The sequence below is a fragment of the Marmota monax genome, unplaced genomic scaffold (assembly GCF_021218885.2).
Source record: "Marmota monax isolate L192 unplaced genomic scaffold, Marmota_monax_Labrador192_F-V1.1 WCK01_AAM20220418_F8-fsc00147, whole genome shotgun sequence".
Taxonomy (NCBI): Eukaryota; Metazoa; Chordata; class Mammalia; order Rodentia; family Sciuridae; genus Marmota; species Marmota monax.
The window spans coordinates 3,639,150-3,783,328 of NW_026693552.1; positions in this window are offsets into that span (position 1 = coordinate 3,639,150).

The window sequence follows — 144,179 nt, forward strand, 5'->3', positions numbered from 1 at the left end:
GGGCGTGGTAGGAGGGGCAGGGAAGAGCCGCCGCCTGCACCTGCAAGGTAGGCATACCTGCGACAGACCAGCGGATCAGGCCCAGCGGCCTGCCGGTGTGGTGCACACGTCACCCCAATTGGAGTAGGGGCAGAGCAGAGCCTTCACTGCGCCCAGATCAGGCCCACCGGCCCGCCGGCGTGGGAGTCACGTAACCCCAATTGGAGTAGGGGCAGAGTAGAGCCGCCACCCGTGCCCGCAAGGTCGGCAGACCTGCGACAGACCAGCGGATAAGGCCCGGCGGCCTGCCAGCGTGGTACACATGTCACCCCAATTGGAGTAGGGGCAGAGCAGAGCCGCCACCCGCGCCCGAAAGGTAGGCAGACCTGCGACCAACCAGCAGAACAGGCCCAGTGGCCTGCCAGCGCGACAGATACATCACCCCATTTGGAGTAGGGGCAGAGCAGAGCTGCCGCCCGTGCCCGCAAGGTAGGCAGACCTGCGACTAACCAGTGGAACAGGCCCAGGGGCCGGCCGGGGTGGTAGGCACGTCACCCCAATTGGAGTAGGAGCAGAGCAGAGCCTTCGCCCGCGCCCGGAACAGGCCCAGCTGCCCCCGGGTGTTGTAGACAAGTCACACCAATTGGAGGAGGGGCAGAGCAGAGCCACCACCCACGCCTGCAAGGTAGGCAGACCTGCAACAGACGGGCGGATCAGGCCCGGTGGCCTGCCGGCATGGTACACACATCACCCCAATTGGAGTAGGGGTAGAGCAGAGCTGCCACCCGCGCCTGCAAGGTAGGCAGACCTGTGACCGAACTGCAGGACAGGCCCAGGGGTCCGCGGGCGTGTTAGACACATCACACCAATTGGAGGAGGGGCAGAGCAGAGCCGCCGCCCGCGCCTGCAAGGTAGGCAGACCGCCGCCCGACCCTGCAAGAGAGACTTTTCAACTATACAAGAGCAATATAAATATATAGGGGGAAAAATTTTTCAGAAACACAACAGTTTCACCAAGCAGAAAGAAATGCAAGCAGTATGAAAAGACAAGGAAAGAAAGGACCACAAGCAATGCAGGTCAACTCAACTTTAGAAGAGGTAATAGCTGCAGCAATGGAATGTCAGATAAAGAATTCAGGATATACATGCTTCAGATGATCTGGAGTATCAAGGAAGACATTAGACAGCAAAATCAGACAATGAAAGATCACTTCGACAATGAATTACACAAACAAATCCAGGAAGCAAAAGATCAACTATACAGGGAGATAGAGGTTATAAAAAACAAACAAACAGAAATCCTAGAAATGCAGGAAGCAATAAACCAACTTAAAAACTCAATGGAGAATACTACCAGCAGAGTAGAACACTTAGAAGATAGAACATCAGACAATGAAGACAAAGTATTTCAACTTGAAAAGAACATAGACAGCTCAGCAAGACTGTTAAGAAACCATGAGCAGAACATCCAAGAAATATGGGATAACATTAAGAGACCAAACTTAAGAGTCATTGGGATACAGGAAGGTACAGAGCTCCAAACCAAAGGAATGAGCAATCTATTCAATGAAATAATACAAGAAAACTTCCCAGACTTGAAGAATGAGACAGAATCCCAAATCCTAGAAGCCTACAGGACGCCGAATGTGCAAAATCATAAGAGATCCATACCTAGACACATTATAATGAAGATGCCCAACATACAAAATAAGGAGAGAATTTTAAAAGTTACAAGAGAAAGGAAGCAGATCACATTTAGGGGTAAGCCAAACAGGATAACAGCTGATCTTTCAACACAGACTCTGAAAGCTAGAAGATCCTGGAATAACATATTTCAAACACTGAAAGAAAATGGGTTCCAACCAAGAATTGTGTATCCAGCGAAATTAAGCTTCAGGATGGAAGACAAAATTAAAACCTTCCACGATAACAAAAATTAAAAGAATTTGCAGCTAGAAAACCATCTCTTCAAAACATCCTCAGCAAAACATTACAAGAAGAGGAAATGGAAAATAACAATGAAAACCAACAGTGGGAGGCAGGACAGTAAAGGGGGGAAAATAATCAAAGAGGAAAACAAACCATGTTTAGTAAAATAAATAAACAAATATGGCTGGAAGACCAACCATATCTCAATAATAACCCTAAATGTTAATGGCTTAAACTCACCAATTAAGAGACACAGGCTAGTAGAATGGATCACAAAACAAGACCCAAAAATATGCTGCCTACAGGAGACGCATTGATAGGAAAAGACATACATAGGCTGAAGGTGAAAGGTTGGGAAAAATCATATCACTCATATGGACTTCGGAAACAAGCAGGAGTGTCCATACTCATATCAAATACAATAGATTTCAAGCCAAAGTTAATCAAAAGGGATAAAGAGGGACACTACATACTGCTTAAGGGAACCATACACCAACAAGACATAACAATCATAAATATATATGCCCCAAACAATGGTGCAGCTATGTTCATCAAGCAAACTCTTCTCAAGTTCAAGAGTCTAATAGACCACCATACAATAATCATGGGAGACTTCAACACACCTCTCTTGCCACTGGACAGATCTTCCAAACAAAAGTTGAATAAGGAAACTATAGAACTCAATAACACAATTAATAACCTAGACTTAATTGACATATATAGAATATACCACCCAACATCAAGCAGTTACACTTTTTTCTCAGCAGCACATGGATCCTTCTCAAAAATAGATCATATATTATGTCACAGGGCAACTCTTAGACAATATAAAGGAGTAGAGATAATACCATGCATCTTATCTGATCATAATGGAATGAAACTGAAAATCAACCAAAAAAGAAGGAAGGAAAAATCATGCATCACTTGGAGAATGAACAATAGGTTACTGAATGATCAGTGGGTTATAGAAGACATCAAGGAGGAAATTAAAAAATTCTTAGAGATAAATGAAAACACAGACACAACATATCAGAATCTATGGGACACATTGAAAGCAGTTCTAAGAGGAAAATTCATTGCTTGGATTCATTCCTTAAAAAAAGAAAAAAACAGCAAATAAATGATATCATACTTCATCTCAAAATCCTAGAAAAAGAAGAGCAAAACAACAGCAAAAGAAGTAGAAGGCAAGAAATAATTAAAATCAGAGCTGAAATTAATGAAATCGAAACAAAAGAAACAATTGAAAAAATTGACAAAACTAAAAGTTGGTTCTTTGAAAAAATAAATAAAATCGACAGACCCTTAGCCATGCTAATGAAGAGAAGAAGAGAGAGAACTCAAATTACTAGCATACAGGATGAAAAAGGCAATATCACAACAGACAATTCAGAAATACACAAGATAATCAGAAATTATTTTGAATCCTTATACTCCAATAAATTAGAAGATAGTGAAGGCATCGATAAATTTCTTAAGTCATATGATCTGCCCAGATTGAGTCAGGAGGATATAGACAACCTAAACAGACCAATATCAATTGAGGAAATAGAAGAAACCATCAAAAGACTACCAACTAAGAAAAGCCCAGGACCGGATGGGTACACAGCAGAGTTTTACAAAACCTTTAAAGAAGAACTAATACCAATACTTTTCAAGCTACTTCAGGAAATAGAAAAAGAGGGAGAACTTCCAAATTCATTCTACGAGGCCAACATCACCCCGATTCCTAAACCAGACAAAGACACTTCAAAGAAAGAAAACTACAGACCAATATCTCTAATGAACCTAGATGCAAAAATCCTCAATAAAATTCTGGCGAATCGGATACAAAAACATATCAAAAAATTGTGCACCATGATCAAGTAGGATTCATCCCTGGGATGCAAGGCTGGTTCAATATACGGAAATCAATAATTGTTATTCACCACATCAATAGACTTAAAAATAAGAACCATATGATCATCTCGATAGATGCGGAAAAAGCATTCGACAAAGTACAGCATCCCTTTATGTTCAAAACTCTAGAAAAACTAGGGATAACAGGAACATACCTCAATATTGTAAAAGCAATCTATGCTAAGCCTCAGGCTAGAATCATTCGGAATGGAGAAAAATTGAAGGCATTCCCTCTAAAATCTGGAACAAAACAGGGATGCCCTCTCTCACCACTTCTGTTCAACATAGTTCTCGAAACACTGGCCAGAGCAATTAGACAGACGAAAGAAATTAAAGGCATCAAAATAGGAAAAGAAGAACTTAAATTATCACTATTTGCAGATGACAGGATTCTATACCTAGCAGACCCAAAAGGGTCTACAAAGAAACTATTAGAGCTAATAAATGAATTCAGCAAAGTGGCAGGATATAAAATCAACATGCATAAATCAAAGGCATTCCTGTATATCAGCGACAAATTCTCTGAAATGGAAATGGGGACAACCACTCCATTCACAATATCCTCAAAAAAATAAAATACTTGGGAATCAACCTAACAAAAGAGGTTAAAGACTTATACAATGAAAACTACAGAACCCTAAAGAGAGAAATAGAAGAAGATCTTAGAAGATGGAAAAAAATACCCTGTTCATGGATAGGCAGAACTAACATCATCAAAATGGTGATATTACCAAAAGTTCTCTATAGGTTTAATGCAATGCCAATCAAAATCCCAATGGCATTTCTTGTAGAAATAGGGAAAGCAATCATGAAATTCATATGGAAAAATAAAAGACCCAGAATAGCAAAAACAATGCTAAGCAGGAAGTGTGAATCAGGCGGTATAGCGATACCAGACTTCAAACTATACTACAGAGTAATAGTAACAAAAACAGCATGGTACTGGTACCAAAACAGGCGGGTGGACCAATGGTACAGAATAGAGGACACAGAAACCAATCCACAAAACTACAACTATCTTATATTTGATAAAGGGGTTAAAAGCATGCAATGGAGGAAGGATAGCATCTTCAACAAATGGTGCTGGGAAAACTGGAAATCCATATGCAACAAAATGAAACTGAATCCCTTTCTCTCGCCATGCACAAAAGTTAACTCAAAATGGATCAAGGAGCTTGATATCAAATCAGAGACACGGCGTCTGATAGAAGAAAAAGTTGGCTACGATCTACATACTATGGGGTCGGGCTCCAAATTCCTCAATAGGACACCCATAGCACAAGAGTTAATAACTAGAATCAACAAATGGGACTTACTCAAACTAAAAAGTTTTTTCTCAGCAAGAGAAACAATAAGAGAGGTAAATAGGGAGCCTACATCCTGGGAACAAATCTTTACTCCTCACATTTCAGAGAGAGCCCTAATATCCAGAGTATACAAAGAACTCAAAAAATTAAACAGTAAGAAAACAAATAACCCAATCAACAAATGGGCCAAGGACCTGAACAGACACTTCTCAGAGGAGGACATACAATCAATCAGCAAGTACATGAAAAAATGCTCACCATCTCTAGCAGTCAGAGAAATGCAAATCAAAACCACCCTTAGATACCATCTCACTCCAGTAAGATTGGCAGCCATTATGAAGTCAAACAACAAGTGCTATCGAGGATGTGGGGAAAAGGGTACCCTTGTACATTCCTGGTGGGACTGCAAATTGGTGCGGCCAATTTGGAAAGCAGTATGGAGATTTCTTGGAAAGCTGGGAATGGAGCCACCATTTGACCCAGCTATTCCCCTTCTCGGTCTATTCCCTAAAGACCTAAAAAGAGCATGCTACAGGGACACTGCTACATCGATGTTCATAGCAGCACAATTCACAATAGCAAGACTGTGGAACCAACCTAGATGCCCTTCAATAGACGAATGGATAAAAAAAAAATGTGGCATTTATACACAATGGAGTATTACTCTGCATTAAAAAATGACAAAATCATAGAATTTACAGGGAAATGGATGGCATTAGAGCAGATTATGCTAAGTGAAGCTAGCCAATCCCTAAAAAACAAATGCCAAATGTCTTCTTTGATATAAGGAGAGTAACTAAGAACAGAGTAGGGACAAAGAGCATGAGAAGAAGATTAACATTAAACTGGGATGAGAGGTGGGAGGGAAAGGGAGAGAGAAGGGAAATTGCATGGAAATGGAAGGAGACCCTCAGGGTTATACAAAAGTACATACAAGAGGAAGTGAGGGGAAAGGGAAAAATAATACAAGGGGGAGAAATGAATGACAGTAGAGGGGGTAGAGAGAGAAGAGGGGAGGGGAGGGGAGGGAGGATAGTAGAGTATAGGAAAGGCAGCAGAATACAACAGACACTAGTATGGCAATATGTAAAACAGTGGATGTGTAACTGATGTGATTCTGCAATCTGTATATGGGGTAAAAATGGGAGTTCATAACCCACTTGAATCAAAGTGTGAAATATGATATATCAAGAACTATGTAATGTTTTGAACAACCAACAATAAAAAAATTTTTAATAAAATAAAATAAAATAAAGATATTGTGTCCAACTAAAAAATAAATATTTAAAAAACATCTTCCAATGTGTATTTATAGTCAGAATATTACTCAAGATTTACAAATCTTTGTGTGCATATATGATGAATTTTCTAATAAATAAGTATCTGGTTTTGATTTTTTTCAATTTTAGGTCTTTTGAACAGCCCATTGTAGTACTTCTTTAAAAACTAATATATTTTATAGAAAATTACTGTTTCCATCTTTATTTCATTCTTGTTATTGCTATCATCCTCTAGTGGCAATGGTTTTCATTATTTATGATTGAACTTGGCTCTCTAGTTATTAACCCATTCTGCTTTTCACTTTGCAAAATAAGAATAAAGGATATAGATGATACAGATACATGAAATTTCTCAAATTGGTATACTATATAGAGTCCTATAACTTTTTCTTCTATTAACCATAAATTTCTTAGCCTAAGCAATGTTTCTTCTTCCTCCTCCCATCCCTCTTCATCTTTCTCTTCCTTCCCTTCTCCTTCCTCCCCCCCTCCTTTTCCTCCTCCTCTTTCAGCTGGAAAACCACCATCTGGATATATTACATAGGCTACTTAATCAGTCTCTTATGACAGTCATCTAGATTGTTTCCAGTAATTTGGAATAACAAATTTGTTATAAAAAATGTCAAATAAAAGTTTGTACATATAAAATTTTTTTAAATTAACTTATTTTAATTAGGTATATTTGACAGCAGAATTCATTTTGATTAACTGTACACAATTGCAGCACAACTTTTCATTTTTCTGATTGTACACAATGTAGCGTCGCACCATATTTGCAGTCATACATGTACCTAGGGTAATGATGTCCATCTCATTCCACCATTTTTCCTGTACCCATATTCCTTCCTACATCTCTCTTCCCTTGCCCCATCAAAGCTCCTCCATTTTTCTTATGTCCCCCACATTATGGATCAGCATCCACTTATAAGGGGGAATAATCGGCCTTTGGTTTTTTGGGATTGGCTTTCTTCACTTAGCATGATATTCTTCAACTCCATCCAATTACTGTATGGAGATTCCTTAGAAAACTTGAAATGGTACCACCATTTGACCCAACTATCCCATTCCTTGGTCTATACCCAAAGGACTTAAAATCAGCATACATAAATCAGTAAGGCAGGCACATAAATGTTTATAGCAGATCAATTCACAATAGGTAAACTGTGGAAGCAAACTAGATGCCCTTAAATAGATGAATGGATAAAGAAACTGGTATATATACACAATGGAATATTACTCAGCATTAAGAGAGAATAAAATTATGACATATAGAATTTTGATTTCCTGGAGTAATACCTTTAGGGAAGATTCCTAGAGATAGATTTCTGAATCAAACAAATGTGTAGGTCCTTTTACTACATATTTCCAAATACTCTGTTATGGTGTAATGTTTGGAACTTACACCAGCAATTAATAAGAATGATGGTTTCCCCACAGCCTCTCCAACAGATTGGCAAAAATTCAAAAGCTTGAAAATACAATCTCATATATAAGAAAAAATGTGTCTTTTACTTTCAATTTTTTTCTCAAAATTAAGTACCCAGACATGCCTCCATACTCTTACCTTATTTTTGTGCTTGTATTTACCATATGAAAATTTACCAGATGAATCACAACACAAAGAGCAACACATTTGGAGAAACTTCTTTACATGGTATCATAAGAACATTATTAACTGTGTCACCTGCTCCATTTATCTATTCAGATATCACTTGGTACTGGTGAAAAAATATATAATATGATAGTAATTGGGGTCTTTATTAATTACAGTTCAATGATTGGCCTGGAAAAATATGTTGTTTCAAAAATTGAGGGGAAACACATTATAGGTAATTACACAAGGTATTTGGTTGAAAATCACTAAGGCTTCATACTAGGGAAAATATATGTTAAAAGGCGAGTTTACTTCTTTTTATACCATCTGATAATTTCACTAATGTTTTACTATTGCACTTTATTAAATTTAACTTTTAAAAAATTAAACCAAAAGTAGTTTTTAGTAAAGAAGATATTTTCAATGCACAAGTACTTTTAAACTAAATCAGTGGCTTTGATCCAAACTTCTTAGGTCATTTCAAACTCTGTAGCTCCACTCTGTTCATATACACGTCAAGAGTAAATGCCATGATGAAAATCCAGACTTGAAAATTAATCCTCTTTTATGATTCTTTCCATTAACTGCCCAAGCCCGTGTGGCAGCCAGCTGGAACAGCAGCTTACTCCAACTTATAGAATGCAGTTAAGGAATTGGAAAGAGGGCCAAGTTTCATACCACCAGGGAAAAATCACATAGATTTGTAGACCTAGGTAGAAATTTAAGGATAATAAAGTCCAATTCTATGGTTTTCCACATTAGTAAACTGAGGCATGAAAAGGTAAATGAGTGCTCCAGGTTAAATGTCAAAGATATCTCAGAGGAGTACCTGGAACCCTCTATTGCATACTTCTAATCCCATGTGCTTCTGTGGAGAGGTGTCTTCCTTCAATCATTTTACTTTTTCATCAAGAGTGTGTGTGTGTTTGTGTGTGTGTGTGTGTGTGTGTATCCTGAGTCTAGTATACATCTCACAGCTACATTTTAATAATGGAATATTATGATGTTTGGGAATTTATTTTGCTTTCTTTATAATAGTAAAAAAAACTATTTTAATTTTGTGAAGTGTGAAACATGAATCATTACTCAAACCATACAGACTCTTTTCAAGTCTCTTAAAAGAGCAAAGTTTCAAAGTTCCATTTTTTTCCACTAAGGTAAAAAGATCTCATTTCTCCCACCATCTCTATCAGTTACCAAGGTAGTATCCTCTTTTGCTCCCATGATATGCTATTTGGATATATTTTGCATCTAAATCTGTACTGTGTAGTCACCAATAACCTGTAGCTCATTATTATGAATGCAGGAAAGGAATGGGAACAAACAAATACCTCCAAATATATGTTAGCTCTTATTTGTAATGTATTATATAGTTTTTTAAAAGCTGAGAACTTACTTGGTAGAAGAACATAGAAGTCTCATTTGGGTTATATTAACATATAATTGATATATAAGATAATTATAATTTATTTCATTTGTCCTTTGAGATTCAAAGAATGTCTATTTCTAGTATTAAAATATTAACTATTAGTAAAGAGTCAGTCCAAGGCAGATCTAGTGCTTGATATTCTTGAGTTTAAATCTAATTTGTGTACCCGGTGTGCTTATGCAACTATGTGACCATATATAAATTCCATGTTTTTCATCCACAAAGTAGGAATAATCACTTCTCCTTTACAGGTTTGTTTTTGGAGCACAATAAGAAAATGTAAGGCAAAGTTATTCAGTATTATTTATCTTCTCGTTTCATGCTCTAATATTTTATAAACATTGCATTTATCTGTCTTACCTAATATATAATAATCTCAGCTCTTCAATAATATAACCTCTAATATCCCCTGAAATCTTAATAAATTTATTGTAACAGAGCATCATAAATGCTACCTTTAACAGAAAGTGGTTTTTTTCTAATTATAATCCTATGAACATTTTCAAGTAACTCCAAAATTTTCTGTTCTTCATTTGCTGTCTCTTTCTTTCACAACCAACACATTACTGACAATAAAAATATATTCATTCTAATTTCAAAGGAAGAAAATACCTAGTTCAGAAATTGAGAGCTGGGTGATAGAGTTTTCCAAGAAGGTACAATTATTCAGCAAGCACACTGTGCAGAATCCTTTCTCTGTGGAGTTCTTGTCCTGAATTAACTGGTTGGATGACCTACTGTTTAATTGCACAATCTTCATTTCCCTAGGTGATGTACTGTGATGTTGACTCTAAGTGGGCCCAGACAGCCTTTATGATTGAAATTTAAAGAGCTTGTATTACAAATGAGATATTTATTTTCAAGTTATTTTTAAGAGGTATCTACCTAGCTGGGAGTAAGTAAAGATTTGACATTTTCTCCTGAGTTGAGCAATCGTACAATCATTCATCTTGATTTTCTCAGCTCCCACCCTTATTCAAACCTTTACACGCCACATCAGAACAATTGCAAGGAATTCCTATTTGATTGTGTTTTTCTCTACTTTTATATCTTCCTGCACTAGTGACTTAAAATCAGTGTAAACAACATACTCTCTAGTTATATATGGACTGCATTCCAGATCTCTTACTTTGTTAATTCAATGTGTTTTAACATCATGGGCTTCCGGGTCTGTCTCTTTATTATACAAGTTCTGCTGTGCAGGCAAATGGATCATCCTGTAAGGCTCAGAACAAACTGTTTACTTTTTGCCTCAAAATTTCTTTCATTACAATTTTATCTTTTTAAAATATAAAATCCTAATTAACATTTATGTTCTAAGAAATATCCATTTCTCACCTCTTTTCCACCAATATTTTTAAGTTTTCTCATATCTGTCATCATCAGTTCTGACAGAATCTAGTAATTATTTTTTTAAAGTACTTCAACATCACTCAGAATGATGTTGTCTGGGGTACAGTCTTGGTACGAAGATTTTTAAACTTTCTCCAGTTGGTTCGGGTGTGTAGTTAACAGACACTGTCATAACACATCCCAGTTATATACTGCCGCAGTCTGGCTGGGCACAAAATCACGAGCCACCACACAGCTTGTAGATTCAAACAGCAACTCTTTATTCCTGAACTCACACCAGCCGTCTACAATCACGTTCTGGGGAAATTCACGTTCTCTGCCCAAATTCACCCCCACTGGGCTTCTGTCTCCCAAAAAATACTGTCTGAATCCCGTGAGAACTCAAGGGGAACTCAGGCAGCAGGATATGCCCTATTCCCAGGGGGAATAACCTTAAACCTGGAACCACCCTAAACCCGGATTATCCTAAACCGGGAACGCCCTAAACCCGATCCGCCCTGGTCCTTGAGCAAGGTCACCTTAGATGCAATGTCACTGCAAAATGTCCTATTTCCACGAGTCCTTCCACTAAGCAACATGGGGTACGCTGGCAAGGAAATTGTCATACCTACTTGGCTAATGGCTCCCAGCATCTCCCCCCTTCTGATTAATTAAACAACAAGCAATGTGGCTTAAGGACCGTGCCTGGTAGGTTGTCCAATTCAACATATGGTTCTTACCCGTCATCGGAAAACTGACCTTTAGGCGTCAGCCTCCTGTCTTAGGTTGATACCACTGCAATTGGATCATACCTGTCACTGACTACCAGTCCAGCATATAGCCATTGGCCCCCAAATTTTAGACCATCACTAGCAGAAGGGAGGAGGATACAGAAATGCCACGACACCAAGCCAATTGACGGCTCCTTGGGAAAAACTGCATCACTGGTGACACCATCAGCAAAGATATGCCAGCACTACCACAATTAACATGGGGTGCGCTGGCAAGGAAATAAAAATTGCATCACTGGTGACACCATCAGCAAAGATATACCAGCATTACCACAATTCGCTGCACCAAACGATAGTTACATAGTCCAGGCAAGTTCTGCAAGCAGTTCAAAGCGGAGGAATCTATCAATATGTCCATTTCCTCCCAAAATCCGTTTCCTCCCAAAGTAAGGTGACTCCTTGATTGAGCATTACTTGTTGAGTTATATTCATTGATGCATCAGTTTATACAGTTTACTGTGATAGCTATCATAGAAGGTGTAGTTTGGTTTTATCTTTGTCTTCACCAGAACTGGGATGAAGATAGGAATTCTGGCAATGATGCTAAAGAGACATTATCCTGAAAAGAATTATTAAATATAATGAAAAGGAAAGGTGAAAGTAAACAAACAGATCTGTTAACCTACTTTAAAAACAATCCTTAACAACTGTTTACCTAATTTAAATTAAACCATTTAAATCATGTGAATAAAAAAAATAATAATAATTCAGATCCATTTTTTCATGAGCGCTCCTCATATAAGAAATATGGACATACGCACATACAGACATACAACACAAAACACAAGAGTGCACACAAACGTACAACACATAAGAAAATAGTAAAGGCCTTGTAGCTTTACCTAGGTGAAATCTCCATTGCAATGTTTAAAAACTCCACAGTCAAAAAATAAAACTGATCAGAAAAACATTAACCTAGGTTTGTATGAGCTCAAAAAATAAAAATAGAACCTTATGATGTGGAAAAATGCAATAATAAAATAGCTATTGCAAAAAGCATCCTGGTTAATCACTGTCGCAGATGTAAGAATGGCCAAGCTGGAGTTCTGGATATCAGCTGTTATGGATTTGAGTCAGATCATCTTCTTTTCGATCTGTAGAAATTGTTTTAGTTAATCTCTCTGGAATCCAAATCGGCTGCTGTTCTCCCTGTGGAAACACACAAACAAAACCCCGACTCCAGACAATCACTGGGTCAGGACCTTTCCATTGTCCTGTTAGAATATCTTTCCAAAGTACCTTAGGCTTATGTACATTTTTTGGATACATATGTCTTTCCACAGCACTAAGTCCTTATGAATCCAAATTTTAAAAGTTTAGAGTAAAAAGCGTTATTTTAAGTTTATCTTTGGGGGATATATACCCCTTTCCAATTCCCTCTTTTTGCTTTAATAAGTACATTTTAATTCTACCAGCAATATACTATGTGCACAGTTCATTAAGCAAGTTAATGGAATACACACCATCTTTGTGAAAGTCATATAGTTTAAATGTTTTGGGGGGTATCATTCAGTTCTGTATAAATGTTCATGTTTTTCTGGTCTTATGGTGCCATATGTAAAATTACTATTTTATAATCTTAGAACACTGTGGAAATATAAAATACATTTTAAAAATTAAACAATTTAAGTAAAAATAAATATAGCTCTCTTAAATGTGTTCTTATATAAATAGAATGGTAATCACTCGACTTGTTTCCAGTGCCAACCTTCACCAAAATTAATCATTCTCAATGCATAGTATTCCAGATAGTTTTGTAAAGAACAGAAAAAACCACATGTTCTAATACTCTGGTTATGTTTAGAGAGTTCAGAGAACAGCTAGAAGACCAGTGTAATTACAGAAGAGCAAGTAAGAGGCAGTGATAGGAAGGAATGGAAGCCCATACAATCACATCAATATGACTCATGCACAGTAGTATAGGACATTGTTAGGGCTTTGGTTTTCACTCTGTGAGAGGGATAGCTATTGGAGCATGCAGAGTTTAAACACGAATTGCATGAAATAAATTAGATTTTAAATATATTACTTGTCTACTTAGGGCTAAAATTACTGAAAATTATTTGAATAATCCAAAAAAGAGAGAAAAATGTTTAGGGATATAGAGGTAGGAGTAAAGATGACCGAAAGTCTTTGGATTCTAGATACGTCTTGGAAGTAGCAACAATGGATCTGCTATTGGAATAGACATGAGTATGAGAAGAGGAGAGGGACTAATTTTGATCCCAGGGTTTTGAAGTGAAGATATAAAAGGAATTTCATTTACAACTAAGTCATATGCATTCCAATTATAAACTACTTTTAGTTTACTAAACAATAAAACACACACAATTGCTACAACCTACAGGGATGAATCCTAGAAACTGGTGAGGGGTGATGGGGGGATTAAGAAAGCATACAAATACTTATGGAAATCAATCTGTGACCAGGTGGGACACCCCGACCACTGATGGAGGAACAGTGACCCAGAGGTAGTTCAGCACATTTATTATATAGGGTCTCACAATGAGGAAGTTAAAGCTATAGGGCAATGTTCTTTGTGCACTGAAAAGTTACAGAACTAGAAACATTTTTGTAGCTATTCTACTATTGAAGTGATAGGAGAAAGCTGTCATTATCCTACTACATCAGGAAACCCATTGTCTAGAGTTTCTGCAAAGCAGGCAGGCTTGAAATGGAAGTGCTTGCAAAATATTGTGATTATCTTGTTATGCTCAAGGTCAAGACTGTTATTGTTTCTGACCTTTGCACAGAACTTCCTCAGGCAGGGCTTTACCACAACTCCTGAGCAATCTTATCCTGCACCTTTGCACAGAAAGTTCCCTGAGCAAAGTATAGCCATAGTTCCAAGGTAATCAAAGACCATGATCCAAGTCCACTCTCTACACACATTTTTATATGATACTAGTCATATGATTATTTCCTTTCCCCATTGTAAGATGGAAATAATTTTATATCAGAGCATTCTTGTATCAAATCAGGTAATATATGCAAAATGCCTAGGACTTAGTTGGATTCATCAGTATTTGATTAACAATAAACAACATGTAAGGACTCAGTACAGATAGAGTATGTCATTGAGATGTGAAAGATGAAATCACCAGCTTAACCACCTACTAGCTATAATATTCAAGACACTACAATGTGACACTCTAATTATATAACCAGTGTAAATATTTTGGTCAAAATACCCAAATACCCAAAAAAGAAAGATGTGACTAGTGGGACTATTACACAGTCTTAAAATAGAATTAATTTTTATAGAGAAATGCAAGCTCTCTTTATTGGGTTATTGGGTGTTTAGCCAGCATTATTGGGTTCCTCGAGTTTTGAATAGAAGTAGTACAGACAACAATAAAATCACCTAACATATTTCTCAGAACATATTCCCATGATTCAGCGACACAAGATTGTAACTGCAAAGTTAAAGTCATTGTAAGGTCAGCAAGACTGACACAGCAAGTAGTTTTCATAGTAATTATCTGGTGAGTAAGTGAACAAAGAGGAACTTTGAGAGGCCCTGCCATGATTCAACATTTAATACCAAAGAAAAGAAGTTCAAATACAAGGTCTATATTTATTATTGCACATTTGTTTGAATCTCGATTTTCTTAATTTGTTAAAAAGGGATATTAATTATTGCCACAAGAGTTTAAATAAGGATTTTATGTATAAAAAGTTCTGGAAAGTAAGTTCTCGCACACAGTAAGTTTTCAATCAATGTCAGCAGCTAGAAGGTACAGAAGAAAATGATACCTGAGACTAAGGATGGTATGTGTTTACAAATCTCTGGTGAGAAGAGAGAAGAATATCAACAAGATCACACAGATGGCCTACATATTGCTAATAGCTCCAGGTGTCTAAGTTGCTTGTTAAATAAACCTGCATGCAATTTATCAATAATATTGTTCAGGTCCCCTCATCTAATTCCTTTTGTTAATGCCATTAGTCTAAATTATCATGCAACTTCAGATGGTATAAATCAGGCATACTTGAAGCAGGTAGACATAACTGTCCATCTGGCTATGATTTGGAGCCAAGGAGAAATTACACAAGCTAGATAACCAGTTAGAAAGGCACATGTGTACACACACACACACACACAAAAGCTTTACTTTTTTTTATTTTAAGCTTATTGACTTCATAAAATAGCATCCAAAAATATAAACTCTCTATTTTGGTTAGCAAGGAAGTTTTACAAAATGATACAAATGAAATACTGTACTTTATTGATTATTCTAGTAATTTTTGCCCTAATTATGAGTGTATTCAATAGCTTTCTTACAATTTTATTTTACCTATGTTATATATATATATATATATATATATATATATATATATATATATATATATTTATATATATATATATTTATATACATATATAAATATATATATATTTATATATAAATATATATATAAATTTTTAGTTATATTTATATATATATATATATTTTAGTCACATTTTTATATATATAAATGTGACTAAAAATTAGAAAACTGGATGTGTTTTGTTCATGAAAGATACTCCTTAGTCTTATCATCATTAAACATTTTACTGGAAAATTATTTGCTTAACTAATTGATGGTGAAAACAACCTAACTTAACATTTCCATCGGGGTTCCATAAAATACTAACCATGTGTTGATCATTAGCCATTTTCTTTTAGATTCATCACCTGCCATTCTTAGAATCTACTCTAACACAAGGGACTATTATAAATACCTGCGCCAAGACACTCTGGATGTGATCAACCAATGTGAGAACTGATAAGAATTGTGGGGACACAAGGAAGGAAAAGGTCATGGTATTTTTATCTCCCTGTGCCTAGCATAGAATTTCCACTACTAAGTTTCTTATAGTTGCAGGCTTTCATGGGATAAAACTCTTTCCATAATCCAGGCTTTCATACTGGTCCACCATTCTTCTAAATGTGGTCTGGTGGCCCCAATTCTGGCTCCCATATTGCTACCATTACTAGAGGTGGTCGTAGTTTATGGATTTGCTAACTGCTTCACCTGCTTTGCAGTCCCATGTTAGACATTACCTTTTCTATCACCTATGCAAAAATAATTTTATAAAATCTTTGTAATGTAATACCTCCATTTGAAATACATAGAAAGATTTCTAATTTGTGATTGGATCTTGATTCAGAGGAGTTAAAATACAGTTTTAAAATGTGATTTAAAAATTGTGGTAAACAAATTTGGCAAAGTAGCAGGTTAAACATCAACATAAAAATCAATAGCTTTCCTATATAACAACAATAAATCTGCTGAGAAAGAAATCAGGAAAAAAACAATTCCATTCACAATACCCCCCGCCAACAAAAAAGTCTAGGAATAAATCTAACAAGGAGGTGAAAGACTCTACAATGAAAACTATAAAATACTGGAGAAAGAAATTGAAGAATACCTCAGAATATGGAAAGATTTCCAATATTCATGGATAGGCAGAATGAATATTGTTAAAATGGCTACCAAAAGCAATATATAGATTCATTGAAATTCCCATCAAAATAACAATGACATTCTTCACAGAACTAGGGAAAAAAAGAGTTATAAAATCCATTTGGAAGAATACAAGACTCAGAATATCCAAAGCAATTCTAAACAACAAATGCAATGATGAGGTATCATAATATCTGGCTTCAAATTATGCTACAGAGCTATTGTAACAAAAACTGCATGGACTGACATCTGATCCTTCACAAAGGTACCAACAACATAAATTGGAGAAAAGACAACCTTTTTTAACAAATGGTGCTAGCAAAATGGATTATCCATATATAGGATAATGGAATTAGACACCTATTGCACAAAGGTCATGATTTCGTGAATCCACAAAAGTAGATTTGAGACCAAGGAATTAGACCAGACACTGTTCAACTCCTAGAAAAAAAATATAGAGTCCACACTCCAGGATATAGGCACAGGAAATGAATTTCTTCTCAATAGGACCCTTAAAGTTCAGGAAATAATGCCAAGAGTTAACAAATGGATGACATCAAATTTAAAAAGCTTCTGCACAACAAAGGAAACAATTAGGAATGTGATGAAGGAACCTAAAGAATGGGAGAAAATCTTTGCTACATACTCTCTGACAAAGGATTGCTATCCAGTGTGTGTGTGTGTGTGTGTGTGTGTGTGTGTGTGTGTGTATAAACTCAAAAAGCATAATATCCCAAACCCAAATAACCCAATTAATAAATGGGCAAATGAATTAAACAGGCACTTCTCAAAAGAAGAAATGCACATAGCCAACAAATATAGGAAAAAAAACACTTCTATTATTAACAACCAGGAAAATGCAAATCAAAACTACACTGAGATTTCATCTCAGACAAGTCAGAATAGTAGTCATCAAGAATACAAACAATGAAAAATACTGCAGAGGATGTGGAGAAAAAGGAATACTTTTACATTTTTGGTCAGATTAAAAATTGGTACAACCACTATGGAAATCAGTATGAAGGCTCCTCAAAAGAATTGGCCTGGAATCTCCATATGACCCAGCTCTACCATTCTTGGATATTTATCCTAAAGAATTAAAATCATCATACTACAGTAACACACGCATACCATATTTATAGCAGCATGATTCCCAAACTATGGGACCAGCCTATATGTTCATCAACAGATGAATGGGTAAAGAAAATGTGGTATATACACAATGGAGTTTAAAAATTCAACCACAAAAAATGAAATTATCTCATTTGAAGGAAAATGAATGGAACTAGATACCATTACATTAAATGAAATAGGTCAAACCCAGGAAAAGGATTGTATGTTTTCTCTCATATGTGGATGTTACAATGGAAACAGGAAAAGAAATGTGGGGGCAGATCTCATGGAATCAAAGGGAGATCAATATGGGAAAGGGATCCAGAGATGAGAGGTGGGAGGCAGGGGTGGAAGTTCTGAGAAGTGATATTGTCCAAATTATATTGTTATATTGAGTACATATATAAATATGTATCAACAAACCCCTTAATTATGTATAATGCATCAATAAAAAATATTTTAAACATGGTGGTCAACAAATATTTCAGAAAGAGATGTCTCAGCAACAGTTTCAGTTGGATGCAGGAATTATTAAAACCTTAGTATGCTGAAGTACAGGGTGGATTTCCAACATGGAAATTTTGTGTGGAGCATCTTATAAACTTGTTCCTAACTTGGGTTTTTGCTTGGTTGGATTTTTTGGACTATCTACAAATACCTCTTCAAATTAGTATTACAAGAAACATAATTTGAAAATTCTGATCAAAGTACACTTGAGCCTGAAATTTCTGTACATACAACACATGATGAACCAACTTTTATGCTCTCCATCCATGCTCATTTGACACATTCCTAGCTGTGAAATCCTAAAACGAATATCTTGAAAATGAAAGGAAAGATGAATAGGCATAGGAATGCAAAAATTATCTCCCCTCATTTTAAATCCATTTGCAATATTGTGGTGGGCACCAGCACGTTATTTCATGCTGAAACACCTTTTACAAATTTGGTAATTGGATCCAGTTTGTGGAGTTTGCACCCTGGAAATGCCACTGCATTTCATTTATAATCAAACCGGCTAGGTTGGAAATGATATTAAATGTGCCAGATTGAGGGGGAAAAAAAAAGTCCAAATGGATTCATACAGAAATGTTATTAACTTGGAAATGGTTCAGTGGGCATTTGGCATTTTCACATTGGTAGGTTTAATTTGTGCAGTGAGAACAATGAACAAGAAAGATATAGAGCTTTGTATTTTTGCCACTTTAACATTTGTGTTTGTAGTTTATGAACCTGAGCTGAGAATTAATTAATTTTCTGCCTGGTAGCTTGTAGGTTTTGTACCATATAGAAACTTTGCTGCATTCACCTATTTCCTTTGCAGATTGTCAGTTTAAATATAGACTTTTCCATATAAGTAGTTAGCTGAAACAAGAATAAGAAAAACAAGAGCAGCAAAGATGTGGAGTTGTACGAATACACACAATATTATTCCACTCTTAGGTGTTCTGAATGAAGTGTAAGGGGTTTAAACCTTATGGTATTTCTTACAAAGACAAGAAAATTATGTGTTGGGTAAAGGAGAAACGGCCATTTTAATGAATGAAGTGAAACAAATAGAAGATCAGGAAAAAGTGATGTATACAGGATGACTCAGATAAACTGAAAATCGAAAAGAACCTTGATGAGAAAGGTCTACAGGGCTGGGATTGTGGCTCAGTGGCAGAGTGCTTGCCTAGCATGTGTGAAGCCCTGGGTTTGAGTCTCAGCACTTCATATAAATAAATAAATAAATAAAATAAAGGCCTGTTGACAACTAAAAAAAAAAAAAACAGAAAGGTCTACAAATATGGCACAGAAATAACCTAATATCTGAATTCTTCATAATGACTGGAAAATGCATTGTGGGTAGCAGTGTTTTCTAAGTATGAGTGAATTCTCTGTATATTACATATTATAGGCATCAAAACACTGAGTAGGAATCAAGAAGTTTGACTAATGGTGTCCAGCTCAGACCATAACCACATATGTGGTTTTGGGATAATCACTCAATTGCATTCCTTCATTTGTTTCACAAATATTTAACATTCCCCTACAATATGATAGTCTCCCAGCTAGGTTATGGGGATTTAAAAGAGGTATATATTAGAAGGGGGAGGGGGGAGGAGATCATATGACAGTAAGAAAACCAGTGAACAAACACATATATAAGAGAAATCTCAATTAAAACAGGTTGAAGAAATAGCAAATGTTTACTTGGATCTATAGTTGAGGAGCCACTGACAGTTCCTGTGAGTTCAGAATCTCAGGAAGAGAGGGTCAAGAGGTCAGAATTGCTTAGCAGGTTCCAACATTCAGTGTAGTTAGATCATAATGGGAAAGGGGAGAGAAGCAGGCCGGAGTCACATCATGTCAGCCTTCCTAATCTCTCTGCAACTCTCTTTACTCATTCACAAAGTCAGGTGTTCAGGAGAAATAGATTTCAAGAACTCTTACAGTTCCAAAAGTCTCTTATCTCTATGATAGAGAAAGATAAAATTAAATCTCATGAATACACAAGAACAAGAGGATAAACCAGGGGAGGGGATACAAGTTGATTAATGGGGTGTCTAGGAAGGAAAGCAAATAATAAAAATACAGTAGTGACTATAATTTTGAATAACTATCATCAAAAGATAGGCTTAAATGTAAGGCAAAAAATATAATAGAAAAAATGCAGTGTATTATATATTATTAGCCACTTAAACAAATCAGTTTTGCTATATTTTTTTCTTGAAATTGTTACACATGATGTTATATTTTATTCACAAAAGATTGAGTTGTTTTTTTTTCAATATTGTATATTCCAAAGTGCAAGTCATTTGGTTCAATTACTTCTTCATCTCTATTACCTGAGCTGCTGGGTAAATATGGAATAGCTAACAATAAATACAGCAGAAATACCCATCCCATCATTTCCTTAAGTGGACTCCATGGAATTTAGGTGTCTAGAATGTAATATTACAGTGAAAATATAGCCTGTCTTTGGTCAATGTAGTGACAGTACACTCCAAGGAATAGTAGCTATAAGGAAGTGAGGAAAACAATATGCAGAAGAAATTCTACTCTGCTCTATTTGCAACAAAACATTCAGCCAATTATACTTGGTCCACTAAATTAAAAGGTCCATTCAGAGTTGTTCCAAATTGAAACAAGCAATCAGGCCTTTTTCATTTAACTTCTTGATCAGTCCCATAGGTGTAGGCTGTCCTAACCAGGAGTCATAAGAGAATGACAAGATTCCTTCTACTGAAGTCAACTTATTGAGAGGGACAGCTGTCAGCTATTAGCAGCCTACACTCATCTTCAGCTTGGGGAACAGGGATCTGGATCCTGAAAGGGACACTTGAATGGCAGACTATATTATTCACTATACCTGTCCTCTAGGCATGCTAGAGTATATTACAGCAAAAGGAACACATTGAGATCATTAGAACCATAACTCTTGATGAGAAATTTTAAGTTGACTTTCAATTTACCTGATCTAACTTATGGTATATAAGTGTGGGGGGATAAAAAACAGCATATTAAAAGATCTTTTCTACTCATTTTCTGCTTATGCCTTCCCAAAGATACTTCAAAATGGAAAATAAGACATAGCAGTTATTAATTAAATTATTTGACTCTCACTGTAACTGCACTGTAAGATTCCATGTCTCTTACTGAAAGAGGGGTATGATACCCATGTATCACACTAGGTATAACCCTGTAATGGTAACTAGTCCAGAGATAGCTCAGTCATCCTTTCCCCTAGTCTCTTTCATCTTCTCTATACAATTGTACTTGGGGCTACTGGTTGCACCTATATGGTCTAGAAATACAGGTTGATTGTGGAATAAACCCTGATGCAAATCCTATGTTTCTTGCTTCTGGCACAATAGGTTAAGTTTTGGGGTCTTTGTTGATGATTATTAAAACATAGATTAGGACTTTGGGAAAGAAAGAGAAAAACTGGAGCATTTGAGACCATTCAGGAAAATCTTGCTCAGGAAGTCATGCCATTTGACTTAGCCTAGCCTATGAGTTTTCCAAAAATCCACATGAAGCAATTTAGAAAGGTAAATTTATATTGCCTATAAAACAGATTTCATTTCTACTTTAGAGTCTTCTCATACAAGTCACTGAATCTTCTGTTAAATTTTGAAACTGGTTCTGCAGTTGTAACCCAATTGCTTGATTTTATTGTTCTAAAGACATTTATCAAACATTTACATTGTATCAGTCCCTGGATTGAGAAGACACAATGTTGACTCGGATATAGTTCTTGTCCTCAAAAAGTCTTCAGGTTTAATCGTAAAGACAGACAACTGAGCAGTTAATTACAATAATATTTGATAAGCGTATGCAGAGAAAGTCATCAGTTGCTATGGGAGTTCCTCTAAAAGGCACATAATCCATCAGGGAGATCCGAAAATCCTTCCTAAAGAGATAATGTTTTAGATTTATTCTTTTTAGATGAGAGGGAGGTATTGAGATAAAAAGAGTCAGGGAGAAGAGATGAATGGGGTAAGGGAACTCCAGATGAAAGGACTACAGAAAGGCTTGAGACAGAGAAAGGGAAAAGTTTGACCTACTTAGAGACTCCCAGGTGGTCACTGTGACTGTAACTAAGAATGCAAGTGTGAAATTATGAGAAAGGAGGTGTCAAAGTAAGAAGTTCCCAGTAGCCTGAGAGCCTTATTGAGTCATTAGTAGTTTTCAATAATCTAACATGAAGAGATTTGTCTTTATAAGTACTTTAGTTTTTAAAGTACTTAATCCTTTAATAACATTAATAACCAACACATCTAATAATCTACATTTACTATAACATAAACATTATGTATTTATTATCATAATTACTCTTCATACCAATCTTATGAGGCAAGGATTCAGCACTTTCACTTCACATATAGGAAATTTGACATCCAGATAGAATAAATAACTTGTCCAAAGTCTGTCTGATTTCAAGAATGAAATTAGGGATCCTATCTGGCAGAACATTTAGAGGACTACTTTAATAAGTAGGTAGGAAATGAGGAGATAGAACATAGAACATAAATGAATATAGTGGCACTGAAGATAGGCAAAGGTGTCAGAATGGGAGGAAATCCAGGAGGTAGAAACCATGTGATGTTAGTTTCCTTGGAGATGGGAGATGGAACTGTCCAGGATGTCTAGCAACTTTCTTGCTGTAAGACTGGGTACATGTACATAGGATTGCACTGCCACTTGCTAAGGTAGTGAATACCAGGAAAACACTCAGGAGAGCCAGATGCAGAGACACACATTTAGATGTACACAGGTTGCATTTGAGGATTCTGTGGAACATTTTAATGGTAATGCTTAGTAGATATTTAGATATTTATCTGAGGAGCACTACCTTGAGATAGAGAGGGGAATGGGAGTCATCAGATAATGGCAAGTATTTGGAGATAGGGGAAGGTGCAGGCAAGCTAACAGAGGAGGCCTGAGATTATTAAATCTTTAGAAAGGCCTTGTAAGGTTGGTTCTTTGCCAGCTTCTTGGAACTTAGTTTCTGAAACATTCCCTAATAAGGTTGCTTCACTCAAGCTACACTGCTTGTACAATGGAACTTTGTAGGCAGGGAATGCCTACATGAAAAGCTTCTAATAAACCTCTGAAGTCCTAGTCTTAAAACAGCTTCCCTTGGTATGCACACTATGCATGAATGCATGACTGCACTATCATTGCTGGAGGAAGACAACACTCTGAGTGACCTCTCAGGGGAAGGGAAGAACCGAGAAATCCAAGTGTGGATTCTCTAGACTCCACCATGTCTTGTTCATTTACTATAATAGGAAATTAGTGTTATAGTTAACATGAACCATGAGTATTTGAGTTATGGGAAGGTGCATATTAACCAGTGAGTCCTTCCAGTGAATTACAGATTATATGGGTAGTCTTCGAGAGCTCTGAAACAAGAATACACAAAATTACTCCAAGAGGTCACAGGTAACATTATTTAGAAGGGGAAAGGTAGAAGCCATTTCAGCAGGTTTAAGAATGCATGGGGGTGAAGGAGGGTAGACTAAGTACAGGTTTATTTTCCAAGAACTTCAATTTTAAGAAAAGGAAATATTCTCAGGTACAGTGGCACACACTTGCAATCCCAACAGCTGGGGAGGCTGAGACAGGAGGATCAGGAGTTCAAAGCCAGGCTCAGCAAAAGCAAGGTGCTAAGTAACTCAGTGAGACCCTGTCTCTAAATAAAATACAAAATAGGGCTGAGGATATGACTCAGTGGTTGAGTGCCCCTGAGTTCAAACCCCAATACCGTCCCCCCCCCCAAAAGAAAAAGAAAGAAAAGGAAATATTTATGGATATGCAAGAGAAAAAAATGTCTTAGAAGAATTTTAGATTTGGGAAATAATTAAAAATTTCTATATGCTGGAGGAAAGAGCCAATAAACAATGAGAAGATGAAGATGGAGACTATAGAAAAGACTGAGTAGAGAAGGCAAGATAGGTAAGAGCTGGAACTAAATTAGCATATTTTGCCTTCACTCTAAGTAGGGATACAGCTTACCCAGAGATAACAAAGAATTGGAAATGAATATATCAGAACATAGATGTGGATAAAATGACAAGCAAAAGGACAAAGGAGAGTGGCATATTTTTCTGGTGGCTTTGTTGTTGTTGTTTGTTTTTCTATAAATTAGAGATTTACCTAGTGACAATATTTACTACAATTAAAAATATGAATAAAGATTCCTCAGAATTGAGTAGCTGAGTTGATTGGTCATTTGGCTCATAAGAATCCAAGATTCTTTTTTCTGTACTCCTAGGATCTCTGAGTTGAAGAAGCCCTACAACTATCCTCACTATCTAGCCTTACAGTTCACCTTCCAGCCATTGAATGAACTGGATCTAAGTTGCCCTTGAAGTATGTTGCTACACTTCTTAAAATACTTATAGGGAAAAGCTCAGTTAGTAAGATGGCTACTTCCTTTATTTTGAACAGATCAACACGTTCTTTACAAATACCATTTTCTGCTCTATAATCTCTATTATTATTAACATTAAGCTTTTTTCATGCAGCTAATTTTCCATTTTCCAAATTGAAGCACTTAAAATATTCAAAGACATTTACATTGAGTTTTCTCTTCCTTAGGATATATAGAGCAGGTCCCTTTTTTCATAAGACATCTTTTATAAACCCCTCACAATTCCATACCCTTTCCCTTTTCTGAAAAATAAAGGTACTGATGACAGTGACATTAGAAAAATACATTTATACTTTTAGTGTGAAGTACAGCTTAGTGGTCAAAAATGTGTGCAGAGCTGTAAACATTTGATTGTGTAACTCTGGGAAAGTTGAAGACTTATTTCTTTGTACATAAAATCTGAATAAGTAAATCATATTTATGGGGTAGTTATGAGAAATGAGTTATATTCTTTAGATAAAGCACTTAACATAATGCTTGAGGTACATTGTAGCCAGCAAATACATATTAGTTTGCCCCCCCCAAGGAAATCATTTGACCAAATATATGAATTTACAAGCATAACTAGTTAAGTTTACATTGACTTTGCAGTGTAACAATGTTATTTATGCTAGAAACAACTCAGTTGAGTTATAGTACTAACAACTAGTCAAATTAGTTTAACTTTCTTTATTGCCAAAAAAGTCATATAAACAAACACATACTGACTGCTTACTCTGGGTTAAGCACTATTTTAGGCATTTTAGATACAGCGATGAAAATACTCTTGACCTCAATATGTTCATTTTTTTAGTAGAGAAGGCAGAAAATATACATGACAAATAAGCAAACTGTGCAGAATATCCAAATAATAAGTTCTAAAGGCAAAAGTCAAACTAATAATTGGGAATAGGAGATATCAGGGCACTGGGGGGAGAGAATGGATTTGAGCTTGTGTACAGTGTGTCCAGGGAAGGTGTCCCTGAGGATATATTGAGTAAAGACTTGAAGGAGGGGAGGAAAATGGACTTGTGGATCTGTGGAAGAAGTTGTTCTTAAAAGCAGGACAAAAGCACTGATGTAGTCATGGTATGGGGTGGTGTTAGTGTAGGATGTGAATGGGGAATAAGATAGTGAGATTGGAGAGGCAATGATAGAGATCATGAAGACTCTGTAGGTCACAGTAAGAAACCTCCTACTCTCCGGTCATCAGAAGCCAGAAGCATCACTTGAAATGATCACCCCTCACCTGAGAACTTGTTTAAACTGCAAATTTCCAAACCCATTCCAGATCAACAAAATCAGAATAAAGGAAGGTTCTTATAACATGTATTCAAACCAGTGCTCCAGAGGAGTCTGGTACTCAATAGAGTTTGGCACTCTGGAGACCCATGTGATGAAGGAAGCTATAGGAAGGTTTTAGCCAAAATGCATCCCATGATCTATCTGACACTACAAAAACGATTCATGCTCTGTTGAATATGCATGCATAAAGCAGATGCAATGAAACCAATTGATTAACCAGTTAATTAAACTTATTAACTTGGATTTTAAAATGATGTTTGGACTTGCAATTGGCAAAGAAAGTCATTGAGAAGAAGTAGAATTTCCAATATATTTTTAAGGTAGTCTCAACAGAATGAGAAACAAATAAAGGAAACGAAGACTATAAGGGTATTAGATACAGAATCAGGAAGAGTTGAGCCTCTTTTAATACTAAATCTTCTCCCTTGTAAAAATAATCTTGAACATAGCCATTTAGAAAAACAAAGTAAGCCGGGTTCACACCTGTAATCCCAGCAGCTCAGGAGGCTGAGGCAGGAGGATTGCAAGTTCAAAGCCAGCCTCAGCAACTATGAGGTACTAAGCAACTCAGACTCAGTGAGACACTGTCTCTAAATAAAATACAAAATAGGGCTGGGGCTGGACTCAGTGGTTGAGTGCCCCTGAGTTGAGTTCAATCCCCAGTATCAAGAAACAAGAAAAACAAGGTAAGCAACTTATTTTTCTTTTCTCTTTATACTATTTCCTGTCATGCATACCTATGACAATACAGACACTTGGGGTAAATAATCTGAATAAGACATTCTAAAGCTGAGAATAAACAATTATTTTTAGGTTATCATAATTGAGATAAACATTTCTATTAGAATTTTAAACTTATTTCTGAGAACTAGATAAGGCAAGATTCAGCTTTGATTCATCTTTACTAAAGACAGTATCATTAGCAGCAGCAGCAGCAGCAGTAGTAGTAGTAGCAGTAGTCGTAATAGTTTTGTCATCTGACAATTTGGAATCTTGATGTTTAAAAATTATAATTTACCTGGAAAATGTACCTTGTTGGATTTTAATAATTATGATAATGGCAGAGAAGAAGATAATTATTATAAAAAGTTTTTAGCATTTCCTTCTCATCCAGATGGGAAATTGAATTACACGATGAAATCTGACACACTTCATATGATGGCCAAGCAATGATGCTTTTTACAAGCACTGTGCTCAGAATTAGCTTTACTGATAAACTAAGTGCATTCCTTCATAAAATAAAGGGCTTCAATTTTTATAATTAATATTTTTCAGCATTAATATTACTGAAATCATCTGGAGCACAGATGATTTGTTTTCTAGATAGACAATTTTTGATTTCCAAATACCGTTAAATTTTGATTATTCAAACCAATGGAGTAGAACTTTGAGGTTTGAGATTATCCCAAACATGAATCACCCCAGGACATTTTATCTTTGTTTTCAGAATTCATTTCCATATATTTTAGCAGTCAAAATGCACATTATTAAAACCAAATAACATAGTATTCATATGTGATAGTTCTTAAGACAAAATTATCTCAGATAAAAGACAAATGAGATGAAAGGAGGTCTAAGTATGTTTTTGAGCAAGTGGATGGAGCAAATGCCTTATGCACAATGACTCATTTTGGTGTGTGTATGTGTGTGTGTGTTTTGATTTCTCTGACTATAAATTCAGATTCATTCCATAATATTTACATTGCATTCAGTGATTTTGCAACTATTACCATAATGATCAGCTGATACCCTGGATTTTCAAAGAAATACTGTTTTTGGATTGGCAAGAATTTTAAAAGCCCTCTTATCAATCTTCCAACAAGTATATTATTTTTCTTTTACTATTCCATCTAGAAGATTTTGTGTAATCTTCCCAGAGATGATAGGGACATAGATATCTGACCCTTTGCTGACCACTCTTGTTGAGACTTATGCTCCTGAGCCTGTGGTCTGATTCTAACATCATTACTCTTCCCTTTTTACCACCACCAATCACAGCAGTATAATCACTAAAGATTATCTGATTTAATTCACAGTCTGTTCCTTCAATTTGAATAATGACATAATCTCAAGAAATTTCAAAGACTATGTATATGTTTAACAAAAGACTAGATATTCCTTCTTAAACTCAATGATCTTAGCACCCATCTTCCTTAACTCTACCTTCTGTGAAGGTACTCCAAAGATAATTTTGGTGTCAACTTAGAATTTTTCTCCCCCCTACATAATTAATAAATGGATAATTAATAAAATGGATAAAATTGTCAATTTTCCCATCCTCACTTTCTTCAAATCCATCACTTCATCAATACCCCAGAGCTATCTCAGAAGTTCAGAACTCATTTGGTCTCAACTGGTCTCACTGAAATAACCTCTGAACTGGCATTACACTAAAATTCTCCTCTCCAATTCTTTCTAGAGACTAAATGCAAATACACACAAAATCTCTGAAAGATTGCTTATCATCTGAAGAACAACTCCAAACTTATTTTGAAAGGGGTGTGGCCTTTTATTCATGATTGCCTTCTTTTTAACCAGCTTCTTCTCATCATTTTCTAAGTATTATATTTTAGTATTTGATACACTTGGAGTACTCTACTGTTTCATACTTTGTATTTTATAGGCACATCTTTTGACTGTATTTGCAATGTCTTCCCCTTTATCCTACCAGAAATAAATTACACGTCTTGAAAATTTCTACTTGTCTTAGAAGGCTCAAATTAATCATGATCCTCACCACCAAAGATGGTAAAGCAATCACTTCCTCTTTGTGGGGGGGGGGGGTTGACTGTGTCATAATCACACCTTTATAAATATCATATTTTAATAAAATTATATCATAATCTTCAATCTATTCCCTAGACTCTGAGTACTTTTGGGTAAGGTGTGTGTGTGTGTGTGTGTGTGTGTGTGTGTGTGTGTGTCTTATTTGCATTCCCAGTGCATCACTATCATTGGTACCCAGACAACATTTGCAAAATCAGAAGATAAATGAAGAGGTCATTAATTTTAGAATGAATTTTACTGTAGAGATACAGGTAAAATACTCCAAAGAGAATTTTGGTGTCAACTCCGAATTTTTCTCCCCCCTACATAATTAATTAATAAATGGATAATTAATAAAATGGATAAAATTTTAAATATTTTAAAATTAAATTTGAAATTTAATTTTAAATAACTGTTACATTTTAAATAACTATTTTAAAATTTTCAATAACTCTCCTGACAAAGGTACAACACAATAAACATAATTTTTAATTTTATAGAAAAGGAGTTAATAAGTAAACTATGATTACAATACACTTACATTCTTAGTAATGAGCTAGAGTTTTTTGAAAATCACAGGATACAAATATCCTGTGGACTTTTACATAAAAGAAAGAAAAAAATCAATCAAAATATAGTCCTTCAAAACAGGGGAAAAGAAATGACAGTCGATGAACTGAAATATTCTTGGGGACTACAGACCAGTCAGGATGAAATGACAGGATATTTTTAAATAGATGAAAGCTTATGACCCACTCTCTCAGGTCACTGTGTCAGTCTTACAGTCTCCCAAGCGCTCTATCCTTTTCAGTTCAAAGGAAATTATGATTGGTATCTGACTTGATATTAAATGAACAAAGAAAGTTTTAGTTTAAGGGCAGACCCCAAACAATATTTAAATAAAGGCTTGCATATCAGTTTTAAAATAAGTTTTTATGAAACTGAAAAATAATTTTTTCTTCAAATAGGAAGATGCCAAAGAGGAAATTGAAGCTACATCTGTGAACTTTTGTTCATATTGTTAAATCTATATATAAAAGTTAATAATGGAACTAATGGCAAATTTATAATTCACTTAAAAATATATGACTAAAGTTTAAAATATTACCTCAAATCAGGAAAACCTCAAATCACATTTCAAAGGATTAAAATGTTACAAAGAAAGGGAATAGAGTATGGTCTACTCTGCTTCAAGAAGTATCTGTGCACCCATATTCACTTCAAAACTGTACCTCTTCTATGAATGCATTCAACAATAATATTTAATTACCATTTTTCATCAATTCAAAGAATAATTTTTCATATTTTAACACTTGAACTAGAAATTCATAGAAATTGACAATATGTCATAATTTAATTGACAGAACTTATTAAATTTCATTGTGAAAGAAAATAATGGTGCATGCACCTCACAATGTATGGTGGTCTGAGCTATTTTAAGACATAAGGTTAAGAGCCCGGTATTTGACTATTTTTTTTTAACTGTCAAGACAAGTTGTGATAACTGAACTAAAAAGAAAATTCCAATTTCCTGTACTCCAGTATCACAGATTATATTTCATCTCCCCTAGACAGACCAATATAAATGTTCAAAAGAGGAAAGCCAAGATTTTCTAAACAAAAGAAAATCAACCAAATTTCTTACATCTGAATTTCCAATCACTATTTGAATAAATGATTACACTGCTATACATTTTGATACTTCAACATGACATGAAAATCATTAAACCCAGGAAGAAGCCATCTGGATAATAAAATTGCGGTGTCTACCTCAAATATGCTCATCCCTATTGTTCAGAACCTACAAAGGCCTTCATGAAACAAGTGTAGGATGAAAACTAGATACCACCTGACTGTCCTGACCCTCATCCCTAGAAAAAGGTTGTCAAGTTCAGCCTCATATGCTTGCTGCCAATGTTTTCCACACACTGTAGAGTGTGACTCTCTGTTAGCTCTAAGAGTTACTAAGCTAAGTTACTAAGCTGAATGGAGCGCTTTATGCCTTGGCATTTCTAATTGTTCCAGTGCCTTCATGAATGAATTCTGCAACTCTCTCCATTGTTTCTTCTTACCTAAAATTCCTTCATATTATTTGTTTCTTTCCCTTATCCTGGCCTCCAGTTTTCTGGAACTTCCACATTCCCTCAGGTCACTCATGTTGTACATGATGATATCCCTACATATTATTAATCCTGTGATTAATAATTCCTTCATTAATAATTTCTTATTAGGACACCTCTCCCACAATGTTCAATAATTGTCCTCCCCAGCATGTATCTTGTGCTTGTTTTGCATTTAATTTTACATTTTCTGAACTTATCTCTCCTATACCAGACTTAACCATCATAAGAATGAATTACTTACAAAGGAGATTATCTTCAATGGCTTCTTAATATCCTTCTGATCCTTAATTAAGAATTTCAGGTTCTTTGGATATTTGAGAAGTTCAAATTTTCATCATTAAATTATTCTGAATATAATTTTCTTTATTTTATAATTTTTGAAAGAAATTTTCAAGAATGAGAGATAAAAATTTATGTCCTTAAAGCTTTGAATACATATTTTCAGATTGCTTTCTAAAAATAAAATAGCAAGTGAGCTCCCCACCATTAAACGGTATAGGCTCTATTTTTCCTAATCATCAACCTCATTCAATATTGAAACTTTAAATAAGCTTTCTAATTTAACATATTTAAAAATACAATTTTACTTTTAATTTGTGTGATTGGTTTAAAATTATATGCTTGTCATAAACACATATGTATTTACAAGTATATAATCATCTATAATTCTGTCAATAGCCTGATATTGTACATTATCCCTTTGTCTACCTAAATTTCAATATTTATGCCATAATTTGTATATACCTATATTCAAATTCAATATGCCAATGTTTTATTTATTTATTCTAATTTGTTATACATTACAGAAGAATGCATTTCAATTCATAGTACACATATAGAGCACAATTTTACATGTCTCTGGTTACACACAATGTAGAGTCATGCCATTTGTGTCTTCATACATGTACTTAGGGTAATGATGTCCTTCTCATGCCACAATCTTTTCTACCCCGATGTCCCCTTCCTTCCCCTCCCACTCCTTTACCCTATCTAGAGTTTGTCTATTCCTCCCATGCTTCCCCTCCCTACACCACTATGAATCAGCCTCCTGATATCAGAGAAAATATTTGGCATTTGGCTTTTTGAGATTGGCTAACTTTACTTAGCATTATATTCTCCAACTGCATCCTTTTACCTGCAAATGCCATGATTTTATTCTCTTTTATTGCTGAGTAATATTCCATTGTGTATATAGACCACATTTTTTTATCCATTTATCTAATGAAGGGAATCTAGGTTGGTTTCACAATTTAGCTATTGTGAATTGTGCTGCTATAAACATTGATGTGGCTGTGTCCCTGTAATATGCTATTTTTAAGTCCTTTTGGTATAAACTGAAGAGTGGGATAGCTTGGGTCAAATGGTGGTTCCATTCCCAGTTTTCCAAGGAATCTCCATACTGCTTTCCGTATTGGCTGCACCAATTTTCAGTCCCATCAGCAATGTATAAGTGTGCCTTTTTCCCCACACCCTCGCCAACACTTATTGTTGTTTGCCTTCTTAATAGCTGCCATTCTGACTGGAGTGAGATAAAATCTTAGAATAGTTTTGATTTGCATTTCTCTAATTACTACAGTTGAACATTTGTTCATATATTTGTTGACTGACTGTACATCAGTTTTGAGAAGTGTCTGTTCAGTTCCTTGGCACATGTATTGATTGGGTTATTTTGTTTTGCTTTGTTTTTATTTTATTTTTTTTTGGTGTTAAAATTTTAGAGTTCTTTATATATCCTAGAGATTAGTGGTCTATCTTATGTGCTTATGGTAAAAATTTTCTCCCATTCTGTAGGCTCTCTATTCACCTCACTAATTTTCTTTTTCTTTTTTGGCTGAGAAGCAGCTTTTCAGTTGGAATCCATTCCATTTATTGATTCTCGATTTTATTTCTTGTGCTATGAATTCGGGGCCTAATCTGACATGATGAAGATTTGGGCTTACTTTTTCTTTTATAGGCACAGGGTTTCTGGTTTAATTCCTAGGTCCTTAATCTACTTTGAATTGAGTCTTGTGCATGAGAGATAGGAGTTTAGTTTCATTTTGCTGCATATGGATTTCCACTTTTCCCAGTTCCATTTGTTGAAGAAGCTATCTTTTCTCCAATATATGTTTTTGGTGCCTTTATCTAATATGAGATAACTCTGTTTATTTTGTACCATTGGTCTACAAGTCTATTTTGGTGTAAATACCATGCCATTTTTGTTATTATTGCTCTGTAGTATAGTTTAAGGTTTAGTACAGTGATACCACCTGCTTCATTCTTCTTGCAAAGGATTGCTTTGGCTTTTCTGGGTCTCTTATTTTTCCAGATAAATTTCATGATTGCTTTTTCTATTTCTATGAGGAATGTCATTGGGATTTAAAATCTCAATATGTCAATGTTTAAACTTTGTTCCATTTTTCCTTTGGTGTATCTCCACATAAATATAAATATTCATATGAAATACTTTTATGTAATATAGTTTATCATTTTTAGGCACTGAAAGTAAATCCATATCTATAGATAATCAAACTTTCCTATTTTACTCAATGTGAGTTGCTTATTAATTTTAAACTTGATTGCAATAGCATGAGATGACAATCATTTCCATAAAATTCTAACTAATTGAAAAATTTTAGGTTGAATACAGATTCTCATGTCTCCTCAGGCACATTACCAAAACAACAACAGTGGGTATAAAACCATAAGGGAAAAAATTAGAGACAACAAAATATTAACATCTAGAAAGCAGATAAAATTAGGTAAATAAATTTTATTTGAGAAAGTTGCAACTAAGATAAACAGTTTGAGAGGGGAGAGGGAGAGAAAGAGAGGGAGGGAGAGGAGGGGAAGGTAGGGGGAGTGAGAAAAACAAATTGGTTCATAGTAATTGAGGCTAAAAACTCTGAAAATATTCAGTGTTAGCAAGCAGGAGACCCAAAGTTGCTAATGGTATAGTTCCATTCTATGTCTGTAGGCAGAAAGAGATTGATGTATATGTAAATCAATGGATGTGTAACTGATGTGATTCTGCAATCTGTATATGGGGTAAAAATGGGAGTTCATAACCCACTTGAATCAAAGTGTGAAATATGATATATCAAGAAATATGTAATGTTTTGAACAGCCAACAATAAAAAATTAAAAAAAAAAACCTATAGGGCAAGGATAAACTCTTTCTTATTGAAACTTTTGCTCTGTTCAAGTCTTTAATTCATTAAATGAGGCATATCCCAAGATATGTTCAACTAAATATTAAAGCACTTTGTATTCCAGTCAAGTTTAAATATAAATTTAACCACAGCGAGGTTAATGGATTTTCTATGTACAGAATGTTGAGAGTCTAGGCTACTTCCCTTATATAGTTCCCATAATTTTGTTGCATCATCCTGAACTTTGCAGAAAGGAACAGGAAATATTTTCTGTGGTCAATCTAACTAATTTAAGGGATAAAATCTAAAAGGTAGTATCTGTTCAACTAAAGTATCATGCCAGATGCTCCTTCAGACAACTTCGCTGCTGAAAAGCCCCATCTATACCACAGCTCTTTAGTGATTCACTATGAAATATGCAACTATATTAACACATCAAAAGGCATTAAATGGGCAGTATATTGATTTAGAAAGGAGACAATAAAATAGAATGTTAAAGAAACATAGATGATGCATGAAAAATATTACTTGAAAAAATAATATTCACATCTATCCAAGATCAGACAGTATTTTTCCCAGAGAAAATGAGAGAGTGAAAGAATGTGAACATTGAAAACATGATAGTAGAAAGGTCAGAGAAAACTAAACAGAAAAGAGAAAACATAACCTTCAGAAAATCTCCTAATTATATCAAAAGATAAACTGGTAGAACTGTGACAAAGAGAAGACTATTAGAGAATTAGTCAGGAATTACATCATTTAATTAAACAGTTTGAAAAATAGCAAATAAAAGTAGAGGGTAAAATGTCAAAAATATAATGTTATAGGCTAAATTGTGCTTTTACAAAATAGTACTGTATATGGGGAAAGGATTTTTTATTCTTTCTTAGTTTTACATGATAGTGGAACATATTTTCACGTATCATACATACACTTTTGTGGTTGTACATGATGAGGAGTTACACTGGTCATGTATTCATATATGAACATAGGAAAGTTATGTCCAATTCATTCTACTGTATTTCCAATTTCCTGTCCCCCTCACTGCTCCCCATTTCCCCCTGTCCAATATAGTGAACCTCCACTTCTCCCTCGCCACCTCTGGCCTATTGTGAGTCAGCATTTACATATCAGAAAGAACATTTGGTCTTTGGTTTTGTGGGATTGGCTTATTTCACTTAGCATAATAGTCTCTAGTTCCATCCATTTAACAGCAAATGCCATAATTTCATCTTTATTCATGGCTCAGTAATATTCCATTTGTGTATATGTACCACCTTTTCTTTATCTATTCATCTATTGAAGAGAACCTAGATTGATTCCATAGCTTAGCTATTATGAATTGAGCTTCTATGAACATTGATGTGTCCATGTAACCATACTATGCTGATTTTAAGTCCTTTGGGCCTATGCCAAGGAGTGGGATAACTGGGTCAAATAGGGGTTCTATTCCTCGTTTTCTGAGTAACCTCCATACTGATTTCCAGAGTGGATGCACAAATTTGCAGTCCTACCAGCAATGTATGAGTAGACATTTTCCCCATATCCCCACCAACATTTATTATGTTTAAAGGAGTATTTAAGGTACAAAGAGATCTTATGGTGGGGTTCTCATCTAATGATGGTGTCCTTATAGGAGATTAGGACACAGACACACACAGAGGAAGGATGATATGAAGACACAGGAAGATACCTATTGGAAAGTCAAGGATAGAGGCTTTACAAGAAACCAACCCTGTTGACACCTTGATCTTGAACTTATAGCTTCTGTTACTGTGAGTACATCAATTTCTGTTGTTTAATGCACTTGGTCTCTGAAATTTTGTTACAGAAGCTCTAACAAACTAACACAAATCACACACACAAAAAAAAAATCTTCACACATCTGAAAGATACTAATAGCCAAACTGAAGAGTTCATGTGTCAACATGTGAATAAACAAAAATAGCAACAACAAAGGCCATCATTAGACATTTTGTGACATTTCCTAACACTAGAAATAAAAGCAAAGATCCAGAAAAGTAACAAAGAGGGCTGAGCACATTGAAAGGATGGATTCTGTAATGCCATACTGAGAGCAAGACGACAAGCAAAAATCCCTTTAAAATATTAGAGGTGGGGCAGTATCTAAATTTTAATTCTGTACCAATGCCAATCATTGGTCACAAATCAGGAGAAAATAAATACATTTGTTGGTGCATATAACCCCTAAAATTTCATGCACTGCTTCTCACAAAGTATAAGAGACACTTTATCAGAAAGAAAAGTAACTAAGAACAACAGGAAGCAGCAGGACTCAAGAAGTAGAGGATGAAACGTGGCAGAAAAATGAAAGGCATCACAGAGATGATAGTGACAGAGAGGCTAGAAGGAGAGGGGCATGGCAGGCCGAGAGCAAAACCCATTGAGTCAGGGACCATTAATAGAGCATTCTAGAGGTTTGTGTGTAGAAAGAATCTTCTATAAAGGCAGAAAGTTTGGGAATGAATTAGGATTATCCCATGCAATAAATAAACAAATTAAAATAACGTCAGTTCTTCACTTCAGTTAAATTAATCGGTTGAGAAAAAGAAGGAAACTGTGGTCAGGATTCTTTTCTGCATGATATTGACATAACCATGATCTTGTCAGAACTCATCTAAGTAACAATTATACTACAGTGATTCAGCAAGAGGAGGCAGGAGTGGGAAACTGAAGAAAAATAACGTTTCTCTCAGCCTCTAAGAGAAAGCTGATAAATGAAAGAGCTAAATGATTTGACAATATCTATCATTTTGGATGGAAAATAGTAGGAGGAGCAGTGAGCACAAGATAATTTTTCAATGGACGAAGCCACATGGAACTATTCAATTTCTAAATGCATAAAAACACAACATTGGCTAATAATTTAAATAATAACCCAATTTTTCCAATACCATTTATTGACTAATTTTTTTCAATTTCTTTAATCTAAGTAACATAGTAAAATACTACTTAGAATGTACTTTGTGGGTTATTTATACGGTTTTATCATTATTTGAATGATAAAAGGTTATTCGAATATGAAACTATTCTTGAGATCATGATATAAGTATAAATTTTATGATCATGATATAAGTATAAATTTTAATACTGGGCAAAACTAGACTTTCATCAGATTTTTTTTCTAAATTTCTCCAGAAATTTTTTTCATGATTTACCTTACATGACCATTTTGTTAAAATTAAAAAATAATAATAATAAACTTATTGATCAGACACTTATTCCCTCTGGGCTTTGTTAATACCTTATCCACATTGCTCTTTTTTGATTCTCCAAGAACAGAACATACAATTTCTCCATTTTTGCATACAAATTTCCTTGTTTCACAAATACAAGTTACAACAATCGTATCAAATGTTTGCATCCAATTATACAATAGTCAACTTTATGGTTCCTACTTCAATAATTTTTTAAAGAATTAAAATAAACTCCCTGCATTAATTATTCCTATAATTTGGAAAAATTCTCTCAGTTGTCCCAAACCAGTGTCTGTCCCTTAATATGAATGATTTATATCATTTGAATCCTAACTATATTGTTGGTACTATAGAAATAAAGTACTTTGATTCTTCTTAAAAATTAACCCTTTGGCTTTTCTTTTTCCTTCTGAATTCACCATAAGTAAAGTTAAAACATTTAAATATTAATGTATTTCTATTCTTACATAATTTACTTCATAAAGTGTGCAAGATAACCCAAATCTATAAAGACAGTCATAGATGCAAAGTTTAGAACTTAAATTTGTCAACAGATACCATGTCATTCAAACAATGGCAATTTGCCAAGTGACTGAGAACATCTTTGTCTTCACTTCACTGCCAATTTGCCTACAATAACATGAAATCACCAGTTAGATGTTGTATGAAACACTGAATATTGCAGATGAGAGATGATTCAGAGCTATGGTGAAGCATGTAAGATATTGATGAAAACGAGTATTGAATATACAATTTGGGAAATCATTACTGCGTAAAACTGGGATGGAACTTTGGATGATTTAATAACAATGAAAGTAGTAATGGTTACTACAGAAAAGTATGCCCTATATTTTCCTTTAATCTTTAATCTTTTTGATACTATCAACCTGATCATGTAAATATTTTCAAATATTCTTGACACTGAATTGACAATATCACCAAATGTCTTCATTTCACATTATACTAGAATGCTACCTGATAACACCTGGAACTGAGGTGAATTTATGGCAAACTTAATGTGAACCCCAAAATGTTTGGACATAAAATAGAGGAAAAAATCATTTTGTATAACTATTTAGATATGGATGTGGAAAATACATCCATACATCCTGAAATGTATGGATTGATGAAATGCTTCTTTCCATTCAGAGGCAAAGAAATGATTCTCAAGATTATCTTTGAGATTTTATCCATATCAAAGTATTAATTTTACCTCATAAATAAACAAAGACTTTACTTCCCTTGCAAATATTTCTGTTACATTTTAGGAAAAGGAGACAACAAAAGAATAGAGCAATATTACTTTTATAGATTGTAAAGCCTATTACCTGATTTTCTTTGGGTCCCTTATCAGATCTCTACTACCTAAAAACCATTTTACTTGAGGGATTAAAACATAAGCCTAAGGTATTTTTGTAGTTGGTTTATAAGGTCCTTTGCACTAAGAACTAAAATTTCTTGCCTGTATCTACTCCATTTTTAGTGAGGACAGCTCAGTTTAGTCAGTAGCTCAATAATTCCCACTGAAGTAAAGGAGCTAAGTTTGTTTTTTATTTCTATTTTTGCCCCCCCTCCAAATAGTCTTTTCTTTACCCTTTAAATTCTGCATCATCTCTCAAGGCCAAACTTCAGGCCTATCTTGGACATTGTAGCTGAGACAAAAATTATTCGCAAAAATCTCCTTTCATATAGGATTATTTTCTATAATAAGCACTAGAGTTTAAAGACATCCATAGCAGATGAATAGTGTTTAAGTTTCATCATCTTATGTCCTTTGCATGTGGTGGAAATGGGGAGTTGTTAAAGGGTACAAACCTTCAGTTACATCACATGAATAAGTTCTAGGAATCTAATGTACCAATATAATGACTATAGTTACTCATACTGGATTGTTCATTTGAAATATCATAAGATAACAGATATTAAGTGTCTTCACCACATCCATACCAAAAATAACAAATAAGCACATGTAACTTTGGGGGATGATAGACGCATTGATTTAATTGTAATAATTGGCACAAAATGCTTAAGTGTATAAAACCATAATATTGTATACCTTGACTATATACAATTTTTATTTTTCAATTAAGTATTTTCATAAACTAAAAAATAAAAGGCTCAGCTCAAAAATCTTGTCCTGATAAAGGGAATATTATCATGTATGAATAACATGGTATTTAAACTAGCAAATTGAGCCTAAAAATGGAATAAATATTATAGAGATACACTGAAATATGACTTTTGCAATGCAGAATTGACATGCTGTGCTGGGAATTAGCAATGTTAAAGAACATAAACATTTTTTAACAAAGCCTTATGCATGCTTCCCATTTATCAATTATTTACACACTTTCTACTTCCAAAATGATGTTGAAACAGTTTATAGTAAAGATTCATATTCAATAAAATATTAAAATAATGAGAAAAGCATACTAGTGCAATAAGAAATGTCTGGAGCTGGGGAGATTTATGAGTAAAAACTTCAGAAAGAGAAATTATTGCGCTAGCAACTCCACGCCAAGTGTATGGAAGTGCACAGTTAACTCAGCCTTCTGTCAGTACAAGAAGGAAAACAGATGCTTCTTCTGCTTTTCACTGTCCATTTGCAGTAAATATGCTTACTCCTTAAACAAACTCACATTTTGCTAGTACCCACATTTAAGAGGAATTTATTTCATAATATGAACGCAAGGAATACTGAACATAAATGACAGACTTTGAATATTGGTCCAATAAAACATAGGCCTGATTTTTACATGGTTATTGTATGCAATTCCAAACCCAAAATAAATTAGCAATACCTATGTAAACTAAAAAAAAAAAAGCCATGTTTCAAGAGTTCTTTATGTAACTATAAATGTTTTTAGTTTTAGTACATATACATTAAATTTCTAGTTTTAGATAAACACAATACTTTGGTTTGTTTATTTATTTATGTTTATATGGTACTGAAAGGATTGAACTCAACGTCTCATATTTTTTAATCAGCAAAGCTACCTTTAAAAGTCTGAACGATGTTAAAATGTGATATAAAAGTATATTAGTAAAACTTAAAATCTGTAACAGCTGATATTTTCATAACCCTCTTCAGTATTCAGAATATGAAACAGATCATACAAATAGTACATGTATAGTTGTATAGAAGTATACACATGTGTGCATGTGTGTGTTTATCTGTTACATATGTAAGTTCCCCAATCTGTTTAGTATTCCAAACACTATACTTACAAAGCACTAAACTGAAACCCTGAAAATCAGTGGTCATAAAGAAGTAAAAATCTACTCAGTGGAGATCTACTGTTTAAATAAAAAAACATCTTTCAATCTAGATGGGAATTACAATGCAATACAAAAGATCATGAATACACATAAATTCATTTTGATTAGCACCATCACACCAAATATCAAATGACACAGACTAAAAGGTCCATATAGGATCTTTTAAGTGTTGCCAGATGTTTTTGATCAGAGTTTATCTTTTTCTGTATACTTTAATGCAAAAGCATATGTCAATATGCAGCTGGAGTATTCTAACTTTAATGCTCAACAAGCCTAAGAAATGTTTCCAGCTGACAGGGCATTTACTAGAGCTCAAATTACTAATCACTATAGAATAAAGTAAGGTATAAAGCAATGCTCAAAAGAAATTTTACCAGGTAGTTTTATTTCTACAATTGAGATTGTTGTTGCTACTGTTTACATTCTTTCTTAATTTGTTTTTAATAATTTATTCTCTTGCTTGGTATTCAAGCTTCATGACCCTGAATAATTAAATTTTATCACAAATATAAGGGATATGAGTGAAAAGGAAATTTTCTGATTTTAAATAGTAGGAAAATCAATTTATTTTGGGGACAGAAAACTTCAGTAAAAGACAAGAATAGTGGAAGGTTGATGCACTTAGAGAGCCCTTGGCAATTTTTTAAAATTTCTGAATTATTTTTTTATTACAAAATTCTTCAAATGGAATTCTCATCAAACTACTGGGCTCTAAATTCTGTGGAGTACCATAGACTACATACATCCTCAAAGTATCTGGGCTTTCTTTAAAACATCACAACAAACTCCTCTGGCACCAATCATTTTCTATTATGTATAGCAGATAACATCTTCATTCTTTTTTTCCACTTTAAATTCAAATGCTCTGGTATTTATTACTCTTGCTTGAAATTAGTTTCACTACTCACTACCATCCAAACAGAGCTCCATCTGCAGAAATCTCAAAAGAAGTTTTAGATGGGCTCAGTAGTGTCACATGCCCACCACTTAGACAACTGTCTTGAACAGAAGATGAAAGCCCATCTTGAGAGGTTTAAGGCATGGTATGGTGCTGGCCTTGGCTTAGTTCAGGTGAATAGGCTGATACCCTTTTGCTGGCATAGTCCCAAGGTGGTACATATCATCAAATGACAAGAGATGGAAAGTATGTATGTCTCCCATATCTATGTCTGTATGTCAGTCTGTGTCCTCCTCATAATCCTTTGCATTTAAGAATGAGATAAAATGGAGGAAATAAAAATAAGTAGAAAGGAAACATGAAGGAAGGACAAGAACATAAAATTTTTAATTCAGAACTTTTGCTTAATTTTTAGACCCGTAATTCCCTAGCCAATCTCTCTCTGATCTTCATTCTTAGATTCTTGAGAAATTTGTAAATCTCAAAGGTAACCATAAATCCATTCATTTATGATAATTACGTTGAGTATTGTTAATTAGCTCCCCAATAAATAGGTATTTTTTAAACCCTATAATTTAGGGGTGTATGACTCAGGAAATCCACAAAAGTGTCTTTTACTCTAGAGATGACCCACATTCTCCCTTGAATGTATATTTGCTTTCCTAAATAAATCTGTTTATGCATCTGACTAGTGCATGCTGAAATTCTTTTTTGTCATGTAAGTCAAGGATCACACTGGTACTGAGTTATTTTCCCTTCTCTCTGGAACCTTCTTGGACCCTTCTCTGGAGACACTACTTCTCCAGAGACACCCCTTCTCCTGTGACAAGAGTAATTAAAGTACTACACAGAATGAACTACTTTCACTTGTTTCTCCATAATAATGAAAAGTGAAATTCAAGTCTTTCAGACAACATTATTATGTATGGTAAGTTCAAATTCAAGAGGAAAAATAAATTTCCCCTGATTCTTTTCCCTAGTATTATAATCCACATAATGTTCTATTTGTCCAAACTTATTCTTTTCAAAAAAAAAAAAAAAAAAAAAAGATTTTTTTTTTTAAACTGAAGAACGGAAAAAAAAACCCCAATTTTTCTTAAATTAGTACACTGTCTAGGATGTTCATTCACATATTAGCTTAATTAATTCAGAAAATTATTCTTACAGGTTAGTTAAATTATCCTCATTTTATAGATAATAAAACAGAAATTCAGATAAGTATTTGTCAAATTCAAAAAGATAAAAAGTTATTGAACTAATATCTAAGCCTTTCAGACTTAGAACTGTATGACACTGTCATGTGAACAGAGTAAAATACAAAAAATAAGTTTCTCTGTTTTCTTAATTCTTCTCAGAAAGTATATTGTACTTTCTCGTAAAGAACATACTCTTGAAAAAAGACAGTTTGGTATAATTTGTAGATCAGCTAATAAAACATACATATACTATTTGAGTGCCTTTTAAAAAGCTTCAATATCACTACAACATTGTCTTATTAACTGCATTGATTCTCAGATTAAGTAGATAATTGAACAATTCAATGTTTTCAGAAAGTTAATAGTTCTTCACCAGTTCTTTTGACTTCAGCTTATTGATGGATAGGAAAAAAATCATCCATCTTTGTGAAAAATTTCAATTTTACAGAACTTATTTATTGAATAGCAATCCCAGGTTAGAAAATGTCACCAAAGAAAAAATCCAGGTACAGTTTTAACAATTACCCAGGAAGATAGATACTTGTCCCCTCACACTGTCCCTTGCAGTTACCAGTTCTGTGAACCCTTTGGTCTGGAGAAAATGCTCAAAATTTCAAGAAGTCAAAAACTAAGGCTCATTGGCACTCACCCTTGTTTTGTTTAGTTGTTTGGAGGGTTTTAGTTTTGTTTTTGTTTTCTTTTCACAGCACAGTTTTAATTAGATCGGACAAATTGACTTCAACCCCATTTTCTAGCTGAAAACTGAGATAAATGGATGAGTAGAACAAGCCAATAACCTGAAAACCTCTTTGCTATTGATTTGATATTGAGTAAAAAGACTAAGGTCCTGCTAAAGCTGCATCTTCTCTTTCATGCAGCATTATTAAAGATGTGCAGTAGATTGCAGCCATTGTTTCTTATAAGGCATGAAAATCTATGGACTTTTCTCCCTGGACAGAAACACATTCTTCTCAAGGAATCAATTATTATTTCTTTCCAGTCAGACCATATAAGTTAGTAATGGGAAAAGTCATTTCAAAATATTTAATTGTCCAGAATCTTAGAACATTAAGAAAAAAAAAAAAACAGAATTTTCTGGATTTGCAAATTATGAAAAGCCAAAATTAGAGTAAAGCTGGCTAAACAGAGGACCTGGGGAGAAATATATATATGAAATAACATTCAATGTACTTAAAATTGTTCATATTCCTAGGTCCTAAATATTAAAAGTAGAAGAATTATTCCCCTTTGCTCTATGTCTAGCCTAATGTTTACATATAATAGTTTCTCAATAAATAACTATTCTTTGAATAAATCAATTAAGCACAAATAAATATCAAATGTAGATTTTTGCTCATGAATTATACTTTCAATGTTTACAATAAATGAAATGTAATCTAAGATACTAACTTATAAAAATATTATCTTCAGTTCAGACAGCATCTGATAAAGAAGCAGCATCAAAATTATCTCCCAGTCTGTACTAGAACACATATCAGACAATGTGCCATACTGCTCAATACAGACTTGAACCAGAATATTATATTCTATGTAAATAAATTTTAGACGTGTAAAGGCAAAGTCATCCAGTATAAATGTGTAGATAGGCCTATGAACTAATGAACTATAGATTTTTTTCATAAGCTCTGATATATGCAAAAATTAGTGACATATAGAAATTATAAGTAGAGATTTTTATGCTTTATAGAATGTTTTCATTCCCAATATGTGTAGTCAGCATTTTTTCCCCTATAAAGCAGGAGTCCTTGGTTCCATTAAATGCACCTCTCATTGACCTATATGAATGTTGCTTTTGGAAACAAAATTGTCCTCTATTATAGAATGTATATAGAATTATATAGCACATGATTTGAGCTGGGCTCATCTATAAAATGTTAGATACCAAGTACCTATTCTCAAGACCTCAAAACACCTTAGAATCTTGAAATAAGTTTAGATATGGTACAGTGTTCTGCTACCCACTCATTTATTAATAAGATTCATTTATTTAAACATTCTCCCCTGTGTGGTCAGGTTATCATTCATCATCACACAGCACAGCAACACTTCCAAAAGACAGGACTGATTTTGAAGTCTATACATACTCTATGCAAAACTGCTGTTACAAGCAGTTCCCTGTTTGACATCAGGTGCTCCAATATTTGATAAGTAAAACACTTTCATAAATGAGTAACACACCATGTACAGAGATAATGTTGTTGAAGTATAACCTATAGTAAGTATAAGCTATAACAATATCAGAAATATAAACGCAATTTTTAATTGTTGGTGAAATAATGACACTAATTATAGAAAAAAACAACAAGTTCAATTAATTACTGTACTGTTGCAAAGAGGACATATAAATCCAAGGGACTTAAAAAAGTGGACAATGTCATTTGTACTAAGAAGTGCAACTTAGTGATTATCAAAACCTGAATTTTTTCACAATGATATTTGCCGCAGTCTGGCTGGGCACAAATCACGAGCCACTCAAGCAGGAACAAACTTTATTTCCTGGAAGGCACACCACACACCAACACAACTCCATCCACAGGAACCTCACCAACCAACACGAACTCCCCAGAAATCCCAGGGAGAACTCCAAAGTATCGGACAGCAGGGGTCTATATACAATTGAATACATAGCCTGTTTAAATCCAGGATCATCCAGTCACAGCAATTACACACAGCTTAACTTAATTATCATCTTAATGGCTCGGCTCTCAACCATTACTTCTGGCAAAAATGCCAGGGGCCATGCCGACTCGGCTGTGGCTCTCAACAGATATTTATGTCACATAGTTATATATGCACACAATATGACAATATAATTAGTCCCTTTCTTTTTATTTATTTATGTATTTTTTGAAAGTTTTCTTTTTTTTATAATTTTCATTGTTGGTTGTTCAAAATATTACATAGTTCTTGATATATCATATTTCACATTTTGATTCAAGTGGGTTAATTAGTCCCTTTCATCTTCTGATCTTCCTGTTATTTCCATGAGATCTACCTCCACACTTTTCCTTTTTCCTTTGTAGTTTCTGCATATGAGAAATATCATAAGATACCAAATCTTCTGACTTAATTCACTTAACATAGTGGTCTGTAGTTCATCCATTTTCCTGCCATTGTCATGATTTCATTTTTAATTATGGCTGAATGAAATTCAATTGTGAATATATACCACATTTTCTTTATCCATCCATCCATCAATGGACACCTAGGCTGGTTTTATAGTTTGGCTATTGTGAATTGTGCTGCTGTAAACATACTTGTATTTATCTCTGAAGTATGCTTACTTTAATTCTTTAGGATAAATATCAATAAGTGGTACAGCTGAGTCATTATGGTGTTTCCATGTCTAGACTTTTAGGATCCTCCATACTGATTTCCCTAGAGTTGGCACTGAAGTAACAGTTTACAGTCTTAAAGTATTCCTTTTTTTTTCCACATCCTCTCCAGCATTTATTATTGTGTGTATTCTTGATGACTGCCATTCTGACTGGTGTGATTTGAAATCTCAGCGTAGATGATTTGCATTTCCCTAATTGCTAATGATGTTGAACATTTTTTTCATACATATATTGTCAGTTTATTTTTTTGAGAAATGTCTGTTTAATTTCCCATTTATTAATTGGGTTATTTGGGGTTTATTAAGTTTTTTGAGTATTTAACATATTGTAGATATAAATTCTGTCAGAAGAATAACTAGTAAGATTTCTCTCATTCTACAGGTTTTCTCTTCACATTCCTAATTGTTTCCTTCACTGTGCAGAAGGTTTTTAAATCTAATACTATCCCATTTATTAACCCATGGCATTATATCCTGAGCTTTAGGAATCCAATTGAGAAAATCAGTGGCTTAGACCTATATATTGGAGTATTGACCCTATGTTTTCTTCTAGGAGTTGCAGAGTTTCTGGTCAAATTCTGAGGCCTCTGATCCACTTTGAGTTAATTTTGTGTGGGGTAAAAAGTAAGGATTTAGTTTTATTCTTTTACATATGGATAACCACTTTTCCCAGCACCATTTGTTAAAAAAGGTTGCCTTTTCTATAATACATACATCTTTGGAACCTTTGCCAAGGATCAGATGACTGATGTATGGGTTTGTCTCTGTCTTCAATTATTTACCATTGGTCAATGAGTCTGTTTTATGGCAGTACCATGCAGTTTCTGTTACTTTAGTTCTGTAGTATAATTTAAAGTCAGGTATCCTGATGTCTCCGGCATTACTTTTTTTTTTGGCTTAGAATTGCTTTGCCTATTCTGGGTCTTTTATTCTTCCAAATAAACTTTATTACTCTTTTTTTTTTCCCTGAAGAATGTCATTGGTGTTTTGATGGAAAATATCATCGGTTGGTTCTGTATTCTGCTTTTGGTAGTATGGCCATTTTAACAATATTATTATTGAATTATATTTTATAGTTCAAAGATCACTCAATTATATAAGCATGGGCAAATCTACTAAACCAATGTGAAGGAAAATAAACAGCTTAATCTAAGTACAAATCACCAGATTTGGGGGGTGATTGGGGTGGGGCAGAATAGATTTTCTTATGAGACCTGGCAGTGACTGCAGTTCCCAGAATGAAAGTTACTCTTCTATAAGATCACCTATTGAGAATACTGTAATTTGCTCCAGAATATTACATTAACCAAAATGTTTTAACAAAAAATGTGAAGTATTTCTTATATATCAAGTGTGTAGAAAGACTCATCCACTAAGAAATGATATCTGTTTGAATGTGGGAGTGGTCTGGCAGCTTTTGAGTGCAAATCAAGTCAGCCTGGGCCCCAAATGAGGTATCTCCTGGGAAGCCAGCAGAGAGTTACAAGCAAAGGAATAAGCCATGGAGAGAGAACTTCTGAAGGGTTTTACATCCATGTAAATTAGAGCCCAAGAGAGACTAGAGCACAGTAGATGATCAACCCCAGGCCAATCAAGAGGGTTGTCCACTAAAAGGACACAGTCTCAGAGTCTTCTTTAGCCATAATCTTGGGACTTCTCACATTTGCCTTTTGAAACTGTTTCTCCAAATAGTAATTACCTGTCTGCAATTTGTATTTTTCATAGACTCAGTACCATGACCACCATATTCTCTGGCATGTATTGAGGTTAAATAATCATCTGTTATCTGAAAAAAATAGTAGGAACTTGGGTATATAAGAAAATTGCTAAACTTGATGCCAGTGATGAAAATGGCATATCCATTACACAGGCAGCAATGATCTGTGGCATAATTTCCAGAAGTTTTCTGGGAGCCTGTTCAGTTGTGTATGAGAGAAGAGTACTTAAAAAGAATGCTTTCAGTAGATGGCATTCCAGTAAATGCCATCCGGGAACAAAGAAGTATGGGAAAAATAGCTAGGAAATTTTTCATTCATGATTTATTTATTTATTCAATCATTTATTTTCATTGTTTTGCACCCATAATAATACACCATAAACTAAGAATACAGTGTACTCAAAAGAAATGCAAGGTATGCTTTCTTGTTATTTAATCAGGGAAACCAGATATTTATATATGAGAAACTATTTTAACAAAAACATTTACCTCCTAGAAATTGATACAGTTTAGCTGAAATGGAGATTGTTCATAAATACAATATATTTTGGTAGCTTGATACGAGTGGCTTTGAAATAGTCATTCCTTGAAATCTGAAGTATTCTCTTAGCAGATTCTGAATCTCTGAATTGCCAGATCACTCAGACTTTGTTTTTACTATATTTATTTTAACAAGTGTTTTTGTTAAATTTGATGAAATCATCTGGAAAATTTAGTAAAAATACCTAATTCTTTTGCCAAAGAGAGGAATGAAAAAGTGACAAGAAATCAGGAAATTTAGTAATGAAATCTTTATGGATGATGTATTTTCCAATAGGGGGTCAAAATTCAGGTGAAATGCGAAGAGTGTTATTTTTACTATGAGATAATCAAGAATGTATTTTTAATATTTAATATGTGCTCATTTACTGTTCTATACAGTCAAGATAGCATTCTGAATTTAAATCAACTACTAAAGATCATAATTTGTTTCTAAATGTTTTTTTAAATCATTAATCTTAGTTCACAAGGTGTCTAAGAATTCAGATAACAATATTTTTAAAAATCAATATTTTTGATAAATGTCTTTACATTGATTCAAGAACACTAAGCATTAAGAATAATTTTATAAAAGGTTAATTCATAGAATAACAGGAAGAAAGGAGAGAAAAATATATGTACAAGTTTTAAATAATATTTTTATATCTTCCTACATTGTTGTTCTCTTTTTGTTTTCTGCCATCAAGATCCATTTTACTGCATGACTTTTTATGTTATATGCTTCCATTGATGTGTGTTATGTTTCACATAAGGAAATAAATCAAACTATTAAACAGTCATTTTGTGATTTAATGTAGCAAATCTCCTCTGGGTTTTTTTTGGTTTCACAAGTCAGTCAATACATTCTCCCTCCTTTTCCCTCCATCTTTCATTTAAATTTTGGTCACCAGCATCTAAAATGGTTCAGACAAAAAGGCTGCTTTCTAAATGCTTAGCATAACAGCCAAAGGTGACTAAGGCTTCAGTAATATTTTAGCTCTCGAGGTAGTTGTTTTGGAAACACCAGAGAAAATACACTTAATCAATACATCAAAGACACATGTTATTCAACCATCTACAATGAGAATTCAAATCTCTTCAAAAATGTACCATGGGATAGATATAGGAATCCAAATAAAATGTGAAGCTTTACATTTCAGAAAAGAAAATTGGGGGGAAAAAAGATAAAACTCCTAGAACAAACAAGTTAAAAATTAATTTGACATTGAATGTCAGCATGTGATTTTGTTAAATAAAAGATCAAAACAACAAAAGAGAGAAGTCAAAACCCTTCCACACTATCTCAGTGATTTGTTTTTCTGGCTTACTATCAAAGCTATTTGTATTTGCTCTAGGAGAAAATCCAGTATATGATTAAAAAATTAACTCTAAATCATAAAAGTATGTATCTAATATATATCACCTAATAATTGAATGGAGACACAAATGATTGTCTATAAATTGAAATATAATCATTTTTGCTGTGTTTTCTACCAGTCTTACCTATTTATCATCAGATATTATAAGGGGGAAAATTTCTTGGGGAGAATGGAGGAAAGGGCAAGATGCTTTGTTTTTAGCTAATAGAAATAAAAGCTGAGGCTAAACCATATTTCTCTCTACACTAGATATTCAATAGCTACTTGCTTCTTGCATGAGCCAAATCCTGAAAAACTGAAAAGTAATAAAACAAATATCACTGAAACAGAAAATCATCACTTCCCTTTACACTCTGCCAAAGTCCATTACTTACTCTCCAGGCCTTCCTCACCCTACCTCAACTGTACCTGAAGTTGCTCTCATAAAACTAGATAGAACCATAAAGCTTAGAGTAGAGGTTAGTAAAGGTTACTACTCAGAACCCAGGTTTCTAGTCACCTCAAGGGTTACTTCAAAAAACTTCTAAAAAAGAGTTCAACATCAACAACAAAAGAGTTCTCTCCTGAAGAATAGGATTCTAATTAGAATAAGTTATACTCCATGTATTTATGTCACAATACATTTTACTGTCATGTACATCTAAAAACAACAATTTTTAAAATAATAAGAGTGAAACCAAAAGAAAGCCAGGGCTTCCCACTCTGGCTCAAGCAGAGATGTTCAAATCGCATCCAGTTACAGGGATGCTCTGCCTAGAATCTCATTTGGCATAAAAATTAGTGTGGGTTACTTTTTCCCAGCCCCACCTCATGCACTGCCACCAACAGCTCTTCCTTGTGCCCTGAACTTCTTTATACAAAACAGAAATGATCTCTAGTCCCTACATGTGCTCTTTTGACATCAATAGAATCTCTCATAAAATAATTTGCCCTCATCTGTTCCAGGCTTAGGGGGAAAAGACACAGATAAAGATAACAGTACAGAAAAAAAAATCTGAATATAAAGTTCTCAACATAAAATTTCATTTTAACAAATTATTAGGAAGTGGATTTTTAAATAGTATCACAGATTCACTTAAATTTCAGCATCATGAATGGGCTAGATTACTTGAATTACTTAAGACACATCAAAAAATAATTTAAATTAACTTTTATAAGAGAGGTTTTAGGATGGGACTGGAAGCACATGTATAATCCCAATGATTAGAAAGGCTGAGGGAGGAGGATCACAAGTTCAAGGCCAGCCTCAGCAACTTAGTAAGGCCCTAAACAACTTAGTGAGACCCTGTCTCAAAATAAAAAAAAAAATAAAAAGGGCTACACACCCCAAGGTTCAATCCCTGATACCGAAAAGAAAAAAAGAAAGCTTTCTTATTTGTAAAATTGTAAGTTTTTATGCCTTTTAGAGAATCTTGAATATTTCTCATTTCTAAAAGAATTATAATTTAAGAAATACCTAGGTCAACTTGGAATTAAAATGAGCTACCTTGATACTCATGGAAAATGTCATAACTATCTAATTATGAGCTCCAGTAATACAGTATTTTCATATTGCCTTGAGTTCTAATCAGTCTTTCTGCCTACATAATCAAAGGGATACCCAGGGTTCCAGACACATTTTTAGCCTACTGATAAATTGTTTGAGGACAGAACTCATCTTTTAGAGGAAAAACATTTTTTTTAATTAAGTAAATAAAAGCTTGAAAATAAAGCATTTTATGACAATAGGACCAACAAAAAAATAACATTCCCACAGGCACTCACTAGCAAACCCCTTGCCCCATCATTCTTCATCTCTGGGAGGGGAAATATAATTGAATTCTCTTTCCTACCCTGCACATTTGTGGTGCTGGTCTTTCCCTGGGTATTCAAACACTAATGCAGAAGCCATTTTTATCCATATGCAGAAGTGGAAAAATTCTGATCTCAAATTAAAAACTGCAAAGAACTTGCCATTTTAGTGATGCGAATAGAACAATGTAAAATTTTAATATTTTAGTAGTGCTCAAAGCAATTCTACCTCCTGTACTTCAGGATACAACACCATTTCCAAGGACAAAAATGGATATATGACTGTCAGGAATGGAAAAAAAAAATAATTCAAGAATGAAAAAATGACATCTAGTCAAGAAAAATAATGACAATTTACTTGAATTTTAGAATATCCAACTGATGCTCTGATACTGCAAGGGTGGCAATAAGGAGATATGAGGGCTGCTATTTCTCACACATAAAGGAGGAAAATGTCTACTTCCTCATTTTCCATAAGTGCCAAAAGACATCTATGGAGTGTGTGGGTTTTGGCCTCCAAACTGGTTGAAGAAAGGGGTCCGTTTCAACACAAAGTATCATTTGACCTTCATTTACCTTTCAGTGAAATAAAGATTTCCAGTTGTGGTAGCAAAGAGGTTCCCTTCCGAGTCTTCATTGGCAAAATCCTAGACACTTTCAATGAAAATAGGAATTTAAGAGATCCATAGAAGCCTATTCCTTACTTATATCCAAAACCTTTATTGTTCAGTTTTATGAGAAGATCTAGTTTTTTTCCTATATATAAGAATGAGAACTAAATTTTTTTAAAGGAAAGAACTTTGGGGTAAAAAATAATGGGAAACATCCATTTGAAGGGATAGTTTCCTCTAAAGACGATTCATATCCGTGAGCTATGTGTCTGATGCCAAGAACCAATGGCCTGTGCTCTGCAGTACTGAGAGCTATCCAAACACATAGTAGATACATTCTGTTTGCCCAAAGAGACAGGCTGGAGAGGCTCTTTAATATATTAAGTGCTAAAACCTATACAAAGATGTAGTATGTAATTCTATTTTATTGCACAGGCAAAGAAGAAGAAAACGTTAGTTTAACCACCTGACCTCTTGCAGAATTTATCTGCCGTGATAAGATAAATTTTAAGCACTCTCCCTGTTTCTCTTTAGTTTCATTTCCTCTGCTTTCAATATTGTTTCAGCTTAACCTTTATTATTCAAGGAACTTTCAGAACAATTTGACAGCCAATGGTGGGTGGAGAAATATGAGGAAAGAGGTTAGAGCTCCATTCTGAACTCAGCAGTTCAAAATAATAAGAGAAGCAAACAGACCCCTCCCATGGTGACACAGATACTTTTGCTTATGAAGGATTAAAATCAAGTAACTGCAAGAGATTTCATTACTACCCAAGACTAAGGACTTGGATAATGTTGTGCTCTTCTGGTGCTAACTCTGCTAGTTTAGAAAATACTTTGCAACAGATTTTCAAAGAATGATGAAAAGAGAGGAAGAGGAGGAAAATAAAGCAGAGGAAGAAAAGTAAAATTAAAGAAAGATTTTCAAAACTTGGAACACCATTGTGTTCACTGGGTTCTCAGGTTTGCCTTTCTCCACTCTCCTCCATCACCACTACATACATAGATCTTTTCATTTTCATTATTAGCATTCTGCATACATAGGAACTGGAAACACGAGCTGCTTGTACAAGCCTTAATAAAAAATTCTTACATGATAATCTCTCAGACATGTGTTGAACACTTTTTCTATCCCAAGAACCATTCTAAGTTCCTTACATGGCTGATCTTATCTATCCCTTCACAACAATTCTATTTAGTAAGGCTTTTTACAAATGAGACACATTCTTTCAGCTGTCTTTTTGTCAGACAGTTGTTAGGGGACAGAGTTAATGTTTGCTCAGACCAAGAAACGTCTATAGAGAAATCTGCACCATTTGGGATTCTTCTGTAGTCAGCCAGTACAAGGCTTTTTTGTTTGACATGTGAGGACACTGAATACACAGAATGTTTTGATCATGTCTTGGGATTTCACAATCCACGTGTAAACAGGGGCCTGTGGTTCTCAGATTTCATATTTATGCTTTGAGGATGGACTGGTTTAGCAAATCAAGTTGGATTTTCTAAGAGATCAAATTTCTACTACACAAGACTGGAATGAACTGGTACCATTGCCTCAATTCCAACTTAGACATATGTATCAAAAAGTAAACTTCCTGACTTCAGAGCCATCTTCATCCCTTACTGATTAAATTCGAAATACAGAATTGAATGGTTTTAAAGGAATACAAGGTAAGATTTAATAATACTGACAAATGTGTTGCATCTTTTGACTCTGGATAGATAAAACTGAAATTGACTTCCTTTGAATTGTATAGCTATATAGCTTAGGATTAAGTTTCAAAATAATTTACCATATATATAATAAATTTTCATTCTGTCTAAATACAATCATGTTATTGAGGATCTATTAATGATGTTTTATATATGTTGGGAATCTTCAATGAAAACATCTCTACCTTAACTGAAATATCAGCAGTATCATTTCCCAGTATCAGTTTTTGTAAAGCTATAGAAGCTTATTCACCAGGAAATTGTTTAATGACTAGCACAATATTCACTGGACCATTCTTTTCAAATGGTCCTGAATTATTGAACCTCAATTATTATAAACTATTTGAGTATGACTCAATAAAAAGCAATTAAGGTAGTTTTCAGAGCCGTATAGGCAAGTCACAAAATTTTCTCAAACTCTGCCTGGGTGAAAGGATGTGATAGGGATGATGCAATTAACTTCTAATAGCCCTCTCTTCTAACAATAACCAGTATGATTATAGAAACGACTTCACCACCCAATTACAGCTTCACAATCTCTTCTAATACTGTTCATATCCCTAGAAACAAATCTCAGAGATACCCTGAGTTCTTATATAGAACTATGGAATCTCTTAGTGTGTCTTCTGGAGATGCTGTCTCTCCACAGTGAGGGATGGTAATGACCAAGTCAACTTATCCTCTAGTTCCTCAGTCTCCCTACACTAAAGGGGTCCAAAACTTATAAACGCACTGATGGATCAATCAAGATTTTTTCCCTGAAGACAGTAGATATTTCAGTATATATTGTGTGCTATTATATGCTAGTTTCTAAATTAGTGCATGTGTGTGTGTGTGTGTGTGTGTGTAGGTACACATGTATGCATATTTTCCCCTCGCCTAATTCTTACAATGAATGGAAATAATGCAGTACCCTTCAGTACAGAGCAGAGAGAGAACCCAGAATGAGTTTTATCAAGAGCTAGGAGAGAGGCAATTTAGATCATCTGGAAAATTCACTAAACTCAAATGGAAAGACTTCAGAATTTTTCCAAACATGAGTTTGAACCCTGTCTCTACCACTTCCCAGTTGGGGGGCCCAAGCCAGAAAAAAAAGTGATTTTAGGGAAGGATGCCCAGAGTAGCTGTGACATTTGAGAAGAGCAGGCCACAGAACATCTGTTCAAAATCAATATGCATAACACCTGGCAAAAATATCACTGGGGAGTAAAATCCCTTTAGAAACATTTTAGCAAATGTCATTTATAACCTGTTTTCTTCAATCTCTCAACTCCTTGGCAATAGGGATCTTGGCAGTGTCAGAATAAGCACAGCTTTCAGCTGAATTCAAGTTGAAGATTTTTTCAATTATACAAAATTTGGAAAGTAATACTTTTACATGACTTTTGACCACAGCAGGAGTTCCTTCACTGGTAGCTAGAAGTTTACAAGAAAAAACTCCCTTGAAATATTTGTCTTTCTATGTCCTCATCTATGTCATTATCATTTTCTCAAAAGTATAAGAGACAGCATGCACTTGATGCTGTTTACCCTTCTACTTGGGGGAAGTTTAACTTATAAATTTTAACTGTTCAGTATATTAAAGAATATGTATCAGAAGTGACTAGAACACACCTGTTATTCCAAATACATTTGTTCATCTTTGTTTCTTGGACTGATTTTCGGAATATTCCTGTTGTGACATTGCTACCACTACTGACAAAAAGCAGAAGTACAGTGTTTCCTAAAGGGAAAATATAGAATGTAATAAAGGAATAAATAACCAAATCTGCTATACTTTACTGTATACCCCATGGTTGGGCCAACTCATGACCACATATACACTGGTGCGGTGAAAAACACAGGACACAGAATCCAAAGACTTGAGCCAGAATCTCAGGTCTATTGCCCATTGGTGTGCTTTGTGTCCATGGACAAATAACTCTTGAAAACTTATTAAATAGTATTAAATGTGGATGACAAAACCTACTATAGAACTTCCTTGAGGAATGAATAAAGCAATGTGTATTTGTGCATGCATGTATGTGTGTATGTGTGTGTGTGTTTGGTACATGGTAAATGTGAAACAAAGGTTAGAATTATGGCAAATGTATGTTTATGCTATTTTATAGTTTCTTAATGCTAATATATGAGTTTTTTATATAGACATATTCAATGTAAAAGTTATATTTTGACTCCTTAAGTAATTAATGGGAAAATTAGTAAGGAAATATATAATATTAGGAGGGGTCAAACACACACACACACACACACAAAGTCATCATGTCATCCCTCTGTATCCACTGACACTTGTTTTCAGAAGGTTCCTTTCCCACAGTAAAATCTACAGACTTCCAAACTTTTATATAAAAAGGTGTCATATTTGCATATACTCTATTCATATCCTCCCATATATACATAAGTCATCTTATTATATATAATAAAATTAAAATGCTATGTATGTATTTTTTATAAGGGAACAATGACAAAGAAATGTCTACACACGTTCAGTACAGATGCAAAATCTTTTCAAATATCTTCCATCTCCAGTAGGTCAAACCTATAAATGCCAAATCTGATGATAAAAGAGAGCCAACTTTGTACTTGTGTGCATGTATGAGAGAAAGAGAAGTCAATTAGATTGTTATAAATAAATGGACTTAATGATCTTTAATGGAATCAAAACTATGCAAAGGATTTGCAATATCAGTTTTACAGGATAACTCAACTTTTTCACAATGGAGGGAATATTTCACAACAAATTACAACTGATGGCTCCTGCCACTACCAGCCACTTCACTGAAATAGGAATGAGACAGAGGTTCCTTCGTAATGTTTCAATTTCTCCCTGGGGTATTGTCACTTCCAGTTTTATTTTATATATTCCACTTCTGTAACTATATGTTCTCTGCAGCTTTGACTTTAATTTTTCTTTTTATCTGCCATGGTTCTTGGCATTTTGAATACCTCTACAAATATTCAAACAATAATAGAAATCATTGTGTTATTGACCTGTTTTATTTACTGTGGAGCTTCTCAATAAGAAAAGAGAGATAACACTTATGTATAATTTTAAAAGAGAGCTTAAGAATCAAAGAAACCTTCTGAAGTAAAATAGGAAACCCAGACACTGAAAGGAAAGGAGGTGGCCCATTTGATTGCATGAAAATGAAAAATTTATATAGCAAAAGACACCATTAACAAAAGACATTAGAAGACCGATCATAGGTAAAAATATTTAAATCTATGTAACAGATGGATTCTTATCTATAAAATACAAAGAAGTCTTTAAATGGTAGGAATAAAAGGCAGTAAAATTTAGGCAACAATGCTGAAAGGTAATGCATAGATTAGGAAAGGCCAAAGCCATAGTAATTTTTAATAAAATGCAAATTAACTATAACATATAATTTTAGCAGAGATTGATAAGTGCTAATACTCCTGATAGAATATAGTAAAAATTGTGTTTCATCTTTCTAATGAAAATAAGAGTAGTCACATATGTTGAGGAAAAAAAAGTCCCATGATACATGCTAAAATTTAAAAATACATATAGAACTTTCCACTTAGGAGTCCCATTCTTAGAAATCTGACATAAAATTGAAATGCTACTCCATATAACAAGGAAGTTTATCGCAAAAAGACTTTCAGTAGGAGCTAAACAAATAAAGAACAACAACAACAAAAAAAACCTAAAAATATATCAAAAGGTACCAAAGGATAAGAGTTAACTAGGATATCTTCACTCCATAAATGTTTTATAACCATACCAGCTAACTGCAGCAATTTCATAATATATATATCAAGTTGACAAAGCAGGATGCTGAGAATTGTATATAACATGGATGAATTTATGTAAAGCAATGCAAATTAAAAACTATGTATTTATACATGATTATCTGAGCATGGAGAAGGAGTGGAAGGGCACATACCACTCTATTTAACCTGGTTGCCTATAGGAGAAGGAGAAATGAAAAGGTCAGAAAAATCACATGAACCATCTGTTGTTATGGACTTTGTGTCTCCTCCATGCTGCCTAAGTTTGGAAATTTAAGGTGTTGATTATTTCAGAATTTTTTTTTAAATAAAAATATCTAAAATGTGAAAGAGCTCAATGAAAATATGCATTTCTAAAGAGAGTATCCAATATTCAGTATTTCCTTAGGAGCACCCTAATCACGGGAGCTGTATGTGCAAGGTACCCAACTACATGTTTAGACTGAGCCAGATAAGAAGAATTATGTAGACAGCATCATTGAAGAAACATCACATATCTGTACACTAGCATCATAGTATTTGTACACTTCTATAAATACTGGAGCAATATGAGCCAGTTGGATCAGACTATGGGGAATTAGTTTTTCCTCTGAGTAAGAGTTATCAGTTAAGTCCCATCATCTTCAATTCATGTTTTCTTTTATATATATATATATATATATATATATATATATATATATATATATATATAAATAAAAATAACAGAGAGAGAGATAGATATATAGATATAGATATACATACACACACACACACATATATATATATATATATATGTATATTTAGTTGTAGTTGGACAAAATACCTTTATTTCACTTATTTATTTTTATGTGGTGCTCAGGATCGAACCCAGGGTCTCCCATGTGTGCGGCAAGCGGTCTACCACTGAGCCACAACCCCAGGCCCAGTCCACTTTTCCATACTCATCTCTTTTGTCTGGACTCCAGGCCTTGTAATGCAACCTGACGAGAGAGAACAGGAATTCAATTCTGGCAGCTTTCTACTATAATGCGTTAGACAGAGAGACTAAATGATCTCTTATTCTCACCTGTCTGCTGTTACAAATAAGGCCCCAATACAAGACATCATCTTTAGAAGGGTTCAAAATGTATGTCATACTATCTTCCTGAAAGACTCAAGGGGAGGGGAAATAAATTATGGGCAATGCAGTCATTTGCCAGGTGATTTCTTTCCTATTAAACTCAAGGTTTAGGATGTGGCTGAGGGGAGGGAGTGCTGGGGAGTCATATTGGTCAAATTCTATTGTTATATTGTGTGTATGTGCAAATACATAACATATCCCATCAACATGTACAACTATAATGTATCAATAAAACTGGAAAAATTAATACTAGAAAACCTCACAGTTATTTACAACACAAAAATTTATTTAGTGTTTAGAGGCATATTTTTCCTCAGAGAATTCATTACTAAATTAAACTGCTTAAGTTTAAAAAAAGCAGGAAGATTGACATGTTGCCAAGGGAACTTAGACAATTAAAAAAAATTTACTGAGACAGCTTCTTGCCTAAAACATTCACAAATGTCACAGTAAAATGTGTTGATAGTTTTGACAGAGTGGCATTTATTCCATTGTTACATAGTATGCCTTATCAAGTATTTTCAAGTGAGATGACTCCCTCTTTTCTCTAGGTAATTTTAAAATATAGCTAAAAAGATCAACACCACTTTATTGGCCAAAGTCAAAGTACCTCTATCCTGCCTCTCATTTAAATGTCAAACTGGCAGATCTTTTACAAAGTAATTGAAATAACACAAATACACAGAAAATGGGCAAAAAAATCTTGATTTTCATGCTATAATATATTAAATTAGAATAAATCAATTGCTTAGGCAACAGACAAGTATTTGAATATTTATACTCTCCATTCCTTGGATATTCAATAAAGTCAACTCACATAACCTACAATAATTGAGAAAAAATATGTATAGGTAACCAGAACCATAAATAACTGCACATTCAGAGTTTTTTTTCAATAGAGTGTCAATATTGAAATAAGAAATTACATATGCATTTACTAATGTGCATACACACATGTATGTTCTGTGCCAAGAAACTGGTGTGCCAGTGGAAATCAATTCTGAAAATAAATTCACTCTAAATAATAGATACAAAAAGGAGTAAAAGAATTTTGTTCCTCTTTACCCAAGTTCCTATAAAACCAGGAATTCAATTAAAAGAACCCTTAAGTAATACCTTATTGAAAGACTGATTGATTGATTGATTTTGGTACCAAAGATTGAACCCAATGGTGCTTAATCACTGAGCCACATCCTCAGCCCTTTTTTATATGTTATTTAGAGACAGGGTCTCACTGAGTTGCTTTAAGACCTAGCTAACTTGCTGAGGCTGGCTTTGAACTCCCAATCCTCCTGCTTCAGCCTGTGCTGTGATTACAGGCATGCACCACCGCACCCAGCTTAAAGTAATACTTTTAAAAGGTAGCTTTAGTATAGACTTAAAAGAAGTAAAATGAATATACTCTAAGTTGTCTACATTTCAAACTCATGGAGAAAATGCTTCTAATTGTGGTCACTTTATTTCTTGTCATCAAGACATATCTTTCAAGAAAGAAGAAAAAAATCTAAACAGCTACATTAAAAAAACAAAGTGATTATCACAAAACCTGAGACACATGGAATATAACAACACTAATTTCTATAGACAATACACACAATGATTACATTATTGATTAAGCGGTAGGATGAATTTTTAAAGATCACATGTACTCCACGGTCTGAAGTTGGGATCTGTGGCTCTGGTAGAGTGTGTGGCTGACTTGTGACAATTTCCAGAGCACAGGTCTAGGTACTCACACCTAACTCACAATCATAATTTCCACTCCAAACTCTACCATTATTCTCAATGACATTTATGTCCAAGTTAATGAACAAGCCAATATGAAACTTTTTTTGTTTCTTAATCTCATGTCTAATTATTTTTATTTGATATCACCTCAACTAAATTTCTTTTATATGCATCTTTTTCAGAAATATTGTTGATGGTTTCCTCTTTTTCCTTGGCTCCACAACTTTCCTGATTTCTTAAGATTTTTATTATCACTCTTTACAATCTTTTTCACATTCAATTTTTTTTACCCACATCTTAAATGTCTGTTACCCATGCTCTACTCAAGGTCTTGTTTTCCTCCAAAATATATCATTACTAAAAATTACCACCGATATGCTGTCTGACTCTGAGCCAAACTTCTCCATTGAGCTTTGAACTCATAAACTATGCTTCTTTAAATCAAAAATTCTATCCTGTTTAAGATACTAGTTAAATAATCTATTTATCATTAGTTCACTAGTCTATCACTTTACAAAAACTCTCAAGTAACTACATCAATTATTTCCAACTTAATGTTATACTATTAAAATATATTTTAGGCAACAGACAAGTATTTGAATATTGAATATCCAAGGAATGGAGAGTATAAATAAAGTCAACTCACATAACCTACAATGGACTTTTTATACAAATGTTTTATTATATATCAATGTTGAGCACATATCAAAACTCCCAAATGCAATTAATTGGCTAAGGGTTCTTAATTCTTTATAGCAAATACTTCGAGCATTTTATAACTCAGTTACCTATGCCTGAGTTTTCCTTCATACTGTTATCATCTGTGCTGTCACAGCATTGGCAATACAGCATTTTTACCAGTACTCCACTGTTATTTCAGAAATATGTTCCCTCACTGCTGATATCAATTCTGCAAAGTTTCATGCTGGCACATTCTTGAACTTAAAAGATGTTAAGAAACAGTTCCTAAAGCAATGGTCAGAAATCCTATTTCTTTTACAAATGCCCCAACATGTTTGTTATCTGAAGCATTAAGGTATTGCAGATGTATAATCATGGCAATGGAAATAACAGCTATGTTCAATAAGCCAGAAGTGACAACCACACCAAAATACTGCTTGAGCAACTGTGAATCTAAGATGTCTTTGAGATGCATTAAACTGACAAAAATGCAAAAAATTACAAAAATGAATCTTAAAGTCAGTGAAATATGTTATTTATTTGATGTTTGTTTCCTTTTAGCATCATATTTAAAATCACCATGCTTCTACACATAAAATCTGCACCTTGAACAGTGCTAATCATTCTCTCAGTCCAAACAAGAGACCAAGTTTCATCCCTGGCTTCTTTATTAGGTACTACATTTTATAGTGAGCCTTTTACTAAGGTGTGAAGTGCATAGCGTTCTCCCCATTTCTTCTCCATGACCCAATTCCAAGATACTTTAATGTCTCTGACTCTTGTTGCATCTTGGACATGCCCCTTATTTTCCAGTATGATTTTTCCTCTAATTTGAAGTTTATGCTCATAATCATCTTATCAATATTCACATTGTATTAAGGTATTTGATATAATTTGGTACTTATAGCCACTTTAAAATGCAACAGGACTATCAAAAAAAGTCAATAACCAGAGGATTTTGCTGAGACTATAACTAGATCCTTCAAATATATTCAAGATCTAAGGAAAAATTAAATGCAACACAAGTAGTCATATTGTTTTACACATGCCTTTCCATGCATAAAATAAAGAAGTCAGACTAACAATTTGGCAAAAAAACATCCCTTCTACATAATAGTTTGATATTGGAAGGTGGAGTCAAAGAATTTTTGTTTGTGAAATAATATGATTTAACTTATTTCCTAACTTGGGAAAGTATTATAGAAACCTTAAGGGGAAAAATTACAATTTACCAGTGTTCTCATTCAGAATGAAACTGTAAACTTCAATTTTTACTTGTGATTTTTCAATAATAATAATAACAATATTAATTATTAATTCCTTAATCTTAATTTTTTTCTAGGAATACAGGACTGGGTATTTGGAGAAACTCAGCCAAAAGAGCATAGCATTATTCAGATAAATCTTAGTAGACTAATATAAAAATCAAACTTCTTTAACTTGTATATACCTATACCAAACACTGCTGTTAAAGTAAAATGTTATCATGATTCACGTTAAAACTAATAGCAAAATATGATACCCATTATTATTACTATTACTATTTTATAAGTACAATAATTTTAGAAAAACATATGGAAGATAGGATTGAAAAGAAATAAATTCAGCAATCGTTATTTGCAAATAATGAATTGCATGCACTGAAAATCCAAGAGAATCATCAAACTTTTAGAATTCAAAGGACTGTATCAAGGTTACTGAACATAAAATCAATTAACACAAGTTAATTAAATTCTGTAATCTAATCTTCATATATACAATAACCAAAAAATAAGGTACGTAATAAGCCTACCAAAAATATATAAACTACTTAAATACAAATTTATTAAACTTTATTGAGAAATGGAAGAAAAATCTGAATAAGTTGAAAGATAACATTATTATAGTGATCAAAAAAATCACAAGACTTCTAAAGTCAGAAAACAAATCTACTAATAGAACTATAATGTTTCTAAAGAATAAAATTAGATGGGGGTAATTTTTCCCCATATATTAATACAATATGCTAAAGTTGTAGTGATTAAGACAATATAAGTATGCTACTAATTCAGGAAGGAACAAATATATTAGCATAAGAGCATTGAAAACTCACACCTCAGTGATACACAGATATGAGCCTACTCTACAGAAAACTAGCAGTGAGTGACACTACTTCACAAATGGTAGTGAGACAATTTTTTTATGTGAGGAAAAAATTAGATCATATATCTCATTCTACCAAAAAATATCAATTCCATGATTAAAGAGTTGAATATGAAAATCATTATTTGGCACTTTAATATTCCAAATAAATGAAAAATTTGTGATCTTTAAGTAGTAAAGATTTAGAAAGACCTTATGTGCAATAACCATGAGGAGATAAAATGATAATTCTATCTCTTGAAACATAAAAATTTGTTTTTCTTCGTTAAAACATCTCCAAATACACACACACACACACAAAAAAAAAAAACTCAAGACACTAAGAGAATGTATTTCCAAACCATAACATCAACTAAGGATCATTATAAACCATACAAAGAACTTCTATCAATTAATAAAATACAAAAAACTCATTAAAATGCACAAAAGTCACAAGTAAGAGTCTTATGGAGGAAATATGAATGCTTCATAAACACATAAATCATATATTCAATGTGTCTTTAATTATCAGAGACCATCTTATATTCACCAGGTTAGTACAAATTAAAACATCTGAAGCTATCAAGTGTTGGTGAGCATATCAAACGTACTTTTCAATGCTACTGGGCTCTGTGCTGGGAGGCAAATACATATGAATGACACTGGAATACTCCCACTCCCTCTAATTTTCCAAAGGCAAAAGCTGAAGAGAATTTCAAGTATAAGATTTAGTGGCAGAAGAAGGGTAGGTCAGAGGAGTTTATTCTCTAGAGGTGTCTCTGCCTGTCATTACAGGTTTTCTGTATTCATATGGTTAAGCAGAAAGCCATGACCCATATTAGATAAACCTCAGCCTACACTAACTCTCTTCCAGTTCTTGGGACCTCTCATTTCTTCTTTGGAGGGAGGATGGTAATAGTTTTCTGCTGCTCCTACCCTTAGTTTACCTTCCCTTGTTGGTTTCTCTATTTCCCTACCCAATGGAAATAATGCAACTCTGCTCAAATTACCCAGTTTGAGTGTTCCATTTATTCTTGATAGGACCCTGACAAATATAGGTAGCAATCGTAACTATAATATACAATAATGTGAGTGAAAATTGATAAAAATCCTCAGTGATACAAAATGAAAACTGTGAATACTTTGAAACTCTTTTCTAAACTCAGGCATAAGAGTTTATTGTTCTTGAGATTCTTTAAGGAAATGTTTATAGAATAACTTATATTTATTAAAATCATAGCCAGCACAATTATATCTATTTTATTTTACTACTGGTTTACATGTTACCATCTTGACCATACTCATCTTTAGAAGATTGTGTACATGTTTTCTCAAATGTAAAACAGATAAATCATAATGTTATTATTAATGAAAAATGGGGTGAAGACTTTTATCTAAAAGCATCCAAGAATATCTCAACAAATAGACCCCATTTTATGTTTTTCAGTCCTTGAAAAATCATAGTCCAATAACATTTAAAAGAATATGATTGAAAGAAATCTGGTGAGGTTACACAAAAATATTTCCATTCCACAGTACCCAAAATATCCATGCTAATGACAAATATACAGTGGTCTACAACACTTGTCACCATTACAGAAATACAAGGAATTCCCAGTTCTCGTCTGCTGTGTGCTAAATTTCAGTACTTAATGCTCTGTGTAAGCCAGAAGGACTGCTTTCTGTTTTCCCCAAAAAAATGTCCTTTAGAGGGCAGTTCTGATCTTTAATAATTTCAGGAAAATCCCCTCAAATTTACTGAACATCTATCCTAATATTTAACATTCTAAAAGTATTCACCTCTGCTGAGAAATACTTAAAATAATTATATCTAATATTTATAAAACCTTTACTATATATCTGACACCAAACTTACACACATAATTTCACTTAATATTTAAAGATACTCAATTATTCTGCCAATTTAACAGATAAAAATACTACATCACAATCCTAGAACAAGAATTCAAACAATATGCATGACTACATCACCTATACCTCTACCAACCAAATGGGAGAGATAGAGGAGAGCAAATGGTACCCACCTTACCAGGAAACTTATTAGGAAACTATTACCAAAGGGCCAGGGTATTGTCATATACTTAAAGATCTCAATGATTATTTACTGGCATTTAGAAAGGCCAGAATGGAAGCTTACCCTTTACACTGACATGTATGTATACATTTACACATTTTTCTTACTTTACTCTAAAAAAGAGTTACTTTCAAACATACAAAAATCATGTTTTCAACAGCAATGAAGATGTTTATTATGAGGGCCATATTTTTAAAAGGAATAATTTTCATCGCAATCCTATAACTCTTAGAATATACCGGATTTAGAAAAATATTTCATATGGAACATTATATTGTTCAATGGAACATCTGGTCATATTCTCAGTTTCCAAGCTGGAATTCAGCAAATCATAGAATGGAGACAGAGAATTGAGCAATAGCTACTTCATAGGAGTTACTGGGAAGAGAATCAATCATGTGTCATCACTATTGTTCACTCAATCTCAACCACATTGCAATTCAAAAGAGGAATGTGAACCTGTGAATCAGGACATTTTGATTACATTTCCTAACCCCTAATTGCTTTTGTATTTAGAGGGGAGGAGACTGAAGTGTAGTAGAGGGAAAAGGATAGGACAGCAGAGGGAGTATTTACTAATCCAATTTTTCTTCTGTTATTAAAACTGTAAATAAAGAGAGAAACTCCCATGTGCCACAGTATCCTGGCCTCTAAACCAGAGCCATTATTTTTTATCCTAGTTTCTCTGTGTCCTATAGCCTGATTGTAGCTATCTTTTAGAAAGTTTTCATATTGAGGGAGAAATAAATTACCCTACAAGATATTATTGTTGTGTCTCATTCAATAACATTAAGTGGAAGTAGCCTCAAAGTCAAAGGTCCTCTGATGTTCCATATTTTGTAGAGATAACCACTCAAAAATAATAGAATATATTTTCAAAACCTCCTTTACTGACCTAGCTTTGCATTCCTTTGCCTCTCTTCTGTTGTTAAGGACAGATTACATACCAACAATATATTATTAAGAAAAATCAAAGAAAGAGCAAAGAATGTTTTCTCCAAAAATCTTTGCAATTTTGTAAGCCACCTCCTGCTGCTGCCATAGATGCCCCCCACTTTCTGCTGTTTTTCTCATTACTCCCTAGATCATCTTCCATAGGGACCAAAGGAGAAAGGGTTGGCCAAGAGACAGGAGAGTTCATAGGGGAGGGGAAATGGAGCACAATAAAAGTGGGCCAAGTAACAGAGGGTGGTATGTTCAAAGGTTATTATGAACAAAACATTAGCACCTAGACATGGTAGCAGTTTTTAGTCTCCCTTTACCTCAATCAAAAAAGCTACAACATTAAATATGCAGAGTCAGTCAAAATATTGTTAGGCTAGCAGTTTCTTGAATTCAGGCAAAAATGAGTAAGTAACATCAAGTTCAATTTAAAGAATGACTCCAAATCAGAATTATCCAAATAATTTTCTAAAATCCTAAACTTGTATTTCCTTTACACGCATGCAATCTTGACAGTAGTCAGGGTGGATTCACAGAAAATGTTACTAGGCTTCTGTCTTAGAATGCATTGGTCTTATGGTGTAAAACATTACCATTCAATTTGGTGTTACTATAGTCAATATTTTTTTAAAATAATGCTTATATTCCCATACAAAGAAAGGAAACGTTGATGCACACAATTAAAGTAGAAAAATCTGAGTTAGCTATCTCAACATGATAATCTATATCATCTTTGAGCTGAAAAATTTCAACTCTGCATCTTAATAGATCTACTACCATTCTTTCACTCCATACTATATATCCATCCACTATTTTATCAGGTGCATGAAACTACTTTAATGCACCTGAAGGGAATACAATTGTGATGCTAAACCCAAACAAATAACAAACTAAAATGTAATATATGATTAAGCACGAACATTTTCAAGTTCAAAGCTTGATACATAATAATTTCAAGGCACTAGAAGAAGAGAGTACAATTGTCCCCAGTCTATTCTTCAATTCAGAGTTTTACTGAGGCAAAAAAATGCACATAAAAATATATGCTTAGTGTGATCTACTTCTCCCTTATTCATAAAATTGTTACTTGGGATACCAGGTACCTGTTGACATCCTTTCTCCCTTATTTGCTTTCTTTTTTTGCTTCCTGCCTGGAAAATTTTCCTAGTCCTTTTTCTGGCAGACTAATCTTCATATCAATCAGTGACTTTCTAACAGACATATGTTGCTTTCATTATATAGTCACCTTGAGATAGAGACTGAGATAAGAAATGTGCAGTAAGAAAATGAGATTCACTCTACGTCTTGATCCCACCTTAGGCAAACAATAAATAGTACAGTAGTACTGATGCCTTAATTTACTCCTTCTCTAGATAAAGATTATTGAATTTTATTTTTAATATGTCAATTATGAAATTACTTTCAGTTAAGGGTTTGTATATAATTAGGAGTCACTATTTCAAGGTTAAAAAAAGAAATATCTGTGAGTATATAGAAGTAAACATAAGAATTTTCCAAATATAAATGCCTATATAGTGCTTCAACCACATGGAACATATTATGATTTTGTTTTGTCATTTATGTTGCTTTTGTGGTTTATTCTTGGGCGTAAAATCTATGATGCTGTCCATCAGAAGGAACAGGATATCTAGTTCAGATACTTCTATTAATGAAAAATCTATGCAGATTCAAAACCATAGCATTGGCTTCTGGTTGGTCTTCTTCCTGCTCTGACCCTTTCTCACCCTTTTCAGGTATTGGTTTCTCAATTAAGAAAGTTTTGAGAGTTGGGGCCAAGATGGAGCCTAATCTCTTGGTTATAATATGCTCAAGAAAAGAGTACCAGTCTTGATGACCCTATCTATATTTCTCTAAGTCATAATGTATAATTTGCTCTCACTTTCTATCAGTGTTAACATCAATTATGCCAACACTGAGTTACAAAAATTTTTGAAAAGATGCAATTTTTTGAAAATGTGCTTAATAAGTTATTTTGGTAAAAATCAACACAAAGAATCTCAAGCTTTGAGATAATTAAAATGAATTGCCATATCAACTAGCTACTGATTCATTTTACTGATATAGAATATTTATATTAAACTCAGCATGAGACAGCTATTTTTTCCAAGTAATCATAAAATATTCCATTCTCCATGAAGAATTTGAGTTCAGATAAGATTTTAATAAATTAGTTATGTTTTATGACTGTTTTTAGATTGTTTATCATTAATTTTTAAAACACTGCTTTAAATTGAACATTATTTCTTTTAATTATGTTAATTTCATAATTATATTTTAAGGGAATTTAAAGTCATAATATTGACTACTGTTTAAAACTATACTTAGAAAAATGAAACTAGAAGGAGAGCTCCTTAAATTATTTTTTAAAAAGTCTACCAAAAAATCCTGCACCTATGGTCATACCGATTGGTGAGACACTTTGAATTTTCATGTCAATATCAGGAGAAAAGCAAAGATTTGCCCTCCAACCACTACTTAGCTAATGAAATAAAACAAGAAAACAAAAGGTGGATAGATTGGGAAGGAAGAAATAAAACCATCTTTGTTCACAGCTGACACAATAATCTATGTAGACAAAAGTAGAGTATTTCTAAAAGGAAATCCTATCATTTGTGAAACGTTAACCTGAAGGACAGAAAGAGAAAACAGTCATGCTCAGAAAACCAAATACTTCATGATCCAATTCCTATGTGAAATATTTTTTAAAAAATGTTGATTTCTTAAAAGTACTGTGGAGAATGGCAGTTACTCTGGGGTGGTTGGGAGACTATGGTGAGGGAAATGTTGGCGTTTATGGCTTGGATTCAGAATGTCGCCTAAAGGCTCATGTGGTAAGGTTTAGTCACCAATGGATCAGATTCAAAACTGAGGTTTTGGGGAAGTGATTGGATCATGGGGCTCTAATCTTATCAATAGGTTAACCCATTGATGGATTTGTAGCTAAATGAACTCTATGGAGGAAGTGAAAACTGTAGGACCTACTTGAAGGGAATGAGTCTTTTAGGGCATGTCCTTGGGGACTATCTTGCACTAGCTTCTTCCTTTCTCCCTCCTTATGCTGATTGTCATGAGGTAAGCATCTTTCCTCCACCATGTCCTTCTGCCTCACCTTTGGCCAAAGCAATGGAGCCTAACTTCTGAAACCATGAGCCAAAATAAATTTTTAATCCTCTCAAGTTGTTTTTCTCAGTTATTTGGCCACAGCAGCAAAAAGCTAACTAACAGTAATCAAAAGATACAAAATTTCAGTTAGATAAGAGGGAAAAATTCATCTATTGTAGATACAGGGTTAATAATAAATTGTATTCTTAAAATATACTAATAGAATGGCTATAAAGTGTTCTTACTGCAAAAATACTAACAATGTAAGGTAATGCATTGTTAATTAGCCATGATATGCTGTACACATATACATACTTCAAAAATTTATATTGTATATATGGGGCTGGGGTTGTGGCTTAGTGGTAGAATGGTTGCTTAGCATGTGTGGGGCACTAAGTTAAATATAAATAAGTAAATAAAGATCCATCAACAACAACAAAAAATATTTTTAAAAATTATTTTGTATATAAATACATAATTTTATCTAGCAATTTTTAAAACTGACATTTCTAAAAGGAAAACATAACAAACATATCAATCACTAATGAAAAATGTACTCTCATAATGCACATAGATTAAGTTAATTTGTATAAGAACCAAATGTAAATTTTACAACTTACATAGACTATACTTCCATAAACTAAAACAAGCATTTCTTGACTTTTAGACTGTACCTTAAATAGAAAATATTTATGTTCAACCATTCATTCAGCTAATACTAAATGACTGTCTATGTGGCAGACTGGATGTTTTGGTATACATGATATTCAATATTCAAGCCCTAACCTTTAAAATTATGCTATTAGGTATAAGTGAAGTCATGAGGATAGCGCCCCCATACGGGGATTAATGCCCTTCTAAGAAGAAGAGGAAAAGACATGATATGTTCCTCTATCCATCACAGTGAAAACAGGGTAGAGTCAACTATCTTCAAGCCAGGGAGAAGCTCCAGCTAAGAATTGAATTTGTCAGTACCTCAAACTTGGACTTCCCAACTTTCATAATTATGAGAAGGAAATATCTGTTGTTTCATTCAAGTTTTTAAAAGAATGAATATATTTAAGCAGGGACTAGTATGATAGAAAATACACAGTAAATAGAAGTAACATACAAATATTATAAATATGTATGTGCAAATATTCAAAACAGAGTAAAATATGACAAAATCATGAAGGTTAGGACCTGGTATGGCTGAGATTTGGAAAATACTGTTCCATACTTCTGAATTGTTCCCTGTTTCCTGTGCACATCTTGACATTTCTTATCATTACATCTGCTCATTGTGTTCGCTACTGCTGTAATAGTCTCTCGCCTCTGTGCCAAATTTCCTCTCAAAATTCTATTACTGGCAACCAAACATCACTTCTTGTGAAATCTGTTATTATGTACTGAAAGAGTACCTCCCTCTTTTCAGCTCATATTTTAGGCCTGTGTATTTCTTCAGATGTTTGCTTCCTGCATTTCCTATTACTAAATATGCATGTGGTTATCAGATTTCCCCTACTTGATGAGGTTATAAAGTTATCTATGACAATTTGAATCCTATTCTTTGAATCTCTACAGTAGGATGTATGGCTGTACCTTTCACTTAAAATATGCTTAATGGATCCATATTGAATTTCATTCTCTTAAAATTTCAGGCACTATTACTGAGAACTTTGAATATGAGAAAGAACTTCTGTAATTACATTTATGGCAACAGATTTCAGATTGCGGTACTTAGATAATCCATTGATTCTGCAGGCTCAAGAAGGGGAGAAATTATCATAGTGTGGATAATTTTTCACAGTGCACGCATGAAAATGAGTTCATTACTGAAAAAAATTGAAGCAGCATATAATATTTGAGATATTTGGCTTTAGGCTTCCAAGTTTAAGCAAAGATTAAGAGAATTTTTTGCTTACAAAGGAAAATACTTTTCACTTTTTTTTTTAATAAGACTAGGGCTAAGATTTAATTCCTATTGAAAATGTACCCTCAGATTACCTTCTCCCAAAGTGATACTTTTACATCTATTTTTCATGTAGTATGTAATACAATTCTATAAAAGGTAATGATAAGAATGCATTAAAGTAAGTGCATAGATCCCTGAAAAAAACTCTAAGTTGCCTGACAATAAAGATCCTATCAATTTAGCTCATGCCACATTTCTGAGAACATAGCCAAGTACCCACATCGGGGTATCCACCTGTATTTGTTGAGGAAAAGAATAAATGAGATAGGTAATTCAAGAGTGTTCTTTAAATTACAGATACTTGAACCCCTGCCTGGTCTCCCATAAAGCACTCTCAACTGTGGGCTCTACTGTTCTAGTCTAATTGAGGTATTCACATAAAATTAGCCATTAGCTATTTTAAAGTGCATAATCTAGTGGCATTTTAGTACATTTATGATATTGTGCAACCATCACCATACTATCTAATGTCAAGATATTTTTCTTCCCCTGAAAAGGAAACTGTGAACCCATTTAACAGTCTCCCTCATTCTTTCCTACATTCAGTCTCTTTTAACCACTCATTTTCTCTGTGTCTCTACTTTTGTCTATTTTGGAAGTTTTATATAAGTAGAATTATACTATTTCTGGATTGTCTGATACTAAGATTTAGAATAGGAAAGTCTGACTATGTACATATATTAATATACCATAAGAAATAAGTTAGGGGAGTAGATTAAGGAGGGGATGGACAGGTACTGGGGTCTGAATTAGAACAAATATTCCACTCTCATCTAATTATAACAAAATGGATTCTACTGTTATGTATATCTAAAAAGAGCCAAAAAAATAGATATAGGAAAGTCTGAAAATAAGAAAAATCCATAAAATTGGGTATGAAATGTACTTAGTCTGGTCTGCTTCTCCAGTATTCACTAAGTGCTCATTATGGGATACAAGCACAGCTTAAAAGTGAGGAGAAAGTCTACAGCTCATTGATGAGAGGAATACCAATGGGAATGAAAGGTGCATTGATCATTTCTTTTATATTTTATCTTTATGTTTTCTGTAATCACCTGCTTATAATCCTGTTATGAGGGATATTTATATGTGTACACATTCAGAAAGTACATACGAATTGCTTTTAATTTTCCAATGGTTTTGCTAAACACTGGAAATTCCAAGCTGGAACTGGCTCCTCTCATTCTCTAGGAGCTCACAATGTGAAGAGAGACTGTTAGACTTACCTTCAGTATCACTGAGCTCAAAATTTCATAATGAATGAGTTGTTCTTTTTACCAGAAGCACATGTTGGAGAAGGGTGTTCCAAACTGGGAAAACTACATGTTCAAAAACAGAAGAATGAGCAATAACTTGCCTGTTGAGTGTGGGAAAGTTTTACTTAACTCATTTTAGTTCCATATTTGGCTGAAATCTTTATAATAAAATCCATGTCTATTTTTTTTTTCCACCATTGTGTACCTAACACTTTGTTCAGTGCCAAATGTAGTCTTTAATTTACTCATTCATTCATGCATTCAGTAAATGTAAGCATTTAGTATGTGCTGGGTAGTGTGTTGGGTTTTGAGTAAAATGGAATGAACTAAATAAGTGTTGTTCCTGCCTACAGGGATGTAAATTCATTACTTGATTAATTAATGTTTAGTCAAATAGCAATTGATCAAATATACATCTTATTTTTATTAAATTTACTTTCTGTTATCAATCTTAGAACTATATTATAGTCCTGAGAAATAACTGGTAGTCAGTGATTTTACTCTACCCTCTGCCCATTGACAAGTGCCTAGACTATAACAACTTCTTTTGTATTGATTCTCTCTCCCTTATTTGCTTCAAGTAGAGAAGTACAACTGGAAAAGTCGGTCATTAATCTAATTACCTAACCTTGTCATTACCAACATCAAGTATAGATGTTGATTATTATCTATAGACTCATTCCCAAAGAGTTCTTCAATCAAAGCATATCAAAAACCCCATTCACGGGGCTGGGGTTATGGCTCAGTGGTAGAGCACTTGCCTAGCATGTGTGAGGCCCTGGGTTTGAGTCTCTGTACCAAATATAAATAAAATAAAGGTCCATTTACAACTAAAATAAATATATATATATTTTAAAAAATTCACCCTTTTGATATATTAGGAGATCCACCCCCACATTTTTTTCCCCTTTTCCTCTCTAGCTTCCACATATGAGAGAAAACATATGACCTGTAACATTCTGACTTATTTCACTTAACATGATGGTCTCTAATTCCATCCATTTTTCTGCAATGCCATAATTTTATTTTCCTTTATGGTTTAATTAAACTCCATTGTGTATATACATACTACATTTTCTTTATTCATTCATCCATCAATGCACACCCAGGCTGATTCCATATTTGACTATTGAAAATTGTGCTGCTATAAACATTGATATGCATGTATCTCTATAGTAAGATTCTTTTAATACTTCAAAATAAATACTGAGAAATGGTATAGCTGGGTCATATGATGGTCCCATTCCTCTCCTTTTAAGAAATCTCTATAGTTATTTCCAGAGTAGTTGTACTAATTTACTGTACCATCAATAGTGTAAAAGTGTTCATTTTTTCCACATCTCTGAATCATTTATTATTATTTATATTCTTGATGATTGCCATTCTGACTGGATTGAGATGAAATCTCAGTGTAATTTTGGTTTACATTTTCCTAATTGGTAATGATGTTGAACATTCATTTCATGTATTTTTAATGGAAATTTCATTGAATCTGTAAGTTGCTTTTGGTAGTATGGCCATTTAACAATATTCATCCTGCCTATCCATGAATGTGGGTGATCTTTCCATTTCCTTCATTTCATTTTTCATTGTTCTATACTTTTCATTGTAGAGCTCTTTCACCTCCTTGGTTAGATTTATTCCTAAAATAATTCCATTCACAATCCTAATTGTTGTAAATAGAATTATTCACAATTATTCCTATTGCAAATTAAATTATTGTCCTATTTCTTTCTCAGCATATTCATTGTTGGTACATAGGAAAACTACTGATTTCTTATGTCAAATTTGTAACTTTCTACCTTGACAAATGGGTTTGTTAAGTCTAGCAGTCTTTTGGTGGAGTTTTTTGGCTCTTCTGTGTATAGGATCATATCACTGATGATTTCTTCCTTTCCTTTATTTACAAGCCTTTTATTTTATTTTCCATAAATGCTCTGCTAGAATTCCTAGCAGTATAACAAATAGAAGTGGTGAGAGTAGACATCCTTTCTTGTCTTGTCCCAGATTTTAAAGGAAAGGCTTTCAAGTTTTTCCCCATTTACTATAATGCTGGCTTTGGTTTTTCATATATAGCCTTTATAAAGTTGAGGTAGGTTCCTCCCATCCCTAGTCTCTTCTGTGTTTTTATTATGAATGGGTGCTTAATTTTGTCAAAGGCTTTTCTGCATCTATTGAAGTTACTAAGTAACTTTTGTCCTTGATTCTGTTAATGTGATGAGTTACATTTATTCATTTGCATATATTAAAACATTCTTGCATCTAGGATAAAACCAACTTGGTCATGGTATGCAATCTCATTTTGTTGTACATGAGTTGCTAATGTTTTATTAAGTATTTTTGCATCTGAGTTCATCAGGGATAGTGAGCTTGTCTGCTTTAGATATGAGTGTGATACTGGCCTTATAGAATGAAGCTGTAAGTATTCCATCTCCTTCTAATTCATGAAATAATTCATGCATTCTTATTTAAAGGTTGGATAGAATTTATCTGAGAATCCATCTGGTTCTGGTCTTTTCCTTGTTGGAAGGCTTTTTATTATTGCTTGTATCAGTATAAGTTCCATATCTGTTGAGGTTTCCTATGTCTTCTTGATTCAGTTTTGGCAGATTGTATTTGTCTAGAAATGTATTGTTTCTAGGTTTTTCAATTAATTGGAGCATAAGTTTTCGAAACAGTCCCTAATTATCTGCTAGATTTCTGATATGTCTATGATGATTTTTACTTTTTCATCTGCAATTTTATTTAGTTTTTCTCCCATTTTCTTTTGGTTACTTTGGTTCCCCTTCACTTTTCTGACTTGAATCACCATAAGTAAAATATTCTATGCCTGATTCATTCCCATTCTTCTAGGAACACCCTAGGCTACATGGAAGGCACTTGCCAGAATAGTGTAACCATATTTTGGCTATGATTTTCTGATTCCCACAGCAGCTGCTGCAATGTGGCCACCTCAAGATGGAGCCACCTCAGCTCTCTGCAATCAGCTGGGAAACATGGGATACTTTTTGAGCACTAGTGCAGAGTGCAGCCTGTAGGTCACTTAAGGGCAGGCTGCTTTCCTGATCTCAATATTTTCTATACTAAATCTGTCTATTGGGTTTCTTTCTGTGTTCCCCTTCCCTCTGTGCTAAAGTAGCACTGCTTGTACAATAAATAACTTGGTTCAATACCGTCTTTCTTATTTGTTTAATGTACCCAAATTTATGAGTTCTAAGACATTCTCACTGTCCAATACTGAATATAAGTAAATCTCTCTTTCACCCACCTTATAGAGAAGCAGTACTCCTACCACTTGGATCCTGAGCCATGGAGCAATGAGGAATGCAGCTTTCCTCTAGCCCACAATCTTTAATTCCCCTGAGCAATGTTTTTAAGGAATGATGAAGGAATAAAGGAAGTTCGGTCTAGACCAAGCCCTAGTTCTTAATTCCCTTTGGAACTTGAATTAGCTTTACTTCTCAATGTTTGAGGTGCATTTTAGGATACACAGGATGGTATTTTGGGTATGAGAATATCTTTCAGTTCTCTGACTGCAGGGAGCTTAATTGGCCATGGTTCTAGCAATTGCACTCCAAAGTTCATCATTTTCACTATGATACCACATTTCCTGCAGGATTCTTCCAACCAATAACTAGGCATCATTGAGATACTAAGGCAGACCCATTGGTGGCAGATGCAGGACTCTTGTGATTCTGATTTGACTCAAGGACCACCCTCATACTCCCACTGAAGACCTTGCTATATGTTCCTTAGAAGTATGTTACACAGAACTATCCTACCTTCACTTCTATCGATCCTCTCCTACTTGCCTCACACTTTTCCTTTTCTTACTGCTCTCCAAATCAAAACTACACTTCCGTCTAATTGCTTTCTCAGTTTCTGCTGGATCTCCTTTCATTTTGTTCTCATATGAATGTTTACTAATTAATTTGTTGCATTTTCGTAACTCCATCTTGGTATCTGCTTCATGGAGGATTTGGAATAATGCCCAATTTGTCCAGTTAGGTCATTTTCCCTATGGTGTGTCCCACCTCATTCAGATTTCCAACCCTTACTCCTGAGGCCCTGTGGAGAGAAACTGGGATGCTTTTCAACATTTTCCACAGCTTTGGAAACCAAGACTCACTAACATTTTCTACCTCATTTTTCTTTACACTAACTGTGACCTTATTGTTTTTAAAGCAAATTTAATTTTAGACATGGCAAGAGAAGGAGAAATAGACCCAGAGCTCATTATCTTTCTTTCCTCTTACAGCCCACAAAATGATTTCTCTGAATCACATCTTCAAACCAATAAATACTAAAGTTTTATTGCTAAACTGCCTTCCAAACTTATTCCTCAGGTAGCTTCTCCTCTGTATTCTTCTTACATTTTATCGGGGGGGGGGAGAGAACAAATCTTGTATGGGGTTTTATTTTTATCATTTTTACCACAGTTACTCCCTTTACCCTTGGTCAAATAAGGCAATGATGCACAGCAAACCCTGTTACAACAGTTATACCAAAAACACAAAAGAAAGCGCAGGGGGAGACCTGAGCTTTATATTTCTATTCCTTCAAATGAAGTCATTTGCATGTTATATGTTCTTCTTATTTGGATGGGCTTTATATTACCTTTTTTAGGTGCATTATGAGGCAGACAGGAGCTTCATAGCTGAGAGGAAAATGGATAAAATCCCTAAGTTTGGATCTTTGTGTTGCTCCTTTTAATCAAACATCCATGAAATTTCAAAAACCTAAAAATAATTGACAAGTTCAATGATACCTCTGTCTATATAGATATATTTCAGGTAGTAAAAAACTCAAAGGCAACTACATTCAAATTAGACCCACAGCACTCACCTCAACACCTTTTCTCTCCCCTCTTGTGTACATAGGCATGCGTGTTTGCACACAAGCACAAACACACATGCTCACTCAAAACACAGGGAAAATCCTGATACTAAGTTTTCTGGAAACAACTTCAATGAAGTCTTAGCAATACCACTCTCACCCCTAGGAATGGTAGGCATTTCTTTTCTGATTCTCATTGTTTCATTTTATTTGCAAAGTTCATTGAAGCAAGGAGACTTGGCATGGCAGCCTATCATTTCTGAACAGACTTGATCTAAAAGTTTTCTGGGTCACATATGCTCCCTCAGGTTCCTCCTGTAGTCTGATATTAACCATCTGGGATATAAGGAAAAGCCATCAGCAAACACTTTTTTTCAACAAAAACTATCCCAAAGTAGGTCACTCATTAAAACCTCTTCAACTGAGAAATAATCCAAAATGGACACTGAAACAAAGCTATTGAAGAGATTTGTACCAATACACATGTGAGAAATACACATTTCAACATCCCAGTGAGCTCTCCACATTTTCAGTTCTATTGACTCAACATAGCCATCATCTTCCCCATTTCTTCTCTTTCCATCTTTATGCAGAGTTTAAAACCTGAACCTCAGTCTCTCAGTTACACATGAAAATTGGCAATGTATTAAGAGTTTAATAGTGATGTTGAACTTAACATCTTGTTAAGTTAACAAGATGAAAAATCCTGTAGTGGAAAATAACCTTTTTAAATTTAGTGGTAATAGCAGTGTTTGAATTCCACTATTACTTCCATTCAACTTGATGTTCAGAGGAAATACTGTAGGCTGATTTTCTCTAAATATATATTTTGTTGAATATGACTATTATAGCAGATTTTTCCACATTTTCTTTTTTAATCATTTTTCACCAACTAAGAGATGACTATTATAGATAATTTGATCCATCTGTAAAAGCTAGACATGTAAGAGTCAATGAATCTCCAACATACCTGTGTTCAGTTGATATAAAACTAAGTACCAGCTAATGATCAGAGTTATCAGCTCCTACTTAGCACTGGATGCAGCCCCAGCATTATCGTCTCTGTGAAATCTTCCTCGAAAACCATGGACCATAGGAGTTACTCCTTCCTCTAGTCATCCACATATTGAAAAGTACAGAGCCTCTTAGATGATACATTAATCATATGCATTTTTTGCAGCACTCAGTCTCCCTCAAACTAATAGAGTGATCAACCACCCCATATGTTTAAGACTGAGAAGTTTCCTGGGATATGTGGCTTTCACTGCTAAAACCAGGACAATGATCCTACTCTCAAACTTTTATTCTGGAGTGAAGTTAGAAGTATTATTGTTTTCATTTTGCAAAAGGGAAAGTTATTGTTTGAGGGGAAGTAATTATCAAAAATTCTAGTAAGTAATAGAATGCAACTCTTCAATACCAAATAGTCTCCTTTTTTTCCCCCCACTGTGTTCACTTGCTTACTTTCAACAAGAATATTAATGAGACCTACCCTCTTAACAGATTTTTAAGTGTATAGTACAGCCTTATCATTAATAGGTACATTGTTAAACAGCAGATATCCAGAAATTATTCATTTTATAACTGATGTTTCATATCCATCAATTAGCAATTCCCCACTCTCTCTACTCCTAACTCCCAGAAACCCCTATTTCATTCTTTTCTATGACTTGACTGTTTTAGATGCCTCTTATAAGAGGCATTATGCAGTACTTTTTCTCTACTACTAGCTTATTTTTCATAGGATAATATCCTCTGGATTCATCAATATTGTTACATATTAAAGGATTTCTTTTTTCTTAAGGACTAAATAATATTATGTAATGTGTGTGGTGTGTGTGTGTACACCACCTTTTTATCCACTCATCTCTCCATGTATATTTAGGTTATATTTACATCTTGGCTATTGTGAATAATGCTACAAGGTATATGGGATTGATAAATCCCTTCAAGACCCTGATTTCAATTATTTTGGGCAAATACCTAGAAATAGGATTGCTGAATAATATAGATGGAGTTTTATTCTTAATTTTTTGGGGAAACATCTTATTGTTTTCCCTAGCATCTGTACCATTTTGCATTCCCACCAAGTGTACATGGGTTCCAGTTTCTCCCATATCTTTGCTAACACCTGCTATCTTTAGTTTTTTTTTTAAATAATTGCCATTGCACAGCTATTAGGTGTTTGTTATCCCTTATAATTTTGATATGTATTTATCTGATGACTATTAATGTTGAGCACCTTTTACTATACCTGTTTCCCATTTTATATCTTCTTTGAAAAAAAAAGTCTCTCCAAATATTTACACTATGTTTTAAAATTAGGTTATTAGTTGTTTTGTTATTGAGTTGAAGGATTTCCTTATGTATTTTAGAAATTAACCCCTTCTTCATGATTTGCAATTATTTTTCTTCCATTTTGTACATTAGGAAGATATTCCGCTTCCTTTTACAGAACACATTTCTCGAACCTGCCACAAAATTCTCTGAAGAGTCTATGCCTTGTTATGAACAAAATTAAGTGTTACTTTTTGTGATAGCTAAATAAAAACAAACTATTGATAAAAAGTTGCAGCTTCACTAGAGTCTTACTGAATAATATGAAGCAAATAATCTCCTGGTGGTGATTTGGTAAATTTGATTCAATACATGAATAAAGCGTAAATTTACCCTAGATCTAATAACAGCCTGTGCTTTCTGGTGCTCAATGAAATTATAGTAATCTCAAGTCTGAGGATTTTGAAAAGAAAATTACACTTCTAATTAGGTATAATATACCTTAGCATTTAAATAAACGTTTACTACATGTTGTGTGAATGACACTAACTAATAGAAAATGAAAATTAATGGGTTTAGCCCCACCTCGAGGAAGCATGATCTAATACTTATATACAAGTTTATTTTAAACACCCAAATGCATGAATTGTTTATTTTATAAGCAGATTAATGTATGAACAGCAGGATATCTGGCATATTTAAATGTTCTCATTTGTAACATTAATAATACATAATTACTCTAAAGCATTTTCATTGAGGAAATGGAAACTCATAGGCTTGAAACTTGCCTTATCAAGTGGAATAAAACTGGTCTTAAAATGAAGTTTCATTTCAATGTTTCAAATCTATTCTGAACTAGAAATTTCTTTACAGTAAGATAAAATAATAAGTTATTTTGCTTATTTTTTACCTTCTATTCTTTAACTGTTTGTTTATACTTTAACATAACAGTTTACCATGAGGTTTAGCTTGAATTCTAAAGTAAGTAAAGGGAAAACACTTTAGGTTTTGAATGAACATAGGAAGAGAACAGACATAAGAGAAGCCACATCTAACACTCAGGAGGAAAGGAGAAGTTTCTCCAACTACTTAAGTTTATGAATTACTGTATTCATCTCTAGCCTTGTTGAGGAAAGTACTTTCATTCATTGTTAAGTGTTGGGGAATACAATCTATGAATGCCTTATCCCACCACAAAACTAAAGACTATCAGGTAGTAAAGAGAGATTTGGAGTTGAATTTAATGTAAGATAATAACATGCCTCGCATCCTCCAATATAGGACTAGCTCCATTAATCTTGTTATTAAATTTGTATCAGCATATAAACATTAGCTTTCATTAGTTCCAAGGTATACAGATTTTTAAAAACCACTTCTGGAATCCAAGTTTATCTTACAGTCTATAGTATCTATCTTCATAGGAACATTTTTGGTGTTAGTATAAATTGTCCATGCCTGAATCTTGTAGTATGTCTTAGTCAGCTTCTTTTGCTGTTTCAACTAAAAGACCTGACCAGAACTACTGAGAAGAGAGCAAAGATTTATCTGGGGGCTCATGGTTTCAAAGGTCTTAGTTCATAGGCAGACGGCTCCATTTCTCATGGTTTGAGGTGAAGCAGAACATCATGGTGGAAGAGTATGGCAGTGGAAAGCAGCTCACATAATGATCAGAAAGCAGAGAAAGACTCCACTCACCAGATTCAAGAGGTATACCCTAAAGGCACACCCCAAATGACCCACCTCCTCCATGCATACCCTAAGTGCCTTCACTAAGTACTAGCATCAAATTTGCAGAATAGTTGTCAGGTATTTAGGAAAACATTCCCTGAGACAATAGTGAATACTTTAAAAATAAATATTGTCCCCAATTCCCTTTAGAATGCAGAGAGCAATATGCATAGAAATGATATGCATAACTGACACTGATTAAGAAGGAATATGACTATGAAGAAGTTTTAGGAATATTTAACCAAATTAGTTTGCTTACCTTCCTTTTTTAGTAGGATGACAGTTTACTAAGACTGCTATATGATTTTTAAAACAATTTTACACTCTAGCATTTTTGCTAAAAGTAAAAATACTGCTAAATAATAGAAAAATATAAGGCTACATAACTGGCAGTACATTTTAGTCTCATCAATGCTCACTAAATAATATGTGATAGTAAATTCTGTGTTGAGTAATGTGTTCATCATATGCATAGCATAAGCAAAAACTTTTCTTCAATACTATATTAGATGACCAAAAGGGCAGTGTACTCATATGAAAGTCAATTTTTTAATCAATTTTTAAAATTTTTACATGACAGCAAAATGCATTACAATTCTTATTACACATATAGAGCAAAATTTTTCATATCTCTGGTTGTATACAAAGTGTATTTACACCAATTCTGGTCTTCATACATGTACTTTGGATAATAATATCCATCACATTCCACCATCATTTTTGACCCCATGCCCCCTCCCTTTCCCTCCCAACCCTCTGCCCTATCTAAAGTTTGTCTACTCCTCCCATGCTCCCCCTCCCTACCCCACTATAAATCAGTCTCCTTATATCAGAGAAAATATTCAGCATTTGATTTTCTATGATTGACTAACTTCACTTACCATTATCTTCTCTAACTCAGTCCATTTACCTGTAAGTGCCATGATTTTATTCTCTTTTATTGCTGAGTAATATTCCATTGTGTATATATTCCACATTTTTTATCCATTCATCTAGTAAAGGGCATATAGGTTGGTTCCACAGTTTAGCTATTGTGAATTGTGTTGCTATAAACATTGATGTGGCTGTGTCCCTGTAGTATGCTGTTTTTAAATCTTTTAGCTATAGACCAAAGAGTGAGATATCTGGGTCAAATGGTGGTTCCATTCCCAATTTTCCAAGAAATCTCCATACTGCTTTCCATATTGGCTGCACAAATTTACAGTCCCACAAGCAGTGTATGAGTGTACCTTTTTCCCCACATCCTCACCAATACTCATTGTTGTTTGTATTAATAGCTGTCATTCTGATTGGAGTGAGATGAAATCTTAGAGAAACGCAAATTAAAACCACTTTAATTGCTAGTAATAATGAACATTTTTTCCTGAATTTGTTGATTGATTGTACATCATCTTCTGAGAAGTGTCTGTTCAGGTCCTTGGCCCAGTTTTTGATTGGGTTATTTGTGGGTTTGTGTGTGTGTGTGTGTTTAGCTTTTTGAGTTCTTTATATATCCTAGAGATTAATGCTCTATCTGATGCGTGAAGGTAAAAATTTGCTCCCAAGATGTGGGCTCTCTATTCACCTCACAGATTGTTTCTTTTGCCGAGAAGAAACTTTTTAGTTTGAGTCCATCCCATTTATTGATTCTTGATTTTAATTCTTGCACCAAAGTAGTCTTATTAAGGAAGTTGGGGTCTAATCCCACATGACAGAGATTAGGGCCTACTTTTTCTTCTATTAGATGCAGGGTCTCTGGTCTAATTCCTAGGTCCTTGATCTACTTTGAGTTGAGTTTTGTGCATGGTGAGAGATAGGGGTTTAATTTCATTTTGTTGCATATGGATTTACAGTTTTCTGAGCATCATTTGTTGAAGAGGCTATCTTTTCTCCAGTGCATGTTCTTGGCACCTTTGTCTAATGCAAGACAATTGTAATTTTGTGGGTTAGTCTGTGTCCTCTATTCTGTACCATCGGTCTAAGAGTCTGTTTTGGTGCCAATACCATGCTGTTTTTGTTACTATTGCTCTGTAGTATAGTTTAAGGTCTGGTATAATGATGTCACCTGCTCTACTCTTCCTGCTAAGGATTGCTTTAACTATTCTGGGTCTCTTATTTTTCTAGATGAATTTTATGGTTGCTTTTTCTATTTCTATGAGGAATGTGAGATTTTGATCAAATTGCATTAAATCTATATAGTGCTTCTGATATAAATATTTAGTTCTGAATTTTTCTCTAACCTTTATTTAAAAGGATACTCCAAAACATACATTCCTACTCCCAGATGTAAGAGTCTCTGGAAATTTTCCATTTTCTGATTTGTCATTAATTTCTGGTTTCTGTTACTACAAAAAATATTATAAAATTAATTACACATTTTACAATATAGTTTTTGGGGGTTTAATTTTAATGAATTTTTCCATGGGTACTTAAGAAGTACTTAAACACACATGTGTATACATTTACATAAAGTTTATATATGATATGGTTCATACTTATGAGATGTATTAGTCTGTCTAGGTACATCTATACATATAGCCATATCCTCATCCTCAGTCTTGCTCCTAAATTACTCAGGGCTTCTATCTTCTTTGGTTTTGTGTACTAGACCTTCAAGGACTAGAAAACAACAAGAGAAATCATCCACTCTTGTGGATTTAAAAAAAAAATTGATCTTTCTTTTCTCCTCTCTCTTCTCTTATGCCCTTTCCTTCCCCATCCCCCCTTCCCTTCCTTCCAGGGATTAAATCCAGGGGTGCTTTTCCACTGAGTCATATCTCCAGTCATATCTTCTTATGTTTCATATTGAGACAGGGTCTGCCTAAAGTGCTTAGGGGCTTGCTAAATTGCTAAGGCTGACTTTGAACTTTAGATCCTCCTTCCTCAGCCTCCTGAGTTGCTGGGGATTAGAGGCTTGTGCCACTGCAGCCAGTGATGTCTTGCTTTTATTTTTTCTCACTGAAAATGGCAGCACCCAGTTGTATGGAAATGTAATTCAACATTTGCCTATGATTAAATGTAATACAAATAAAATTCCTTTTATAAAATAAGAAAATAAACTCTAAACAAATTCAAAAGATATAAAAATGACAAGAACATCTGTGGCATACCAACAATTCTTTCTTATTTTATTAACATATTTCTGAGTTCAGTCAAATATGCGTCTTCACTTTTACTTCAATTATAACACCTTCTATTCTATTATGGAATTTTTAGCTAAATGAAGCTAGTTTCAGGGACATGCACACAGCCAATTTGTTCATTAAATCTATTGTTGTAAAGGTGAATGAAAGGTTTTATTATCAATCTCTTTAATTTCAAGATAGAATTTAGTGGAAATCAATATTAAAGAATGCATAATTGCTAATTCTTCTTAAAATAATAGACTCATTCAATAAGACAGTCTCATCCCAACAGTTATCACTTAAATCATTGACACTGTCTAATTATTTAGCAAGCAGCAAATCTTACCTAATTCTGATGCTTTGGGCAATTATATAATGGGATCCTAACATTGTCCTGAACTGGAATTAATTTGGGCATGCATATAAAGTGTCTTAGCAATAAATTTGGTTAGAAGAAAGATGACTACCCCAAAAGAAAATTAATACCAGTATTTTTTCCAAGCATCAGCATGTTGTTAACTAGCAAAGTCTTAACAGAGCAGAATAGGAAACGTACCAAGAGAGTCTCATTGGAAGATATCAATTTTTAAGCCTCTTGAATTCAAAGTCCAACAATATGGCTAAAATTATATACAGTACTGTATATTCGTTATTTCTGAAAGATGAGACTTTTCATTTGTGCTTTAGTAAGCAGGATTTCTGGGCATAAAGTAAATTTTAAAAGTATAAAATGAGGAAGGCTGAATTAGTCATAAGAGCTTCATATAACTTATAAGCACCATTTCTTAGTCTTTGAATTTTTGTGGCCTTAGATATTAAAATCAAATTTAGAAAAAGAAGTACACAAATGGACTAAAACATGGAGTAAAGGTTAAAACCTATTTCCCTTAATTATTAATTTTAATTATCAGTGATGACAATCAAATGCAATGGGAAGCTAATTTTAGGTTCAGAGTTCCAACAAGTTTTGAACAATAGTCTATATAGAAGTCATTCTCATCATGTTGATTCCTGTCCAGAGAATCAGTCTAAAGTTCACTGCTCACTTTAGTACTGTCCTGGGATAGACAGCTTTCTTGCCATTGTTGTTTGGCCACACACTACATACATATAATTATATGAATGTATACAAATACACATATATAATTATATGAATATAATGTGTATATATACATATATTATATATGAATTATGAATGAATTATATGAATATAATTGTGTGTATATTAGTATTATATTCATTGTTAGGAACCAAAACCAGAAAGAAAAATTTTAGTACGGGAAAGAAATCAATTATTTGTTTGGAGAATTTCTTAAACCTGAGTTTAATATCGGTAGTATTTCAATGGGGAAACTTGTCAACGCCAATGAGTCTTAGACTTAAGACATACATAGCTTCACTGTAGATAATATTCAAAGTATTTTGTGAACACTACTTTCACTTACCTCTCTAGAAACACTAATCCATATACTTAAAATGGCTTATTTTGGGTAACCCAATTTTTATTAAGAATAAAATTGCTACATTAGAATGTCTTTTACAATAAGAAGTAAATTATAAGAGACTGGAGCAATGGTGCACGACTGTAATCCCACGGACTCCAGAGGCTGAGAGGGGAGAATTGCGAATTCAAAGTCAGCTTCAGCAACTTAGGAAGGCCCTAAGCAACTTAGAAAGACCCTATCTCAAAATAAAAAGTAAAAAGTTCTGGTTACATGGCTCAGTGGTTAAGCACACATGGGTTCAATCCCCAATACCTGGTGGGGGAAAAATGACATAAAATATAAAGAATCAGTGACTATGTTTACTATAAACAACCATAAATTTCCTTATGGTTTTGGTCCATAAAATTTATTTCCTTTAATTTCTCTACTAATTCTTTAAAAAGCTACTGTTCACAGTTCATTGCACAAAATTACAGATGTAAAGACCATAAATTAAAAGCAAAACTGATGAGAACCAGTGATGCATATTGAACAGATTGTCTCTGAAATATATGAAAATGATAATATAAAAACCAATTTGTGACCCCTGAATTATTTTCTTCATGGGTCAATTTAAAAAATTATTTTCCCCAAAATAGCAGTATATTGTAAAAAATAATTAGAAACAAGACAATTTCAAAAAAGTTTAACTAAAAATTCTGTTAAAACACATTTGAAGAATCTTATATAATTATTTAAAACAATGTTCCTTATTCTGTTTAGAATAACAAAAGAAAAATCTAGACTTGTATAAGTGTCCAATGGACCTATTCAACAAGAATTTAGTATATATATATATATATATATTATATACTACACCTGCAGAATTACTACTCCAGCTCACCTCTGCTGAGTAGAGGGCATATGCACAGTAGGTCTAGAGCTCATACTCCCAGATTTGATCTTTATTTCATCACAAAATTAGCTAGAAAACTGAAGTGACCATGCCTAACATTGCATGTATTGATGTAAATTTTGCAAAACAAGCAATAATGCTATCTACTCGTTGATACAGAAGAATATTTTCTCTTATTCTAAGTATTAAATATAATAATGCACACGTTTCTTTTCCAACAGAAAACACTTAGTGAATACCAGATATAGGGACAGCCCTATTACTTTTTACTTTGACTTTTTTTAAGAATAGAAACAAAGAGTTAGTTGGCACAAAACTGTGTTAAGATCATGATTTAGGATTTTAGAAAAGATAAGGGAACAGGAGAGGGGGAAATCATGTGACTAAGAGAACACAGAATGACATTCACAGAATTTAGGAGATATGCAGAGTGAAGAAAAATGTCAAATGCACAATAAGTTCTTTCAAAAGGGATACAAGAATATTAGAATGGTTGCAAATAATGCAGAAGTTTAAATATGTATAATTAATATTGACAAATTTTGACAGTATATTTGAACAGGACACTTAATTCATGTAACCTAAGTTACTTATATTCTCTTTTTCATTAGCATCAGATCAAATTACTCCTATATATTCTGTATATCTATTGAACCCATCATGGTTTTTCCATTCTTTCTGCAGTATTATACCTAGATTCTCTTTTGTTATCATATAGCTCATAGACATTTTCTCTTTAATGATCTCTGGCCTATAGTTCTGTCCAGCTCCAAGCTATCTTTCACAAATAAATCCTATCATCGCACAAAATAACTACCTGCTATGTAAACAGATCTGATTCATCTATTAAAAATTGATGATATCTGTTCCATAATTTTATTAGAGTAATTTGGTACAACACAGAAAATACCAAAGAGATCACCATGCCAAATCAAGCTTACCATTTACCAATAGGGTAAAATTCTAGAGAAGAGATTCTTGGTACTATCAGGCTATTTTCCACTCAAGAAAATACGAATAACTCCACTGCCTTTTAAAATGTATTTTAATGACCAAAACATCTTTTATAAATTACCTTGCATAATGGATACCTTAAAAAAAAAGCTCAGTCAACTAGGACCCTAAGGTTTATCATCTTAACTTCAGTTCCATTCTTTCCTAAGCCATCTGGGAAATGAAAAGAAGAACATTAGGATCTTTCTGAACTGATGTATTAATTCAGGATTAAGTTTGGATTCCAAATATTAGGTTAATTATAATAATACCCACGGAACACTTACATGCTCACTTAGTTGAGCCTCATCCAAAACACCTAAGATAGCTGACAATGCAATAGTTATTTTTAAAATTTATTTATTCTAATTAGGTATATATGACAGCAGAATGCATTTTGACTCATTGTATAAAACTGCAACACAACTTTTCATTTCTCTGGTTGTACATTATGTAGCCTAACACCATATGTGCAATCATACATGTACCTAGGATAATGATGTCCATCTCATTCCACCATCTTTCCTACCTCCATACTCACTCCTTACCCTTCCCACACCTATGCCCAAAGTTCCTATTTTCCATGCCCCACACCATATGGATCAGCATCAACTTATCAGAGAGAACACTGGCTTTTTGGGGGTGGGATTGGCTTACTTCACTTAGCATGATATTCTCCAACTCCATCCATTTACCTGCAAATGCCATAATTTTATTCTCTTTTAATGCCAAGTAATATTCCATTGTATATATATATATATATATATATATATATATATATATATATATATATATATACCAGTTTCTTTATTCATTCATATATTGAAGGGCATTCAGTTTGCTTTCACAGTTTGGCTATTGTGAATTGAGCTGTTAAAAACATTGATGTGGCTGTGTTACTATAGTATGTTGATTTTAAGTCCTTTGGGTATAGACCAAGGAGTGGGACAGCTGGGTCAAATGGTGGTTCCATTCCCAATTTTTCAAGTAATCTCCATACTGCTTTCCAGAGTGGTTGCACCAATTTGCAGTCCAACCAGCAATGTATGAGTGTACCTTTTCCCCCAACATCCTCACCAACACTACTGTTGTTTGTATTCTGGATAGTTGCCATTCTGACTGGAGTGACATGAAATCTTAGAGAAATGTAAATCAAAACTATTCTAATTCCTAGAGATGTTGAACAATTTCTCATGTATCTATTGATAGACTGTACATCTTCTTCTGAGAAGTGTCAGTTTAGCTCCTTAGCCCTTCATATATTTTTTAAATACATTTATTTATATGTGGTGCTGAGGATTGAATCCAGAGTCTCGCACATGCTACGTGAGTGTTCTACCGCTGAGCCACAACCCCAGCCCCCTTATCCCATTTATTGATTGAGTTGTTTGGTTTTTTGGTGTAAGTTTTTTGAGTTATTTATATATCCTGACTTGTGTATGGCAAAAATTTGCTACCAAAATGTAGGCTCTCTCTTCACCTCTTTGTTTCTTTTGCTGAGAAATAGCATTTTAGTTTGAACCCATCTCATTTATTCATCTTTAATTTTATTTCTTGCACTTTAAGAGTATTAAAGGAAGTCTTCTGTTAAGGAAGATGGGGCCTAATCTGATGTGATGAAGACTTGGGCCTACTTTTTCTCTATTAGACACAGGGTCTCTGGTCTAATTCCTAGGTCCTTGATAAATCAGTAATTCTTGCCATACAAACCATCTTTTTGGCTAAACTTCTTTGTCATCCCCTACCTCTTATAGCTTACCTGAACCCTAGCTAAACACATGGACCTTAATCCCAGTCCTCATTATGTTGGCAGTGACCAACTTTCCACAGGGAAGATCCCTTGAACAGAGATAATAGACTGATATACTAGTATATATTTAAGAACTAGCTCTTTGAGGAGGACAGTGGAAGTATTGGGTCAGGGACTGAATTGTAATGATTGCCAACTTTCATACCATAAGTACTTCCACAGTGGCCGATTTCAAACAGAGAAACTGCATGACATCAATGAATTTGGAGTTAAAGGGAAGTGCACACCATCAGCTTTCATAAGCCAGCTCTATGCTTGTGCTTACTTCTGACATAACAAGCATGGAAATTGACTTGTGAATGCCAGTCCAGCCAGAAGAGACTCTCTGATATCAATTCCAGATATACCTGATCTTTCTATGTGCCTTTAAATGATTCATTAGGTTTGTGGCCTTAGGTTAGGTATTACCTCTTTCTCAAGACCTTTCCTTTCACCTCTGCTGTTTCCCAGTCTGCTAAAGCAGAAATCTAACCTATTCTCTGGCTATCCCTTTGCTGATAGTAATAGTCACAAAGTGCTAGTTATTCATCAAAATCTTTTTCTAGTAGTGATTTATGTGCTTCTGGCACCATCAAAACAAGAGCTTTTCCTTAAATATTCAAGTTTCTGATCCACTTTTTTTGGGGTGTGTGTGTGTGTGTGTGTGTGTGTGTGGCCTAAGGAAGGGGTCTAATTTCATTCTTTTGCATATGGACATCCAGCTTTTTCTGTACCATTTTTTGAAGAGACCCTCCTTTTCTCATTGTGTATTCTTGACATTATTGTTGAAGATTAGTTGACATCATATGCATGAAGGATGTTAGGAAAATAATCCCATTTGCCATGGCATCAAAAAGAATAAAGTACTTTGAAATAAACCACAAGGGTGAAAAACATGTAACCCAAAAGTTTAAAACGTTAACAAAAATTGGAGACACAAATGAAAAGAAAAGTATCTCATATTCATGGATTTGAAGAATAACTTGCTAACTGCCTGTTTAGCCTAAATTAATCTACTGATTATGGTTTTGTTTCCCTTACAGATATGGAAAAAATCCTACAATTCATATGGCAATACAAAACCCCAAATAGACAAAGTAATGTTGAGAAAGAACACAACTAGAGGATTCACACTTACAGATTTCAATATATATTACAATCTCTAGCAGTTAAGACAGTATGGTGTAGACTAAAGATACTTAGACCATGGGAATAGAATAGAGATTTGGGAAATAGCCCAGGGCATTTTTTTGACAGATGAGAAAAACAAAGTTATGCTAAAATAATAATTCTGGATAATATCTGTAATGTGGGAAAGGTAAATGTTCATTTTAATTTGTTTTAGTCTTCTATTATCAAAATCAGTTAATATTTGTCTTGATGTTTTGTTGGATTTTATATCAAAAGCATAGAAGACAAAACTGAAAATAAACAGAATTAGATTAAACTAAAAACTCTACACAGTGGAGGAAATAATAAACAGGATGAGAAGGCAACACTCCAAGTGGGAGAAAAGTTTTTCAGACCATTTGTCTGAAAAAAGGTTAATATCTTAACCATACATGTATCTCCTACAACTTAAGAAAAAAAAACATTTTTAGAAGAGTTATTTGACTAAAGTAGGCAGAAGACTTACAGAGAGATTTCTTGAAAGAAAGCATACAAACAGCCAGCAGGTCTCTGAAAAATTATTCAACATCACTGATCAAAGAAATTCGTATCAAACCTTCAGGACAATTGTTAACAAAACACCAATGATAACAGATCAAATCCTCAGGACAACTATTAACAAAACACAAATGGGGACAAATGAAAACCCTTGTACACTATTGGTTGGAATGTAGCATATGGCTACTGTGGCAAATAGTATGGTGTTCCTCTAAAAGTTAAGAGCTACATATGATCCAGAAATTCTTCGTATTTATCTAAAAGCATTGAAATTAAGTTCTTGAAGAGATGTCTACACCTTTATATTTATTACAGCATTACTCGAAGCAGATGTGATGTCCATCAATAGATGACTGGATAAAATATTTCTTGATGTCAATTAATAGATGAATGATTAAAAAATGTGGTATATGGATACAATGGGATATTGTTCAGCCTTAAAATGGAAGGAAATACAATATGGAACAGCATGGATAAAACTAAAGGACATTATGCTGAGCAAAATAAGCCATTACAGAAGAATAAATAATGTACAATTCCACTTACACAAACTGTCTATAATAGTGAAACTTGTAGAAACAGTAGTATGTAGTTGCCAGAGGCAGGGGAGAGAGGGAAATGAAGAATCATTGCTCAATGCGCTTAAAGTTTCAGTCATGCAGTTGAGGTAAATTCCAGTGATCTGCTATACTGTACAGTACTTTCAGTTAATAATATAGTATAGTGCACTTTAAAATATGTTGAAATAATCTATCATCAGGGGCTGGAGCTATGGCTCAGTGGTAATGCACTTTCCTGGCATGTGTGAGGCACTGGGTTCGTTTCTTAGCACTGCATATACATAAATAAAATAAAAGTCTACCAGCAACTAAAAAAATTTTAAAAAGAAAAAAATAGATCACGTATTACCACAAATTCACACACACTACATTTTTGGAGGTGAGGGATATTTTTAGTAGCTGGACTGTGGGAATGATATCAGAGTTATATTTAATGTCCAACCTCATTAATAATTGCATTAACCATATGTAAAGTTTTCTGTATTAATTATACCTACATAAAGCAAAAATTAAAATAGTTGAAATATGTGCTTTATTCTTTATTCAATTTGAATAAACAATCTCTCAGAGAAGAACATTGCTTCCAAAAAAAATCAAGTCCAGGATAATTGCTTAGTTGTGATTCATTTGTTTTCAACAAATAGTTGGTGGGCATACTATGTCCCATGATAAATCTTAGGATGCTTCTCTATACATAGTTTAAGTTCTTCAGAATTTATATTACAGGGTACACAGACTGTTATTATAACAATCTTACGAATGGTGGAGTAGGAGTAATGTAGAGCATCTATGAGCCTCAAATTCCCTCAACTATGGAACACAGATAAGGCTTCAAAATACTTTTTAACAAAATATACCTAAGGAGATACTCCCTGTGGGACTTCTGATTCTAAAGAGCTACACAAAATCACAGAATTATCTTATACCATTTTATATCATATCTTTCATATAGTAAGTGCTCAGTATTTGTGAAATCCATAAGTAAAGGGAAAATTTTTTATATATTAAAAGAAGAAATTTCTTCTTAAACAATTCTGTGAAAATATGGGTAAGAAAACATGGACAAGGACTATTACTTGATAATAAATCCATCCTGAGGATATTATGACACCTGCAGAAAAAGAGGTTCGTGATATAGGGGCAGACAGACTTCATGGCAGATAATTGCAATTTGCCTCACACTTCCTGCTGGTCTGACATGTTCTCCAAAGCTGGATTTACATAACGAAAGCACAGGAACCAGGGCTGCTTCTAAATCGATAGTGGCTTTTTGCAATTCTATTCCAATTCAATTGTGGCACAAGACATATGTAATTATAAGGGTGATGAGATGACTAATGTCAGCAGCGTTAGATCTGTAACAAACTGCCTTATTACTTATTAGCAGGAAAGACAACAAAAATTTGGCTTCTTTATAACTACATTATGGATTTAGTGAAGAGCTAAATGAAAGTTAAAATACATCAAAAATGATATTTCTGTAATTGAACATAAATCCTCAATGTACAATGAGAATTTTAGGAAGTAAATTTTAGGAATTTTTGAAAAGACAACATATAACCATTTTTCACCATTTTTTGATGGTTTCTCCATTTTTTAAATTTTCTATGGAAATAAAACAGTAATGTATAGACTTCAGAATCATTCTTTGAATTCCAGTTATAATACCTTCCATATATGGATCTGTCTTCTAATTTAAAAATGATAAAGCATCTAAATGGAAATCTTTTGATTTCTGCAGGAGAGTAAATCACTATCTCCATGTCTCTTCATATTCCCTTTGATTCTTCTTAGTTTTTGTACTAGTACATTATAGTTGTACATAATGGTAGGGTTCATTTTGATATATTCATAAACGCATATAATATAGTTTGCTTCATTTCATTCCCAGTACTTTCTCTCCCCTGGCCACCTTTATCCATTGGTCTTCTTTTTATGTTCTTTTTTTCTTTCTTAATTTTAACTGGCACATTACAGTTACATGAAAAATTGGAGCACATTGTGATATGGTCATACAAGCACACAGTTTGGTCAAGTTCATTACCCAGTTCTTCCCTTTTCCCTCTTCACTCCCCACTCTACTGATCTCTCAGCTATTCACATGTTCCCCTTTTTTTTATTCTTTTAATCTAATTTTTGCATGTGAGGGAAAACTTTCAACCCTTGACTTTGAATATCACTTATTTCACTTAGCAGTGTATTCTCCAGTTTTATCCATTTACCAGCAAAAGTCATAATTTCATTCTTCTTTATGGTGGAGTGGAACTCCATTGTATTTATATACCACATTTTAAAAATTCATCTCCTGATGGGCAACTGGACTGGGTCCATAATTTGGCAATTATGCGTTGTGCTCCTACGAACCTGGATATTTATATATCACTATAGTATTCATTTTACTTCTTTTGAATAAGTACCCAGAAGTGGCATGCTAGTTGGGCTCTTCTCTTGCTTCATAAGCATAATTGCTGTCCTGGTGTTCTAAATCCCAGGCTTTTCCACATTCTCCAGCCTCTTGCCGATCCTCCTCATGTTTGTAATTTTTTCTCTTTCACTATGACTCCTCCTGCAACATCTAACTACTCAGTTATTTTATATCTGAACAGATTACCAAATCATTTTCACTGAAGGATTGACTCCATCATCCCTTTACATTTGCTCTGCCTGACACTGTCCCTTCTATGAATGTGCCAAAGCATCTCACCCTTAAATGAATAATTGTGTTGCTTCCATCATTATATGCAGATAGATACCTACCAAGTATATGCTTTCAGCCCTGAGCTTTCATTCTTCATTTAAAGCCCATACTGGCTGGATCTGCTTATGACCATGATGTCTGACTAAAGCATCCACATGCTCCCATTAAATCACATTTTGGATTTAGATTCTGCTTTTTAAAAAATCACATTCCAACAAACTCTCGTTAGGACAAGAGGGTAAAATGGAACAAAGGTGGACACCAATGAAATCTGCAGGAAATGTACAGCATGGAGGATGGCCACTTCACAGTTCATTCCCCTCTCCCTCAAAACAGTAGGCTGTCCAGGGTGCTGAATTTAAGGGGATGCAGCAAATCTGACATATGTTGGGTTTGTCTGTCATAATATCCTGCAAGTCTGATTTACAGAAGGAAGGATCTCCTCCTTAACTGTCCTGTGTTTTCTAGCTTCTCCTGCAAATGGTTAATCTCAAGCTAAATCTGCAAATAGCCCAAAGAAAGAGCTTGATTAGCTCCTTCCATCTATCTTATGCATGAATTACTCTACAAAGGAAGAAATTTTTTAATAAAGTAGTCACATCACATATTTAAAGGTTTCTAGAGATAAAGCACTCTCTCTCCAAAGCCTAAGAGATTTTATTCTTAGAAATTTATTTCTAATTGATTTCTGATATATTACTTATTTGACTCCAACTTAAATATTAGCTCTGTATCATAGGCTTGCTTTCATGCATTGGTTTTCAATCCTGACTACATGAGAGAATCAGTATGAATACTTAAAAAACTGCCAGTGCTTCAGCCCCACCCCTAGAGATTCTATTTCAATGGGTCTAGATTATATTTGTAAATTTTCAAATCTCCTTAGGTGTTTTTGAAGAGCAATCAGTTTTTCAATCCAATGATTTGTACTATGCCCTTATAGCTCAAAATCAGTTACATGAGAGATACAAAGCATCATTCTACATTTTCAGGATATTCGCTTGGTTCTCTGAAGTTTGGAGAAGTTCTAAAGCATAATTTTTTCCATTACAATAATTACAAATTATCAGCCAATTGTAACATTGAGCTAAGTACTAAATATGTTCTCAATGCTTATATCAACAGAAATTCACATTGTGAAATTCCAAGGCGGTGGTATTAGTCATTAGTTCATGGGGAAGATCCCTCATATATGGGATTAGAGAATATCCCTCACTCCTTCTACTATGTGAGGTCAAGGTCACAGTGAGGAGATGCCATCTATGAACAAGAAATCTGGTCCTCACAGGACACTAAATCTTTCAAGTACATATTACCATTCAGATCTATAAGAAGTAAACTGCTATTATTCATGAGCTACTCTATTGTTAATAGCAGTCTCAAATGACTAAGAAAATACCCCCAAATATAAAGGTGATGTATATACATTTTTTGCTCTTAAATATTTGATATTTGAGTGAACGAAATACATGTAAAACATGATACTACAATGTATTTGATAAATTTTAATAGTCAGAAGATTGTTTTTAAAACAGAAGGACAACTAGTCCATGGTGAAAGGGACAGATAGGGTGTTCTTTTGAAAGGAGTTTTAAAAAATGGGCAAGAGTTTGCTGTATGCTAATTTAGCAATCTGTACAAAAAGGCTAAAAGCAAAGCCATAAAGTTTTAAAACAGCATTGAATTTCTAAGGCTATACTAATTCTTTGAAAGTACTAGAATAGATTTTTACATAAGAGGGAGAAACTAAGAACACAAAATTAAGAACATTTGATAACTTGTGTATGCATGTACATGAACTCCATCATGTTGGCAACAGGAAAATATTAAAGCACTTTAAAAACATAGTAATAATGTCACATAAAATTAAATGGGTATTGGATAGACTTATGCAGGAAAACACTATTGCAAAAGAATTGTGCCTTAGCTAGCCTGTAATCCAAGAAAAATTAACTGGAATATCAACAAGGAGGTTTTAAAGGATAAAAGAGAGCTATAAATGGAAAAATACACTATTTAGAGATAAAATCAGTAAGATTTAGGATAAAGAGGTATTGAAGGGAGAAGCAATAGCCGATTCATTAATACAGAGAATTTACAAGGAAATTTCTAGGCAAAATACTTATACAAGATTTTGGAAAGTACATGAAGCCAAAGGGTGAGTGAAAATCCCCATATAAAAAGGAATAGTGAGAACTAAAATGAAAAAATTAGTCTTATTTAACAGATGAAGATTATGACTAACGATAGTAAATAAAAAGCAAAGTATCAGTCCATTTAAAATGTACAACAGTATTTATCGAAAATTCGGCAAAGGAATTAAAGATCTTTGCTTTAAGCCAGGTGAATATTTTTTAATTATTGGATAATGTGGAAGCATATATGTTTGGTAAAGACAGAATAGTAATAAGATACACACCCAAGGTCAAGTTGTATGTGATTATCCTCAGACCTTTACTTTTGCTCTCCCTGCTCTAGGAGGGATCTAACCATGGAAAGACCAAGCTACCACCTGACTCTCTCCCTCCATAATCCATCCCTGATGCTTTATTAGGAGCTCAAATTCTGAATGCCCCAGCCTTAACACTTTCTCTCCTCCACAAATCACCTTTTTCTATTATTATTTTTCTCTATGGTATTACCACCACCATGTCAGTCATCTAGAATAGAAAATTTAGATATAGGAACCCAAAATATTGTAAAAATGGAAACTTCTCATACCTGAGTCCTTTTTTGCTGAGAAAATACTACTTCTAAACATTTTCATTTGTCCTCTAGCCACATCAGCACTACCCAACATGAGAACTTAAATCACACATGTTTATATTTGTACTCAATCTCTGGATAATCTTTTCCTTTTTCACTTTCCTTTAAGCATTTGATTGACAGATCCCCAAGAATCTCCTTTTCTCCCATTGTTTTCCTAACCAAGGATTTTCTGTGCTTCCCAAGATAAATCCACCTTTTCCCACTAGAATTTTAAGGCCCTCTGAAATCTATTTCTTTACATTTTTACCTAATTTTATTTCAGCAATACTCTTCAAAACATACCTTAAACTCTTGCCAAAAAAAGTAGCTTTTGATCTCCCAGGAAACTGTTATGTTAATGTTATAATATAAAGCTATAAAGTCATCAAGAAATTATATAATTACTCCATAGTCCAAACTCCCTAGAAAATTCCTTATCAGCTTCAAAGACTTATAAGAAGCTATCCCTAATAAATTAAGTGGGAAAAAATGCATGAATGTACTCAGAATCTCAATGTATGTAATATGGGTCAGATCATTGACATGAAATTAAAGAGGAAATTTTGGTAATATTGGAAGTAATGGAAGTAATACAGGCTGAAACATTTCTTATTTTTCATGAGCTATTTAAAAACTATAAAAGGAACCGACACAATGTTGATCTCATTGTGAAGCTTCATACTGATTGATGACCAGTCATAAGTCTTAACCTCATCAAAAAAGCCAATCCTCAGGCAAAGAGCCAGAGTGCTGTGGTGTGATTCAAATTTAAAATCTTCAGTAATTCAAAAATGTGACTGAATAGTACCATTCTGCCATCATCTTCTGGCAGAAGCATCAATTTTGACAAATACCCCATGCATGAGAGTGAGAGAGAGTACTTTTGTAGAAAAGTGGGAGCTAGCTGAGAGATGCAGACAATAATGGAGCAAAAAAAAATCTGAAAATATATGCATTCAAGTGAGTAAGAATAACAGCTTATTTTATCCACATCACCCTTCTCCAACGGCACCATAGGTCAGGGACAAGAACAATCCCCCTCAGATAGCTATTTCTTTCAGAAGGGAAAGTAAGAAAGTTAAGTGAACACCTAGCACTCCCAGACAAAGCAGGATGCTTCTCAAGAGGCACAGTTCTTTCCTGACCCACCAAAAATACTGAAGTGAGCAGGAGAGGCTGGGACCAGGGAAGAGAAACTCTGGGTTCTGCAGACATCAGGAAGGCTGGACACACCCTACTTGAGATATTTTACCTATGGACTTCCTTAAATGACATGAGCATCCCAAACACCCAGTGGGCTTCCTATCCCCTCTGTGAGACCAGCTCCTCAAGTGCATCCCTGTGGACAGTGAAGGCAAGCATCTCACACAGACAGCCAGCTTGACTCTGCAGGATTGGGAGAAGCCAAGCACACTTGAACAATTCAGGGTACCCACTCCCTGCTCTAGGAATAAAAGCAAACAAAATGCCTTCAGCATCTAGGCTGCCTTTACACGATTCAAGAGAAGATATATCATTAGGAATCCTCCTGTAAAAGGGAACAAGATGCATAAAGCCAGCACATCCATACCAAAAACTCTTAGAGGGCCTTAGAATTCTACACCAGGTTGTTTGGTCAATGTGTTTCTGACTTGAAGTGTATTATTAAAGCAGAAGGTGATTGTTCTTCAGTGAAAAGACAGAAATACCAGCTTCAAGGAACATATTCTTCTAAATTCTACAACTATAATCTGGGCACAAATTTTAAATGATATGATACATGCAAATGTCAATAATTCTTAAGTAAAAATGATTGCTGATAAATTTCTCATAATATGCCCAGTTGAAATCACATCCATATAACAGACTGACATTTTAAAAACACTTAGCATAAGGAAACCCAATGTTAGACTGACATTTAATTACATCCATATAACAGACCAGCATAAAAAAACCCAATATTATCCAATAAATATATTAGCAGGCTTTATTTTCTTTTCAAGTTTATATTTTACTTCAGGTAAGTTCTCAAGGACATTTAAAAACATTCCAAATTAGAAAAGTGGGACCCATGTAAACTCTAAGAATATCTATTTTACCAACAACAACCTATGAATTACCATGAAATATATTAATGTATATTCATTTTTACTCAAGCTACAGTTTTATGAATCCTAGAGTTAATATTAAACCAGGTTAATATTAATAAAGTTTTATAATAAAGATAGAAAAGGCATCAGACTGGGACAGCATTAGCACATTGAAAATAATCTTCCAACATGGGCTTGTACTCCACCTAAAGAAACAAACTGACCCTTGAAGATGCTGTTGTCTTCAAATATTTTTGAGAAACAGTATGGAAGATAAGATTGTCATGGAAACAAAGTGTGGTATCCCTGAGAAAGAAGTCACAGCCCTCAACAACTTTCATTTCCGTGGAGTAATTATGTAAAAGCCACTTTTAGAGTAGAGACTAATAGCATGGTCATGTATAGGTGAATCACACTACAAACCAATGGCATTTCTGGTTTATGTGAGTGCAGAAATCTCAAAAAGAAAACTTATCACACTAGTATAAAGAGATTTGCAATATACTCTTCACCCTACAATCCTCCAAATCTGGGTAAACAAAGACAAAGTGTTGGGAAGGGGGGTCCTTGCTTATAAAACAACACTGACAGCTGAATGCTGAGTCTCCTGTGATAAACCAAACCCCATTCATGTTCATAAAATAGTTTATTTTTTTCAATGCTTTTATGTTTTTGTATCTGTGGGAGACAAATAATTATTTCTATTTGGGGGGGTGGTGCATGTAGCTAAATAACACATCCCAGTTGCCCTGGAGTTAAGTGGAATCATGCCAACTGAGTTCTAGCAAATAAAATGTGGGTTGATGTGGTAGTTGACCAACCTTAACTCCAAAATCTTTTTGTGATATCCTTCATGTTTTTCCTCTCTCCTATTCTTGAAACCAAAGAGAAATGGCATGGCACAGCATGAAGAATCTGGGATCCTTGAAGCAGAGCTTTCCTGCTGACCTTCACTTGAATGTATTTAATGAGAAATCGACCTTTATTGTGTTAAATCAGTATCTGAAATGTATAGCAGTTCCCCTGCCCTAGTTCAGTGCCAGAGTTCAGCTTCAAGGACAAATCTATATCTGCTAGGCATATCTAATATTAAATACCAATATTATGCTATGAATATTCTATGTAAATAGCATTTACCTTATCTCCCTTTGCCTCAAAGTATTTATAATGAAAGCAAAAAAGGAGTTATTTTTGCTGTCACTGTATCACACCCAAACCAGAGAGAACTGGACAAGTGGAGTCAAGAGCCTGTGCTTGTATGTACCCTTGCTCCTCTTCAGGGCCTCCTCAAACACTTGCCTCAATTTTTCTGTCAACTTACTCTTCTATGCATCTCTCAATTTCTCCTGAATCTGAGCAGGGTCCCTCAGTACCCTTGAGAATATGGTGGCTGAATTAGCAAGTATGAGCATTCCCAGCCAACGTACTGTTTTCCCATGAGGAAATTGTGTTTCATTAGATGGAATATTATGCACAATGATTAAATGTTCTGTTCTAGTTATTAAAGCCAAACATGCCGCTGTTTATCTTATGGCTGATCTCAGTTTGGAAGATGAGCAGAAGTCAAAAAATAGTAAACCACTTAGTTTTTTTCCCCAAGCGAGGTCAAAAAGAAAACATGCAGGTGCAGATAAAGTTGTTTTCCTTTTTTTTTCCCCTAAGAAACAACAATAATTATTCCCCTTTGGACAAGAATTTTAGGCATTGTATTTTTGTTTTGTTTTGTAGTTTGTTTTGTGCTAGTCTGAATATCAGTTGTGTGGAGCATAATGGAATGTCAGCTGTGGAACCATCTACTCTTCATGATTGGATATAAAATACTATTTCCTACATCAATGCCTGTTGGGGGTTATGGGGTCCAGGGCATAAAGCATCACAAGAAGGAAAAATAATAGTTGCTATGAGAAAAGCAAGGAAGAATATTCCTATGACAGCTTTCATAAATTATATTTTGCCACTTCCAACCAACCCACAAGTAACCCTTGACAAGAAAATGGAGACTTTTTATGCCTCGGCTTTGTCATTTTGTATGCAGAAGCAATATTATTTTTCTCGTTGCCTTCCTGCTTTTCTATGGGGAACAGTCAGTTCTCTGCAACAGTACTTGGACATTATTTTTTGAAAAATATCTCCAGAGCATTACTAAAACAGGCTACATAGATCAAAAAGAAAACACCTGGAAAGTGCCAGATGCAGTAAGTCATTCATGATATTTCCCTTGTATTTTTAATGGAACAGGAAACCGTGACAGCACAAAGTCTGGAGAAACAGCTCAGGCATTAAAGAGTTTAGAAGATTTAAGAATCCTTGAAATCCTCTTAAGTAATCAGCATTGCTGGTCTGTTTTCTAATTTCATAGAAAAGAGTTAAAATTTCTCTCAACCTGTTTCTCATTGGAAGGCAACTTGCAACTCCTATTAGCTGTAAAGACAACTGATATAAATATTTTGAAATATAAAGCAGCTCATGCCAAACTTATTATTGTGTTTAAAATAAAGACCAAAGATTAAGTGGAAATAAGCACATGATCTCTCTTCACTTGTTACAAGTGATGACATAAAGAGGAGAGAGTGGAATAGAGTAATAGGTGAATGAGAAATAGTTTTCTTCTTAAAGCCCATAAATCCTAAATGATGGAAAGTGAGTGCCTTTTACAGGGGTTTTCGAGAATTTTTCCAGGCTCAGAAACAGTGATGGATATTGCTAATGTCCTAAAGACCAAGAGGAGTGGGTGACAACAAGCACACAGTACTTCCTAGCATCTCCAGGCTCATAAAAGATCATGCACAGAACACAGAGTCATTTTGGTTGTGGTGGGATTGTGTGGTCCTGGGTGAGAGAACATGAGTGCTCTAGTTTTTCTTGTCACACAAAACCTAAGAATCACCTCACAGCTAGGAATAGGACAGAATGAGTTCTTTAGGCATGAAAGGGCCAAGATCATCATCCCCCACTTGATGTCTGGGTTCCCATGACACCTTATATCAATAGTTAATAGAAAGCATAATGATTTGTATTTACACACATGTAAATTTACATTAATACATTTACATCGACTTGTCTCTTAATTTAGCATTTGTGATACTAGTGCGTTAGAGTTATCATATAATACATCATATAAACTGGAACATTTTAAATAGAAAATAAAATTATTATATGGGACAACAGGTGTACACCAGAAATTTCTTTGGAGCTTGGACCATTTGTCACCATAGATGCAGCTGCAGTTTATAAACTAAAGCAATAGTTCCAATTTGGTAAACGGTTCTAACAACACCACACGCAAAAAAAGTTTTCTGTCAGCTAGGGGTGGCGGCACAAGCCTGTAATCTCAGTGGCTCAGGAGGCTAAGGCATGAGGATAACAAGTACAAACCCAGCCTCAGCAACGTAGCGAGGCCCTCAGTAATCAAGCAATCCCTGTCTCAAAATTAAGAAGAAGAAAAAAACATAATAAGGGCTGAGAAAGTGGCTTAATAGTTAAGCACCCCTGGGCTCAATCCCTGAACCCTCCCCCCAAAAAATTGTTTTCTGTCAATATTATGCCTCAAAATAGCACAATACAGTACAAATACAAAATTATAATCTGCAAGTGTTAGAAAAAGTGAATCCCTGAGGTATGAATTTTAATAAAGCAGTGGAAAAATGGGAATGGAAAAAAATCAAGATTCCAATTTCTCACTGATTAGCTTTGAGATATCCTAACTAAAATTCTTGCTTTTTTCAATCACTTTGTATTATTTCAATCACTCTGTATGATTTTTTTTTAACAGAGCAATAAGAATTATTTTTATTAATTCAATCATATATGCTTCTGCTTATAAATCCTTCATTTACTTTCTCAATAAACGTAGGGATAAACTCCAACACCTTAGTACACTCCATGAGTATCTGCTAGACTCTGAAGACTTCTCCAATATCATTCCACCCTGCTCTCCTTCTCACTATCTGCTCCCCTGTCACATGGCAACGTTGAATTTTAGTGCCAAACAAATAATTTCCTATTTGGGGGTCTGGGTTTTTGCTGTTTGCTTCTACTGGAATACTCTTCCCTGACTCTTGCTCATTCTTCAAGCCATCAAACTCTAAGACTTGGCCTAACTACCTTTCCTAAAGTAGTTTCCTTTGCCTAGTTATTCTGTTTCTTCCTTTCTTATAACAATTCAGTATATTTTCTTATTCAGTATATTATTGATATCTAGTATTTTCATGACTTTTAAATTATACCAGATATAAGAAAATTGTCAGAAAGAGACTCAATGCAGAGATTGCAATTGAATTTGCAACTGATGGATGACAAGAAGAGTCAAGTGAAAAAATAGAAGGAAGAACATTCCAGATGTAAGGAAAGGCATGTGCAAAGATTTTTCCAATAGATGAAAAGGTCAGTGCATTTATTCCACCAGGAGTTAAAAAAAAATAGAATAATGTCATAAAGGTAGATAAGAAACAATGTATGGAGCCTTGAATTCCACTTGAAAGTTTTAAGAATTAAACCCTAATTAATATGGAAAGCTACTACCTGGTTAGAAATATATACGTGATATTCTCTCATTTATACTTTCAAAAGACCTAAATTTATTCTATTTTAAAATATGAGGATAAAGGTAGAATCAAGGAGACCAATTAGAAGGTTTTACCACAGTCCAAGTGACCTATGGTGGTAATCGTTTAAACAGAAAAATAAATATTTTTTTTTAAATCAACAAGTCTGTGGTATATTTTAAAGAGAACCAACTGGAAGTGCTGACAAATTGTGTGTATTGGGAACCTTCTTTTCTTATTTACTATTGCACCCTGACCACTTAGAGTACTTACACAACAGTACATTATGTCACTAAAACTGGAGAAGAAATGGAAACCTGAGAGATATTACTCAAAGTCATACACCTCATAGAAAAAACAGGGATGGTTCACACTGCTGTGGAGAAGCCTATAAAACAAGTTTCAAAGTATCTGTCAAGTGTTATCCATGGAGAAAGCAGGATGAGCCACTGCCAAATTGCTTTTATCATATAACAGCTGAATGTTCATAAAATACCAGTGAGGACAGTATCTAAAAAAAAAAAATGGGATGATAATGTGAAGAACAGAATGAGATACTGGCATGTGCACATTTCATGAGGATATGAGACAGGTCCACATTTGCCCTCCTTAGGGCCTATCACATGGCAGCAAGCAATGAGTACTCAATGAATGAGCTTATGAATGAAGAACAGAAAATGGATGGATATATTGTTCTGGCTAAAATTGAAAGTTTACTCCTCTCTACTGTGTTTTTGTCAACTTAGTATTGTGAGAGATAACATACTGGAAGAGTAGAATTACTTCAGTTCTGAGCATCTGCTGTCTAGGAGCAAGGAATAGTGAAATACAAATGGGAAGTTCCCTCTGTAGGCCAATCCACCCACTGATTTATTCATTGTGAAAACAGTTGCTTGTCAACAGTGTCCTACATGAGCTGATTCAGTATTGAAGGAAATAGTGAAAATGATCTGATTGCACTCACTTAGAATTTTCCCTTTTTTCAGTATGCTGGGCAGAGAAATGGGCAATGAGTACATGACTCCTTTCTTAACACCAGACATGCTGGCTGTCAAGGGGAAAGGTACTCATATGACTATGAAATGTGAAACGAGATAAAAAACATTGCTTCAAACCCACAGCTATGATTTCAAGTGCTTGCTCAAGTAGCATATCTCAGCGATATATTCAGAATCTTAAGTGGTCTGAATCTATTTCTTCAGGGCTAAAATACCTCAAGGTTTAATGCTTTGAATAAGATACCAGGATTTTAAAACACAACCAAACTATGGGACAAATGGCTCAACCGCCAAAAGTTTTACTCATTCCCATAAATAATTTCCTTCACTTGTTAAAAAGGAAATCAATGAAGTACTACTCTAGGGAATATTTTAAATACATACCCCATTGCTATCACAGAATATGCAGAACTATTTAACCACCTTGACTGTCAAAGAGTAGATTAGGAAAAATTCATGTCTAGTTTCCCCGTTATAAAATTCAGCGTTTTAGATATTGAGAGTGGTACACTTATTGACTTTCATTTGATAAATTGATGAAAGAAGTCCCATGAGAAAAATCTCCATAATTTCTGGCTATGTGCCCTATCTGAATACCAGAGTTATTTGAATCTTCAGATAATTGACAAAGCATAATGTGAAGAGGGATTCTTTAATTGAATAAAAACAAAATGCAGGAATGAAAATCAATGATTTTATAAACTGACCTGCAATTCAAGTTAATGGTTACTAAGAATTAAATAATTCATTTGGAGATATGCTGCAAGTAACTGCTCACCATTCACTGATAAAACTAATTGCAATAACAATTATTATTAATATTGTATTATATTTTTACTTTTAAAACTACTAATGCATCTACATAATTTACCTGGCCATGAGGTCCACATACCCATTAAGAACCAAACTGCAAAAATTTGAGAATCTCATAAATGGAAAAAGCATAGGAAGTGGTACTAGGAAAAGGATTGCATTTAAACTCCATATCTGTGACTTACTTTTATAACTTTTGACAGGTGTCTTTCTGTTCCTCACTTTCTTTGTCCATGGAAATTATCCTAATTATCCTCAAAGGCAATTATAAATTATATATTTTGACTTAGTATATATCTTCAAGGTATATAGCAAACTTTCAGGATTAGGGAATTATTACCATATTCATTATTTCACTTATACTTGTAGAGAACTTTTATTTCTGGGTCTATTTTTCTTCATATGACTCCCTTCTCTGCAGTTGTAGTACTCAAATATATTAAAAGAATGGATAAAGAAATATGTGGCAGGGTTCTACATATAAGTAGCAATTATGTTGTTCTTATTGTGTTTCCCAAACTCCTATTATAATTGCACTCTGAGGGATACTTACTCTCTACCCAAAGTCCACATTAAAACAAAGTGAAAAGTTAAGGAAAAAGCCAACCTGTTCACAAGAAGGCTCTTTATTTGGAGACAAACTCTTGGCTTCCGTTACTCACCAATCTTGCATAAAACCTAGGACAGGCTTGGTAAGACATAGCCAGAGAAATGGGAGACAGAATAACTCATTCCTTAAATCTATTGCATTTTTTTTGGGGGGGGGGTAACTATGATGTACCCAGAACTTTTTTTTAACATATCTGGAGGATAAAACTGTGAGGGAAACAAAAGTATTGTCCAGTGAAGCTCACGGTCAGAAGCAAAAGGAAATTTTCAACAGGTTGTGGAAGGATGGCACAGAAGTTCAAGAGGAGAACTGAAGGGGAATGAAGATGCCCCAAAGAGACAGAAGTCAAAGTGGAAGGGGTACTGAGGATAGTGTAGATAAGCTATCCTATGAATTAATCTGTGGACCACTTGCCTTGTACAGTTCTGATTATCTGTAAGCCTGCTCACCCAACGGCAGGAGATTTTAATATTCTGTGTGGGAATGAATAGAAATAAGCAAAGCCAGTGGGAGAATTTCCCTAGGAGAGAGGCAGAAGGGACCTTCCAACAAGTGCTGCAAAGGAACCTGAGATCAACACTCACTGACACAACAGATTGCGCCTTCCCCCTTTTCTTCCACTTTATCATTTCTCAAAAATCAAGAAAAAATTGGCTTTTATGAAATTACTAGAGAGGCTTTCTCCTCAAGACCAATTTACACATTTGTTTTTTTTAGTTATTACTGTAAAACAATAAAATGGATTATTGCCTTTTGATCATAGTGCTTGATAATACAGTTTGTAATATTTTTTAGGGAAATGGGTCTAGGACTTACATATCTTGAGAAAACTTTAAGATCTGAGTCCTTATTTATAAAATGGGAATAACACCATCTACCTCAAAGTATGATATAAAAAATGGTGTTTTTTTAAAGAGGATGAAATCATCACTCCCATATAAACTTAAAATATGTCAAATATTTTTGTTAACTTATTAATGAAAGAACCAGGTAGATGACATAATTATGTAAAATAATTAAAGGGAGACACAATCACCTGAATTTGCAAATAGATGAAAATGAGCTATTCAATTATTAGTTGCATTTTATTAGAGATGCAGCTTTATATATGTAATGGCATAATTTTTTTATTATCCATTTTCTAAAATTTAAAGAATATAGAAGGCATCGATTCCCAAAAGCTACAAAACAGTTTCCAGATTAAATCATTATAGAGTGTTCTGAGGTAACAAACAGGTCATTTAATGTTACAATGCCTTAGATACCTGGTATCTCAGAAGAGATATTATGCATTTTCAATTTTTATTTAATCGTGACCTTTATTCCTATGTATCTTCTCTGTTATTCCAAGGAACAACCTTTGGAAAAAGAAACTAAGCCTTTGCTATTCCACGTTAGATGTTCGCTCACTCTGGGCAACTAAGTCAATATTAGAAGAGTACTTATTGCCTACATGAAATGAGATCTTAACCACCATGCTCTCCTATGCCTTGAAAATGGAAGGTTCTGCTGTCAAAGTATACCCAGAGTTAGACAACATTATGTTATACCAACATTTATACCACCATCAGTGCTGCCTAGATCCTATGAGGATCTCAAATGGACTTCTGTGATTCAACATTTTCCTCATACACATTCTCTCTGGAGCAGGTAAGGGTCCTTTACAAAGTTCAAGTCAGTTTATGTCACTTTCTGACTCAAAACTCTAATTTCTCCTACTTCAAATAGTACCCAATGTTTCATGTGAAAATAGAAAGTCATACATGATCTGCCCCAGTTATCTCTCTTACCTCACCTCTACTGTCCAGACTCCTTAAAATTTTCTGCTTTAGGATCTTGGCTCTACTATTTTCTCTGCCTGATAACCACAGAACTTAGTGTCACGTTAGAAAGATTGTCTTTTGGATTAGACCCTATCTAAAATGGTACCTGAACTTTCTATCCACATAAGTTCCTTTATCCTTCTTTGCTGCATTTACCTACTGAAATATATTTTTGTTAACTTTCATTTCTCTATTTCCTTCCCCAGGAATGTATGTGTTGTAGTTTATTATGGTCTCTGTCCAATTTGGTCTTTAAGTCTGTCAAGAGTGGCTATAGACCAAGATAGGCACTCTCTGGGAGTTTCCCCGAGTTCTTGGAAAAAGTTGGGTTTGAGTGTGTGCATCTGGTGGAACAAAATGAGGAGGCAAAGCAAAAAACGCAGAAAACAGAGGAAACTTATTCACAGGTTAGGGACCTGTGTGGGATACTTACAAAGGGCTGCCAGGAAATTCAGAAATGAGAAGGAACGTATTGGATGGTGGGAAATGAGAAAGAGAAGACCTGTGTAACCATTCCTTCAGGAAGATCCATGGGCTTGGTGCCTTGGGCTTTCTCAGTGGATTTTGGACTGCCTACTTTAAAGAAAATGCCTACAAGGAGAACTTATGTGCATGACTCTAGTGTTAATCGTTATGTTCATCATGTCAGTAGTTGTGTGGCATGTTGAGCTTTGGGCCAGTGGAATGAGGAACAAGTGGGATGTACCATCAACAACCACACAGGGATGAGAAGTTTTAGCAAGGAAAAAGTTGATGAGATAGAGTTGGATTTCTAACAAACAAACCAGGCCTATAAATGGCTACTGAGGCATACTATAGTTCATGCCTATAAAAACTGTTTTTTTCCATGCTGTACCCTCGACTGATATAAAGTAGGCACTTAGGAAATGTTTTACAATAAATAGATGAGTGAATAAACATGTAAGAAATACAGAATAAAAGTACACACCATCATGGAAAATAATATATGAATCCAGAAATTCCTAAAGAAAGGTACTATTTGTAATTAACATTTTTTTTCTAATTTCATCTTCCACGAAAGAAAGATCTTCCTCCCTGCACTACTCAGACAACTTTACCTTGATTATGTTTATTGGAATGAGTGAAGAAGGCAAGAACTAAGATTCCTAAAAGTAGTTTATGCTATCCTATGAATACAGATTTTAGATATGATTTGTGAATGAGACATAGAATACAAAGTACTAGGGCAAAAACATTAATAAGAGGAGTGTCAGGCAGTAGAATATTTCTTTGTTAAAGGTAATCATTAAATAGAAGTATAAGACAAAAATATAATAAAATTCCAAGTCTACTAATACATATGAGTGATTTTTGTGTCAAATAGTTGCAAATAATATCTAATGTCTAAAAGTCATATTTGAAATATTTCTCTCAAATCTCAGCTTTTGGAATATATATGGAATACAAATTCCTCTTCTTCACCCTACCAGAATAATTGAAAGGGCTATTCTTCGATATTCTTAGATTTACTGCCCATATGAGAACTAGATGCCTTATGACTTCATCTCTTAATTTGAATTCAAGAGTACCCAATGTCAGAAACTATGCCTAATGTGCATGGTATAGGTACCTAAAAAGTACTGCCATTAACTACATATATTAATGGCCAGTCCACTGCTCTGTGGTCATATTAGAAGTACCATGTACAAAGTAGTTTGGTACATTTCTTCTCCTAACCAATACCTTTAAATTGTCAATATTCTACATGACTAAAACGATTCTTAGTCTTCTATGGAGTTGTAAAAATAATGTACAGGAACAATACCTATAGTGTAGGTCAAGGTCACCTTCAAAGATCTACCTGTTGCTGAAATCTGTGTCTCTAACTGCTTAAGCAGACAAGGGGACTAACAAACTATTAAAAATTGCTAAAACTCATTCAGATAAGCTAGGGATACTCATTATTCTCTTCTATTTCACAGATAATAGACTACAGCAAGAATTTTAGAACTTATATAAATTATGAAACATTTCATAATATTCCTAATATTTGTGAATGAAAGAGGTCCTGAACATCTATTTTTTGCTCAGCATGTCTCTAGATCAAATAAGAAGTATAAAATTATTTGGGTGTTATACCTGCCTAAAAAGAAAATGGTTTGGGAGCTGATGAAAAAAATATTAATGGTAAAAGAAGCCATTAACATTTATCAAACATTTAAATGAGAATTTTGCCTCCATATAACTTTAATTCTTATAGTGATCTTACAGGGAAATTGTTATTATCTTCTTCTGAAAGATCAGAAATTGATGTTCCTAGAGTTTTCAAATGCCTTCCAAAGTAACAGAACTTGCTGGTATGAGCAAGATCCAGTTCCTTCTAGTTCCAGAGTACCTACCTTGATCCCTGTACAAAGGGTAGTGGATTGATTGCATCTTACAATGCACTTCAAGTTGTCCTTCCTAGGGACGTCCATAAATTCCCACTTATTTTTTAGCCTACCTCATATAGTTGTTGTAATGATGCAACAAACCAAAGTAATTTATAGAAATTGCTTGACACAGATATCGACTAAAAATGTCAGTACAATCCCCCCGTTTTCAAGAAGCTTAAAATCTTATCATGATAATGATTCATAACACTGAAAATATAAATGAAACATGATAGCCACCATTTGGTGTCAGGAAAAGATCAGTCATCACTGGAGGCCCAGGAGTCAATGAAACTTGCTGTGTATTACAAAGTATGAGAAAGGACCACACAGACAGGAGGATACAGGCATCAGAGCAAAGAATTGTCCTCAGGATAGAAGTTTCCAAGTCACAATCTTCTGATTTCAATCATACTGCATTTCTGAAATTTTAAAAGATTTTCTTTCCTTTTATGTCATATCTGTACTTGAAATATTTCTTTTCAAACCATTTAGATGCACTGTCATTTGCACCTACAATTGTACTGCATAAGCAAAACTTATTACACTGACACTGAATTAAAAAATTTAACTAAAAACTAAGGAGATTCAAAGTTATAAATATCAATTTTTAAATTCCATAATGTAATCAGAAATGGTCTTTTTATGTTTTAAGTATCACAGTCTAAATTATTTAATAATTTCAAAAGTTAAAATCATGTCAACCTATGATTCATTTCATGATCACATCATTAATTATTGGTTTTGTTGTTTATTGTTTTACTAATGAGGATCCTTAGATTTACAAGTGGTTTCTGCTGTGGTTTGAAAGTGAAATGTCCCACAAAGGCTAGTGTACTTAAAAATTGGTCCTCAAAATATCAATGTCCAGAGGTGAGGCTTTTGGGAAATGATTGGCTTATGGGAATTTTAACCACATGAGTGGATTGATCCATTTGATGGATTAAAAATATGAATTATTGAAAGGTGGCCATATTCTCTTTCTCCTTCCTGCCTGCTGTGAACTAAGCAGCTTTTCTCCACCCATCCTGTCTCATCTCTGATCCAAAATAGTGAAGACTACTGACCATGCATGGACACCTTAGAAAAGATGAGCCACAATAAACCTTTCCTCCTTTAATTTGTTTGTTCCAGGTATTTTTGGCCACAGTGACAAAAAGCTTACATAGGTTACTATATATAAAAGTTGTAGTGACCTTAACATTTTTACTGACATGAAAATATTGATAGCAGAATAGGAAAATGCTACTCATTTTTTAAAAAAGAGATTTTTCTTCCATAGCTAGTTATATGTTTTCATTGTCTTTTTGAATAGTGGTATTTAGCAGTGCTAGAGCTGTGAAGGACATGGATCTTTACACAGATATAATTTTTGATGTGTAGTTGGCTACATTTGTGGATAAATAGAGGACAAAGACCATGGTTGACAACTGAGTAAAGAAAATAATTTGGTCTGGAAGATAATAGGCAAAGATGCTGAAAGGAAGGCCAGGTGAGACAAGAATCACAATGGAAGGTTCCCAAAGATATTTCATACCTTAGCAAGAGAAATGTTGAAAGCTCATGAAAGACACTGAGAATAGAAAAAAAAAATATTGAAAAAACACAAATCTTCTGAACTAAACGATTTTATTGACGTTTAACAGGATATAGTCTATGAATGATACATACTGCTCTGACTTACAAATTTATTTGAACTATAATCATCCCAGTCATTTCCTGAAATATAAACCCTAATAAATCCATATAACTTGTTTTGTAAGAATTCAGCAAGAAAGTAATGCATGCATTTTAATAGAAAAATTATAAAATTAAATTTACAGAGAGTTGGTCAAGAAAAATAAAACAAATTATTAGCTTCAAGAATGAAAGTAGGAGGTGTCCAAGATGGCAGGCCAGAGGGAGGCAGCATTCTATATCGCTCCATGACCTGGAACTCAAGAAGTAAGAACACTACTTCTCTGTAAGCAATATTCCTGCTTTCACACAGGAATTACAGTCCTTCAGGGCTCCAGGCCTCATCGTTAGAGTAGTTCTCCCAACTATTCACCCACACAGGACTACCAGGTACCCAAGCAGAACCATTGATATCCACACCCACATAAAACTTTCGGCTACCCACCTGAGCAGAAATCCTGGACTGGATGCAGCTCTCACACAGGACGCCTGGAAGCTACCCACATGCAGGATTGCCACCTACCCTTCCTGTGTGGACCCCCATCAACCAACATGGGGCTTCCCCAGTCACCTCCATCTTGGGACTCTGCAGCAATGGAGATAGTACTCTATGCACTGTAGCCCACCTGTACCAGGGAACTTCACACAGGCTCTGAAGACAGCCACAGCCACACACTGCAGGACATAGACCTAGCCTTTGACATTCTCAAACATTATCACCTGGCTACGCCCTCCTGACCCAACATCCCGTTGCTGAAAGCAAACACCTCCATCTTGGGTTGATTTCATCACTATCTTTGGTAGGGGCAACTCCAAGTTTGGAACTCCAGCTGGCTAGGTACCCAGTCTCTAACTCCCCATCTCCCCAGAGCTGGTATCCTAGCACAGTGACTGCCCAACAAAAAAGAAAAGCTTTCACAGGGGCAGGTGTGCAGTACACCCAAAGTGCCACACACAAAAGCCCTAGAGAGAAAGAACCCTTATTAGGAAGTAGTTAGGAAGAGGGTGAGTGTGATATAATTTATAGACTAACACAGAGACCAGGAACTGGGAGGTCTTCAGGCAAGATAATGAGATAAGACCAGGTGATCACATTGTAGTGGCACCCCCTCCTCCACAAAAATGAACATAACTAAGCTTCTCCAGAAATCTTCACCATAATCGATTTTAAGACTATAAGCTAAAGAGTCTCTACAAAAAATTCAAAATAGTTAAACTTCCTAGTTTCCTGTTGCTCCATTTTACTTGGCTACTGGCTGGGAAGAAATCAGCACTCCAGGTACTGAGCTCCCCTTTACTTGTTTTTTCACAAACATGTATCCAGTATAGTAGTAGTTTGTAGAAGTGTGTTTGCAAATGCAAAATGTGATTAAAAAAAAAAAAAAGACCAAACCTTTAACAAGGCCTCTGGCCTTGAGCTGGAGCTTCATGGAGATGTCTACATTTTTAAGATGAGAAACGTTACCAAACTGGGCTCCATGGTAACAGCTGGCAGGGGAGAAAAGAAAGGGGAGAAGAAGCTCTCCCCTTCTGAGGTGTTGTCCTTGAAGGGTTAACTTGCCCAGAACAATGAAAGAAAAAGATGCTTTTATGGAATTTCTGTAGACTGTGAAATTCTGATCCCCTCCCCTTACATGCTGGGTATAAAAATTCTGAAACTACCTCAACTCAGGTTTCAGAGGGTTTATTGAGTACAGCAAAAGCTGTGCCCCCTGAACCTGGCTACAGCCAAAAAAACTTTTCTGTTTTCTGGTGCCTTGCCTCATCTGTCCCTACAGCAATATCACAAAAGAAGGCCCAAAAAGAGATCCCTGAGGTGCAGTCTTCCTTCAGGGACCAGTGGGTGCCATATCCAACTTCCAGGTACCCTCCACCCAGGACCAACTCTCCCTCCCTGGTTACCTTCACCATCCTGAGGCAGAGATACCAGCTAACAACAGACGACCCCACCTATTGCATGAGAAGGGAAATGGAAAATACTGACCACCAAAACAATCCTGTTTCTTCCTTTGAGATTTTTTTCCTTTTTTTTCTTACCCCTCTCTATTCTCCTGCCCTCACATCCCCAAGTACTTTGCATGTATTAGGATAGTGAGGTCTGAGATGACTTAATAGTTTTATTACAGTTATGTTGTATATTCTCTTTTTCTTTGTTTTTATTTTTTTTCTTTTTCCTCCAATTTTTACTACTTTAACATTTTTCATTTTTCTTAATATACATGGGTATTTGTTTTTATGTACTCTACTGTCTTTCCACTTACTTGTCTACCCAAATTACTTCTCTATCATCCTGCTACTAACCACCTTCTTTAGATTTCTCACTTCCTAAGATATAATAACTCTATATGTTCACCTCCTACCTCCTCAGCATATCTTTCTACACCTCACCCCCAGTTTGTTTTTCATCATTGGAAACAGTAAACACTTTACAAACCTACTGATTATATTGTAGATAATAATTGAATTCACCATTTCTGAACATTATGACCAGACTCTAATGTCTATTAGCAACTATTTGTTTTTAGTTGGTATATTGTTTATATTGGGATCTGTTAACATTGTTCTTCCCCTCAAAAAAGAGATATTGGAACCCTAAAGGAGCATTATAAGCCTATAGGTTAAAAACAGTAACATCTCTGATCCACAGTGCTAGAAGGGAGGACAAACAAGCAACATTAAAAGACTAGGGAAAAAAGTGCCCCAAACAAATCAAGATACTACACTATTAGATTCCATGACCAGAACAGATGAAATTACAGAGAAGGAATTCAGGATGTACATAATTAAAGTGTTCTGAAAATTAAAGGATGATATAAGAGAGCAAATACAGGACACAAAAGATCATTTTGACAAAGAGCTACATAAACAAATACAGGAAGCCAAAGATTATTTCAGTAGGGAGATAGAGGTAATAAAGAAAACACAAACAGACGCTTGAAATGAAAGAACAATAAATCAAATTAAAAGTTCAATTGAAAGCATCGCCACCAGATTAGACCACTTAGAAGACAGGACCTAAGACAATGAAGGCAAATGTAGACACAATAGCAACTGTGGAACCAACATAGGTGCCCTTCAGTAGATGAATGGATAAAGAAAATGTGGTATATATACACAATGGCATATTACTCATCAATAAAGGAGAATAAAATCATGGTATTTTCAGGTAAATGAATTGAGTTGGAGAATATAATGCTAAGTGAAGTTAGCCAATATCAAAAAACCAAATGCTGAATGTCTTCTCTGATATAAGGAGGCTGATTCATAGTGGGTTTGGGAGGGGAAGCATGGGAGGATTAGATGAACTATAGATAGGGCAAAGGGTTGGGAGGGGGCATGGGGGTAAAAAAACGATAGTGGAATAAGATGGACATCATTACCCTAAGTACATGTATGAAGACACAAATGGTATAGTATATACTTTGTATATAACCAGAGATATGAAAAATTGTGTTCTATATGTGTAATTTGAATTATAAGGCATTCTGCTGTCATATAACAAATTAGAATAAAAAATACAAAAAGAAAAATGAAAGTAGGAAAATATAAAAGTAAGTAAATTATAAACAATATTTAAAACATGATTTTTTAAAATATATATATATATATATATTTTTGGTTGATGGACCTTTATTTGTTTTTATGTGGTGCTGAAGATTGAACCCAGTGCCTCACACATGCTAGACAAGTGCTCTACCACTGTGATACAACCCCAGACCTAAAACAAATTATTTCTATAAGTTCAAAAGTTCAGATGAAATTGAAGAAATTAATAAAAAAACATAAGATTAAATGCAAAATATAAATAGCTCCTATCATAATTGATTTATTTTCATTATCAAACTCTTCACATAAAGAAAATTTCAGAACAGATAGTGATAAATTTAGATATTCCATGAAAAAAAATTACCCGTCTCTCAAAAAAGCTGTTAGTCTCTCAAAAACTAAATTTTAGAAAACATTTACTCACCATGAGACTAGCATAACTGTGATATAAAAATATGACAAAGAAATTTTTAAAAAATAAAATGATGAACCAGTTTTTTTCAAGAACATATTCTTTAAAAATCATTCACTTAAAGATTTGCAAGTTGAATCCTGGTGGATTGTAGACACAAGTTGAAAAGTAAAATAATAAAGCCTTTTTATGTTTCTGAGGGAGATAATTTTTAAGTAGGACACATAGAGCAAAGAGAAAGTCAAACATTGGAATTAATTAAAAGTAAAGGTAATTGTTGATAATAAGGAAATCATTAGGAGAATGACAAAGAAAGTATCTGAAGAACTCACAGCTGACAAACATGTTTCATCAAGAGCAGCACTGACCAACAGTAATAACATAAGCCACATCTCAGTGTTGACCAGCCACATGTCCATTGCTTGAATAGGCTTTTTAAAATCTTTTCTATTTACATATGACAGCAAAGGCATTACAATTTATATTACACATATAGAGCACAAATTTTCCATGTCTCTGGTTGTGTACAAAGTATATGCAAAACAATTTGTGTCTTCATACATATAATCTGGATAATAATGTCCATCCCATTCCACCATCATTTCTAACCCCATACCCCTTTCCTTCCCCTCCAATCCCTCTGCCTTATCTAGAGTCTATTTCTCTCATGCTTCCCCTCCCTACCCCACTGTAATTCAGCCTCCTTATATCAGAGAAAACATTCAGCATTTGGTATTTTGGGATTGGCTAATTTCACTTAGCATTATCTTCTCTAACTCCATCCATTTACCACAATGCCATGATTTTATTCTCTTTTTTGCTAAGTAAAATTCCATTGTGTATATATGCCACCTTTTTTGAATCCATTCATCTATTGAAGGGCATCTGGGTTGGTTCCAAAGTTTAGCTATTATGAATTTTGCTGCTATAAACATTGATGTGGATGTGTCCCTGTAGTATGTTGCCTCTAAAAACTGAAACAAGATAGGGATGCCCTCTTTCACCACTTCTAATTAACATAGTTCTTGAAACACTGGCCAGAACATTAGACAAACAAAAGAAATTAAAGGGATATACATAGGAAAAGAAGAACTCAAATTAGCACTATTTGCTGATGATATGATTGTATACCTAGAAGACCAAAAACTTCAACCAGAAAACTTCAAGAATTAGTAAATGAATTCAGCAAGGTAGCAGGATATAAAATCAACACCCATAAACCAAATGCATTTCTGTGTGTCAGTGACAAATCCTCATAAAGGGAAATGAGGAAAGCTACAACATTAACAATAGCCTCAAAAATAAATAAATAAATAAAATACTTGGGAATCAACTTAATGAAAGAGGTGGAAAATGTCTATAATGAAAACGATTGAACATTGAAGAAAGAAATCAAAGAAGACCTTTGAAGATGAAAAGATCTATCTTGCTCTTGGATAGGCAGAATATTATCAAAACGACCATACTACCAAAACCATTATACAGATTTGATGCAATTCTGATCAAAATCACAATGACATTCCTCATAGAAATAGAAAAAGCAATCATGAAATTCATCAGGAAAAATAAGAGACTCAGTTCTTAGCAAAAACAGTGAGGCAGGTGGCATCAGTATACCAGACCTTAAACTATGCTACAGAGCAATAGTAACAAAAACAGTATGGTATTGGCACTAAAACAGACTAGTAGACCAATGATACAAAATAGAGGACATAGAGACTAACTCACAAAACTATAATTATCTTAGAGCAAGGCCCCAAAAACATGCATTGGAGAAAAGATAGCATCTTCAACAAATGATGCTGGGAAAACTGGAAATCCATATGCAACAAAATAAAATTAAACCTCCATCTCTCTCCGTGCACAAAACAACTCAAAATGGATCAAGGACCTAGGAATAAAACCAGAGACCTTGTGTCTAATAGAAGAAAAAGAAGGACCTAATCTCCATCATGTGGGACTAGGCCCCAACTTTCTTAATAAGACTCCTATAGCACAAGAATTAAAAAAATAATCAATAAGTGTGATGGATTCAAACTAACATGTTTCTTATCAGTAAAAAAAAAAGAATAAAAACAATCCGTGAGGTGAATAGAGAGCCTACATCTTGGGAATAAATTTTATCCCTCACACATCAGATAGAGCATTAATCTCCAGGATATATAAAGAACTCAAAAAGTGAAACAGCAAAACAACAAATAACCCAATCAATAAATGGGCCAAGGACATGAACAGACACTTCTCAGAAGATATACAATCAATATATGAAAAAATGTTCATAGTTGCTAGCAATTAGAGAAATGCAAATCAATACTACTCTAAGATATCATTTCATTCCAGTCAGAATGGTAGCTATTATTAATACAAACAATAAGTGTTGGCAAGGATGTGGAGGAAAAGGTACACTCATACACTGCTTGTGGGACTGAAAATTGGTGCAGCCAATATGGAAAGCAGTATGAAGATTCCTTGGAAAATCGAGAATGGAACCACCATTTGACCCAGCTATGCTCATCTGTACCCAAAGGACTTAAAAACTGCTTGAGTAGCCTTTTGTGATTAGGGTCTACAATATTAGATACCACAATCAGAACAAGGAAACCAGTCCTATAAAAAAATAATGTATAGATAGATAATGATAGATGATTCAATTTTTAAAGTTAATAAAGGACTAAAGTACACACTCTGAGAAATAAAAAAAATTACCAATACAAAGTTGAAACCACAATGTGTTATAACTACACGTCCACCCATGGGCCAACAGTAAAATAATAAAAAATTCTATCCTCTCAACTATGAGGCAACATGACCTGTTTTCAGGAATATAAATTAATATATCACTTTGGAAATATTGTGTGGGAGAATCTCACAAGACTAAATGTACTAATAACCTATAATAAAATAATACTACTATTAAATAAATGATGAATATGTGCTGAAAAAGGTATGTATAGAAAGGTTAATATCAGAATTTATATTTTCCCCAAACTAGAAACAACATATGTTTCTATAAACTTAAATGAACAGTGAATATATTCATTAATCAAATACTACACAATAATGAAAAATTGTTATGGTACATGGTAGTGCAACAGAAAACGAACCAGAAGTATACCTATTTGGGGTTTCCACTCCTTTCTAAATGATTAGAAAAGCTAATCTATTTTGATATAAATCAAAATAGTAGCTCTATTTAGGTAGATATAATGACGGAAAGTAGTCATGAAGGAGGTTTCAGGGTGGTAAGACTTATTTAGTGAACAACATGGTGATCACATAGGTAATTTTACTTGTTAAAACTTCATTGAATTGTGTGTGTATATGATTTATGCAAATCTTTATACTGATACTATATTTCAATAAGATTTCTTTAATGCACTTAAGATTTACCTCTATGGTACTTTAATCATTGACTTCCTACCATGGTTTTTCTTCTGATATTTCCTCATTTCCAGTGGAAGAATTTTTCATATCACCCAGTCCCTTGCTACTGAGGCTTACTCTGCTGACCTGCAATCAAGTCTGTCTGAGTTCAATTAAAACCAACAAATAATACAATAGCTAAGCAAACTCAAAATTGTCAAAACCTTATTATTGCAACAAAATATGCTAAGAATTGTGTGCTGAATTTTCCAAACTGCATTATTGTAATGTTTGCTAATTTTCAAGGCAATTTACCAGAAACTGCTGAAGAGGAACTTAATGCAATTGTGACCAAAGAAGTTAAATATAAAAGAATTCAGTACACTTCTCAAAAGAGTTCTCCCCAAACTGACAAAAAGCTCTACCATATTTAATATTTAGAGAACTCTCAAAACCTAACTTTAATTTGTTTAACATCAGTTTGCTAGAAAAGTATCTCATAGACCTCAACAACTTTGAAGAGATTTAAAATGTTAGATTGTGGGAGAGAAAAAGTATGCATATGTTTTGGTCAGAGAATTGAAAATGTATTTTTTAAAAGAAAACAATCAGTTTTCCAATGATATTGTAAATCAGAATCATTGTATTACACCTTTGCATTCCAGGGCAACCACAATGTTCTCACACCTTAATTCTGATAAGTTACAATTTTCTGGTACATTGGTTTATATCAGGCAGTTTTAATCATGCATTCCTTCATTAATCCACTCATCAATGTATTGATGCTTCCTACGATACAAATGCATGCTAAAGTTTAGGATGTATCTTAGTATCTTCCTGTGTAATAAATGCATAATGAGAAAAGTAGGGAAAAAGAAAGGAAGTGCGGTGATAGATCAGAATAGAACTAGGAAGCCATAGGGGTGTCAGAGGAAAACTTCACTGAGAGGGAATTTAAGTTAGGACATAAAGGATACCTGTGAAGACACAGAAAAAAATGAGGGCGATAGGAGACACTGCAGAGACAATAGCAAAGGGAAGAAAATTCCAACCAGAGGAAACCAAGACAGGAAAAATAAGTTTTGATATTGAAGATAAATCATAAGAAAAACACAATAGAAAATTTAGTGAAGTGAAGAAATCATAAACCATGTCCAGGGGTAAAAACAGAAAAGTCAGGAAAAGGTCCTTGAAGTATAAACACTAAACACTAATTTATAAATAACTGTGATTCAGGATATAAATAGATTGGATAAACAAACTTGGGAGTTTATATATGTGCTAAATCTTATCCTTCCAATAAGGGAAACCACACAAGAATGTCTAAATTTGATAACTCACGAAAGCAGTATAAACAATTTTGAAGTAAGAAAACAAAACCACAATACAGATTTGTATATGTCTTAACATAGTATTAATGGAGCAGTTTTATCTATATATGTTATTCTGTATTATGCCTCAGCATTTATATGGTGTTTTCTATTCCTGCCTCATGGTCAATGATTTCAGATGCTGCTTTTAAGTGCCAATAGCACTTGACTCCTAAAATTTTTTTTCACATCTATTAATACATTTTTAATAGCTATTGATAGAGATAGAAACACAGTTCTATCCCTTATTAATTTCATACATCAGGCAAAATTTCTTTGCTTCTCCAAGAATCACTTTACTCATCTGTTAGTATTATATTGCTACTTGACTTAGGATATAATTGTTAGAGAAAAAAAAAGAAACTTTAAAAAACTGAATAAAAGAACTGTGGTTCTTACTATACATATTATTATATGTCACACATTTCATCATATGTACACACATCTCATCATATGTACACACATCATATGTACACACATCATATGTACACACATCATATGTATACATACATGTATAAACAAATATAATTTGATAATTACAAAAAAAATTTCTAACCTATTGCTTGGCACTTAATCTCAACAACCAAGGTACCAAAATTGTTTTAAAACCCCAGCGTTTTAGTCAGCCTTTTCACAGCTGTGAGTAAAAGTACTGACCAGAGCAATTGCAAAGGAGGAAATACTTATTTAGAGGCTTATGGTTTGGGAGGTCTCAATTCACAGATACAGGCTCCATTTGGGGGGGCACAAACTGAGGCAGAGGAAAGTGGCTCACATGATGATTGGAAAACAAAGAAAGACTCCACTCACCAAATATAAAATATATACCCAAAAGGGGCAAGACAAGATGGTAGATTAGACTGAGGCAGCATTTCTCCTAGTTCTGGAACCCAGAACTCAAGCAACGTGACTACTATGTCTTGTGGAGGCTTAGAGTGAAAAATCCTGAGACCAGAAGGCAGTCAGGCAGTCTGCCCTAGCAAAACCAGACCAGAGATTGTTTGACTCAATCAGATCTTAAAAAAAAAACAACAAAAAAAAAAACAACAACCTCTGAACTGACAAGAGCTGATCAATATTCTGTGGAGAGCCAACCCAGAAGCCATCTTGGACTGAAGCACAGCAAAGCCTGTGGAAATCGAGATCCATGAGTTTACAGCCAAGTCTGGTCTGCATGGATCTGCCTGAGCCTAGAAAACCTATGGAAAGTCAGAAACAGAGCATTTCACTTAGGGGAACACAGGTTATAGAGGCTCCAGACAGCCCAGGCTCTGATGGGGCTAACAGGGTTTGATTGGGTTGGCCGTAACAGGTTGGAAGATTGGAAGGGAGGGTATGACGGCATTTTGTTCTTGACTCTCTCAGCCAGTGGGTTCAGCACTCACTGGGTTCCTGGGGATATCAGGACCCACCCAAGCTGGCATTAAGAGGGTCTTGGTACCAGCCTGGTCCCCAGCTGCTTCCCGAGTCCTACCTCCACCAGTCCCAGCACCAGGTCCAGCACTCACCAGGTCCAGCACCCACTAGGGCCGATCTGACCCCCAGTCTCCAGTCTCCCAACCTAGCTCACCACTCTGTTGATTAGGCCTGCATCATAGCCACCAGCCCATAGCCCTGCACGCAAGGATGCTGCTTTCCTGCTAGACCCACTTGATCCAGCATATAGCCTCACAGCTAGCCTTCAGGACCCAGGACTAGGCCCTGATCCACCTGGCCTATGCCAGGTGGGTCCTATATGTGGCCTGGCCCACATTTGCCCCACATGCTGCCTCATTGCCACACCTGCCTGATATGACACATAGTTTTGCCATAGGCCTGCATCCAGACCTGACTCACCTAGGACAGGCCATCGAAACCAGATGGGCTCCCCGATGTGATTAGACCCCATACGCTGCTTCATCACCAGATCTGGCCAGTCCAGAACACAGCCTTGCCGCTGGCCCACAGGACCCAGTGCCCCACCTCGATTGACCTACCCCACCATACACATGGCCAGCTGCTTTTTTGCCCACTCACAACCTGCTTCCCTGGTACACAATTTGCTTCTAGACCTACCGCCTGACTTGCCCACACTAATCTCCCAAGAAGGGAAATTGGGAAGTCTTCAATCCAAGCCTTAAACCCAGTGAGCAACACAAGAAAAAGGAAGAAAGCACAATCCATGGCCCATATCCCATGCTGAGATCATACCTCAAGAATAAATAAAAGAAAACCAGGTGGGCACAGATGATGAACACACATGCTGACTATTTTGTCCTCCATAGTGGATACTGAAAGGAAAATGATCATGACACTTAGAGCAACCAAGAGATCTTTATTGCATCAGTGTCTGATTAACAGGGAAGGAAGAGGGGGAAAAAAAGAGAAAGCAGGGAAAGAGAAGAGAGCAAAAGCAATAGTAGGGGAGAGCAAAGTGAGAAAGAGAGAGAGGAGAAAGGGAGAGAGAAAGAAAGCCAGAGAATGAGTGGGGAATGAGGGGAGAGTGTGAAGGAGGGAGAGGGGGAGAGAGGGGGAAAAGCACAAGAGAAAGAAAGCAAGACAGAGAAAGAGGACCGGTCAGGAGAAAGTTTTTTTAGCCAAAATCTAATGAGGTCTCTGGGTCTGCGAGCTGCCTTGTTGATGTACAGTGATTGAATCATACAGTAGTTGCTAAGGGTGTCGTCTTCTGCCTTTAGGCAGACCGGGCAGGGGCCACATGTGGGTTTCCATTGCACCAGAAGATTGGGGATCCAATGTTCAGCCTTGAGTGGAATTGAGTGTTCAGCTTTGAGACAAACAAGTGATAAGGAACAAGACAGATGGGGGTCCAGTGTTCAGCCCACCCTGCAGCTAACAGTCATTCAGCCTGCCCTGCAGCAAACAGATACACTTCTTCATTTCTTAACATTTCACCAACATTTCTGTTGTTGCTTATTTGTTGTGATTTATAGTTCTTTTTTGCTTTTCTATATTGGGTTTTTGTTCATTTGAATGTGTACTGACTGATTCAAATACTCCTACATGTGCATATATTTGTTTCTCTCGTCATTTTTAATTTTTTTTTTCTTTTTCTTTATTTATTTGTGTTGTTGGGGGCGATAGTGATTGTGGTTGTTTGGGGAATTTTTTGAGGGTGTTATTTTCCCATGCTCTATATTTTGAGGGTTAGGGTTTCCGATTAGTTTATTTTGTTTTGGATCATCTTTATCACTCCTCTATCTCCCATGTCTCCCTCTCTCTTTATCTATTCCTGATACCCAAATTCCATTCTCTCTCTCATCCTTTATATTCTTTTATTTTTCTTCCACTTTCAAATTAACAACATCTCAAGTTACCACTGTATCTTTCCTCTTCACCCTTTAAAATTGTGAACACTTTTCTACCCTTCTATCTCTTCTTTACACATACCCAACTCTGTCGTTAACACTTCTTGATACTAATTGAGGTATATAACATCTACGCCTACCACTAATGTCACAGCAATAATTAATATTGCAGAAGTCATAGAAAATAAGTCAGAGATGATGCATGATTATTTACTGTTTATTCTGATGGAAATTGCTGATCATACTATATTTACATAACATACCAATTAACATTAGATATCAAAATAGGAACTTAGGGCCTAGTCTCCTGCTGTATACTGTTTGTATACATCATTGCTATCATTGGGCTCTCTGCAATATGTGAGATAATAGTAACAGAGAGACAGTATAAACTCATAAGGTAAAAACTCTACAACATCAGATCCATTGAGATAGATGGGTAGACAAACAATATGAAAAAGCAAGGGAACAAACCATCTCAAATAACAGATTCCCTCAACAGTAGACTCCATTGACACCACAGAGGAGGAAATGTCAGACACAGAATACAGAATGAGAGGTGGGAGGGAAAGGGAGAGAGAAGGGAAATTGCATGGAAAAGGAAGGAGACCCCCAGGGTTATACAAAATTACACACAAGAGGAAGTGAGGGGAAAGCGAAAAAAATACAAGGGGGAGAAATGAATTACAGTAGAGGGGGTAGAGAGAGAAGAGGGGAGGGGAGGGGAGGGGGAATAGTAGAGGATAGGGGGATAGTAGAGGATAGAAAAGGCAGCAGAATACAACAGACACTAGTATGACAATATGTAAATCAATGGATGTGTAACTGATGTGATTCTGAAATCTGTATACGGGGTAAAAATGGGATGTCATAACCCACTTGAATCAAAGTGTGAAATACGATATATCAAGAACTATGTAATGTTTTGAACAACCAACAATAAAAATTAAAAAAAAAGAACTCAGAAAGTTCATGGTTAAAATAATCTACCAGGTAAAAGATGACATAAGAAATGAAATCAGAGAGAATTTTAATAAGGACAGAGATCCTGAAGGACAATCAGTCAGAAATTCTTGAAATGTGAAGGAATCAATAAACCAAATTAAAAATGCAATGGAAAGCATCATCAAGAGACTAGAACACCTGGAATACAGACTTTCAGGCAATAAAGACAAAATATATAATCTAGGTAATAAAGTAGGCTATGGGGAAAATATGTTAAGAGACCAGGAACAGTACTTCCAAGAAATATGGAATAACATAAAAAGATGAAATTTAATTTTATCAGGATAGATGAAGGCTCAGAGATACAAACCAAAGGAATACACAATGTTTTCAATAAAATAATATCCGAGAGTTTCCCAAACCTTATGAACAAAATGGAAAATTAAAATTAAACACAGGAGTCTTACAGTAGTCCAAATATACAAAATTACAACAGACCCACACCAAGGTATTTTCATATTAATTTGCCTAACATACAGAATGAGGAATAGAATTTTAATGGCTTCCAGAGAAAAATGACAGATAACATTTAAAGAGAACTCAATCCAGGTCTCAGCTGATTTGTCAACTTAGACCCTCAAAGCTAGGAGGTCTTAAAATAACATACCAAGCTCTAAAAGAAAATGGATGCCAGGCAAGAATAGTATACTGAGCAAAATTAAGCTCCAGAATTGACAATGAAATAAAAACCTTTCAAGTTAAAAGTTAAAAGAATTTACAACTAGAAAAACTGCTCTACACAAGATACTTGAAAAATATTTAATGAAGAAGAAATGAAAAATAAAAGTGAAAACAAGCAACAGGAAGAACTATATTAGAACAGTCAATCAACAGGGAAACTAATTCAAATTAAAAGCCAGAAATAAGTCAAAATGACAGAATAAAAATCATATCTCTATAATACCATTAAATGTAAATGGTCTAAACTCAAAGGATAGACTAGAAATTTGGGTTAAAAAACGTAACAGAATATTATGCTGTCTCTGAGAGACTCACCTCATAAGCAAAGAAATACACAGGCTGAAAGTAACAGGATGAGGAAAAATAATATCATTCACATGGATAATGTAGTGGTTTCTATCCTCTTATCAGATAAAGTAGACTTATAGCCAAAATTAATCTGAAGGAACAAAGAAGGTTATTTCATACTGCTTAAGGGAATTATATACATATAATTATACATACTGCTTCAGAAAATTTTCTTGTTGTTACAAGACACATCATAAATATTTATATCTCAAATGGTGGAGCACCTACATATAAACAAATCCTTCTCAATTTCAAGAATAAAATAAGCCACAACACAATAATTATGGGTGACTTTAACACATCTCTCTCATCACTAGATAGATCCAAACAAAAACTAAATAAAGAAGCTATATAAATAAAAAATACAATTAATAGTTTAGACTTAACTGACATATAGAGAACATTTCATCCATCAAGGACTGAATATACTTTCTTCTCAGAAGAACATGGATCCTTCTCTAAAATAGACCATATATCTTAGGCCACAAAGCAACTTTTGGTAAATATAAAAAAAGTAGAGATAATACCTTGAATTCTATCAGATCACAATGGAATTATAAAGCAATGATAAAATTAAAAACTAGAAACTACTCTAAACCTGGAAATTAATATGCTATTGAGTAACCAATAAATATAAGAAATTAGAAATGAAATAAAAAATACTTAGGTATAGAGATTCTCATTTTCCTCTATCAAAATCTTTGCGACATTATGAAGGCAGTTCTAAGAATAAATTTCATCACACTGAGTGCATCTTTGGAAGAACAGAAAATCAAAGAAATAACATAACATTACATCCCAAAGCCCTATGAAAAGAACAAATCAACAATAAAAGGCAGAAGACAGGAAATAATTAAAATCAAAAAAGTAAAAAAATAGATGAAACAAAAATTTATTTTGAAAAAATAAACTCAACATACCCTTTAGCCAAGCTAACGAAGAGAGAAAAGAGAAATCGCTACCATTTATGATGAAAAAGGAAATATTACCACAGAAACTATTGAAATAGACATAATAATCAGAAACTACTTTGAAAATCTATAAGCCAATAAAATAGAAAAACATTAAGACATGAACAAATTTCTAGAGACATATGACCTACCAAACTGAAAAAGGAGGACATAGAAAATTCAAAAGGGTCAGTTTACAGCAATGAAATTGAAGATGCCATTAAAGTCCTACCAACAAAGAAAACCTCAGGACCAGATAGATTATCAGCCAAGTTTTACTAGACATTCAAAGAAGAACTTACACCAATACTCCTCAAATTATTCCATGAAATAAGGAGTTAGCCCTTCTAAACTCATTCTATGAAGCCAGTATCACCCTGATACCAAGACCAGTAAAAGACACATTACTAAAAAAGAAAACTTCAGATCAATATCCCTGATGAACATAGATGCATAAATTCAACAAAATTCTGACAAATCAAATACGAAAAAACATTTTTAAAATATAGTGCACTATGATTAAGTAGGGTTCATTCCAAGAATGCAAGGATGTTTCAATATATGGAAATTAACAAATGTACTTCATCACATCAATAGACTTCCAGACTTACAGACAAGAACCACATTATTATCTCAATAGATGCAGGAAAAGCATTTGACAAAATTCAGCATCCATTGATGTTCAAAATACACAAAATCTAGGGATAGTAGGAACATACCTCAACATTATAAAAGCTATATATGCTAAACCCAAAGCCAACATTATTCGAAATAGAGGAAAAATTGAAAGCACTCTCTCTAAAAACTGAAACAAGACAGGGATGTCCTCTTTCACCACTCCTATTCAACATAGGCCTTGAAAAGAAAGAAATTACAGGGATTTGAATAGGAAAAAAGGAGCTCAAATTATCTATTTACTGATGATATGTTTGTATATTTAGAAGACCCAAAAATTTTCACAAAAAGCTTCTAGAATAAATGAAATCAGCAAAGTAATAGGATACAAAAATCAACACACATAAATCAATTGCATTCCTATACACCAATGATGAATTAGCTTTAAAAAAATCAGAAAACTATCCCATTCACAATAGCCTCAAAAATAAATGAGTAAATAAATAAAATACTTGGGAATAAATCTAACAAGAGAGGTGAAAGACCTCTACAATGAAAATTACCAAACAGTAAGAAAGAAATTGAAGAAGACCTCAGAAAAAGATCTCCCATGTTCTTGAATAAGGAGAATTAATATTGTCAAATGACCATACTACCAAAAGTGGTACACAGATTTAATGCAATACCCATTAAAATTCCAATGACATACTTCATAGAAATAGAAAAAGCAGTAATGAAATTTGTTTGGAAAAATTATGGCACCAGAATAGCCAAAACAATACTTAGCACAAAAAGTAATGCAGGAAGCATCACAATATCAGGCCTTAAATTTTACTACAGAACTATAGTAATAAAAACAACATGGTATTGGTACAAGAAGTAGAATTGAAGACCAATTCAGCTGAATAGAAGAAACAGACATACTCACACGAATACAATTATCTCATACTAGACTAAGTTGCCAAAAACATATATTGGAGAAAAGATAGCCTCTTCAACAATGGTGCTAGGAAACTGGAAATCCATATGTAGTAGATTGAAATTGAACCCCTATATCTCATCCTGCACAAAACTCAACTCAAGATTCCTCAGAAAACTTGGAACAGACCCATCAATGACCAGTTATCCCACTCTTCAGCTTATACCCAAAGGATGTAAAGTCAGTATACTACACTGATGCAGCCATGTCAATGTTTATAGCAATTCAATTCACAATAACCAAGTAATGGAACCAACCTAGGTGCCCTTATACAGATGAGTAATAAAGAAACTGTGTTATATGTACACAATGGAATATTGCTCAGCCATAAAGAAGAATGAAATTATGGCATTTGCTGGTAAATGGATGGAACAGAGGAATATCATGCTAAGTGAAATAAGCCAATACCAAAAAAACAAAGACCTAATGTTCTCTCTGATAATGTGTATGCTAACCCAATAAAAGGGATGGTAGGGAGGGGAAGTATAGAATGTCATGGGATTAGACAAAGGGGAATGAAGGGAAGCAAGTGGAATGGAAATAGGAAATACAGAATTGCTCATATATGAATACATGACCAGTGTAACAATACATCATGTAAAATCACAAGAATGGGATCAAAATCGAAATGGGTTACACTCCACATAGGTATAATATGTCAAAATACACCCTACTATCATATATATCTAGACAAAGAAAAAAAAAACAAATAGGCACAAACTCAATGGAAATGCCTACCTATAGTCACCATGTGAAAGAATGTTTACAACAGCATTATGTGCAGTAGAAACAATTTAAATATGTCTCAATGATTAAAGAATAAATTAAAAGGTTCTATTTTATATGTACCTCCCCAAATCATGCTTCCAATGACCAAACTCCTTCATACCCATCCTACTCACCTTCAGGCATCAGTTAATCCCATCAGGGAATAAGTTCACTGATTAGGTTAAGGCTCTCATAACCCAATAATTTCTCCTCTAAACCTTTTGGCATGAGCTTTGGGGGAACACCTCACATCCAAATAATAATCCCAAATATTCACAAATGAAATGGAAATATGTTTACTGTTAATATATATTTTTAAAAGGATGGTGCCATAAACACAAGCTTTATGTTCATAGCAGTCCAGCCACCTTACTTTTGTGAGCTTTTTATACTGTGATAAACTTGTTAAACTCACTGTTTCTAGTAGGCTTTTGTAGATTCCTCAGGCTTTTCTCCATGGGTGATCAAGTTACTGCATGTTGTGGTTTGGATAGGAGATGTCCCCACCAAAGCTCCCGTGTTAAGGAATATTTAGCGGTAAAAAGCCCTGAAAGTGGTCATCTTTCCTGTCCCATCCTTCCCACGACCCCGTTTTCTGGCCATCCTGAGCTCAGCAGTGGTTCCTCTGCTTCTGTCTTCCGTCCATGATATTCTGCTTCATCTCAGTCTCAGGGTTATGGAGAAGGCCAACCATGGACTGAACCTCTGAAACCATGAGCCTCAAATATACTTCTCCTCTTCTAAGTTATTCTTGTCAGATATTTTAGTCACAGCAATGAAAAGCTGACTAAGATTGTGATTAGTTATTTCTCCTTGTTCAATCCATATGCCTTATTTCACTGGCTAAAATTTCCAGTACAATCTCAAACAAGAATGTAGAAATGAGCACCATTTTTGTTATGTATGCTAGGAAAACTATTTAGACTTTCACCCATTAGCATTTACATTCATGAGTTTTCACAGATGACCTTTTTTCAGGTTGATGAAATTCACTTCTAGTTCCTTGAGAGTTTTTATTATGTGTGGATGTTGACTTTTTAAAAATGCTATTTAACTACTGAAATGTTCAAGTCTTGTTTTTTAGTCTGTTGATTTAGGGAAGGATATTGATATTTTATTATTTGAACCAACCTTACATTTCTGGAATACAGTCCACTGGGTCATGATATATTGTTATTCTTACTTAATGAACTTATATTTGACTATTTTGGTCAGGATACTTGTGTATACTCTGGGAAGGATATTGGTCTGAAGTTTTCTTTCAATGTTCTGATCTAGTTTTTTGCTTTTTTTTTTTTTTTTAATCAGGGTAATTGTGGCCTCATTGCTTTAATCAAGGTTAAATGTTAAATTTTTTAGAGAATAGATACCATTGCTTTGTTAAATATTTAACAAAATCTAACAATCTAGCTCAGCCTAAAGCAGTGGATAACACTTTGTGGATTATATCTATTGATTTTGGTAAGTATGTTTCAAGAAATTGATCCAAAGCATCTAAATTATCAAATCTATTGGCAAAGTTATTCATAATCTTTCCTTATTAATGTAGCATGTATAGTGACTTTCCTTCTTTCAGTGCAGACAGCGATAAAGATAAAAATGAAAAATTAGCACTAACCAGAAGTGTTTATCTATATGTAGATAGTCTTTTCAAAGGACTGGCTTTTGGTTTTATTATTTCCTCCATATTAATTTCCCATTTTAAGTTTTTTTAATAATTGTTCTTATTTTTCCTTTTCTTCTGCTTACTTTGAGTTTGTTCTTCCATTTCTAGTTTCTTTTGGAAATTCAGACTATTTTGCCGAGATTATGATTTCCCCCTAATAAGTACTTATGACTATTAATTTCCCTTGAAGCACTAGCTTCACAGCATCTCAGAAATTTTAACTGTTATGTTTTAATTTTCTTATATTAAATGTAGTTTCTAATTTCCTTTGTGGTTTAATTTTCTATCCATTATGTGTGCTCTATTATTTAATTTCCTACTATTTGGAGATTGTACAGATAACAGAATTAAGCTAGAGATTAACAGCAGTTATGTTTAGTAAAGACACTTTGTATATGTATCACATATACTAAATTATTATATATGTGTGCACACACATATATATGTGTATATATGTATATGTACATGCACCCATATAAAACATATAATCATCTTTTTGTTTTGGTACTGGAGATTGAACCCAGGGATGCTTTACCACTGAGCTACATCCCCACACCTTTGTTTTTTGATACAGGGTTGTACTAAGTTGCTCAATTTGGGCCTTAAACTTGTAATCCTTGTGCCTCAACCTCCCCAAAGTTAACAGTATTACAGACATGTACTATCATGCCCAGCTACGGTAATCCTTATGATGAATCCTATTAAGGCTCACAGTAGGTATATCTTGGTAAATGTTTCAAGAATGTGGAAAAGAATATATTTCATTAGGTTCCATCAAAGAGATAACCTCCTCAGTTCTAAGAATGTGTGTTTTGCAGTTGCACCAAGTGTTCTGAGCATGCCTGACAATATTGTTAAGTTTACTCATATTCTTACATTGTTTCATCAGAGCAGAGTGTTAAAGCCTTCAACTATAACTGTGGTTTTCTGTATTTTTCTTTAAATTTCATCAGTGCTTTTCTTTATGTATTTTTAAATTATTGTTGTAAGCTGCATACACATTTAGGATCTTTATTTTTTTTGACCATGGAATTATTCTTAATTATGTAATGCCTGCCTTTATCTCTGGTAATATTTCATACCAGAAAGTTAATATATTGAGTCTAACATAGCCAAATTATTCTTCTTTTGACTAATATACATTTTTCTCTTCAGTTGTCTTTAGCCTATCTGTATCTTAATATTTAACGTGGGTTTCTAGTGGATAACACACAGTATGGCATTGCTTTCTTATCAAATCTCTTTTTAGAGAAACATTATCTTTTAATTGGGTACTTTACAACATTTACATTTAATACTGTCTTCCTGTTGCTTTCTAACAATCTTATTTGTTCTGAATTTCCTTTTCCTCGTTTTTCGACTCTTGGTTTGGATCCAGTACATTTTTAAAGGATCAATTTAATATTCACTGAATGCTTATTTACTTGTATCTTGTTTTTTAGTGATTGATCCAGAGTCTAAAATGAATATACTTCCTTTATTATAGCCTATTAATAGACTTTCTATCTAAAACAAAGGCTATAATTCCATTTTCTCCCTCATTTTCTATGCTATTGCTAGTAATATGTAACTATGTATCAACATCACAATATACTATTATTTTTGTTTTATAGGGGCAAATATTTTATATAGCTATTAAAAAGTGAAAGTTGACTTTTTTTCACCTTTTGCCTTATTATCTTTATAAATTTGTATTTCATCTAACATGATATTCTTTCTGCCTAAAATGGGTATATTTCCTCTCAGGTTTTTCTTGGCATGTGATTGTCATTAATCTCTGCAGTTTAAAGTTCTTGCCTGTACAATAGATTCAAATTTTAAAAGGAAATATTTAAATATAATTAAAGAAATGATAAATTGTTACATTTCCCCATTTCACACTCAGATCTAGCACTCAATATTAAGAGCGAATTTTAAAATCTGAAGTATTGTAAAAACTACAACAAAGGACATGCTAAAAAGAAATATAGTTCTTAGCAGTACAGAAGGTAATGGTTAAATATGAACCAATGACCAGATAAGCCAGATAAGCATTTTATGCTGAAATGACTAGTAATGTTGAGTGACTTTATTAGGCCCAGCCCTATTACACAATGTGGCTTCATTAAAACATACCAAGACAAGTAATCTAAAGATGTTATTGCAATCCTGACATTAGGCCACAGTTGTTAGTACTGTATCAGCTTGAACTGGGTGTGTGTACCTATTTCTCAGTAGGACCTTTGTGTACATAATTCTCTGTAGCTATTTTTCCATATCAAAGACCAAATAGAGAATTTGGATGCATACAACACAACAACGGTCTGTGAGGTCCATTTGGCCCATATTCAAACAACCCAAGCACTTCAGGGAAAATTCCAAGTCAGTTTCTGATCACCACCTGCCAGGAAGCCAGGCCAGCTGTGACAGGGCCACAGAACCTGGCCAGGAGCATTCAAAATACAGAAAGAGGAAATTAAAAAATGGATTTTAGACTTGTTTTGTTAAACTTAAGGAGATTGTAGATGGAAGGAATATAAAGAAAAATTGGAGCTGAAGGGAAAAGGAGAAATCAAGGATGTATTAAACTAACTGATACAGATTGGTATGCAACCACATATGTGGCTTGTGACTCTTGCGGATAATTCAGGCGACTGTGCTTTCAGCAAATATATAGCTCACCTGATTATGCTGGCAAATAAAATGGTGAACTTAAATGGTAATATGGTTAATAAAATCTTCAGTAAATTTTTCAGTGGCTATTTTTAAAGTTATTGAGGGCATTTTCATTCTTGCCACAAGACTATCAACATTGTATCAATGAAAGTGGAAGTAGTTCCCAAAAGATGACCTTATAAACCCCAAATTAGGATAGTAGATAAAGTATTTTAAATGCTTCAGATAATATTTTGTTTTCCTGTGGGCTTCACATATACCACGTAACAGCAGCACATTTTGCTTTTTTTTTTAACTCCCCAATATGCTATAGATTACTGATTTAAGATTGCAAATTTCTTTAAGTCTGGAAAACTACTTGATCCACAGTGATTTTCTCACAGTTCCTACCTACCTAAAAACTCTAGTGTTTATTTTCTTTCAGCATACTCTCCAAATAATTTATTGAGTTGAACTGTTCAATATTACCTACTGGCCATCTAAAATACCATTAACAACATTTACAACTAATGTAGTCAAAAGCATGTTCAGGGGAAAATATTATGCATTTGTTGTTTAAGCAAATTAGATGAGTCCACACAGTCTTGGATACTTGACACCATATTGCTCCAATTAAATGAGGTCTTAAAATTTTTCCTGATGTTTTTGTTAAGCCAAAAAGGAGTTGAAATTCACATATCACAATAAAAAAAATACACCACTTCAACTCTCAGGATAATTTGTTCAATTCACTTCTATATTCAATGACCTCATTATCCATGCACTCTCTCCTCAGAACATTCCCAGCTTATATGATATAATGCATAATTTAAAGCATGAAGGTATATTATCCTACTTGAAAGATTCTGAAGTTGAAAATACAAATATTGAAGCATCGTTAAACAATTTGCTTTTACTATATCAATACACATAAATTGAAGTATAAAAACTGTGGTAAGTGACAAGCTATCTGTATATTCCAATATTATTTTTAAAAATATTTTTCTAATGTAGAAATATGTCTTTTGTCCCTTAAAGTATTTCTATAATATCAAAGGCTGCTTTTACGAGTTTCCCCCGCCCCCCTCTTAGAAGTCACCTTAGAAGTCACCATAACTTCAGTTCAGAGTCTAGCTTTACAGTTTGGAGAAAGAGCAGGATTAGAATGTGAAATTAATATTCATCTTAAATGACTTTAATACATAGAAAAACCCACACTTATCTAAATGTGATATAATATTTTATTGCTGATAACAACTAATGTGCAAGTTACTGTCACCAGCCCTCTGGGGTAGCTAATTAGCAGCCCAGAAAGAAGAGATGATTTATGAAATATAAGTATTTTGTACCAAAGAGGTAGTCTATCCCCAGTGGACTATATTGGAGAGTAATAAAGATGGATTTTCCCTCAGACCTAAACAACTTTAACCCTGAATCATCCATTTAGTGTTGTCTTGTACAACTTATACAGTGAATTTACAAAATCACTAAAAATAATCTTTCAAATGTATTTACCTTTTCAATCACTTTGGGTTGCCATTAATTTCCTCTGTAAACAAAGATTGCAAAGTCAAACTGATAATCCTCAAGTGCATTTGGAGAAGAATTTGTACTCTATTTGGCATGATGATTTCTTTTTGCAGTCTCATCAAAATGGTCAATGTCACCAAAACAGCAAATTTGCCAGGTGCAGCTGTTCCACATAGCAACCCATGCAACTTGGAATACTAATGTCCTCTAAACATTCTGGGTGAGATGACATAATCCCAAGAAAATATTTTTTTTTTCCCAAAATAATGTAATCTAAAGGTTTAGGCCTTTGAAGAAACATTCAGTATCTTCAGGATTCCATCAATAGTGAAATGTAAACAGGTGCTTTTTACAATTTCCTAAATGCATTCTATTAACCAGTTAAGACTCCAGTAAGCAAAACTATCGATAGCACACTCTGTATTTGGAGGATGTAGAAGTAGAAAATAGAATTCTCTTCACTTGTTAGTCAAGGCCAGAAGACAAGATCAATGCATATGTATCCAAAGTGAGATTATGAACTCTTACTAATGTGAGACACTTAAGTTCTTAGGGCAACAGGAGCTCACAGATGAGGGATTAGCTCCACCACTACTTTCACAGAATCCTAAGCTTTGTTTTAGGATTGGATGCCTTTAATAAAGATGATTACCACACCTAGCCACTGTTTCATCTTACTTGTATGCCTGTGCAGAGTGAGGTGAAGAGCACTGAAGATTCTCAAATGTGCAATTGGTAATCACCTCTAGTAAACAAACTTTCCTCCAATGATTCTTCTTCTTAAATGAATATCCTTATAGATGACATCATTTGCTTTATGCCTTGTTGTGAATGAGTATCATTATATATGACATCACTATTGCAATATCAAAAAATTTACAATTTTTTTTAAACAGGTGCCAGAGTACAACTATCCGCCACAACTTTCTAAAATCCAGTGCTATGCTGAATTCTAAGGTGTGTTTGGCTAACTGGTCGAGCAAATTGTACAAAAAGACAGGAATTTCTGAGAAGATTCCAGAGACAGAACTTAAATTGAGAATACTGCTTATATTCAGATATTAGCCAAGTATGACGGTCAGTACTGGCCAAGCAAAGTCTAGTCTTTTTCCAAAGTTTTTATAGAATGGAAGAAGTAAGCCATAGGATATAAGGACCTCTTGGGATGTTATCTTAGAGGAAAAGCATCCAGGCATAAACACTTTGTTTTAGAAGCTAAAATGAAGAGGTGCAATTCAGTCAGAAGGATTTCTTTCATCCCAACAGGTGTCCAGAATTTTGCCTCTCACTGTGTTTTATGAAACTTCATTTCTGAAGACAAACTCTACCCCAGTCCCTCTAATAAGAGTAGAAGTTGAAAGGGAGGAAGTTATTTCTCCAGTCCCAACACACACACACACACACACACACAAACACACACACACACACACACACTTTCTACAGTGTAGCATTCAGAAGGTTCATTTACCAATCACCGTTTACTCTTCTGAGCAGCAGGCATGTTCAAAGCACTGGGGCCACATGGAGAGAGAACATAGTTCTATGAGCAGGGCTGTGAATCAACAACTCTATCCTACAGACCCTCACAAATACTGCATCAGGAAAAAGGCAAGATGACCTCTCATGAACTCAAATTCACTGGAAGGTAATATTTAAAGTTTGCATATGGTAACACTTCCTTCCAGAGAAGGCTGAAATATATATGTAGTTAGATTGGTTATGACTCTCACTATATTGCATTAGCTACAGTTTCCTATTTTTATGGAATGATTTTACACGTTACATTATTAACTAGACATGAGTAGTGTCTGATCTCTACTTTCTCCAATTTTAATTAGTTCTAAGCAAAGTTTACTAATTCAGTAAAGATTTGGTGTGGCATAAACGTAGTGAAATTGCATGGATTTCTACACTAAGCCAAGAATCATGAGACTTCCAAGTGTCTCCTGAGGATCAGGAGTCAATTCCCTTGCTCCAAGCCTCCCACTCCAGGGCACTGCTGCTCATTGGCCATTCCTGCCACTAATCAAGCTCTAGAGATTTGCCTGCCTTTGAAGAAGAACATTCACAGTGATTCAGCTTCAATAAATAGGGTATGGGAGACTAATGGAAAACAGCTGCATCCCAAAGTTATTTTTTTTATGGTGAGCTAATAAAGGATAGATTGTTCACAGGGTGAAATGAAGTGTGAAAACACATCTGAATCTTTGAAACACTGCCACAGATGACAATGGAACAACCATGCCAGGAAGATCTGGAGATATATTGCAATCCATGCCACTGTGGCCCACTCTATATGAAACAGAACGCAATCACAGAAGCTAAACAACATTCATTTAACATCTATTCAACTCTCATGTGTACAAAGCTCTACTGTAAACTTTGGGGTTTGAAAAAAAAAAATCAATAGAACATAATCCTTCTCCTTGGAGAGCTTACATTCTGTTGGTCTATTGTTTTAAATTAAATAGAATCATGCTAAAATGGTATTATCCAGTGCTGATAAAAGGCTGTCATATACTTTTAGATAGGAGATGCTGAAAGAAGGATGAGAACTGAAATAAAAATGTTGAGTGTTATGTCATTAACTTCAACTAGAATGTGGGCCACAGGCTTTAGAGGAGCAACAGCAACAATAAAAAGAACTTGGCTAATAAAACATTGCCTGGTTTTCTCAGTACTCACATTGTGCTCTGGACTCACGATGCTTTATGTTAACATTCTGGATATGTGCCTCTACTCATAATACAAATTAAATTTTGTTTGTCATATTTTACTTCTGCAAATAGCACCCATCTCAGGACCTAGGTTTATCTCCTCAGACTACAGAAACACTTTTGGGTTGTTCCTTCTTACCAACATTTGTATCTTCTAGCTGGTGTTCTTAGATGAACAGGATAATAAGCATCCCTGTGTTTCACAATCTGCAACCTCCCAATGTTGGTGCTCCTTACTCCTGTAAAGGACAATCCATAACTTTGAACTTCACTGCCACAATCCCTGAACCATGCAGGGAAGTACAACATTAACAGATGCAACTGATAGCATAACCCTATTTCACGTTTTACTCTCCCCAGATGTGGAAGACAGCAATGACAGGAAAGGCAAGAAATGGCAACCACATTGCTCTTGGAACCAGTTAGAGCCACAAAAACTACAAAACTTTTCAAAAATTAAAATTAGTATAAATACCCAAGCTTAATTTTATAGTGTTCACATTTTAACTGTGAGGCAAAAAGCTTTTTAGAACCCATAGATATCATACTTCTTACAAACTCTGCCTCCAGTGTGCAGTTGAAGACCATAGGGAAATGGCTATAGCAATTCTATCAGACAAGTTTTATGGCTGAGAGCTTCACAGAGAGGTTTCAGCCAAGCAAAGAAGGATGTGTTGGAAAAACTGAATCTCCAAGGGAAAGTGGTTACCTCGTCCTTGAGTATTCTGTAAATGACTTTTCCTACTTTCAAGCTTAACTATTAATTTTTAGAGAAAATGCTGTAAGAGATAGTTACTTTTCTATCATCTATTTCATATTAGTCCTGCAAATTTCCTTCTAACAAATTTCTGAATTTACTAAAGTAGGCAGCTTATATTTCTCTGATTCCTAGAACTTCATTACTAGCCAGGATCCTGTCCAGATTTATTCTGACAAATAACTAAGGTAATAACAGAAGAGTAATATCAGCAAGAAGGTAAAATAGGAGTCTTCAGTACTTATTTCACCAACTTTTGACAATCACCCATCTTGGGAAAGAATATCATGGTGGGAACCTAGTGCTTAAGTCCTGGCACCCCATTGGAGCAAAATATTCAATAGGCACATTTAAGAGGGTAAAATTACCTACTTCTCTTTACCCAAAATCACCACAACTCAGTGACAAGAGATATCTACAGCCTGTGGTTTCTGCCACAAGGGAAAGTGAAAATATAGCAAAAACCAGGCTTCTCTAGCCATGTGGGACACTGCTCAGGAGGCCTATGTTTTTCTCACACTACTCAGAACACTGAGAGGATCAACAGTTAAAAGCAAGGGAAAATATCAAGGACTAAGAGGAACTGGGCTACGAAACTTAACGAAGGGCCATATACTCTAACAACATTATGGACTTTAACAAGAAGCTCACCTACAGACTTCGTAAGATATATCATCTCTGGATACTCCCAACCAGCCCACACATGTACCACTCCACATACCATCCTCCAACAAGTTCCCGGAGTGTCACAATAGATAGCAAGTGAAAATCTCTGCAGATCATGAATGACACATGCAGACAGCTAGCTCAACTCTGTGGGATCAGAAGGCACAAAACTTTGTACATTATGGGGCACTACCTAGGAAAAATAAATAAGAGACTCTCAGCACGTGGTAAGGCTTTGTAAGATCAAAGAAAGTTTATAATCCTAAGAGTCTCTTCTTCTCCAAAAGAGAAAAAGAGGAGTGGATTGAATGTATCCATAGAAAGGTCTAATAGAATCTCAAAAATCCTTAGACTGATTGATAAAAAACTTTCTCTACTGAACCCATTAAGAAAATATGGACAGGAGACTAGATGAAAGGAAATGTGACATGATTAAAGGAAAAAAATTTTCCAATAACTGACCCAAACAAAATGGAGATCTATGAATTGCCAGGTAAAAGGATCAAAATAATTGCTTTAAGGAAGCTCAGTCAGCTATGAGAGAACAAATATGTAAAACTCAATACAATCTGGAAAACAATACATGAATAAAATGAAAATTTGAACCAAACATATAATACAAAGAACCTAACAGAAATTCTGTAACTAAAGAATAAAATGAATGGAATAAAAAATTCATGAGCAACAGATTCAATCAAGCAATAGAAGCAAGCTGTGAACTCAATCAGGTCAATTGACACCAGCCAGGCACAGGAGAGAAAAAAATAATGATCTATGGGATATGTGGAACATGGTCAAGCAAAGTAATGAACACATTATCTATCAAAATCTAAGAAGAATGACAAAGAATGAAGCCCAACATTACCTAAAGAGGAACAACCAAAGAAGATTACACTAAGACACATTATACCAATTTCTCAAAAATCAAATACAGAATTTAGAAACAAGTACATGGTTTTATCACATAAAAGTGAACGATTATAAGCTATTGGCACATTTTTAAGTAGAAACCATCTAGCCCAGGAGAGAATAGGATGCTATATTCAAAGTGCTGAACAACAAGGAATATTAATCCTATTCTTTCTTAAACAGAAAACCTGAATGGCAAAACTTCTAGAAGAAAACATAGGAGAATCTATGAATGGTGCCATGATTTTTTGGATATAACCACAAAAGTACAAGCAACAAAAATAGAGATTTTGTCAAACTAAAATGCTTTTGTGCAACAACAACAACAACAAAAACAGCAAAATGGCTACCTGTGAATGGGAGAAATTATTTTTAAAATATATTGGATAAATGGTTAATATCCAAAATATATAAGGAATTTAAAGATCAATGACAAAAAATCTTATAAAAACAAAGGACATGAAAGATGTATCTCGACTACTCCAGAAGATGAGGACAGAACTCCTTGGAAACTGGTGCGGAACGTAAGGAACATTGCCGGCTGTTCCTGTGGCAAGCAAATGCATCCTCATAATCTCCAAAATTAAAAGCAAAATATAAAAAAGCATATGTTTGGAGAAGATGGCCGCTGCATACGGGGGTTGCTGAAGTGCTGAGCGTGGTGCTCAGAACAGCGGCTTTAATAGAGATTTCGCACAGTCTGTTAGAGCTCCTTTCACCGTTAATCTGTAGTGGACCACTTTGCCAAGCAGCAGGAAGAAACAAAGAAATCGAAAAAGAGACGCTTGGCTCCCGGACGCTTGGCTGCTCAGAGCCGCGGGCGCTTTGCTCCCATCTGCTTCCTCTTTCGCTTCGCTCTGGGCAGAGAAGCTGAATGTGTAATCAGCAGTGGATTGTAAGTATCCGAGGCAAAGAAAGCTCAGTGCGCCCCGCCTTTTTTTCTTTTTTTTTTTTTTTGAATATTTTTTATACAGGGAGAGTTTGTGGATTGGGATTGTTGGCGGGGCTGTGGTTTCTGTGCCGAAAATCCACTCCGCGGGAGCCGCCATTTGCTTTCTGCTTGCTGTCTTGATGGCTCTGTATACATTGTCCAGCAGCCGCACCTAGAGGTTGGAGCTGGGCTGCGTGCCGAGCCCTGTCCTCCGAAGGCTGGACTGCAGCCTCGAGCGCCTTGGTGGCCTGTTCGCCGCTGCACCTCTGGGCAGAGCCTGCTCTGGGGTCGTTCTGCACCCCCCTGCCAGGGGACCCGTGCTCCGGAGGAGGGGACCGGAGAGCCGCGGTGGCAGCTGCTTGGGCCCCAGGGGCCAGGCACCGGGCTGAAGAGCTGCGGAGGCCAGGGCGGCTCTGCTACGGTCGCAGACGAGCGCAGCACCCATGAGCGCGGCCCAGAGACGGAGACGATGGCGGCAGGGTTTCATTTCTAGAAATCTGGACTGGAAACAGAAGCAGCAGTTTGTATAATCCCAAAAACTTGCTTATGCCAGGAAGCTGTAAGGGCAACATGAATATCATTGAGGAGATCTAACATGGTGGCAGGCGCAGAGAGATCAAGTCTCTGACATCTTCAACTGCGCGGGCATAGGGAGCCGTAAACTGTCTAAATGCTGTTTGCTCAGGATCACTAGGCAATGCTGAGCTGAGGTGGATCTGGGGTGTACAGGCTGGGCCCCTCAGAACACACACACAGAGCCCGAATCGGAGGCAATTAAGCTCCAGTTCGCCTGCTTCGTGTGACTCAGCACTAATGATCCCACTGAAATAATTGGCCGGCCCTTAGGAACTTACAGAGGTAAAAGCCAACGGAGCCTTCATAGGCAGTGGCCACAGGACTGAAACGGGGATTGGGAGAGACAGTCAGGACCCACCCGTTGCATTGGTCACCCGGCAAAGGGAACGAACGGTCACTATTTGCATGGGATACCACCATGGCAGAGAAATGGCGTCATGGGAGGAGGAGATAACTGCATTGAAACCAGCGCGACAGGTGTGTAATCCCCTAGTCATCTCTCTCCACACAGCGGGGAAACCTTAAGGGCCACTCCCAGCTCTCCTGTGAATGCAATAACCAGACCCAGGGAATCAGGAGTGGCACGGGACTCGCGGCGCGGAACTCCGGGCTACCGCTCCCACCAGTGCTGACAACTGAGGTCTCTTGCACCAGCTACCGGGGGCGTGGCTACAGGAGGGCAAGCAAATTCGCTGGGGGATCTCAGCCCCAAGCTCTACAAACTTAGGGTCTGAGGGAGGCAAACAGGGAGAGTGAGCCCAGGTATTCATGAAAACAGGGCTCCCAGGAGCAGCAGACCTGGCGTGTAGCCAGTATTGTGGTGAGTGCCACAGGTGAGCACGGCCTGGCTTGAGGAAACACAAGACAAGGCCCTAGACACTCAGGATTGGAGACCCGCCCAGTCTAGGAGAAAGAGCTGCTGCACAGTGAATAGTTCCCACCTATTGAGAGGAGAAGCTTGGCCCAGTGGGCACAGCTCCACCTACTGGAAGAGAAGTTAATAGAACTCTAGGACTGCATTTATTATTATTATTATCATTTTTTTTTCTTTTTCTTTTTCTTTTTTTTCTTCTTTTTCTTTCATTTTCAATTTTTATTTGTTGTTGTTCTTTAACTTTTTTCAATGTTTCTATTTTTTTTATTTTTTTATTTTATTATTATTATTTTTTTTAATTTTCATTTTCACTTTTTTATTATCATTATTATTTTTGTTAAAATTTTTTTCTTGTCTTTTCTTTCTTTATTATCTAATCTTTGTTATTTTTGTTTCTTTTGTCTTTTCATCTCTTTTCAATTTTCTTATTCCCCCTTCCTTGAATTCTACCTGCCTACTCTCATTCTCTTTAGTGACTTCTTCCCTTCCCTTCTAATATCTTTCCTCCCAAGCATCAAATAAATCTATAAGAGTAAACAGAAACTCAGCAGTCAAACATAACAAGAAGTAACATGAGCAGCATAAAAAAGCAAGGAAGAAAAGGAGTACAAACAATGAAGGACAGCCTAAATATTCAGGAGGACCTAGAGTCAGCAGAAAAATGGTCATATAAAGAACTCAAGGAATACCTTAGACAGATGGAATGGAACCTTAAAGAAGATACGAGACAGCAAATCCAAACAGTGAAAGAACACTTTGAAAATGAATTACATAAACAGATAAAAGAAGAAGTTAAGCATCTTTATCAGGAGATAGAGATTATTAAAAAAAAAAAAACCAAACAATAAGTCTAGAAATGAAGGAAACGATAAACCAAATTAAAAACTCAATTGAGAGTATCACCAACAGAGTGGAGCAAGTAGAAGCCAGAACATCAGATAATGAAGACAAAATATATCATCTTGAAAAGAGCCTAGCCAACTCAGAAAGGCTGGTTAAAAACCACGAGAAAAACATCCAAGAGATATGGGATAACATAAAAAAACCAAACCTACGAGTCATCGGGATAGAAGAAGGTACAGAGATTCAAACCAAGGGAATGAGTAGCCTGCTGAATGAAATAATTACAGAAAACTTTCCAGAAA